The sequence below is a fragment of the Dipteris shenzhenensis genome, chromosome 8, assembly GCF_047967505.1.
Source record: "Dipteris shenzhenensis isolate YYH24624 ecotype China chromosome 8, Dip_SZ_1.0, whole genome shotgun sequence".
Classification (NCBI taxonomy): Eukaryota; Viridiplantae; Streptophyta; class Polypodiopsida; order Gleicheniales; family Dipteridaceae; genus Dipteris; species Dipteris shenzhenensis.
This window is the reverse complement of record NC_141603.1, coordinates 30606496-30735285: the sequence shown is the minus strand read 5'-3', so window position 1 is coordinate 30735285 and position 128790 is coordinate 30606496. Positions and strand designations below refer to the sequence as shown.

The window sequence follows — 128790 nt, the reverse complement described above, 5'->3', positions numbered from 1 at the left end:
TTATTCTTTGCTTGCTTTTTCTCGCTCACTAATTTGGCCATGCTCACTTGACATCGCTTGCTTGATTGACAACCTCAAGGGGGGCTAGTATTGAGCTAGTGCAGCACTGTCAGTGTACTTGGTCTAACTACCTGAAAGTTAGACCTTTGTGAATTTCCACGTGTACTTTTTAGGAAAAAAAAGATAGGCAACGGTACTCGTCTAAGAATTTATGCTTGTTCTAGTTCAACGATACTTGTCTAAGAACATATGCTTGTTCCCGTGCCATGTCAACCTTTTTGCAAAAAGGCAACAGCTTCTTCCCAATGGCCATCTTGTATCCCACCACTTTCTAACTTGTCAGGTCTTTTCATTCCTACACACTCTCAAGATCATTCATGGATGTTATATGTTGCCCTTGTATATCAATCCGAATGGAACGAAAGTACTTCTATGTATTGTGGTAGATCATTCATTTTACCTATTGCCCCTATAGATTGAGCAAGTGTTGAAATTGAAGAAGCCAGTCATGCTTACTCTGGTAGAAACAACAAAGAGCATGTTAGAATCTAATTTTTATTGTGGGCAAAAATTATTGCGTGGAATATCATTAAGCTTTATATCAATTTTGTCCATTGAAGCACACCAATTTGGATAGTGTTGATTTATTATAGGCTTTGCTTATGATCTCCTAATGAAGCAACTACATTTTTTTAAATTTCCATGAACTTAAAGATTTATGAATTAATGACTTCATGTATTTTGTACGTGCTATCCTTGGCCCCATAATCAATTGTAATTTGAAAATGGTTATTGAAGATTTAGCTATGGAAGCATGCGATGATTATTGAAAATTTATTTATAGAAGCTTGCAATGATTATTGAATATGATTGTTGGAAATATAGTAATAGAAGTGTGCAATGAAGGATGGATGTAACAATAAATGTTTATCCGATTGGCTTAGCATTGATTTGATAACACCCTTTCATTATAGACATTGTGAGCCTATGATAAGGGACAACTATATTTGTATGCGCTTTAGGAGTTAAGACTATTTTCTTGTAAATTTTTTATAGTGATGAAGGGAAGTCTATTTGTTTAACTACTACATGTGTTGAGCTCTAGTCTAATAATCCCAAAAGAGCAATTTAATGGCTTCTACAGTAAACCAGTCCTTGCCGGAAGAAGCTACTTCTTTTTATCAATCAATCTCCTAGTAAGACACTTTCCAAAAATTATAGGAAACTGTCAATAGAGGCATAATTTACATGATTATTCATAGGCACATCTTCACGATGAGCATACATAATAGATGTATTTAAGCATCATGTTCTAAGCGATCACAGCAAAAGTTTCTTGCTTGCTTTCAAATATACCAAGAGGTAGTGCCCACATGCAATTCAAAGCTATGACCAAGATGAGTCACATTCCTGGTTGATTACCCCGCTCTTCTTCAAGATGGTAGTGTCAATTGCTTTGGACTATAGAACTACATTCAATTTAGTTCCTATCAGCAACATCAACTGCCATGTTGCATCTATTCACATGAGCCATTTTGATTAGAGATTTGACCTATTTTGTTGCTTTTTATCTCCTTTTTCTCTAGCAACTTTCCTTACGGTTACCAACCTCATTTATTGATGGATTACTTGTTGTTGCTTCTTCCTATCATCCAAGCTAATTGTGTATGCATGGGCTTTTTACTATTATGATATCCACTACAAGCTTTGCTCTGATTGGCTTTGGATTTGCTTGCGACATTGTGTTTCTCTAGTGTTGTATTTTTGTGCTTGTATCAATTCAATCAAATCCTTTACTCAAAAGCTGAAATTTTATGCCAACACTATAGTTGGAAAAACTAAATTAGATTTAGAAAAACTTTTCTTAATATTAATTTTTTTTTTCCAGCCAATCTAGAGAAACTAAATTTAAGATTTTAAAAGCCTATTCTTATGTTGGCAAGCTATTGGAAGAGAAGAAACATATTTAGGCTATGCTAAAGTTACACAATGTATTTTGAAATTGGAAAAACATCATGTCATAGTTGAAAAACCATTGGAATTAACATTCCAAGAAAGATATCAAAAAAATCCAAAAGATATTGAGAGCTTTCCAAAGATTTTGAAGCTTTAAGTAAATGTTATGGAGATAGAAAGTTTCTTTGAAACCACAAAGTGACGATTTAATAGGTTAAATAATAAAAATTAGATGAAAAGGACTTCTCAAGTTCAAACAAGCATTCAACATTGAAATGAATGTATCTAAAGCTCAAAAGGTTGCTCAGAAAGAAGAAACATATTTCAAATTTAATATTTTATCAACTCAGTAGCTCATAAATTTTCTTGGAGCTCATATTTTATCAAATTTAATATTTTATCAACTCAGTAGCTCATAAATTTTCTTGGAGCTAGAAAAATTTCTTTGAAGCCATATATCAAATTATTCAATGCTAAACTCCACTAAAAATTACTTGTTGGTAAGTTAAGAAGCTAGCCAATTGTGTTGTATGTGCTAAGGTTGGGATTAAGAAGTTAGTTATTTGATCTTTTGAAGCATAGCTTATGTTATGCTAGATGTTGTGTGTGTGTGTGTTGCACCAAAGGGGGGAGCATGCAAATCCCATGGGGATCCCAAAGATCTGTATGTAGGTCACCCCTCCTAAACAAAGATGCATATTGCATAGAAGCCAAGTATTTATTTCAATCAATTCTTGTTTTGAAGTAGAGGGGGTATGTCAAGGTTTCACCCATCTCCATTTCGCCCCCCCTCATCTTTGGGGGACAATAAACCCTTCTTCTAAATAAGAGAAGGCGAGTGAGATCACTTTCTCCATTACTTGAATTAGGCCTGTTTCCCCTTAGAGGGGGATGTTTTCAAAACATTTGCCAATGTCTGCTGTGAATGCACATGTTATTGAGTCTGGTAAGTTCATCTTTGTGTCATAAATAGACTTGACTATCTAGAAGGCTTTTGATGGGACTCCAAGGTCATCCATGATTGATTCTTGTAGCCTTGCACGAGGAATCATGAGTGGTTCCAGAAGGCTATCTCTGAGAAGACGCATGCATGGGCATTTGTTATCCACCTAAAGGAGCTCTTGTGTGCTTTGTATGTGCACATTAAGTAAGGTAGTGAGAGCCGCTCAATGAGTGGACATATTGGGAAGGATAAAACATCCTTGGCTAGTCAGCCAAGGGAGTCCCCATGCTCAACTCGAATAAAGTCCGGGCTACGTAGTCTCTCATGTGCTAGGGAGAAGGCAAGCTTAGTACATATAAATGCTGGTGTGGATGCCAACTTGTCTGTGGATGTAACCAGGACTGTAGATGTAATCCGGTCTATTTCCTTTTGTACTCCATTAGAATAAGAGAAGGTTAAAGGTTCCCGCCATGGGGGGTCGTAGATTCCATCAAGTGTTTTAAGAAACCTCTTGCAGAGTTTTCAAAGGATTTTGTTAAATTGAGGAGGCTCTCCCCTTCCTGTTTGTCAACTTAGCCCAATAGTTGATACCGGACTTGCATTATGGTATATAGTGCATCCCTTCTTTGCATTCCCTCCCTTGGGATATGGTTCAAACCTTTTTGTACTTCTTTACAGAGCTGTTCATTTTGGATTATGGAAGTGTCCAATGTTACCACATGATTCCAAATGTTGTTTATGAATTTGGCTTTGTTGGGTTCAAGGCAATGACAAGATATGTTCCCCTCATCTCTAAAGACCAACCATTGCATCATTAATTTTGCTCCCAAATTGCCCTTGAATGACCAGCTAATAGAAGCTTCCCTTATACATGTACTAGCTAGTGGTAAGTTATAAACCAAACAAAAGTTAGAAAGTAGTTTCTTTATGGAGATGCAATCAAGAAGGGGGTTATTGAATTCCAAAGATACAAATCCTTTCTTATTCCTTTTTGTGCAATGAGTTGTTAGGGTAAGTTCCCCATGAGGGAGGTAGACAAGGCTTTTCGAGGGGGAGTTACGTACCTGCAAAATGTCAATCCTTGTTGTCATACAAAAGGTGCTTAATTGGCATTCGTGTATTGACATCCTGCATAAAGGACATTGTCTTTCCTCCTCTCATAATCTTTGAGGGCCTTACTTGAGATTCACTCGTGTCCAAGTGGATTGAGCTTTTTGCACTATTCTCCCACTCAATTTGCTTCAAGGTGCATGATTGGGCTGGTTGTAGTGTCTTGGATCTCCCATAACTTGTGCCATCTCGTGACTAAAATCTGCCTCATTTTGAAGAGCTTACTGCTCTATGGATGCTACCATCTTGCCCTCTAACAATTCTTTCCCCATATGAGCATATCCCAGGGGAAGGCTGTGGGAGTAGCAGTAGGGAGGGGCTCTTTTCCAAGTTTTGTACTACTATAAGCATCAATTCTCTCATGTACATGAAGGTAACAAAGGCTTTCCCAAATAGTACCATATTCGGGGTCTTCATGAATAATAGGAATGAGTTGAAGGCTGCTTTTAGAGGTCTGCTTGGAAAGAAGGTAACCAGATTGTTGACAATGAATCATATGGCATGGTCATAAACCAGAGCCTTGCAGTCCATTCTTTCCTCATTGCATCTGCATTTAATATATGGTCTCCCCACATTGAAAATGTCGACATATTTTGGGGATCACTTTTCTAATTCGTTGATCTTGCTCTTGCATTTGCCAAATACTCCTACTGGGGATGGGCATCTACCTAATGCAAACATAGCCATGGGGAAGAAGTTGGCTAGCGCATGGCTATATATAATTGGGATGTCAAAGTTTTGAGCTGCTTGCTTCGCTTCCAATTTTATGTTCTTAGAAGATTGTAGAAGATTAGTAAGGAATAACCAAGTGTTAATGTGGAAGGGGGCCAGAAGATTCATGTCATGCAAGTCCCAGACTTTGTTATCATGCGCCATAAGTTATGCCTCCAGGTCTTTGGGCAGAAAGAAGGGATTTGTATACGTTGTGCATGAGTTCTTCCTGGTAGTCGTCACTGGGGTCACCATCAATTATGAGAAAATCTTATCTTGGTCATCTTGAGAAAGTCCCTACAACATGTCTTGAGTAAGTCCCTCCATGTTGCAGAAACTATGTTGGGGAGGAGAGAGTAGGTTTTGCGGGGGGATGAAACACTTCAGCCCCATGTTTTCTACAGATGCTGGGTTGACATGGGGGTTTAGACTGAAGTTCAAAAATAAGTTTCTCATAATACTCGGGGATGATTCCACAAAGTCCAAAAGCACTTTTTTGTCCTCATGGATGATCTGGTCCAAGGATTCATGGAGTTGCTTAGTGAGGGTTACTGCCTCATCTGCTTTACCTTTGCTGAGGACTAAGATGTTGCACTAGTCATTAAAGGATAGTTGCATTATTATCAATCTACCCGAATCCGGGTGTTCTTTTAATTCTTGTGAATCCAAGCTTACAATAGCCTCATGGACTCTTCGGGGGAACATAATCATGACAGTTTGGCATGCCTATGAAGGGGCTAGTAGTAGATCCTCATACGCAAATTTGGCAAGGTCCGTGAACCAAGTAGGTGCCTGGGGGAGACAGAAACAAACCCATCAAGTTAGGATCTTTGTCATCCTAATGAATTTGTTACGGTGTGTTTACCTACCAAAACAGTATAGTCTAATTCTTCCCTACTACACATCCTTGGTTATCATGTACAAGATGCCCTTTATATTGCATGCATTACCATTCCCATGCCCCTAGTGCATTTCATCTTGTCACCAGTGTTATAGTAATGTATCCCATAGTTAGGGACAATGCTCATATATATTTCCATCAGACAGACATCATTAATATTCAACTTGTAAAGTCAAAACTTTATATATATATATATATATATATGCGTTTCATCCATAAACAGAGAGCATAATTCAAATATTGTATTTTTCATAGTACTCCTAGTTTGTCCAAGATCTGGATTGATTAAGATCATCTATTGATATGTAAAAACCAAGTTACAGTGGATAGCTTGGTATATAAGTATGTATTGTTCTCAAGGAACCTCCCAATGGGCATCAAAACGTGTCAAATTGCCCTTGGGAGTACCCCAAAGGGTTCTTCATTGTTAGGTGCTCTTGGACTGAAGACCATTGTAGCATGGTCAGATCTGCCCATATGTATCATCTCACAGTCATTCCCTTTTGTCAAAAAGTCGAGTTAAGTGGTCGGACTCACCTGCATCCATCCACAAGCATAGCATGTTAGGACATGAACACAATGCATTGTGGGACTATAGGCTTCACAGCCTAGCCACAGCTATTATCCTTGTCAGCCCCAACTATTTGGAAAAAGACATTGGCAATGATTATTTTTATAGCTCCCTTGCTCAGTTGCATTATGCTACAAGCAGAAGGAACCACGCAATTAGTAGGAGACAAGTCCATGGTCCTGAGGGAGGCTTAAAATAAGACTCAAACCTGGTTAGGATGTTGCTTCAATTCTGCATGTCCTCATGAGCTCCAGGTCTCCAAGGTGTCCAATGGCCAAGAGTTCTCCAAGGTCTCCAAGCTCATAGTATAGGGAAGGGGAGGCTAAGAGTTTGGGTGCCAGGAAGAAGAGGAGAAGCATGCATTCTAAGATAGAAGAAGGGGGGAAAAGGCTATGGGCATGTGGCCACTCTCTCATTCAAATCAGCATCAAATGTGGTGGTCCAAGGTCCTCCTCCTTCAGGTCCATTACTTACCCCACTATGGAGTAAATGACACAACAGCTATGTGCTAATCCTCTTGGTATCTTGAGGCACCAAAGCCTTCTCGAGGTTAAGGGATATTTTGTGTCAATTGAGAAATGCCATTTCCTTCATTGGACATACATGGGGCATAATCCTGCACAAGGCGTTATCATGGTAGATTATGGGAGTTCTAGTCCCTACTTTATGCTTCTCCATCAAAATAATCCAATCCTCAAGATGTGTCTAAAATCATTCCTATATAATGCCCACTAAGGAGAGCATCAAATAACCTACTAGGTATGTATTTTAAGTGTACCCAAAGTTTTCAATCAATATAAAGTACTGACATGTTGTGGCAATAAGGTTACCAGAATGAGAGTCTGCTAGTTATAGACATATCTAAAGGTTTACCATGGTCTCCAAGGGGATGGCTGTGCATGTGTGCATGGCCCATGTATAGTCATGTGGCTACTAGTAGCCCATTAGACGAACTTTGTGGTCCTTGCATATCCTAGGATCACAAGGGTCCCTGAGGGGAGGTGTGTGTGTGTGTGTGAGAGAGAGAGAGAGAGAGAGAGAGAGAGAGAGAGAGAGAGAGAGAGAGATCATAGGGATATTAAGTAAGAATTAAATTAATTAATATATTTTCTCCATTTATTATTCTTTCAAAAGAAATTAAATTTTGGTACCTTAGAGTGTCTCCTAGAGGATTGGCTCATATGGTAATCGATGTGCTCAATGCATCAAAGGTTATTAAAAATGTTTGCATGTAGAGCATGTTGACTAGTGGAAAAACAAAATCATAGGCAAACAAATTAAAACTTTGATGTTTGATTCATCAAAGGTTATCTAAAAGGTTTGCATGTAGAGCATATTGATCGAAAGAACACAATCACACACATATAAATCATAGATCCTTGAAATTGTTTCCAAGAACAATTATAAACTCTCAATTTGTATCTTCAAGAATAAATATAAACTCTCAATTTTTGTCTTTGAGTATTTCCCAAATTTTTGTCGGCAAATATACATATCCATGTCCATTAAAATTACCTTTTTTAAAGATGTAGTGCAATATATATTATCCATCTTGACAATATATACTTTATCCATAGAGACTGTGCACTCAAGCATTAGCATTCATTTGTTTTGTATCATTTCTTAACTTCCTTGCCATCTTGTCTTATCTCAATCTTCCATTCTTCATCACTCTTAGTATGATGCACTTCTAAGGTAGGCTCAAGAGTGCAATCTATAAGTCTTTGGACCAAGAATAAATTTGGTAAGATTTGTATATAGATCAATTGCTTCATCTTTAAGAGAGAACCTTGTATTCCTTCTAATGAGAAGGTGTTAATATTGGATAAATTTTCCTCATAATTGTATGGAGGTAGATGTTTCATTACCAAACAATTGATCTAAAGTCCTTCCACCTATGGTTGAGATACTATGGAGCCCTAATATCATCAAATTTACTCGGTTATTTTATTGGATGCAAAAACAAAGCATGCAATTTTTCCTAGTATAAACATCCATCAAGGAGGTCACAAGTGTTAGGAGCAACGTGATAATGGAGCAACAATGTGAGAAGCAGAATGTGTAAAATACACAATACAGAAAGACACAGAATGGAAGAGACAAAGAGACACTGATATACGTGGTTGACCTAGTGTGGGCTACGTCCACGGAGAGATAGACAGTCCTGCATCTTTCTTAGCTAACAAGTCAGAAGATACAAGATACAAGATACAAGATACAAGTAGTATATCCATTAGTCTCCTACTATGTGAGCCACACCCTTATCTTACAATTTTGACCACACAACTCATAAGCGCCTCATGCACCAATTTTCATGTATTTTTGGCCCTCCTTGGAACCCCCCAACAATAGTACTAGGGGGGGGGGGGGGGGGGGGCATTGGCCCCCCCTACCTCCCCTTCATGGGATAGGTATAAACACAACTGGGTCTAAAGCACGACCAAAAAACAATCTTTTAAAAAGAACCAGGCTCCACGTACAATAACAAGATCATCTGGTCAAAATTCAATGTGTGAATTAGTGTTCTTAATTTGCTAACTAGAAGATCAATCCATTGTCTTGACCATAATACAAGCCATAATGAAAGTTAAGTAATTGTTATATGTTCCCTACCAATTATGGTTTAGAATTATGCGACTAAGCATGCTTCCTTTTAATTAAGATTGATCAATTGGACTAAAAATATTATGGGAAAAAAGATTAAGAGAGCTCCATGGGACTTTAAACCAAGAGGTACCCAGTGGGTCAACAAGACATTGATTTGAGATGAGTGCAAGTAGAAGATTTATGAAAATTTAGATAATTTTCCTTTAAGGTGAGTAGCTAGAAGATAGCCTAATTGGTAGCAAAAGGAGATCATCTTGCCCTAAGAGGACCTCAATTGTGAAAATCAAAACTCTGACTAAATTTTTGGGGTGAGGGTAGATACTTCACCCTTGCAAAAGATTTGGGCTCACTTCTACTATGAGAAAAAGCCAAAGTCATAGTTGTCCAAGTCCCCTTAATGCAAGCTTTACCATGATAACTTTAATCTACTCAAAATTTAAGCAAGCGACATGGGTGGAAGTTTTGAAGAGAATGAACACGTGCAGTATACAAGATGACTTATACAAGATGACTAGAGTGGGAAAAAGTTGATAAGTGAAATTTGAAAATTAGTATGTTTTTTGCCTCTATATTTCCCTATCACAAATACCTTAATGCAAATAGCATTATAGGGTAATATGAAAAAAAGTAAAGATGAGGCGATTGAAGGACAAATTGATGTAATGGGATCTAGAGTCCTAAGGTCTAAGGTTGTGAGTGTGTGAACACATGGTGTGCCTAGATAGTTGTCAGTAGGTGTGATTGAGTGAATCTAGGTGTGTGGTGTGTGATTGAGAGAATCATGGAACTGATTGAGAGATTTGTGGATCTAGATGCTCTACTGAGCTCACATATGATGTCACTACTGGATGTAACTGGAGCCTATATATTGGGCCTATCTCTCTTGAATAAACACTCTCTTTTGCCTCACTTGCTGAAACCTTTTTGCAACTACAACATGTGGTATGAGAGCCTTGGTTCACTCTCCTTGAGACCTCCTTGAGTGCCATGTCATCATCTTCTCCCTCACGCACTCTTCTTCTCCATTTTCTCCTCTTTTGAGTAGAATTTCCAAGCACTTGTTCTCCCAATGTAGGAGACCACTCTCCAAACCCTTTTAGCCATAGATTCCCCTCATATAGGCACACTTCCACTCTAGAGGGTCTCTAAAAATTGTCCTTCTATAGCCCGTACTGATACTCACTTCACCCCATGACATTTTTGTTGATACAACTTGCTGGAGCCACTGTTTCAAAAACGGTATGAGGTGCACTTAGGCGACCCTTTGGGCTACTTGCTGGTGAATTTTGAGGGCAAATCATTAAGGGAATGAGGAGAAACTAAGGAAAAACCAGTCGGGTTGAAGAAGACATGTTTTTGGAGGTGGAGAAGATGTTGGTGCCCCTGGAGGTGTGACAGACGGACAGACAAACAGAGAGAGAGAGAGAGAGAGAGAGAGAGAGAGAGAGAGAGAGAGAGAGAGAGGAGGAGGACGACAACGACGACGAGGGGGGGGAATAAGTTGAGTGTAGAAACCTATCAAAAGAGCGAATATGTAACTTCAAATTATGTATGTGAAAATCAAATTCATTCAAAAATAAATTTGAGGTAGCACATATTTGTGAAACTACATAAATAGTTTAACCACACAAAGTGTGGGGAGTAGTAGTGTGCTTCATCTTGATAACTTAAAAAGACCAAGAGTAAGCCCCTCGCTCATGGTTTTTCATATTATTATCATATTGTGCTCAATGGTCAAAAGAGGATAGGTGGGTTTACCTTTTGATCAAATGTTGTAGCTATTTGAATTAAGCCCTCAAATCTTGAGACTTTTGATAATTGAAGTCTCATGGTATACCAAGAGTTCAATTGAGTACACATTAAATGCTAGAAATTTTTTTTGATGCATTTCATTAAAAAACATATGCTTTGTAATAAATAATGTTTCATATGATGTGCACAAATTTCTACTTAGTCTATTCATGGGGACTTGTATTAGTCCATGATAATTGGTAAGACAATTGGAAGAAAATAAAGGAAATCACATCGAACCTCTTCAACCTAAAGCCACATTGATCACAAGGTTGAAAAATCCTTCTTTACAAACTACCTTGCAATGCCTTTGCAAGGATTGTGATCAAAATTTTAAACCCAATGGTTACACATGAAATTTCATCGACCCCACCAATAAACTAATGCAAGAAGAGATCCACAAAAGAGGACCAAGTAATCACAAAATCCATAAATTTTTTAAAATACAAGTGGATAATTGAAGGATTCCCTAGTCCTTTGGCTTGTAGCCTACATGGTTAGAATACGTGTCTCAGGTCCAAGCCTCATAGTTTGCAATGTGTTTTATAAGTTATGTGAATACTTTTAGGTCACCGTGCCCCATATAAGGAGCTTTATCAACAACTATGTAGCATGTCATCCTATCCACCTCCATTTTGCTTATCTCTTGATGACCTTGACCAGAAGGGACATTGGACTTACCATGTTGCTTCCATTTTGTATGGATAACCATATGCAACAAACATACGCTCTTTGAATATTAAGTTCTCATGAATGTGTAAGACCATTCTTCTTGAGTAGATACATACAATTGCTCCTTACTCAATTATCCATTCAGGCTTACTTTGCTTGGTTCAACATTGCCTTGTATTTATTGAAATATTTTGTTTTTCTATTTATACTAATCAACATTATTAGTATAATGCCAAATCTATCTAGATCTCTATTCATGTCACTAATCTCTTTGTTTCTTATGGCATTTAAACTGCATTAGTGCCCAAGCACTCCACAGTAATTAGTATTATCAAGTCTTCTTAAAGCATTTCCAAATGACATTCAGAACACATAAATTATTATTAAATTGATTGCTTCAAAGATACATGAAGGGTGGTTGATATTAGACTAAGAAGTCTGAACAAAAAAATTTAGAATTCTTGTAAGTAAAATTGATAATAAGTCAATCACATGCACTACCTTTCAATCATCTTGTCAACTACGATGAATGTCTAAATAAGTGTCACATATGATTATGAAAGGTGTCACCACCATAGCATAGATGGTATCATAGGGCATCGTAAAAGCTAAATGGAATCCACCACATAAATTAACTTCCAATCCTCTTATTATTATAGTGAGTGTTTGAAGACTTTGAAAAGTATTGAATGTGGGTAGCCTTGCGTGAAAGGTGCCACTACCATATCATAGATGGTATAATAGTTACTATGAAAACTTTGTTAAGAGAGATGTATATGATGACTGACCAGTGGGAATAGAACTCACAAAGTAAAACAATGGCTATCCTTACATGAAGGGTGGTTAATAATAGACTAAGAAGTTTGAAATTTTTTTATAAAAGTTTTGATAAGTGAAATTGATAATAAGTCAATCATATGCACTAGCTTTCAATCACCCTCTCAACTATGGCTAATGCCTTAATGTCACGTATGACTACCCTCATGGAAGGTGTCACCACCATAGCATACATGGTGTCATAGGGCATTGTAAAAGCTAAGTGGAATCCACCACATAAACTAACTCCAATCATCTTATTATTATAGTGAGTGCTTGAAGAATATAAAAGTGTGGAATGTCCTAGCCTTGCAAAAGGTGCAAATACCATATCTTAGATGGTATAATAGTTACTTTGAAAATTTTATTAAGAGATATTTATATGACAAATGACCGGTGTGAATAGAGATCACAAAATAAAACAATGGCTAGCCTTACATGAAGGGTGGTTGGTAATAGACTAAGAAGTCTGAACCAAAAAAGTTATAATTCTAGTAAGCACATGCACTCCACATGCACTAGCTTTCAATCAACTACAACGAGTGTCTAAATAAGTGTCACATGTGATGACCTTCATGAAATGTGTCACCACTATAGCATAGATGGTGTCATAGGGCATCGTAAAAGCTAAGTGGAATCCATCCCATAAACTAAATTCTAGCCATCTTGTTATTATAGTGAGTGCTTGAAGACTATAAAAGTGTCAAATGTGGCTAGCCTTGCGAAAGGTGCCACTACCATATCTTACATGGTATAATAGCAACTGTGAAAACTCTATTAAGAGAGATTTATATGATGACTGATCGGTGTAAATAGAACTCAAACAATGGCTAGCCTTACGAAAGGTGTCACTACCTTATCTTAGACATATAATAGTTAACTATGAAAACTTTGTTAAGAGAAATTTATACGAGGATTGACCAATGCGATTAGAACTCACAAAAATCAAGGGTATATGCACAAAATACAATAAAATAAGGAAATTAAATAAAAATGGACTCCATGGAATAATTTGAGGCTCTTAGAAAAATTAATCTACACAAAATCCCAAAGTAAAAACTCCTACCAACTAGCTTGGTGCAAGTTTCATCTCTCATCAGAGTAGAAAATCTTGGTGTTTTTTTTTTCACACATTATATGCATATATATAACGTATATGTATACATATTATATACACATGTGTAAGTGTGTGTGTGTGTGTGTGTGTGTGTGTGTTTGTGTGTGTTCATCCTATTCCTCTACTAATTTCTTCACATATCAGATTCAAATATCATTGAAAAATTCAAGAATCCCTTTCCACATCAAATCAAAGATCCCTTAAATAGCAATGTTGTCAAAAAATTCATATCCAATCTAAATAATCACACCCATATTTACTGTAGTGCTCCAAAGTGAATTGCAATACAAGTTCTCATTTCCATCATAAGAAATTTTAGAGGTACTGAAAATAGACAAAAAATTATTGTCATTGTTATTCCTAAAGTTTTGATGGTATAGATAAAATTCTATCTACTAGAAAAGGATATATATGCCGTGTTAGAGTTCTCATATCCAATTCATCTCATTCAAATCCATCCTATTTTCAAATGGGAGAAATTTTGCAACGAAAAACAATCCCCAAAAAATTGCAACTTAATGACCATAACTATATTTATCTATATTCCTCCAAAACACACCCATGTGTATAACAACTCCATATGAAAAAGGACCTCTTCCCAAAATTATGGGTGATACCAAAAAGCTGTATGTAAAATATTGGCCGGTACTATAAGGTATATAAAAGTGTTCATTCAACTCACCACTGCTAGTTACCGCTCTAGTGTGAAATTCAAACATATCCATTTGCAAATCCATTTGTGAAGCGTGCCTTCATCCACACAAAGGACAAGCTAGAGCAAGGGTCTTTGAATGTGGGACTGTAGGCCTCCATGGTAGCACACAATTGTTATCCATGTCACTCATCTCGATTTGCAATATTTCACATCTTGGCATATGAATTTTCAAAAATATTTGCTATAAGGTACTAACAAAATTATAGACTCTCATTTTATAGCAGTAGTTCCTTTACTTTGGTAATTATTAACAGATCTAAAAGGAGCATTCTTTATATATAAAAAATTCCTCTAGGAAATTAAACTTGTTCCAAGGTCAACATTTGCTTAGGTGTAGCAAATCGTAAAACTATTTTCGGTGCCATTTTTGGGGCCGCGACGTGATGCGCTTTTGGGTGAATATTTGAATTTTGCATGGACCTGTGCTCTCGCCAAAAATTTTCCCGATGTAATGAAGGTGCACTGGCATAATAATGAGATGCAATCTATTTGTTCTAAACACCGCATAGCTCGACACATGGCATATTTGCACTACTTCGCATAGGGCAATCTCTAGCCTAACCACTTATCATTGTGTAGCCTTTTGCCGCAACTTTGCCACCTGTCACTGGGCACCACACCCATGCAAATCATTAAAATTGAAGGTTGGCTTGGAGAGACCACTGCGCTAGTTCTTAGCATAATAATTAGACGCAATCTATCATTCTGAACATCATGCAATCTTTGGCCTCAGTCTTTGGCCTAACCACTTGTCATCATGCAGCCTTTTGCCACATCTTTGCTCGCAGCCCATGCAAATCATAGGTTGGCTTAGAGAGACCACCGCACTAGTTTTTGGCATAATAATGAGATGTAATCTATCATTCTGAGCATCGCCTCAATGCAATCTCTAGCCTGACGACCTGTCTCATCACCCAGAATTTAAGGGTGTCTTGGAGAGACCACCGAGCTGGTTCTTGGAGTTATAGATTTGCTACCTATTTTTATGTATTATAGGAGGAGGTCTATGATGACCAATGCACTAGCAAATAGAAGGAGATCTATGATAGCCATCGTGCTCATTCTTGGATTTATATATTTGTGTACCAAGGAAAATGTATTCCATTATGCAACCAAGCAAAATGCAAATTGACGATATGGCCCTTGAGGGGTCCCTTTAGGGGCAAGGGCCATATCGACATGCCATTTCTATCGAGTGGCATCCTAGATATTGTAAAATGCATGTCAATATGGCCCTTGCCCCTAGAGGGGACCCCTCAAGGGCCATATCGTCAATTACATTTTCTAAAAGTTTAATTGTATTTTTCTAGATGTATCTCCATGCAACCACAATGGTGGGTTGTTGGAGTTATTTTAGCCCTATTTGTTCATAAACCAAGGAAATTGTAGTCCTTCTTTCCTGGTATTTCAGTCCTTGTTGTAGTAAATATAAATGAGGGCAAAAGTACAATTTATCGAGTGAAAATTGAGCAAAAGAGATTACAATGTACATCTATGTCCAATAATAGGTTATATAAAAATTAACAACTTATACCGAGCAAAAATTGAATAGAGGATCTTACATTTATAAAAACTCAGCAATTGTTGAGAGCCTTAAAGGCAAAAAGATTATAGCTAGCGACCATAACCATTCAAATATAAAAGTTAACAATAGTGCATACTAGAGCCTCAAATCAAACAAAAAGAGATTACATAAATATAATAAAAACTCAGCAATTATTGAGAGCCTTTAGAGACCAAAACATTACATCTAGTGAGCCAAAAGATCATTGAGAGCCTTAGAGGCCAAAAGATTACATTCAGCCATTGTTGTTGAGAGCCTCGTCTGAGCAAGGGGGAATTTGTATAACTCAGTTTTTTGTCAGTCTAGCTTGTTGCATTAAAAAATTTTAAGGAGCCAAAGGAGGATACAATGGAGAGGCCGAAGACCATGCACATTGCTAGGACTCAGATTACGACCCCCCCAACAAGTCATGAGTACTTTGCTCTGAAAATACTGAGGCCTTCATTGACATCTAGGGGAAACCCATACAGCACAGCCATAAAGAGGCCCTCTATGAGCATGTCATCTAAGGTAGTGACATGCAGATTTGGGGGGAGTCGACTGTGGGAATGAAGGGTCTCCACTAGTGCTAGCATTTCTACTCCAAGAGAGTGCAATGCAATCACCTTATATGAGCAGGCAGATAACATTGGGATCACAGAGCATCGAGGGGGGGTGGTAGTAGGCATGGTGACGATGAGTGGGTGAGCAACAGATGAGTAGGGGATCGGATGAGTGACGAGAGTTAGAGGTAGGAGCATGGAGCAAAGTAGATCAAAGGTGGAAAAGAGTTGGAGGAGGGGTGTGGAGCAAAGTAGCAGAGCGTGTGGAGAAAAGTAGCAGAGCAGGGGTGGATGACAGCAATGTAGTAAAATGCCAAATGCCACTGATCTTATATATTATAAATTTTGAGCCACCATGGTGGCTTGGAGCCCAGGGTTCCATCCATATTAATTGCAAGCCACCACAGCGGAATCTTAGGCACACCCCAGATGGGTTGGTAATCATGAAGCAGACGTGTGGTGGGTGAGCAGGCCACTCCGATGGCTAGTAATTAACTACTAGCCCAGTGGAATCTTAGCCCCACGAGAGGCATGGCTGATGAGAGCCACCACCATGAGGTAGTAATTCCCAAAAAGGTAAATCATGAAGCTCTAATCACTCATTACCATGCAATCTAGTTCTCTACTGAGCATGCGATCTTGGTGATGGGTAACTTTTACTGCACTCATAGTGATCATGCATGCTTAAGCCCAGTGGTGGATGAGTAGTGGCTGGTAATTTTATTAGTCAACCCGATGGAATCGTAGCCATGATAGATGTGCTGTAATCACTCATTACCATGCACACTAGTACTCTACTGAGCATGCAATTTCGATGACTAGTAATTTTTACTACACTCGTAGTGATCATGAATAGCTTAAGCCCGATGGTGGGTGAGTGGTGCCTGGTAATTTTAACTGCCATCCTAGTGGAATCGTAGCCACGATAGACATGGCTGATGAGAGCCACCACCACTAGGTAGTAATTCCCACAAAAGTAAATCATGAAGCCTAATCACCTCTAATCCCTCATTACCATGCACTCTAGTACTCTCCTGAGGTGAACGTGAAGGAGGGGCAACCAGTCTGTCAAGGTTAGAAGATTACCATCAATGAAAGCATGATTGAAAATGCTCTAGGAATTTCTAGAGGAAATTTGCAAGCACACTTTTTTGAGAAATAGTGGAAGAAACAGGATATTCTAGATGTATACCCCAACGCTCAGATTGCTAAAGATGGTGCAGTCAAGCTTTCTAGCTTGCCAGTAGACCTCCAAGATGTGCTAAAGAAGACCATTCACTTCTTTCTTGATACGAGAGGAACCGTGAAGTTCTGGCAGGTTCAAGCAGCAATAGAGAAACTAAAAGGATGCGATGTATCTTTCTCAAGGGAGATCTCCAAGAACGTGTTTATCAACCTAAAGAATTGCGTGAATGGCAAATCCCAATTGTTATTTGAGTTCGCTGGAGTTGCAATGCACCTGATGGCATCTACCCTCAAAGGGATTTTTGAGCAATACGATAAGTAGATATCTCTCAGAAGGTGACTTTTCTACAAGAGACAGGCACCGATACAGCAAAGGTAGCGTAACTTGAGAAAAGTCTCAGGGAAGGTGCAGAAGCCAAGGTAGAGGAGGCACAAGCGAGGGCCTTGCAGGCACAAGAGCAAGCTGAGGCTGCTACAAAAATGCTCCACATGGAAAGGCATAGAAGAGAAGAAGCAGAGAAGCACATGAAGGAGCTCCAAGATAGGCTCGCAGAAGTGAGAAGACATGGTGGACAAGGAGCTAGAAAAGATGTGAAAGGAGCTTGATGATCAAAGAGCCGAAAAGGAGGGTCTTTACAAATGGCCATGCAACATGCAGAACACATTGAACATTGAAAAAGACCAGATGATGGAGGAGCTAAAAAGGGAGAATGTAGAAACCAGAAAGGTGATTCGGGAAGTGCGAGAGAGCTTCAAGGCCAGGAAGAATGGGGTAGAGAGCAGCCACGGTGGGGCAAGTTGCAGCATGCATGATGGAGCAATTTGCAACAGCTATGGTGAGGGTTGTTTTTTTGAAACACTATTGGAAGTCCAAAGAGTAAGCTACAAGACCCTGCAACAAGATTATGATAGGGCTGTGCACAAGTTTGCCGTAGCTTTCAACTATTATCAAAAGAGGTCCATCGTCCTGAGAGATTTCCAAACTAGAGTGGAAGTCTTGAAAATGGCCCATGAAGATATTTTTGAGCAATTTAAGCAGCTTCAACACATGTCGAGGGATTCAGATGAACCTATTGCACAAGTGAGCAAAAAGTGGAGGAGATGAAGGAGAACATCCACAGCCTTAGAGTGAGGGAGGAAGGAATCAAGAAGCAGCTTTGTCATGTACAGAGCAAGATTGTGGTATTAATGGCGGCCGCAATAGTTAAATCGGATGCCTATCCTGCTATGCAATAGGGTCCGAAATGCATGGTCTGTCATACCCCTATCATAGATGACTGTTGTATCCGATGGCCTGTGTGCTACCACCCTGTGCACGTTTTTTACTTTGAGGTGTTTGTGCATACAAAATTGCTATGTAGAGAATGCCATTTGCCACTGCCCAGGTCATGGGATAGATCAAATGTGCCTGCCTGCTACTACAGCTATCTATGACAAGAAAGTATATGCTACAGCTCAATTTGCCATTTGGGAAAAAGATACAAAAGACAAGGAGTTCAAATTGAAGAAGGCCAACATCGAGCCTAACTGCGAGGAAAAGGAGCTTGAAGGGAGGAACCAGCTCCTTTTAGGAAAGGAGCAAGAAGGGCTGAGCCTGCAACTAGGAAGCTCAAATCAAGGAAAGAGGAAGCGGCTTGAAGGGAGGGGCCGGGCCCTTACAGAAAGGAACTAATCTAATTCTAGAAAGGAGCAAGGAGAGCCCCTGCAATCAAGGAGCTCAACAAGGAGTCCTTGAGATGTAATTTGAAGGAAAGGAGTCTTTGAGATGTAATCTATGTAATGTGTGTGTAATCTATTGAATTGCTAATTTTCTCCAGAGTTTACTTGGGCAATGTTTTCTCAGCTATGTGATTAGATAGTGTCCTTTGATCCATGCCAAGGACCATAACATGAGATGAAAGATTTCAATTTGACAAGTAATGTGAGATGAAAGATTTCAATTAGATCACTAATGTGAGACTGAAATATTTCGATTAGTCCACTAATGTGAGATGAAAGATTTCGATTAGACAACTAATGTGAGACGAAAGATTTTGATTAGACAACTAACACGAGACTAAAGAATGAGAAGGTCGGGCTCAATGAACTCAAAGATTTTGATTACCAAACTAACTTGAGACTGAAGATTGAGAAGGTTGAACTCAATGAACTCTCTTCCTATTTAAGTGTAGTGCAGACACAACTAAGAGTCCATTATGAAATCTAGCTCCAAAACTTTGTATACCGATCCACCTACTGCCAATCCACCTACAACGAATATATGGCATACCCAAAAAACTTTGGAATGCTTTTGTTCAATTTGAAAACGATGTTGGATGACATCATCATAGAAACAGACTCGGAGAAGGAGGAAAAGAGCTGGAAGGAGGACATGCTTCATTGGTAGGTGTATTTCTTGGAGTTGGCAAAGATGGTGAATATTAATTTCCCTTGCTATTGTTTTTCTTGCTCCTTTAAGGTACTTGTCAAGCTCATGATATAGGTTTCTTTTGGCAAGGCATGATAGAGGCGTGAAGATGTATAGAGCACAAAGACCAGGATGAAGAGGACCCCCAGCAAAAGGAGGAGTTACTATGGGCGTACAAGTCAATAGAGTCAAGAAAGCAGCGTGTAATCCGAGTGTGTAAAGAGGTCTACCATTGTGCATCAGATTGGCCTAAAGAGTTGGGAGATGCTTGCTATAGAGAGGCTGATAAGATAGTTGGGAGTCTGGGATTTTCTTGAGCCGCAAAATGTCGTCATATTTTGAAAAAATAAAAATCTTACAAACATTTCTTGGACTTGTGGACTTTCTCATGGTGCTTGTAATACCTGAATTTGTATCGACCTGCTTCCATGTTAATACTTAAATGTTTAAGTAGCTCGGTGGTTGAAATCTGATGGTTAACGATAACCAGTTTAAGGCACTGTTTTAGTATAGCATTGTGCAACAAATTTTAGGATAGCATGACAGTAGTGTAGGGATAGCACGGTAGTAGTGCAAGATAAGTTATCGCCAGTGCGGTGGTTGGTTGCACTAGGATATTAACAGCCACCAGCGCGGTGGTTTTCTTATATTATTACAAGATGAATGGACTTGTAGGATGTGTGGATTCATTATGGGAAACCAGCGCGGGGGTTGTTGCGATATACTAAAAACAAGCATGGGATGAAATCTAATGGTTAATGAAACGATAAACAGTCTAAAGGGGACTGTTTTAGTATAGCACTGTGTGTAACAAATTTTAGGATAGGACAGCAATAGTGTATGGATAGCACGATAGTAGTGCAAGATAAGTTATCACCAGCACGGTGGTTGGTTGCACTAGGATATGAACAGCCACCAGCATGGTGATTTGCTTATATTATTACAAGATGAATGGATTTATAGGATGTGTGGATTCGTTGTGGGAAACTAGCGCAATGGTTGTTGGGATATACTAAAAACAAGCATGGGATGAAATTTGACGGTTAACAAAATGATAAACAGTCTAAAGGAGACTGTTTTAGTATAGAACTATGCAACAAATTTTAGGATAGCATGGCAGTAGTGTAGAGATAGCACGGTAGTAGTGCAGGATAAGTGATCGCCAACGCGGTGGTTGGTTGTACTAGGATATTAATAGCCACCAGCACGATGATTTTCTTCTATTATTACAAGATGAATGGATTTATGGATGTGTGGATTTGTTATGGAAAACCAGCGTGGTGGTTGTTGGGATATACTAAAAACAAGCATGGGATTTACAAAAACAATTTAATAAAACCAGCACAGTGGTTGTTTGGGATATACTTAAAAGAAGCATAGTATCAAATACAAATTCAAATTTCTAGGACAAGTGGACATATCGTTTCCTTGCAATGAGACTACATATATTTTCTTAGTACTATCTCAGTTGTCCTCATCCACTACTCCAAGACACCCCAAGATGTACTCATGCGTGTCTAAATCCAATTTGAAGACACTCTTGCTCTTCTTTCGTAGTGGCACAAGTTGCATCTGGAACTTAATAGCTCTTACTAGATGAGAGTACATACATGTTTGTAGACTCTTATGTAGCACTTTGTAATTGCGGCCTCTCTTGGATGTTTTTTGGTACCAAAAAGCTCCGACTACTACATCCCACTTCTCATAGGTTGTTCCCCAATTATCCTTAAATGTTTCCTCAACCTTATGCTTAGATTTTGTGCATTGCAACAGAAAGTATTGGTCATCTTCCTCCTTCTCCCTAGATGCTGTGACAAGCTCAAAGTTATCCCCCTCTTCCAGACAGTCAGTGAGGTCATCGAAACTCACCCCAAACTATGGCGAGTCATTTGTCTCTCCATTGTTTGTCACTCCATCTGAACGTAGAGGGAAAACTTAAACTCACACCCATGTCTTCACAGTTGCAATGTTCTCACAATCTTCATGATCCCCTATGATGCAGCATTGCAAAAACAAGAAAGTTTTCTTGTTTTAATCAGTTGGTTGTTTGAAAAGCCCCATATGATGTGCAGACCACGAACTCCTTTAATTTTCTTGCAATCGTGTTGGCTTCTCCTTTGCACTTCATCCACTTTCACTTCATGAAACACTTTGCATACTATACAATATGCTTAAGGATTTGTTTACTGTATGTTAAATGCGTGCCTGTGGAGAGGTTGGCTGTAAGGCATGCTATATCATCGTGGGCATCATTGAGTTTTTCTTGAGGGCATGCTAATTGGTGTTTAAACTAAGCTTGCTTAATAACAACACTACATCCATCATGTTTACCCTTACCATGGCTATACCATAAGAAATTCCACATCATGTCTAGACCGGTCAGGGATTTGAACCTTGAGACAAAGTAGAATCCACGGGCTAATTTAAATTAAGAGGCAGCACCATTTGACCACACCCAATGTTGTTTTATATTTTTGTAGCGGGATTTTTATTTTTTAGCCATTCCCAATACAATAGAAAAGCATGTTGCACAAATAAGGTATCATGTTCCCTATCATCTAAAATGTAGAAATGATACGTGTGTTGCACTGACCTGGAATCCTGTGAGTCAATAAGCAGATTGGCATTAGACGTGGAAGAATCAAGCAAATGACTGTATGTGATATGCACGAGAATTGTTATCTGCTTATTGTACCAGTGAGCACTTTGTATCTCATCTTATTCTTGAAATGAATAATTTTTAACAAAATCTATGACAGATACAATAGTGTCACGGGAAAAATTGACAAGGCACATCCTGGACTACTTATCCTGCCAGCTGGCCATGAAATTATGAAGCACATATTTTGGGATGGATTGAACCATGTGACCTATAAGCTCCCTTTGGTGGCTGGGTGCTCTTACATGATAGTAGCCATCTCTTTTTATCGGATCCTTCAACATTGACATTTTCAAATCTCCTCATTTTAAGGCAACACGGTTGTCTTCCTTCATTTCATTTGGATAGACATTGAATGTCTTCTTCTTCAGTTTCAAACTGCAATGCGTGCATGTGCCACGAATGCATTCAATCATGTACCACTCATGGTCTCCCTTTGAACAATTCACTAGCTCCCACAGAGACCTTAGGCTACAAAACCTGCCCTTCCTTGCAACACACGATACAGACTGTGCATTCATCGGGGAGGCATGGGCATCAATCCCCATGGAGCAATGCTCTAACATGACCAAATCTTAAGTCATTCATAGCTTGTCGGGCCAGGTCAAAGTCAATGTGTGTTTTGCAACAACAAACATTCCTGTCTTTCAGTTTCCTGACATACCGAGGCTTACAATGCTCAAAGCTCCTTTGCCCAATTAAAATGTCCAAATTCTGATCCATAAACTTGAGATACAACTCCGTCTGCTGACCCAACATGCGAGGACAACAGAATAGTGAGCCCCTTTTTGCTACTACTAAAAGAAGACAAAACATGGTCTAATTAAAGTATATAATGAAGCAAAATAATTTTCAACCACTGCGCTGGATTTAGGACAATCACAAATTTAATCACTTGGTTGGTTTAGGACAGTCAACCACCGGGCTGGTTAGGACACGTTTAGGACAGTCAACCATCGAGCTGGTTTAGGACACGTTTAGGACAGTCACAATTTCAACCACCGGGATGGTTTAGGACATTGTCACAATTTCAACCACCAGACTGGTTTAGCTTGATGGTCTCAACTTCACATATTAGACAATAACAAGTATATTGCTTTTCATTTTTGAATTTCACCATTAGAAAATAACAATATATTGCTTTTCATTTTTGAATTTCATAATATATGTCAGTAAATTGCTTGCTGTTTGTCGTGAACTGGCATCATGCTGGTTTAGGACAATCACATTAAGTCCAAGCCATCCTGGTCTAGAAATAGTGGTATATAACCTGAATAGTAGAAAATTAAATTTAATGAATTTAAGTACCAAGAAACACAATAATTTCATCATTGGGCTGGTCAATAACTAATGTCTATTCAACAACGCTGGTTCATGATAATCACATAACTGGTGATTGAGCTAAAGCAACCCCACGGTTGCATGATGTTCCAACCATTGGGCTAGTTTAGTAAAATAACAATATATTACGAAATAGATTGCTGTTAATTTTTGCTCAACCACGCCATTGGACTGGACAACAACTAATGTATGTTCAACCACGTTGGTTCAGTACAATCACATAACTGGAGATTAAGTTGAACCGGCCTACGGTTGCATGATGTTCCAACCATCAGGCTGGTGTAGGACATCAAGCCTGGTTTAAGAAATGAAACAAGAAAACTATCCGAAAGCTTAATCACAAACAACCATCGAGCTAGTTTAGGCACAACTGACCTGCGTTGTATCTAGCATGTGTATGATGTGCTCCTCAAGCACCTTGTGTCCTGTCTGCTTCTTACATATGTCCTTTCTATTTCAAGAAACTCTCGTATTTTCGTACCAAAACGTCGTCATTGTAGCAATGAGTTCCGTACTTAGGTTGTCTCTCCTTTTCTTGCATTCTGTTAAAGCCCATAGACTTCTTAGATCGGGATGATCATGCATTGCTTTTGCTCTATGTTCAACTGCTGAAGCCACGTTGGTCCTTCTAATTGACAACATCTTCGACATTGTACACCCAAGCCATTTCTCCTTTGTTTCAGGGGACACCAACATAGCTAATGTCGCTCTCTTTGCAGCTAGCTGATCTAAGCTATGCACCCCTTTCACTTTCTGTATGCCATTTCTCACGTTAGAGAGTATCACCTCTTGGGCGTGCATCTCCCGAGGGGTGTACTTAGGCTGTCTCTTGTTTTCTTGCGTTCTGATGAAGCCCATAGACTTCTTAGATCGGCATGATCATGCATTGCTTCTGCTTTACGTTCAACTGTTAGAGCCATGTTGGTCCTTTTGATTGACAACATCTTCGACATTTTACACCCAAGCCGTTTCTCCTTTGTTTCAGGGGACACCAACATAACTAATGTCTCTCTCTTTGCAGCTAGCAAATCTAAGCTGTGCACCCCTTTCACTTTCTGTATGCCATTTCTCACGTTAAAGAGTATCGCCTCTTGGGCGTGCATCTCCCGAGGGGTTGGTAGGGTTGTTACTCTATGAACTTTAGGGTGTAGGCTAAAGCTTGTGAAGACTCGAGATTGGTAATCACCTTAATGGTGATGTTGCTGCCTCAAATGCTCCCATCAATCGTGACACCACAGCTCTTGTTCTTCGCTCCGATGGCAATGATCGAATGCGTGTATTTACAACCGCTTCTTGCTACTCTGCAAGGAGTCTTCTTTCTTCTCATTGTTTCTCCCTTCGCAAATTTTGCAAAAGTGTCTTCAATTACTGATTTAATACTGTGCCAACGCTGTCCTCGATTCGCACTATGTTCCTTGTGCCTTGACTTGGCTTTTCACTTTCTTGTATCGTAGCCTTTATCTGCTTCTCTTGCAAGCCATGGCAAGCTGCATGTTGCCATTGACACCATGGCCACGATCAGTCCAGAATAGACCCAGAGAACCTAGCTGGTGAGGTAAGAAAAGAATAGAAGACAACTTACCCAAAAGAAGACAATGGTAAACCAAAGTCTGTGTAAGGTCACGTCGAGGTGCCTGCGGGTTATAGGATGTTTATAGAGCGGGGGCAAATTACAGGTACTTAATCTTCCAAGATTTGATGGATGGGAGGTGTGAAAATTCAAAATTCGCAAGAGTAGCAAAATTTCAACCGTCGGTTCTTTCTTCTTCGATGATACACGTCAGCAGAATTGGATATCCCAAACAAGTGCAATGTGGCCTAAAATGCTTCAAAAGATAAATAGACCAAAGGACACGCTATCCGGTTTGATGTTGTGTATTATTAAATACAATGACCTTTGGTATGCTTATGAGCCGTAGAGCAAGCAAGTGCATGGAAAAATAATCAATTCAAAATTGTAAATAGTGTTGGATTTATTAAAATATCTTCACATGCACATTACACTTTTCCAATTCTTTCATTTTAGGGTGAATCTAGATACCAATACCAATAACTATCAATGTTTTAAGACCACCATGCAATAATTCCACTAGTTTGAATTCAATCCGTTTTGGTTTTCAACAAATCAAAAAAAAGTTATGGAGCGTACCCTCAAATAGATATGCATCACTTTAGCACAACATTGGAGGCCCATTAACCCATGCCTAATGTTCTCATTTAGGTGTGTCCTTGGGTTGATGAGAAGCTCAGGTAGTATACTTTTGAATAATTACTTGGTTGCATGTATATATAAAATAAAAATTTGACGTTTTTGAATAAATTGCTATATCCTATAAAATTTTGATGTTTTGGTTTTCAACAAATCAAAAAAAAGTCGTGGAGCATGCCCTCGAATGGATGCATCACTTTAGCACAACATTGGAGGCCCGTTAACACATGCCTAATGTTCTCATTTAGGTGTGTCTTTGGGTTGATGAGAAGCTCACGTAGTATAATTTTGAATAATTACTTGGTTACATGTATATATAGAATAAATTTTGATGTTTTTGAATAAATTGCTATATCCTATAGTCTTCAAGATGCATGCTTCACATGCAACATAACACTTGTAATGCTTTAACGATCTCATTCCAAATCCTTGTTCCATAATTTTTTGCTTTCATGTTCAAGTTTGGAATGTGTACTAGAACTTGGAAACAAAGTTTGCCGAATTCCGTTGAGCAATGCATAAGTTATGGCTCATGCAAGATACCTATGCTTAACATTCCAGCACATGCAAATAAGGTGAGATGAGAGGTCCGGCTAGGGAAATACCCACTCTATAGAACATAGTTGGGACTGAGAGAGGGTATCATTTTTTAATCAGGATATCAAATATCCCCGCTATCATCCGACTACTATCTGAGTGATTAAAAAACTGTAATGAAACGAATATAGTTTCCAAGGTAGCTATGGAGCCGGTAAGCTTCAAACAGCCTTGATAACTACTAGTTCATAAGAGTATTGGGAGCATTTCCCCCTATTATAACGACCAATGTGGCAGGTCCATAATCCTCAGGCTCAAATCATATCTAGTGTAGCCACTCCATCGAGAATCTTTGTAGCCCAGGTAATAACACTCATATACTGGATGGCGTTTCCAACTTACGGCAACCTGGAAGCTATATTCAGCGAACACAACGTAACAAGCAGGGAGTATAGCTTCAATAGGGCCAAGCCTTGTAACTGTGCAGTGTCTTTGACGCATGGCGACGTAGATAATCTCCATCCACCTAGGGCATCTACGAAACCCGTTCTCTATTTTCATATTCTTTCTATCAACGATGGTGAGGTATCTATGTCGTCTACTCACGGGTACATATCTCCTGTTCTTATACAGGGTATAACCTAAGGCCAAGTTAGCGTGGCATCGTTCATGACGTTTAAACATACCCCTCCTACTCCTCATCTCGTTTTCTACTCATAGTGTTCACGCACTAATCCTTGCAGACCCGAGTGTCCACGATTGTTCTTAGTGAGAGTTTCTGAACGTAATACATAAGCGGGAAGGTGGGTATAATGCATATGAAAGCTGCGCGGATGACTACACTAACCAACTCGTCGTGGCTGTGGATACATCAGCGAAGTAGCATGGCCGTTTGTGACCTACTAGTAGTGTTGAACTGCATCGAAGAAAGTTTCTAATATGCACGTAAGACATTTTGTTCCTTCGATACAGCAGTTCAATTTATTCACGTTCTACACATATACAACAGAGTATGGCTTCTGCAGAAAGGCAATCTTAAATTAAAAATTGCACGATGATGGTGAGGTACCCCTATCCTCTACTCTCAGAGACACAGCTCCTTTCCTTGTAGAGGGGATCCTCATGCAGTTGACTATGGCCAAGCTCAGTGTGGCACCCTACGTGAAGTCCAAACATGCGCTTCATGCCCAAACTTGCCCTGCTAGGCATGCCAACTGCTGGGGACTTCCCCTAACACTTTGGGTCCTCGGGAGTGCCTCAAGCTATTATTATTTTGCAACGTAGAGAGAAGGGTGGGGAAGGCGAGCGTCCTAGTGTTCCCTGTGCTCAAATTAATCTATAAAATTGCAAGGCACCCGCGAGCCTTTCAGTGAGCAAATGCGCACTATCAAGGAATGCTACGTTTCGGTTAGCTACCAGAACGTTTCTGTTCTAGGTGCGATCTGATAATAAGAAGCGTGAAGCCAACTGCATATCATGGAGATCTTGCGCGAGATGACTGAGCGACATGAACTAGGACAACGGGTCATCCTTCTTTCCAATCGCTCATATATCCTTCGCACCAGCGATATGCTGTGCATGGTGGAATCACCCACAACCTTTCTATGTAATTTCAACTCCATCTCCATACCTATGGGGGCTCCATAAGTCTTCCCTCATGTGTGATGAATGTCCACCTAAAGCTTCAGTACGACGCTCCAAGTCCTTCGTATCTTCAAATGCATAAAAACACTCTCCTTCCTTTGTAATGTGTGCTTGGGATCATCCTTATGGTCCCATGGTATAGGGGTTTCAGTGTAGCGGACTTCGATGCCCGCTTTCGCATTCCTCGCCATCCAGTTACCCTCATCTTTCCAGGTCTCGCAACCGAGCTTCGCTCGATCATCAAGGACCTGGGGGCGCACTTTGGCTGGCCTATGCAGGACACCTACGTTGATGTGGGGGTAGCCCAAGGGGTACCACGTGTCAAAGTGGCAGTCCTAGATCCGCAGAGCATCCCCTCGGAGTTTGAGATTGAGACGGACACAGGTGTGGTGACGCAGTGCATTCTGGTCATTGGTCGCCCAAATCAGTGTTTGAGATGCCATGGCTTTGGGCACCAGGCGCGCTCTTGCCCTCGCTTCACGGGTACAGAACCTCAGAAGGCCCCCATCTAGGCAACTCAGGATCCCCCCCACTAGTCAGCGACACCCCCTCCCGAAGGGGAAGGCTAGACGGAGGTCAAAAGAAAACGGAAGGGAAACAAAGCAGGATAAAAAAAGCCTTCCCATCCACAGCAAGAGCCCCCCCCTGTGGTCACTACTCATCAGCAGCCCGGTAAGGGGAAGGAGAAAGGGAAGGAGAAGATCAGCCAGCCTCCCCCTCATCCTTCATCCCGCCCTCCTTCCCTTCCCCCCTCCTCCTAGGTCCCCCGACCCCCACCCCCTCCAGGATCCCCCCCAGCACCGGTGGTTTCTGGTCCCCTCTCTTCCTCGAGCATGATCCAAAGGGAACGAGAAGGGAACCCCCCTCTCCGCTTGAGCCACCTGCAGCCCCGAAGCCAGCACAGACCTCCCCCGTGCTTATCCCTCCTGGCCCGGCGGAGGGGAGAGGCCCTTCCCCGCAGAAGGCCAGCACCCCTCTCTCTGGTTCAGACTCCTCATCCTCGTCCCCACGCCCAAGGGCTGCTTCTAGAGCTCTACCTTTGGAGTTTTATCGAGCAGGACCTTGGGATTATCTGGATGCAGCGGGTATTGGCTCCTTCCCTGCATGCCTAGACATCAGCATCTTCTTCCTCCGCAAGGGGCCAGAGGGTAAGGTGTCCATCCTTGCCCCTCACGATGGTCCTAGCTATTCCTTCACTATCTCCAGTGAAGGGAATGAGCAATGGACGAATGAAAATGTTTGGGAGACGATACGAGATCAGTCCCAGGAGCAGGTGCAGGACTGGTGGATCGATAGCAGAGCAGCGGAGCTTCTTCAGTAGCAGTGGAAGGAGGGTGACGTTCGTCTGAGATGGCGCCACAGCGCCAAACGTTTCCGCCTCTTAGTCATTATTCAGCCACCTCTGGAGTGGGTCTACGCGGAAGGGCTCCGCCCGTGGAGGACCTCAGAGGTAGCGGGCTTCTATAGTATTTTCCTGGCAGAGGCGTCGAGCTGGTTAGAGAGAGCCTACTACCATGGGACGAAGGGCCTCTCCCCCCTATTGAAGGTTTTAGAGGATGGGTCCGATGATCCGGCCTCTCCTTCGAAACCCTCATAGAAGCGCCTTCGTCTGCACACTGGACATCCTCCGACCACCTCGACATCGACCGCAAGCAGACAGCTGTTTGTGGCCCACCTTCCCTCCTCATGAGTATACGCATTATCTCTTGGAACGTCAATGGGTTCCACTCATCAGGAACCCGCAGCCCCAGGAAGATGGTGCTCAGACAGGAGCTCCAGCCAGCCTTGGTGGGAAGGGTAGATGTGCTCCTATTGCAGGAACACAAGCTTTCGGCTTCTCAGACCAGTATTTGTGGGAAGGTCCTCACAGGACACTCCCACACCTACTGGGAACCTTCTTTTGGCGAGCAGGGGAGGAGCGGGGGTATTTGTACCTCCATCGACGCTTCTCTCGTTCAGCATGTGTGTGGTTTTGGCACTCTGATCCTAGGACATGCGCTTTGGGTGGGCTTGAATATTGAGGGATCCCATATCGGCATCCTCAATATCTATGCCCCGACCGATCTCAGACGGAGAGCCGCTTTTTGGAGATCCTTGACAGACTTGTTGCCAGAGATGGATTCTTGGATTGTAGGAGGGGACTTCAACAACCTTGAGACCCTAGAGGATCAGCAGGGACGGGGCCCAGAGTTCCTCGGTATAGCTCAGGCAGAGCAGGCAGATTGGGACTCCTTCCTATTCATAGTGGGAGGTTGGGACAGCTGGAGGGAGCCTTCCTTTCGCAGATGGACAGGGAGTTTGGACTTCTCTTGGGGTTACAGGAGGGAGGGAGGCAGAATTCTGGAGCGGCTGGACCGTTTCTATGTCAGCGATTGGGCGCTTGGCAGAGGTGGAGAGTCAGGAGTGGTTCCAGGGACGACACTCTCAGACCATGCCCCAGTCATCCTATTCCTGGACTCAGCCTCTCACTCTTCACCTCCACGCTCATGCCGGATCCCAGACTCCATCTACTCCAGAGCAGCGGTTCGCAGCAGGATAGTGGACCTGTGGGAGCAGGATTGGGACCCCACCGGGGATATGGCAGCACAGGTAGCTCAAGCGCTTGCTAAGTCTAGCCTCATCTGTCAGCAGGAGGCGATTCAGGTCAAGCAGCAGTGTTGGGCAAAGGAGAGGGCTCTCAGACGAGATCTCGCCTCGATTCAACGGGCAAGCAGTCTTCTCCAGGCTCTGAGAAGCTCAGACAGTAGGAGGCTCGGGCCCGAGCCATGCTAGAGGAGATCACCCAGCGACGCTCAGAGTTCTCGTTTCATGCTTCCAAGTCCTTCTGGGCGAGGAAAGGCGACAGGATGTGCAGAGAGTTCTTCAGGACTCATGGTCAGAGGTCAGCAGGGGAATAGCTCGGATCTCTTAGAGCGCAAGATGGTAGTGTCAGGATAGATCCAGATGAGGTCCGGGACTTGGCAATAGATTTCTACAGATCATTGTTCCAGCAGGAGTCCCCAGACCCTTGTGGCCGCCTATGCAGGGAGGAGGTGTGGAGGTCTACACCGCGGCTCATGCAGCCTAGCATGAGTGACTCCCTTCTCGCTCCTTTCACCATGGCGGAGATGCAGGATGCGGTAAGCGCTATTGATGGGCAGAAATGCCCAGGTGAGGATGGCCTCTCCAAAGCTTTCTTCACCACCTTTTGGGAGCAGATCCACCGGCCCTTGCTCGCAGCCTTCTAGCATATCTTCTCCAGCGGACAGATGCCAGAGAGCCTTGCGACAGGCTTGATATGCCTCATCCCCAAAGGGGGGGACCGTTAGGAGATCAGACAGTGGCGCCCTATCACCCTCCTCTCGACCGCCTACAAAATCCTCGCCAAGATGATCAGTAGCCGCATTCGTCCCCTGCTACACGACTTGATCCATGACACCCAGACTGTTGTCCAAGATCGCAGCATTTTGGACATCATCTTCACTTTCTCAGAGGCGACGGAGTGGGCCCAGCACAGTGGCCAACACCTTGCCATACTCCTTCTTGACTTTGAGAAGGCGTACGACAGGGTAGACTGGTCCTTCTTGGAAGGTACACTCTCTCGGTTCGGTTTCCTGGATGAGTGGATCAGAGGTATTGCTAGCCTCTACAGGTTGGCCTCCAGTTGGGTTATCATCAGTGGCAGGATGGGAGAGAGATTCACCCTTGAGCGCTCGGTGCGTCAGGGTGTCCGCTAGCGCCCTACCTCTTTCTATTTTTTGCGGAGGCCATGACCCACTTCCTACGAGCCCGTACCACTGGTCTTCACGGGATGTGTCTCCCTATTCGAGACGACGCAAAACTTCTAGACTCCGAGTATGCAGATGACACAGCCCTATATGTGCAGGATGATATCGAGTCATTGGAGTGAGTGAGACTGTCCCTAGAGGTTTTTTGCCTAGCCGATGGGGCGGAAATCAACTGGCATAAGTCGGTTGGTTTTCTTACGGATCTGGGAGCCAGCTCACAGTGGGGTATTTTCCTGGGGTTTCGCTGGATCCTTAGAGGACAGACGACATGTTACCTGGGATTCCAGGTAGGCCTGGACATCATGCCGGCTCAGCAGTTCTTGCCGGTCCTAGCCTCCATACAACGGAAGCTAGCTTTCTGGAGCACGGCTCGGCTATCCTTGGCAGGCAGGGCCCTTGTGGTCAACCAGGTCCTTCTTGCCACTGCTTGGCATGTGGCCTCTTACTGGTGTTTCTCAAGATCATGTGTAGCCCAATTGAGGAGACTGGTGCGGAACTTCCTTTGGTCTGGTTCAAATGGTTCCAGCACTACCAGAGCCCGGGTCGCCTGGCAGATGGTCATTCTCCCCCAGACAGAGGGCGGCCTTGGCATCATAGATCTAGATTATAGAGTCAGGCACTACTTGGCAAGTTAGTCATCCGCGGTCTGACCCCAGGAGGGCAGACGTGGAAGCTCTTGCTTCAGCATGGTCTCAGCGCATGTACCCCCCAGAGAGGGGGTGATTGGCAGCCATCTATCCGGTGGATCTTCACTTCTACCCCATTGACTCAACCCCGTTCCCCCTTCCTCCGTAGCCTCGTCTCGGTCTGGAGGAAGTTGCGACACAGCCTCTCCCAGGTTCCCCCTAGCTGCTGAGAGGAGATAGACAGACAGCCCTTGATCTAGAGCAGCCAAGTGACAGATGGTATAGGTCGCTAGCTTGGAGAGAGATCCCATATCCCTTGGGCGATCTGGGCGCGTGGGCCCGCATGCTCGTTTCGGATTTGGAGGGACGTCAACAGCCAGCTGAGCCCAGGCGAGCTGGCAGCAGCAGTAGGTACGGCACGTGGGATCCAGGCTCGGCGAGCGGAGATCGATGCTGCCATTCCTGCATGTTGGAGGATTCCCATGGTCACCGGACAGCTCTTCCCAGGAGATGAGAGGTGGCTAGGACAGTTCACTCCACGGGGCATTCCTTTGGTGGTTGCAGGCCTTTTCTCGGACTCCTCGATCCACTTCTTCTCCGTCACCGATGATAGCCGCCTATAGAGCAGAGAGGCCGTGATCGACCCCCAGCTTCCCTAGCAGCGCCTTCGCATCGTAGGGCTGCAAGGGAAAACGTGGCATATAGACCCCCTGATTATGCAGGACCAGGACTGGAGACTCTGGATATGGGAGGGCTGTTCCTTAATAGAGGTGGAGTGGGACCCAGGGGAGTGGCGCTGGCCACCATTGGAGACCTCAGAGAACCCTACCCCCTTCTTCTCTTACAGTGCGCGTACTGGTAGGTGTGCTCTTGGGGCTCTCGAGCGTGGGCTACCCACACAGGCACATAGTTGGTATGCCCAGGGGATATCTCTGGTCTTTCTTCCCACTTTCTGGAAGACTCTTTGGGCAAGCTGGCGACCGAGGAAGATCTCTTACTTTCTTTGGATGGTGGCACACAAGGGACTTCCAGTTGGCAGCTGGCTGAGGCAGATGGGGCAGGAGGGGCACTGCCAGATGTGTTTTCAGGAAGAGGAGTCCCTGAAGCACTGCCTTTGGAGCTGCTCGCATGCGCAGACATTTTGGAAGGGAGTCATGGGGATCTTAGCGAGGGCTGCACCCCCGAGCCCGATCACTTGGGGAGCCGTTTGTTGGTGCAGCACTGAGATGGGACATCACTTGGCTTATGAGTTCTCTAGGTAGGATCCTGTCTTCTTCATCACGCAGGCCACTTGGGCATACATGGACAGCTTCCCTTGGCATTTGACAGAGACAGATGCAGGAGCGATGACTCGGCACCCTGTTTGGGAGATCATAGGGAGCATTATAGGCTGGCATATTTGGACTTCCAGATGCGTGCAGACCGTAGGAGATCAGGCTTCTTCTGCTACCCAGACCCTAGCAGACATTTGGAGCACGATCATTCACACGCTCAAGGGTCAGTGGGATCAGATTCAGGGGGAGTCTCGGGTAGGGAAGGAAAAGAGACGGCGCTTCCTTCGCGACTGGGACCACCGAGAGTTGTTCTTCCAGCACTCTGCTCAGAGTCTTCAGTTGCATTATGCCCCCCCACCGTGGCTTTTTGTCCACTCTCCGATGATTACATATGCCTTGAGAGCTTGTAATTAGCATTTTGGCTCCTTGGGCTGTATCCATTTTGTGATTGCAGCCCGCTGGCCTTTAGGCCCTCTTGTACTCTCGCTTTCAAGTAATATAACTAGCACTACTTTTTGCGCAAAAAAAAAAAGTGTGCTTGGGACTAGTGTTGCCAGTACTAATTGACTTCTCCCGTGTGGAGGGCTTTGGATACTTCCGGGTTGGGGTGTGTGGAAGGCTCCACTTGACTAGTTACCTCGCACATTGGTTGTTGGAGGTGATGTACTGATACCTCTAGCCGTTGTTCATAATTGGAAATGGGTACACAGTCTGCTAACTATCAATGGAGAGCCGTTCTCGCCCACTATGTCAGATTACGGTGCTGTTCCTTTTTCGTAGGCATATATTGTCTTTTATTAATTCTTATGCATATGCCTAATGATAAGCATAAGGTCCAATGTTGCCCTTATTTTCAAATATATCTCATTCGTATAATATTTCAAATTAATGTCGGGATATCGAGGTGCATGAATTATCTCCCATTAGTATATCTAACTATTAATATCTAGTCCTATCCATAAGGCTTCCTTTATATTCATACCTCTCAATCAAGTCTAACTGGAATATCAAGGGATTCCATGGTTAATCAGAGTGTTTTGGTATAAACGTCCCATTAATCTATTAAAATCCAATTCATCAAAATTTTCATGTATAAGTTTATCGAAGATTCTAGTGTGATTATGATAGTCATTCAAAATATCATGACTAGTGGAGTTTGCCCAAGCTGTCCTCATCGTGTTAATGTCCATTTGATGTGTTTATGATTTATAGTGGTTCCTTCCTTTCATAACTAAATACACAAACCAATTATTAGAGAGTGAATATTTAGTTTATCACGGTATATATATTTCAACTACTGACTTGCAGGTTCTATGGTAAGTTTTCTTGTGACCATATATGCATGATATTGTTCCTTATGGGGAGACGACACTTTTTCTTATGGGAAGACAACACCTCTACTTGAGGTGTTCATTAGACCCTCTCCTTTTGGGAGGGAGTGAGTGAGCGTGCATGCATGTGTATGTGTGTGTGTGTGTGTGTGCTTTTCTAAACCTACAATAGAGGAGAAAATGAATGTACAAAGGTTTTAGGGTTGCAAGTGTGAATATTGTAGATAACAAAGATTACTTGGGTGGTAAATATTTAAATCTACCACTATGGACTTGCATTTTTCCACTAGGCCCACACATTAGCATTGAAGGCAATAGGTATGTAATTTGGTAGTAAAGTCAACTACAAAAGGATGGGAGGTATCGATCTCAATAGGAGCATTGGTTTAGAAGCCTCTTGTTAGAAAGAAAGGACCGGTGTCTTATGTCATTTAAGCTAATGTGCCACGATTATCATAATAAATAACTTAAAGTGAAACTTGCTTAAATGACTTCACTAAAATTTTTTATTAGAAAGGCTTCATACAACATCCTTTTCTTTAGTCCAAATTTCTCACATCGAAAGCTCCAAATTTCTCACATCGAAAGAGATCACTTTGTTCTTGTCATTTTTTTGTCACACACTATTAGAAGACAATAAAATCAACAAAAAGGTAAAATGTGCTCAAAACATATTTGCATTCAAAATAGACTTCAAGAAAAAAGGAACAAATACACTAGAATATAAAGGCTAACCTTGAGTATTGAGTTCAAAATTAGTAACACGATGTAAAATACTACTTCCTGGATTCCAAACACTTGAAAATATTCAAAGCTTTTGATCATCTCATCACCAATAAAGAATTTAATGCTTTTGAGAGAATGTGTTCACAGCATTCCATTGTACTATCAAAATGGTATTAAAAACATTGACTAAATGCCAGTTCTACTTCCTATAACGTGATCACACCCAAAAAATAAACATTCATTCTCCATTCTCACAATCACAAAAGTAATAATATGCTTAGTCACATGGATCTTTATAATCATCTTATCTTTTTCATTTATAATCATTACTATGTGTTATTGGATGTTCAAGGACCTAAAGTTTCTCAAAAAAGCCAAGCTAGGACATGGAAAGTCCAATCTTTATTTATTTCCTACAGTATACATATATGCAAGGCCCACGTAACCGTTCTAATTATTATCCTATGGTTCCATGTCACCATTCTAATTATTACAAATCCCTTCCACCTATGTAATGGATGAATTGATCACTTAAACCCAGGGCAATAATGGCAAGAGAGCCCTCTCAACTTGCCAACCCATATCACACAGTCAATGTAAATGCTTGGCGTCTAGTACCTGCCAACCCTAGTCAAAAGGAGGGCTATAAAAGAGGATTGCATGATGTAAAAGGATAATTATTGTGATTAGGAGTTCAAGCTGTCAAGATTGATAGTCAAGACCATTGGGAAGAAGAGGCCAAGGGTGCATTGCATACGACCATTAAGCTATTTGTACTAAAAATAAAATGATGAACACAACCTCTTTCTCTCCATTTGCTATGCGAACGCTTCAGTAATCGATTGTATTTTCATTCTATCTTCCATTCGCATTCATCCACCATGCAACATATATTCATTTGGCTATCAAGAAAAGGTATTCTACCTCATGGAGCTCAAAGTATAAACGAATTGAATGCACATCCACAATATTCAAGAAGATGTTGGTAACACATCCACTCTGTTGCAACAAGATATTAGATTATGAGAAGAAGAGTGAGTCGCATACTCCTTGGAACAATTTTTCATTGCACATTATATGTGCTTTCAAATACTTTTTCCAATGGATTTAATCCTGTCAATTTGACTCTCCTTTCTCCAAAGTGATAAGATTAAACGTATAGTCATGGAGCAACTCGTGAAGTAATATATTATTTATTTTCCTAGTTATTTGAAATTCATCAATCATCGCACACGCTTTAAATATTTCTCTGAGAACAAGCTCATTGTTATCCCAATTCAAATATTATTTGGCTCATTTTTTTGTTTAATTTTGTACATATAATTTTGTAACTACTTATTATGAAATGGTTTTCAATTTCAAACTTGTATTGCAAGACTTGCCACACATATGAGCTACACATTTAAGTAGTAGTAAGCAAGTCTTTCAGACATGTAATCATAGATTTATTCTGAACCACAAATTATTTATTTGACTCATGATATTTAAGTTACTAAAAGCTGCAACGGACATATGCACACATCTGAGGTCTACTGTTGCATCAATTCTAAATTTAAGTCTAAACCTAAACTTCACAAGATCCTGTGTGTTGTTTCATCATGAACACACATTCAACTACCACTACAAGCTTCCCCCTTTACGAGTTTTCACTGACGTTATTTGCAACTCACATACCTCTTTTCAGAATGTGTGACCATTTATTAACATTTCATAACCTGTTTGCGTAGCTGAGAGCTACCATTTGGATACACAAAAACTGTGAATATGCACTTATCTCTGACTGTTGCAGTTAAGTGGAACACTGCCTTGCCTTGACCACTCTTTGCAACACTTTACCACCCTGAGAGAGAGAGAGAGAGAGAGAGAGAGAACTTGTCCCTCCTACACTATTGAGCAAAATTTATTTACTGGCATCAACGGTTCATACTACTCAAACCATCTCTTCAGGTCACTTGATGCCTTCAGATCTGGCAGCTTACTGTTTCCTTTTGTACCTTGAGAGGTGACCGAGAAATACTTGTTGCGATATTCAGAGACTAGTTTGTCCAACTTGTCTTCAATCTCTGGCTTTGAATTTCTCTTCTTCTGTTTATTCTTGACTTCTTTTGGGTGAGCTTTAATTGTATTTTGCTTTTCCCCTGCCACGTCTCTGCTGAAAGGCTTACTGGGACTTCCTGAGGACAATTTCTGTTTTTTGAAACCTTGCTTCTTGCTTAGAGATTCCTTTTTATTTGGGTACCCATTGACGTGGTTCAAGGTCACATTTCCAGAGCCTGAAATCTCATGTCCTCTATTTTTCCTTTTGTTTTCTTTTTCCAGAGAAGCTGCATGCTCATCCACACCATTCCGATCTGATTTTTTTTCCAACATCGGCTTCTTCCTTTTCCTTGTCTTTAGCATCCTTTTTTCACTTTCAGGGCTCAAAAGATCACTCTGTGCAATCTCTCTCCTTTCTTTCCTCTCAGAGAAAGCCATTTCCCCTGCATCCTCAACCTCTGAGTTTTTCATCATGGACCTCTTTCTCTTGTTAGGTCCCAATGACCTGTTCCCATAGGATTCCAAGGACCTCTCAGTCCTACCTTCACGATTGAAACTTTTTTTTGCCTCTGTCTGTCGCTCCTTCCGTTTTTTCAAGGTCAGCATATTTTCAATTGCAAATTCTACTATAGGACGCTTTTTCAAACTGAAGGTTTCTGCAGCAACAAAACCCCAATTCCCTTCTGTGAAATCTGCATAAAGAGTTTCGCATTATTCTGGCCTATGAAAATACCACAGCAGAAGGTAGTATGATACCAGGATTGTTGTTAAGCACCCTGAGGGCTACAAGCGCATGCTGATGTTCAGAAAACTCAACAAAAGCCACCCCTCTGGACTTTCCACCCTTCATTTCATCCCTTAGTATTTTTGCCTGCACTCGTGACAGTAACATTGCACAAAATGCTGATCATTCTCCACGTTCAAAAGCTACACATATAGCGCCTTGATGGTAAAAATAGACTTAATTATGCTGAAGTGACATAAACCTGTTTTATGACTGGTTGCTGCCTCGTCGCCCTCGATTTCACAGCATCGATGAAAAGCTTTTTCACCTCAGCTTCCTTCATCAATTTTGGCACATTATATACAGCAAGCCTTGTCCTTGATACATGGAAATTTGGACTCTGCAGCTTGGTAGCCTTTTCCCGATCTAACCTGTCACATGGCAGAAGGAATAAATCCTCTCAATGCTGTATACAATAGACATACACAATAGCAGAAGGAATGGAAATATGACTATCAATATCTCACATATATTACTGCCACATCAATTACCCAATAGGTCTATGTGGTTAGCATTTCATCCCAAAGCCTCATAAAACCATATAGGCAGTCTTTTCGTAAGTCTTTCCTTAACGTTCTTCTGAGTACACTTACTGTTTCCGCTTCTGCATGTCTTCTTCAGAGACACCATCAGCAGCAGGAGTACCTTCCTCTATGTTGCCCTCCTGTTTCAGATACAGAACCAAGAGCAATTGCATAAAAAGAAGTTAAGCAAGGGGAGCTGGGTCCTCCAAGAGGAGTTGGATGCTCTCTCTCTCTCTCTCTCTCTCTCTCTCTCTCTCTTTGATGACATTTGGTGGTAGCTATAATGGATATGGCCATATTGATATTAATGTGATGTTACCATTGATGTTTTTATGACTGTGGGATTAAGCTTTTTAGTATGGGGGTTGATGCTTGTTTAGTAGCTCCACCCTTTCAGGTTGTTTGTATCAGGTTTCCCCCAGTCTCATAGACTCATTGGTCTTCCAAAGACTTTAATAAACTTTCTTTCTTTCTTTCTCTCACTCTTTTTTTTGTGTGGGTGAAATCCATGTAACTTTGTATTACAATAAGCAGTTCCCAGAAAAGGAACATGCAATCACATCAGAAACTGGCATTATAAGACAAGCAGGAAAATGGAAGCTGCGTGTTGATTATAGAATCAACTATTCTCTCTCTCTCTCTCTCTCACACACACATACACACACACACACACACTTTTTTTTTTGGGTGAAATCCATCTGCCTTTATATTACAAAGATGTTGTCCCCAAAGCAGAGATCAGCAAGTACAAGATCAAAAATCTCATTATAAGAGAAGTAGAGACTGTAGTCTATCTGACGAACTGACAGACAATCATATATTAGGATTGCGCCTGAGCGACATCTGGAAAGAGAAGAAAAGGGAAGGAGCAGACTCTTGAAAGACTCTGTGAGTCTTGTCTGTCCACAGAGTCCACAGTGCCCAATACCTATCCCATGTGAATAACGGTACCCTTTGGTCCGACCTGGGTAGTTTCTTGGAGACATACACAGATAGAGACATTATCTTCTACACCGAGACACATAAGAGCCCAGAGAGAGGGCTGCCCACAATGACAAGATACCTGGGGGTCAGCTCATAGGAGAGAATTGAGAAGAGATAGTGGGGTACGAGGCTCTCGACGCATAGCTGTCCTTTTCAGACTACTCATATCTATTGGTACAAAGAGAGGAGCATGCACGTCATATGTGGATATGAGTCCAGTTGCTAGATGCCCGACCAATACTCACTGTGGTGTGCTACTTCCCCCCGTACATGTCATCATATGCTCATGAGGTCATTACAGAGGGACACAACCCATTTTCAAGACACACTTGAGACCACTCATATCTGTGGCTGTCCTTTTCAACACACACTTGTGGTACGAAGAGAGGAGCATGCACGTCATATGTGGATGCGAGTCCAACTGCCAGATGTCCGACTGATCTTCATTGCGGTGTGCTACTTCCCCCCAAGAGACGTCATCACATGCTCATGACGTCACTATAGAGGGACCCAGCCCAAGAGTTCTCCAGACAAGGAGACACCCTCCTCCTGGGGGACTTCAATGCAAGGACAAGAGATAGGCAAGTGGGCCTACTAGACTTCGCATATGAGATAGATCCCCACATGGTTCCGGAGCTAGATGCAGCAGAGCTCGGGATCCTAAGACACTGTGCAGATACCTCACACGTGACAGCATATGGGTGACACTTAGTTGGGAGCAGTCCACGACCTCATCATCTACAACAAACCTTCAAAGATGGCCATCATCTGGGGGCTTTCCACATGGTGGTGGGACTAGCACAGTGGATTGCCTACTGGGCCCATTAGCTTTTGTCTCGCGGATACATGACTTCACAGTACCCCCTCCCCCACTCGGAGCTGACCACTCATATATGGCCTTCTGTATCTCTGCTACTACGCCAATCACAAGGAGAGCTCCTGCCGTGCCCTCGATCCAGTATATGTGAGTCACTTAGCCGGAGAGCTTCCGTCCCTACTGGAGAATGATATAGACCTCGCCCACGCCTCGGACACCCTTGCCTCAGTAGTACAGGACGCTACCACCAGATCCTTCCCTATGACTCGAGATCTACAAGGGCCCGAGATGGGAAGATGCCTCAAAACCCTTTGGTTTGATGACGAATGCAGAGAGACGCGAGCCCACCTCACACGAGACCAAGCCTTGGGTTAGTTGACGCCATTTGAGGCACAACCGATCTTCCGACAGTTGACACGCCGCAAGAGATGATCCTTCCTCACACACAGGATGGATGAGATCATCATATCATTTCAAGGAGAACTGACCACTGCCTGGAGGCCTCGTTCGGAGGGAAAGCCACCCATTCCAAGAACATTATAATCCAAAAGTATGGCACACTTATGCATGCTCCTTATACGATGTCCTCAGGTAGGCACCACTGGATATTCCTCTATGCCCCACCCCACTACCTGTCACTTGTTTAACACATAGAATATACAGGTTGCACTTCACCGGCTCCACAACCGGAAAGCACAGGATCATGAGGGCCTACGGACTGAGCATTTTGCATATGGGCAGGAGATCTTAGCCCCCGTTCTTGCACAGATGTTCAACCATGCTGTATGCCATGGCTTCCCACCGGCTTGGAGCACCACCACTATCGTACCAATACACAAAGCAAGACACCCCATGGATACTGGGAGCTATCGCACCCTCATGATTGGCCACACACTGGCCAAGATCTATGGATCGGTACTAGAGAGGGGGATCAGCACTCATACAGAGGCACGGGGGCAACATATGCACTAGGGCAGATTGGGATTCAAGAGGCAGCACTGTACTCTAGATCACATTTTCACTCTGAGGGCTACCATTCAAGAGGTGAGGTCCTGACACCAAAAAGTCTACACATGCTTCGTAGACTTTTGGAAGGCCTTCGACACTGTTCCACAATCCTGTGCAGGCAGAATTTGCCATGACACCTCTCTAGGTTGATGCCATCTTTCAGACACTGTCTTTCATCCACAGAGTTTGGGACTTACCTCACTGGAGACTTCTGAGGCTGGTTCTAGAGTCATCCAAACGACTAGCAAAGAGCGGGACTGACACATGGTATGCACGCATATCCGCATGGCTTGCCAGGCACAGTATCCAAATGGACAGACTTCCCCCTTGCAGTACAGCATGGACGTGCCTCCTGAGTCGATCCCACAAGATGAGATCAACCGTATCATACGGTTAGATCTCCTCCAGCTCCATACATCTTGGACTTGGGGGGGGGACCAGGAGCTCCCCACCAAGACCAGATTCTACCGCGAGCACTTCCAGAGAGTATGGGAGGAGGGATTCATAATTAGACCCCTAGTATGGAAAAGGAGTCTCACAAGCATTAAAAATTGTCATTGGATTCCTCCCATCAGCTGGGCTTGAGGCAGGGAGAGCCGCAAGTCTACCCAGAGAGCAGCGGATTTGCACATTATGTACCCTGGGGGCAGTTGAGACAGAGGAGCATTTTCTTTGTGCTTGCCAAGCCTGCTATGAGATCCAGGGACATTACCACTGTCTCTACCTGGAGGGGAGTGGCTTCGGTCCACTATTAGGACTGATCAATTTCCATGACCAGGTCTGCATTGGGCTCTTTGATGGAGATGTGCCGCACTAGGAGACACTACTGCGACTAATCAAAGAGCAACAAGAGATGGCTAGACCACATGACATAGAGACTGACCGGGCACATCACGTCACAGACTTCTACACATTTAAGTCTGCCCTAGGACACAGCGGAGTGGAGGGAGAGCTAGCTAGCATGAGGGCATCCTGGATCAGCAGAGAGAGCCGACACGGTGCCGCTGAGAGAGGGACACAGGGACCACGCGCGAGACAAAGTGTGCCCAAAGCACATTCTATTGAGGTCCGACCTATCACACTGTTCCTTGAGGGGGAGGGGTCACTCCAGACATAGACCAAAGAGTTCAGAGATCGAGGAGACTGCGTCTCCCGCCGCAGCGCGAGATAGCTTGACAGATGCAAATACAAGATATCTTCACAGCTCACCAGAGAGCCATCACTGTGCCAAGCTTCGGTTTCGGAGTCCCAGTGCCGAGACTACCTTGATTCAGTTTGTACTTCATAGATTGACTTAACTCAGTTTAATACTTGACTAATTATGATTTTGCTAGCATAGATTAGTACTCAAGAAGGGCCCTAGTGCGCCCTTTGCTCCAGCCCATTCGTATGAGTTTTCTTTTTCTGTGCACTTTGTCCCATAGCCCGCAAGGCCTCCCGCAGACGTTAATACATCTTTCTTTCTTTCTTTCCAGATGAGTGGGCAAAGAGCGGTGTTGATACAGCATGGTATGCATGGGTGTCCACATGGGTTGATAGCCATGGTACTCAGATGGATAGACTTCCCCCTTTCAGTATAGCATGGATGCACCGCCCTAGCTGATCCCACAACATGAGATCAACCGTTCATACGGTTGGACCTCCTCTAGCTTCATACGTCCCAGGCTTGGGAAGGCAGACCAAGAGTTCCCCACCAAGATCCAATTCTACCATGACTACTTCCTAACGGTCTCGGAGTATAATCTCGTCATCAAACCTTAGTATCTCAAGGATAGGAGAGTCTCACATGCACTGAGGATTGCCATCGTACAATTGCGAGTTTCGTCACATAAGCTGAGGATTGAGACAAGGAGAGTTGCAGGCATACCCAAAGAGCAGAGGATCTGCAGACTATACACGATGGGGGAGGTCGAGACAGAGGAGCATTTTCTATGTGTCTGCCCAGTCTATTATGAGATTCGGGGACGGTATCACAGCCTTGTACTCGGAGCATTAGCCCTGAGCACTGATGCTATTTTGCTATTTTGTTCACTAGCTTGGCACTTTAGCATTGAGCAAGGGCCTTAGTGAACCCTTTGCTTCAGCCCATAGCGGCTTGTATGAGTTACTTTTGGTTTGTACTTTGTCTCATAGGCCTGCGAGGCTCCCGCATACGTTAATGCAAGATGATATGAAGAAATGGCAAGGGGAGATGCCAAAAAAATGGACAAATCAACTATACAAAATGCAGATGGTTTTGCTTCCCGGATTGAGACATTGGAAGCCCAAATCGCTAATCTCAAACAAGAGAATGAGAAGCTGAGGGCAGGTATCCATGGAGAGGATGGGGAGTTTCTGCCACCCCTGAATGAGGAGCTGAACCTCATTAAAGAACAAATGAAACAGCTTAAAGATGCAAAGGGGATTTCAAAAGCAGGATGCAAGATCACAGATAGCTGAAATCTGAGAATGAGGCACACAGGAAAGAGATGGTAACCTTACAGGCCACTTTGCAAGGTAAACATGCTAAATTCACCCAGCAAATTACAAAGGAGAAGGCTGAAATGCTAGAATGGAAAGATGTGGTGAAAAAGGGCACAACAGCCCCCAAGAAGGAGTTCATTTCTGCTGCCCTAGAGGAAGACAAGAGACAGGGAAGAAAGGCCCTGAATGTCTTAGTTAGAGGGCTAACAGTAGGAGACACTCCTATGGCAGATGCTGCAGCACTATTCACTAAGTTGGGGATTAATTTGACGTGTGAGACACCTTGGAAGGTGGGCACAGAGGATGCACCAACCATGCCATTGATGGGAGGCTCCGGACAGCAGTAGATAGGTCCACCCTCATGATCATGAGGACAACACTGAAAGGCACCACGACTTTCTTGGATGATGATCTCACGCTCTTGCAACAAGAGTACCGATAGGAGGGGATACATTTTACCCCAGATACATCATCGTATGTACATGAGGTCACTACAGAGGGACACAACCATATGAGACGATACATGATGACATCATAGAGACTCCAGGCAGGGTGATATCCTTCTTCTGGGTGACTTCAATGCACATACAAAAGATAGACAGGTAGGCCTACAGGACTTTGCATCTGATTCTCTCATAGTGCCGGAGCTAGATACAACAGAGCTAGGGATAGTGAGACACTCAGCAGATGCAACACAGGTGACAAGGTATGGGTGACACCTACTTGAGTTGGGGGCGGTTCATGATCTGATAATATATAATGGTCTCCAAAGATGGCCATCATCTGGCGGGCTCACTTGTTTTCCACATGGTGGGGAAACAAGCACAGTGGACTACCTGTGGGTCCCTTAGCCTTCACCTCATGGGATACATGACTTTATTGTGCCTCCCACCCACTCGAGGTCAATAACTCATACCTAGCCTTTCATTTATCTACTATTATGCCAGTCACAAGGAGGGCCCATCCCACATCCACTCAAGTCCATAGCCGCTTTGACCGCGCCCTTGATCCTGTCTATGTGAGCCATTTAGCCCAAGAGCTTCCGGTCTCACTACTTGGAGATGGAGATCTCGCCCATGCCTCAGACACCCTCACCTCAGTGTATAGGACGCCGCATTCAGATATTTTCCCACAACTCGATCCGCACATGCCCCAACTGGGAAGATGCCCCAAAAACGTTGGTATGATGATGACTACAGAGAGATGAGAGCTTACCTCACACATGAGCGAGCCCTAGGCCATCTGACATCACTCGAGGCACAACGGATCTCTCGAAAATTGACGTCGTAAGAGGCATGCTTTCATCACACACAGGATGGATGAGGTGATCAGATCATTTAAAGGAGGAGACCCTACCATTGGTTGGGGGCTTCTATTGGAGGGGAAGCGTCCTATTCCCATCATAGATCCAGATGTTTGGCACAAATATGCATGCTCTCTCTATGACGTCCCGATGATGCAAACACCATCGAAATCATTACTGGGTGACCTCATGATACAAATATTGCTATACGCTGATCACATAGTCCTTATATCATCTTCATCGGAAGGGCTGCAGAGACATCTAGAGGCCTTAGAGGTGTTCTGCAAAGAGAGAGACCTTACAGTCAACCTTGGAAAGACCAAGGTTATGGTCTTCAACACCTCACGCGTATTGCTCCGCCACCGATTTAACTTCACCTATTACGGCGAGCCAGTGGAGGTAGTGCATTCCTACACCTATTTGGGAGCAGTTTTCACAGAACCCATTTTCACGATGACCCATGCAGCCCAAGCATGACTAACATGGGGGCATAGTGCTTTGGCTCGACTAGAGCGACAGTGCTTCCAAGCACACTTCTAGGATCCACTGATAAAGGGCTGGCTTTTTTATACGCTAGTGCAATTGACTGCCATGTATGCAGCACCCTTCGGGGGATGCGATCTCCCGAGGACAGACTGATGGAAATTTGAGTGGTTATAGGTGATTATGGGGCCCAGGATGATCCAGTGCAAGACCTCAGTCCCACATGAAATAGTGCAGTCAGAGTTCTCCATCACACCTCTCCAAGTTGATGCCATCTTTCACACAGTGACTTTCATCCACAGAGTTTGGGACTTACCTCACTGGAGACTTCTGAGGCTAGCCTTGGAGTCATCAAGACGACTAGCAGAAAGGCGAGGCTAACACATGGTATCCATGCATATCCACATGGCTTGCCAGACACGGTATCCAAATGGACACGCTCCCCCCTTTCAGTATAGCATGGACGTGCCTCTTGAGTCGATCCCTCGAGATGAGATCAACCGTATCATACAGTTAGATCTCCTCCAACTCCATACATCTCGGACTGGGGGGGGGGGGGACCAGGAGCTCCCCACCAATATCCAGTTCTACCGCAATCACTCGTAAGAGTATCGGAGGAGGGATTCATCATCAGCCCCAATATCTTGAGGACAGGAGTCTCATATGCACTAAGGATTGCCATTGGACAAATGCGGGTTTCGTCCCATCAGCTGAGGATTGAGGTAGGGAGAGCCGCAGGTATACCCAGAGAGCAGCGAACACTGGGGGTGATTGAGACAAAGGAGCATTTTCTTTGTGTTTTCCAAGCCTACTATGAAATCCGGGGACGCTTCCACTGTCTCTACCTAGAGGAGAGTGGCTTCGGTCCACTATCACAACTGTTCCATTTCCATGACTAGGTCTGCATTGGGCTTTACTTGATGGAGATGCACCCGCACCGGGAGACACTACTACGACAGATCAGAGAGCAACAGAGGGGGCTAGACCACAGGGCATAGAGGCTGACCGGACACAATGACGCGTCACAGACTTCTACACATTTGAATCAGCCCCAAGGCACAATGGAGTGGGGGAGGAGGAGCTAGCTGACATGAGGGCAGCCTGGATAAGCAGAGAGAGCCATCACGGTGCTGCCGAGAAGAGACGTAGAGACCATGCGCGAGACAGAGAGTGCCTAGAGCAGATTCTATTGAGGTCGACCTATCACAGTGTTCCTCAAGGGGGACCGACAGAGATGAGGGGTCACTCTGGACATAGCCCAGACAGTTCAGAGATAGAGGAGACCACGTTCCCCGCCACAATGCGAGACAGCTTGACAGACGCAGATACGAAATATCTTCACAGCTCATCAGAGAGCCATCACTGTATCAGGCAACTCCGAGATTGACTTGATTCAGTTTGTATTTGATTGATTATGATTTTGCTAGCATAAATTAGTACTCAGCAAGGGCCCTAGTGCACCCTTTGCTCCAGCAAGGGCCCTCTAGATCTGACTTCATGCTATCGCTCCCTCGCTCTTGACGAGGGAAGAGACCACACTGACCTTGGAGCACATTTCACTTTGTATTATGATGGCAATTGCTCTGCTGATGATGATGATGGTGATGTTATAGATGACTAACTTTTTTTATAGGGCCATGTATAATACAAATTTTGGCTTTTGTAAGGGTGTGGATGCTCGATTAGTGGCTCCACTCCTCTAGCTAGTTTGTATCAGGTTTCTCACAGTCTCATAGACCCATCGATCTTCCGAATACTTAAATAAACTCTCTCTCTCTCTCTCTCTCTCTCTCTCTCTCTCTCTCTCTCTCTCTCTCAGGTGACTCGTGGCATCAGTCCCTGCTGCTCTCTGGTCTGTTGTATCATTGTGTCTCTCCATCATCGCATCTCGATCAGGTAGAGCCCAACATAGACCTAATCGTGAAAATGGATAAGCCGTGTGAGTGGATCAAAGCCATGCCCCTTCTGAAAGAGGCAGTGACATCGTCCCCGGATCTCATAACAGACTAGACAAACACATAGAAAATGCTCCTCCGTCTCGATCTCCTCCATCTGGCATAGTGTGCAAGTCCTCTGCTCTCTGGGTATGCCTGCAGCTCTCCCTGCCTCAATCCGCAACTGATGTGATGGGACTCGCAACTAACTGATGGTGACTCTCGGTGCATGTGAGATTCTCCTGTCCTCGAGATATTGAGGTCTAATGACAAGACCGTGCTCTAAGACCCTCAGGAAGTGGTCATTCATCGCATCTCGTGGGATCATCTCGGGTGGTGCGTCCAGATTGTACTAAAAGGACGGAAGTCTGTTCATCTGAATGCCGTGACTACCAAACCACGTGGATATCCATGCGTACCATGCCGTATCAACACCGCTCTCTGCTAGTCACCTGGAGGACTCTAATGCTAACCTCAATAATCTCCACTAGGGTAAGGCCCAGCGGTAATCTCCACGAGGGTGGTGCATCCAGACTATACTAAAAGGACAAAAGTCTATCCATCTGAATGTCGTGACTACCAAACCACGTGGATATCCATGCGTACCATGCCGTATCAACACCGCTCTCTACTAGTCACCTGGAGGACTCTAATGCTAACCTCGGTAATCTCCACTAGGGTAAGGCCCAAACTCTATGAAGGAACGTCACTGTTTGAAAGATGGCATCAACCTGGAGAGGGGTCATGGCGAACTCTGCCTATATAATTTGATGGGGGACTGAGGGTTTACTCTACAATCATCTCCGATCCCATAGTCACCTGTAGCCTCTCAAATCTCTTTCACTCTGTTCCTGAAATATCACTCCCCCAGAAAGGTGCTGCATACATGGCAATCGGTCTCACCAGCGTGTCAAAAAGCCAACCCTTCGTCGGAGGATCCTGAAAGTGTGCCTGGAACCATCGCCTCTCTATTCGGGCCAAAGCACCCCATCCTCGTGTGAGTCGTGCCATACCCGCATGGATCATCATGAAACCTGGTCCGGTGAACACTATCCCCAAATATGTGTGAGACTGCACTATCTCCACAGGCTCGCCACGGTATGTGAAGCTATGGTAACAAAACACTACTCGCGAGGTGTTGAAGATCATAACCTTGGTTTTCCCAAGGTTAACTGTCAAGTCTCTCTCTCTGCACAACATCTCTAGAGCCTCTACATGTTTCTGTAGTCCTTCTACTTGTGTATCGTACTATGGTGGTGGTACTCCAGATAGGTGGGAAGCCATGGCATACGGCATGGTTGAACAGCTGTGCTAAGATCGGGGTGAGGATCTCTTGCCCATGCACAGAATGCTCAGTGTGTAGCCCCTCATGATCTGGTAATCACCGGTTATAGAACCGGAGAAGGGCAGCTCGTACATTCTACGAAGTAAACAAATGACAGGTAGTGGGTCTGGGCATAGAGGACATATCAGGTGGTGCCTGATCGGGGACATCATATAGAGAACAAGCATATGTATGCCAGATTGCACGATTTGTGATGGGGATGGGCGACTTCCCCTCCGACAAGATGGGCAACTTCCCCTCCGACAAGAGCCCCCATCCTGTAGTAGGATCTCCTCTGCGAATGGAGCTGATCATCTCATCCATCTTGTGTGTAAAGAAAGCCCGCTTCTTACGCCATGTCACTCGGCATAAGATCCGTTGTGCCTTTGGTGAAGTCAAGTGTCCCAATGCTCGCTCACGTGTAAGGTGGGCTCTCATCTCTCTGCACTTATCATCGAACCAGGGGTTTTGGGGCATCTTCCCATCTGGAACACGTGCAGATCGTGTTGTGGGAAAGGATCTAGTGGCAACATCCTGTATCACCGATATAACGGTGTCTGATGCATGTGCGAGGTCCATCCCCTCTCCAAGTAGTACTGGAAGCTCAAAAGCCAAGTGACTCACGTACACTAGGTAAAGAGTACGGTCAAAATGGATCTGAACGCTAATGGGTGGCGGGGGGGCCCTCCTCATGGCTGGCGTGGTGACTGATATACAGGAGGTAAGATATGAGTGGTCGGCTCCGAGTAGAGGAGGCAGCACAATAAAATCATGTATCTGTGGGGCAAACCCTAGTGGACCAAGTAGGTAGTCTACTGTACTACTCCCCCCTCCGTGTGGGAAACAAGACCGCTACATATGATCAAGTCATGTATAGCCCCCAACTTGAGTAGATGCCTCCCATATGATGTCAATGGTGCATCTGCATCTACCGACTGCCTCACGATCCTCAGCTTTGTTGCATCCGTCTCCGGTACTCTGAGGGAATCCTCATCGAAATCTAACAGGCCCACCTGTCTGTTCACAATACATGCATTGAAGTCACCAAGGAGGAGAGTGTCCCCGTGTTTGAAGAACTCTGTGATGTCATCATGGATAGTCTGATATGGGTTGTGCCCGTTAGTGGTGACCTCTCGTGCATAAGATGGTGTGTATAAGATGATGTGTCTGGGGAAAAGTAACACACTGCAATGAAGGTCGGCCGTGTGTCTGGTAACTGAACACGAATCCACATGTGTCATGCATGCTCCTCCCTTCGTATCACAGAAAGGAGTGGCCTCGGATGCGATCTGAAGAGAACAGCCACACCTCTAGATCCTCGTACCCCACGATCCCTCCTCAGTTCCCTCCTATGAATAGAGTCCCATGTGTATCCTGTCACTGTGGATAGCCCTCTCTCATGTGTCTCCGTGTAGAATATCATATCTCTGTTACTGTATGTCTCCAAGAACCCCCCTGGGTAGGACAAGAGAGTGCCATTACAATTCCACACTACCATCCTCAATTTGTTTTGCATACTTGCCCCATTGTTCATACACCGTCATGTGATGTCCCCTTCTCCTGCATCTCGTACTTCTTTTTCTGCCCTCTCTCGAATGATCACCTTGCCATCTCTGTAAACTGCCCATTTCCCCTCTTGTCTTGCAGCCATCACCCACACCATTCCTTCCCTACTATGCTCCTGATGTAGGAGTGTGAGATCTCCATCCAAAAAAATCTTGGTCTCCTTCAATGTTGCCCGTGTACTCATAAGGGTGGATCTATCTGTGGCTGTTCATAACTTTACAACCAAGGGCCTCGTCGGTGCATCTGCTTTACCCACTCTCTAGGCTGATTCACAAGTAAGGTTTACTCACATCTTGTCGAAAAGGGTTTTGGCATCTAACATGGGGCTATCACCTACTGTTAGACCTCTGACCAGCACATTCAAAGTCTTGCTGCCCCGTCATTTTTCTTCTTTGAGTGTTTCAGAGATGAGCTCCCTTTTCTTTGGTGTTGTGTCTTTCTTTAGTACATCTTTCCATGCAAGCATATATGCCTTCCCCTTCGTGATTGCTGTATGAACTCAGCATGATTCCCTTGTACCGTTGTTTGCAAATTTGCCATTTCCTTTTTGAGCTGTTCATTCTCTGATTTCAGCACATCAATGATCTTGCATCCTTCCTCTCACGTCCCCTTTGCATCTTTGAGCTGTTGCATTTGTTCTTTAATGGTGTTCAGCTCCTCGTTTAAAGGTGGCTGAAACTCCCCTTCCTCCCAATGTGCTGGTGCCTTCAATTTGTCATTCTCATCTTGAAGGGCAGCAACATGGGCTTCCAATGTCTCAATCTGAGAGGTCAAATTACTGGTTTTTTCACCTAGAACACAAGTCATGTCCTGCAGCATTTAACCTTTTTCACATGTCCATTTGGTTTGCATCTCCTCTTTGCATGTCCATTTAACCTTTTTCTAGGGGCAATCTTTGCAAGTCCGGTCTTCACGATGACCCATGCAGCCATGGCACGGCTTACAGAGGGCAAGGAGCTCTGGCCCGAGCTCTGGCCCGTCTAGAGAGATTATGCTTTCAGGCGCATTTCTAGGACCCCCCGATGAAGGGATGTCTATTCGACACACTAGTGAGACCGACAGCCATGTATGCAGCAGGGGGGTGATCTATCAGTGACTGATTGGCGATGCTTCAAGAGGTTGCAGGTGACTATGGGATCTAGGATGATCTAGAGCAAGCCCTCGGTCCCCCACCAGATCGGACAAGCAGAGTTCAGCATGACACCTCTTCAGATCAATGCTATCTTTTAGACGGTCACCTACCTTCACAGAGTTTGGACATTACCCAGATGAAGATTACCATGGTCCCCCACCAGATCAAACAGGCAAAGTTTAGCATGACACCTCTTCAGATTGATGCTATCTTCTAGACGGCCACCTACCTTCAAAGAGTTTGGACATTACCCAGATGAAGATTACCAAGAGATTCGTCTATACGACCAGCTGAGAGTGGGGTTAGCATGGCTTGGTATGCATGCATAACCAAGTGGTTTGTAGTCAAGGCATTCATATCGATCATCCCCCCTCCTTTCAGTACATCTTAGATGCCCCTGACCACTTGCTCCCACGAGATGAGATCAACTATATTATACAGTTGGACCTACTCCAGCTCCATACGTCACATACATGAAGATCCGATTCTACCGTGATCACTTACTGAGAGTATCGGAGGACGGAGTGATTATTAGATCCCAATATTTGGAGGATAGACGAGTCTCACATGCCCTGAGGATCGCCATCGGACAGATGTAGGTCTCGTTCCATGAGTTGAAGATTGAGGCAAGGAGAGCCACTGGTATGCCCAGAGAGCAGTGGATCTGTAGACTATGCACGCTGGAGGCGGTGAAGACAGAGGAGCACTTTGTTGGAGATATCATAGTGGAAGAGTGTGGTGATGTGAAGTGTTAGTGTGAAGTACTAGGTGATCTAGTACTAGTCTATGTGAGTGAGTCTTGTGTGAGTGCCACGTGTCATCATGGGACTTATCCCATATGCACTAGGTGCTAGTGATCCATGCTTACAAAAGGAAACAAAAAATAAATAAACACAAAAACAAATTAAACACCAATACAAACACGAGAACAATTGTTCTTTATATGCAATTCTTATTCGTTTAGACTTTTTTTTTTTTTAAACTAATGAATAAGGGGCAATGATTGGGGGATTACAAAACAAAACAATACTTTAGACCAGATGACCTCCAAAATAGTACAAACCTAAGAACTAAAACAAAAATGGGCTTTGAAGCAGATTCCGCTTCTGCATTAACAAGATTAAATTACCAAATTGAGAGACAAAAGCACTCTTACTTGAAGAAAACCTAAAGAAATAGCATAGATGTGTAAAATGAGGCACTCTAAATCAGCAAGAATACTATCAAATACTTCTAGAAGCTACTAAGAACCCACAAGTGGTTGGTGATGACTTTGACAGCCGGAAAGACATTGAAGAAAATCACGGTCAGTTGCTCTAGGAACAGGTGCAATAGAAGCTGTTCGATGGAGTAAGTGACGAGTAGATGTTTACTAGTAGTAGGGTACAAGAGATGGATGAGGATAGAACACCACATTGGCTTTGTTACTTCTCCAATGAGAGAAGTGTCAAAAAGCTTCTCCATGGGTCAATAAGTTTGGTGTGGCTTCAAGAATCAATAAATAAAGGCTTTAAATTTTCTCCATTTAATGTCCATACATGCTTAGTACATAAACAACCACAATCAAAGTACACCCTCAAAATTTGCATTGCTTTGCAAAGGTCTTAAAATCAGACATTGATAATGAAGTGTACCTTAGCAAGGTAAAGATTACGTCGATCTACACCAGCCATTTCCATTTTTTCCTTTGCCATACTTTGCGCTGATTTCCTATCGACACTCCTGAAAACTCCAAGTCGTCTTCCTCCATATATGATATCTCCTCCAGCACTGCCTTCATTGTTAGTACCGGAAGCTGCAGCAATAGCAGCTTCTGCAGCTTCCTCTGCAGAAAATTCCAAGAATGCAGTCCCTCTTGGCCTCCTGTCACAACCAATGAATAGCTAATGAGAAAATTTAGCGTCTTCTAGAGAATCAATAAAAGATACTACATATGTATACTCAATAAGAATGGATCACCAAAAATTTTTTGGAAAGTATGTGACTAATCACAGGATACATCAGTCCGTTTCGGCTCCTATGACAACACACGAACAGCAAACAAACTCATCAAAAAAGGATCTCACTCTCATTTTACAAAATTGTGAATTAAATCAACATAATGACTTTCCCAATCTAATATTGGGTTCTATCGATGCCTTTGGAGCATTAAAGCATAATTCGTTTCCTGATCAAATATTGGGTTCTACTAGCCAATAAGGCAAGTAAACACACTTCACAAAAAGCCACTCACATGATGTGAATCAACTGAAAACAAAGATGATCTAGATGAGCTTCTCACATCTCAATTCCATGACTATTTTGGTGTATAAGGTGTATAACAACATAATGGAAAATGTTTTTCTAGGACAATGCATAGGATCTATCACTCCTAGCTTTCACTCTCTCACTCATGCAGTAATCCTGTATTTCGGTGGACAGCACAAGCCTCTCCCTTGCCTTGCAGAAGCATCCTACATCGTCAATGTGGACAGCATCAAGGTCTCGGTATTGGTTGGCGTTGCCTTTCAGGTCTTTGGATCTGCTATATGTGTGCATAGTGAGCTCTTCAAAAGTGCGTTTTCCGCGCTGTCTTGAAGAGTGTTCTTTGTATTTCTTAGTTCTCCAAGTATAAATCAATTGTCCCCTGATTGGGGGAGGGGTCCCTCGGTGGGTACAGGGACCCAATCGGTTGTCGACGACTCTACTCTCTCTCTACCCTCATCTCCTTTCTCTCTCTATGGTGTACAACGCTAATTCCTTGCTAAAGGTTTAAAAAAGGTCTTGTTGTGAATTACACGATCAGATTACCGTTGCATGCTACATTCGTATCAGAGCTTTGGTCTGTATCTAACTTGACTACTGCAAGTGTATGATTGTGTTGAGATCCGGAAAGGACACACAACCAAGTGCCATGGAAGGGTCAGGAAAAGGATTCACCCTTGAAGACTTTGAAGAGAAGAAAGACTACCAACAAGATCCACCTCCGCCAAGTGCTCAAGAAGAGATGGCGAACCTTCTAGAGCAGAATCGGATCCTCCCACAGCAACTCGAAGAACATTCATCCCAGCTAGAAGAAATAGAAGACAGCTAGACCAGACAAAACAACGTCTAGAGGAAAAAGAAGCAAAAAAGCCGCTGGAAGAAAGAGGAGCCACAGATTTCGAAAAATTGCTCTTGTTGATGCGTGAAAAACACAAAAATGAGGAGGCACTACGACGCGCAAAGCTCGCTCAGGCAAAGAGGCAACAAAAGCTAGACCGAGAGGCGATGCTTCTCCAACACAAACAGATGTTAGCCGCTATACAGGCAAGTTTGAGCGCAGCAGCCATCAGCACCACAGCTTCGTTATCAACAAAGGTAACACCACTCACTCGGTCCACAAATTTTATTAAGTATGATGGTAAGTGTGACTATTCAGCAATTTTGCAATTTATTCATCAGTTTGTAGCTCATTTTCCATTAGCACGGATTCAAGATGAGCAAGACAAAGTCCACCTCGCAGCCCCTCATCTTACAGGTGAGGCAGTGACCTGGTGGCAACATTGGACTAGTAAGCATACTGACCTAAGAACGTTTAAGACGAATTTTGTTTGGGCAATGTTTGTGGCCGACCTCAAAGCCCATTTTCTTCCACTCCAATATATGCTTAACTTGGAGGATGAGTTTTCTCATCTCTCCCAGAATGGTTTGTTTATGTTGACATACAGTAACAAGGTCATCACGTTGGCATGGCAGTTGGACGTGACGACGGAGAGCGCCAAGATGAAGCGATTCATTTGAGGATTCGACACCAACATCCGTTATACCATTCAAAACTTTGACCCGTCGGATTATGAGCGGGCGCTGACTCTCACACAGAATCAAGAGATGATGCTGAACGAGGAAAAGCCCAAACAGGTCCAGAAAGATTCCCAAGCCCCGCAGCAGTCAAACAACACAACGGGTAAGAATCATCATAAGGACGACTAGTTCTAAAAGAAAGACGACCATGCTTTTGGTCAAAAGAAGGAGTCCAAGCCCAAGATGACTCCGGATGAGAAGGCTAAAGTGGGCATTACGGGAGGCTATCTACAGCCCGACGAGCAGAAGTGGTACCACCAAGAACATCGCTGCTTTCATTGCCACCACATCGTTGGGCATGGCAAGAAGGATTGTCCGAAGTGTCTTGCCGAGAAGGCTGCGAAAGCGCCTACTTCGTCCTTTGCCAATGTATTGGCGCTTCCAGCCCTGCCTCCGTCCTTAGCTACGAATGATGTCTTACCTGCTTTGAACGCTGTTCCCACGGCGGTCTTTCAAGGTAAGAAGAAGGACGATTTCTCATATCAAAAGAACGCGCTCATTCGAGCCTACGGCACAGCTAACGGGCATCAGTTTATTGTTCTGCTCGATATGGGAAGTTCAAAAGATGCCATCTCCCCTCAGCTTGCCAAGTCAGTGGGGTGCACCTAGGTGCCTCACAAGCTTGCAGTGGACGGGTTCACGCCTAGCTTGCGCACACATATCATGCATAAGGCCATCCATTTCACTTTTTCAATTCAAAAGGCCATGTTCACGTGGGAATTTATTGACTCCTTTGATGGGTGCGACATGATCCTCGAGTGGTTCTGTGAGCATGTACCGACGCCTGATTGGCGATAGGACACCTACTATTGTGGAAGGTTTACCTAAGCCCGCTGTGATACACGGCGACCGGAGCATACCACGGATTCCGTTTATCTCGCATATTCAAGCTGGTCGCGCCGCCCACAAGGGTGCCATGTGTGCATTTGTCTACGTCCAATGCCAAATCACTGCAGTTCAAGCCGCTCCTCCAATGGGGCAAGCAATGGTGGATCTACTCCAAGAGTTCCAAGACATCATGCTCCGAGATGATCTACCACCCCAGCTTCCTCCCAACCAACCGGAAGACCATTGCATTGATCTACTTCCGGGCTCGACACCTCCAAGTAAGTTCCCGTATCGACTTTCCAAGTCTATGGAGGGGGAGTTGTCTCAATTACTGCGCGTAGGGTTTATTAGACCTTCTTCTTTGCCTTTTGTTGCACCCATTCTATTTGTGGCAAAGAAGGATAAGTCCGCACGACTACGTGTCAACTATAGAGCACTCAACAAGCTTACAGTAAGCAACAAGTTTCCCATGCCCCGCATCGAGTACATCTTGCAACGACTCAATGGTGCAAATTTTTTCTCAAAGATTGATCTCACGAGCGGCTACCATCAAGTCCGGATTTTTGAAGCTAACATCCCAAAGACAGCTTTCCGAACAGAGCGAGCTCATTACGAGTTCGTTGTCATGCCCTTTGGTCTGAAGAATGCACCACCAACATTCAACAAGATGATGTCACGAGTATTTGCACAGTATATTGAGAAGTGCATGTTCATCTTTCTCGATGATATCCTTATCTTTTCCACTATAGCCGCGCAGCATATTAAGGATGTGCAATGTGCCCTACAGTTCTTACGTGATAACCAGCTATACCTCAACACAAAGAAAAGTGAATTCGGCTTGTTGGAAATTCAGCATTTGAGCTACATCATTAGTGCTCAAGGGATTTGATTGGACCCAGAGAAGATTCAAGCTATCACGAGTTGGGCTGTCCCCACGACGGCTCAAGAGATCCGATCCTTTGTGGGTTTGTGTCAAGCATACAGCTCACACATGGATGGTTTCTCGAAACACGCAGCCCCTCTTATAGATTTACTGAAGGGGGTAAAGACACGCAAACAAAAAGTTCAAGTCACAGGCAAAGCTTTGGAGGCCTTCCATGACTTGCAACGGCTGGCCACTACAGCACCAATTATGAAGATCGCCTCTTAGGATGATCAATTTCTGGTAATCACAGACGCTAGCAATGTCGCCATCGGGGCAGTTTTGCAGCAAGAACATAGGCCCATGGCATATTACAGCAGAAAGCTCAACGATGCCGAAAAGAACTATTCAGTTTATGATAAAGAGCTCCTCGGTGTCATCCAGGCATTAAAACCTCTCCTATACGGACGGATTTTCACAGTTAAGATAGATCACTAAGCCCTTAAGTGGCTTCAGACAATGCCTAGTGTGCAATGGAGCGATCGGCAACAACGATGGAGCCAGATATTCCAAATTTGGGGAAATGATCGAGTACATTCCCGGCAAAAACAACCCTGTTGCAGACGCTCTCAATCGTCGAAAAGGTTCCATCCATACCATTAAGCAGGCCACTATGCTCAAAATCAAAGGAAAGGATCCTGATAGCATGAAGGCACAATACGCGGAGTCCCGTAGAATTTGGCACGTAGTTCCAGTTAGCCACGATGCTTGCTCCAAGGACGTATACAGAAGTCAGATATGCCAAAAGGTCAAGGCTTCGCACAAGAAAGCGTCAGGCTTACTTATGCCATTGCCAATCCCCGACGGTCCTTTTCAGGACATAGGTATAGATTTCGTGGGGCCACTTCTAGCATCCGCAATACTCAATGTCTTACTATTGTTTGTCGCTTTAGTAAATATTGTATGCTTATTCCCTACAAACAAACGGCCAGCGCTAAAGATATAGCTTGTTTGTTTATCTACTATTGGTATCCCATTGGAGGGTTGCCAAAGACCATCATATCCGATAGGGACTCCAAGTTTACGTCTAACTTTTGTTGGTGAGCCTTGTTTGATAATTTTGGTACTAAGCTGCAGATGTCCAGCGCTTTCCATCCGCAATCGAACGACGAGACAAAAAAGTATAATGGTATGGCGTTTGATATTTTGAAAGCATATTGTCATGATACTCAGGGAAAGTGGAAGCAGTTTCTTCCACTTGTGCAGGCCATTCTGAACGATACCTATTCTTCGAGTATTGATCACACACCTTATGAAGCGACGTTGGACGGTGCTTTACATTACTCCTCACCCGGATGGTGTCTCCATCTCTTAAAGCCAACAAAACCACCGAATCAAAGGCATAGATTACGGAGTCCGTGAAAAGCCGCATCGCCAAAGCTCAAGCATCATATACGCGCCAGGCTAACAAATCCAGGAGAGATGTCTAGTAGGGGCAATGGGAGTATTTACGCATTATCAAGCAAAGATTGAAGCAGGTGGACAAGTGATGCCCTAAGCTGTCCTTCAGGAGCTTCAGACCATTCCCTATTATTCAAAAGATCAATGATGTCTCAATGAAGTTACGACTTCCAAACAATTGGACTATGAACGATGTGTTTCATGTAGCTTGGTTGAAGCCATATTTTGGACCTCCTCTTTCAGAGATTTCCGACGAGCAACAACCTGAAGTTTTGATGAAGCCTAGAACACAGATCCTTCTTCATAAATTCAAGCATGGGGTCAGAAAACAGGATCCGGGAGTTTTACACCAAGTTCCGTGATCAAGGTACCCATGAAGCAGTGTGGTTGGACAAAGATTTTTTCCACGAGTTTCCCCAGATTCGCAGACTACTTGGAAGCAATGAACCTGCGGCCAAGTTACGAAGGAGGGAATGTCACATGATGCACCACTACACTTGGGTGCAAAGTGACACACTGGCTACATCGACAAGTGCGTAATAGTTCCCTAATAGGAGATTTTGTCGTATGCTGTGACCCCTTTGTGAACCCTTGTCCAGGGACAGTCAGGCACAAGCTACGTAAGTCAGTCTCTCAGCCTTAGGTCAAGTCGGAAGATCAGTCCTTGTTCACTAGTACCCACTGGAGTAGTGTTTCCGTCTTAGGTTTAGGGATGGGTTTAGGTCCAGCCTAGGATAGGAGCCCTTCTGGGCCCCCTCAGGGCTGGAACAAGTGAAGAGAATGGCAGGGGAAGGGCTGCTTTTATAGGCTACCCTGCACCCCTCCCTAGGCTGCCATTTATGGGGCCTAGAACTGCCATTTATGGGGGCTAGGGCTGCCATTTATGAGGCCTAGGGCTGCCATTTATGGGGGCTAGGGCTGCCTTTAGGGGCCAAGGGACCAGCCAACCAGCACCAAAATTCCTATAAATAGGGGGCCTCCATGCCCTCTTTCCTCATTCAGTTCTCCTAGCGCTTCAGCCTCCTACAGCTACTCCTCAGCCCCCTCTGAACAGCCTGACACTCACCCCCAGTGGCCCTCTAACCAGCCTCAACCTTTGGCATCAGTTCAGCCCTCTGGGAAGGTGTTCAGCCCTCTGGGGGCTAGGGCTGCCGTTAGGAGCCAAGGGACCAGCCAACCAGCCCCAAAATCCCTTATAAATAGGGGGCCTCCAGGCCCTCTTTCCTCATTCAGTTCTCCTAGCACTTCAGCATCCTACAGCTCCTCCTCAGCCCCCTCTGAACAGCCTGACACTCACCCCTAGTGGCCCTCTAACCAGCCTCAACCTTTGGCATCAGTTCAGCCCTCTAGGAAGGTGTTTAGGCAGCGCATTAGACGAGGAGTCGGGACAGCGAACGTAGTAAGGTTTGGGGTCTGTTTCAGCAGCTCTTCTCAGTTATCTCTTACAGTTTTACACAGCTCATTCTCAGCTCTTTATTTCAGACATCTCTCAACTCTCTTATAGGATCTATCACTCCTAGCTTTCACTCTCTCACTCACGCAGAAACCCTGCATTCCGGTGGACAGTACAAGCCTCTCCCTTGCCTTGTAGAAGCGTCCTACATCGTCAGTGTGGACAGCATCGAGGTCTCGGTATTGGTCGGTGTTGCCTCTCAAGTCTTTGGGTCTGCTATTCAACTGATGGGACGAGACCCGCATCTCTGTCCAATGGAAATCCTCAGTTCGTGTGAGACTCCTCTGCCCTCTGGGTAACGGGGTCTGATGATGAGTCCATCCTTTCATACTCTCAAGAAGTGGTCACGATAGAATTGGATCTGGTGGGGAACCCTGGTAACCACCGAAGTCCGAGACGTATGGAGCTAGAGGAGATCTAACCATATGAGAGAGAGAAAGAAAGAAAGATATATTAACATCTGCGAGAGGCCTCGCGGGCCTATGAGACAAAGTGCAAACCCAAGAAGTATCTCGTACAAGCCACTGCGGGCTGAAGCAAAGGGTTCACTAAGATGCTTACTGAGAACTGAAAAACTGAAAAACTGAGAAACTGAAAGCAAAAGCTAACATGCTAACATGCTCATCTAATGAGCAAAGCAAGAGTAGCAAAGTAACATAAGCGTATCAAGCGCTCAGGGCTAGCACTCCTAGTACATGCTCAGGTTCCATATATCCGGGTGACTTGGTGGCACTCTGATGAGATGTGAGAAGCTCTCGTATCAGTGTCTGTCGAGCTGTCTCGCGACGTGGGGGAGGGTTTGGTCTCCTCGATCTCTGGATCCAGTGGGCTACGTCAAGTGTGATGCTTTGTCTCTAACGGTCACGTCTGAGAAGGGATGAGATAGGCCGGACCTCGATCGTGCGTACTCTGGGTTCTCTCCATGCCGTATGTGAAGGTCATACGTGAAGAGTGTGTCACTCGTCTGACCGCATCCTCGTGAACAGTCCTGCTACTGATCCATGATGCTCTCATCTCATCAAGCTCCTCTCCCTCAGCTACACTGGCAGCTGACTCCGACGTATAGAAGTCTGTGACAAAAGTCTGTGATCTACCGATGGTGACCTATGGCATCAGTCCATGCTGCTTTCTGGTATGACGCATCAGTGTGTCTCTCTGTCGGCACATCTCAAGCAGGTAGAGCCCCACACAAACCTGATCATGAAAATGTATCAACCGTGTGAGTGGACCAAAGCCATGCCCCTCCTGAAAGAGACAGTGATATCGTCCTCGGATCTCATAGTAGACCAGACAAACACATAGAAAATGCTCGTCTGTCTCGATCTCCCCCATCTGGCATAGTGTGGAAGTCCTATGCTTTCTAGGTATGCCTGCAGCCCTCCCTCTCTCAATCCGCAGCTGATGTGATGAGACTCATATCCGACCAATGGCGATCCTCAATGCATGTGAAACTCTCTTATCCTCAAGATACTGAGGTCTGATGATAAGACCGTGCTCTGAGACCCTCAGGAAGTGATCATGATAGAACTGGAGCTTGGTGGAGAGATCCTCTCGCCCCCAAGCCCTAGATGTATGGAGCTGGAGGAGGTCCAACCATATGATACGGTTGATCTCATCTCGTGGAATCATCTCGGGTGGTGCATCCAGGCTATACTGAAAGGGGGGAAGTCTGTCCATCTGAATGTCGAGACTACCAAACCATGTGGATATCAGTGCGTACCACACCGTATCAACACCACTCTCTGCTAATCACACACACACACACACACACACACACACGCACACACACAGAGAGAAATTTTATTAGAGTCTTCAAAAGACCGATGGGTCTATGAGACAGAAAGAAAATCTGATACAAATCGCAGTAAGGGTGGAGCTACTGAAACGAGCAACATCACCCGTGCTGAATCCTAAGTCTGATCATACATAATCAAATACATCTGAATGTAAAAATGAAAAGTAAAGGACTCGAGCGGAGCGGAATCCTCCGTATGTCATGTCGCCTTGGCTGGTGCATAAACGGTGATGGGACGCTGGCGCCCGTCAAGGGGTGCCGTGCGTCTCGGTCTCCTGAACGAGGTTCGACGCAAGACCAAAGCCACCGTGACTCCCGTGGGACGTATCCCGGGTCTAAACAATGAAGGGAGGCCCCCCAGAGTGATCTGTGTGTCCCCTCGATGTCTCGTGTATCGTGTTGCGGTCGTCGGATCAGGGTCTCTATCATGTCTGCGGCTAGAGACTCGATGGTCAATGTCACTCGATGGGAAGAACTCTGTGATCCTGCTCTGAGAGGTGTCTGATGATGTGACCAAGCCCCGTTGCCTAAGTAAGTACTCTCTATGTCAGACCCCCTCGTGAATGAAGGCCGTGAGGCATCTCTGATCTGCGTAGGCGAGGAATCTGGAAAGGAGCCCGGAGCCGTCTCTGAAGAGACAGTGGTAACGACCTCGGATCTCGTAGTACAGTGGGCACCTGAAAATAAAATGCTCCTCCAACTCAACCTCCTGACAGTCGCACAATATGCATAAGCGATGCTCCTTAGGAATCCCCTCTGCTCTGCCGCTCTCTATGCGGAGGCGGTGTGATGATACCCGAAACTCTGTCCGATAGAGATCCGTAGTAAGTGAGGCATATGAAGCTCAGTGTACCCCGGTGGTGTAATGAATCCCTCCTCCGAAATACGAAGACAATAATCTCTGTAGAAACTCAGCTTCATTGGAAGCTCCCTCGGCTCCAACCAAGTCCTAAAGGTGTGTAGCTGCAGGAGATCCTCTCGAATGACCTGGTTGGTGTGTGGCCCGATCGCGATGGTGGGTGGAAGTACCGGAGGGGCATCTAAACTATACTGAAAAGGAGGTATCCTATCGATGTGGAACCCTAGTCTCACAAACCATCTGTGAGTCCGTGCATACCAGCATCGCTCGTCTCTCTCTGCTGCCAACCTCATGGAGGAATCAAGAGCCAACCATGGGAACCTTTGTCTCCCTGATGTGCAGTCCCCATATGATCTAACCCGGTATAGATATGTGATGGTCTGAAAGGCTGCATCTAGCTGGAGTGGAGAAGCACCAAACTCGGCCTGAATATGTGATGTGGTACAGACGGTTTCCCCAAGATCATCCGTGAGAGCATGAATCTGCAGACACTCCACCCGTGTCCACTCTATCTCTGACATGTCAGGCCCCCAACAAGGGCTGCCATACATACCAGCTGGTCGGACCAAGGAGTCGAAGAGAAGAGCCTTGGTCCGAGGGTCCTGGAAGTGGGAGTGGAAGCATTGTCTCTCTAGCCGAGCCAGTGAGGCGTATCCCCTGCTCAGTCCGGCCTGCATCGTTGGTCTCATCGTGAAAATCGGCCCGGAGAAGACGACCCCCAAGTAAGTGTATGAGGATACAATCTCAGCTGGTGACCCACCGAAAGTAAAAGTAAACTGCTTCCGTTGCATGTTTGCTCGAGAGGTTAAAGATCATGACCTTGGTCTTGCCAAGGTTGACCTCCAAATCATGGGATAAACAAAAAGCCTGCAATGCATCCAAGTGTCGCTGAAGCCCCTCAGGTGTGGACGACAAGAGTGCCACGTCATCTGCATAAAGAAGAATCCTGATGATGATCCCGGTAAGTGAGCAACCGGTCCCTCCGAACGTCCCCATGAAAGTCTCAAGCTCATCGATGTAGAGGCCAAATAGGGTCAATGATAAGGGACAACCCTGTTTGACCCCTATGGTACTCAAGATCTAATCTGTCCATCCTACGCCTGTCCGGAGACTCTCTCATACAGTGCCATGACTGCCCAAATGATCTTCTGATCAAATCCCAGTGTCTATAGGCGTGTGATGAGACGAGCTCGAGGTACTGTGTCAAAGGCTTTGCAGAAATCCACAAAGTAGCAATATATCCTCTCCTTCCGTGATCTGGCCTCCTCAATGACACTCCTGAGTGTGAGTATGTGATCCATAGTCCCATGGTCTCGCCTGAAACTGGCCTGACCCTCTGCTCTGAGCCCTCTGATCTCTGCGAACAGGCTGACCGACGCATCCAATACAGCTGCATAGATCTTGGACATCACATGCCCAATCATGATAGTCATGTACTTACTCGGGTCCATGGGATCCCCTGCCCTGTGGATGGGGGTGATGGTGTTGAGTGTCCAAGAGCGGGGGAAGCCAAGGCAAACAGCGTCATTGAATAGCTTTGCTAGGATCGGGGCTAATGTGTCGATCCCATATGCGATAAACTCAGTGCATAGCCCCTCGTGATCCTTAGCTCGACCATTGTGCAGTTTCAATGTCGCGTCCTTGACTCCCCCTCTGGTGAACAACGTGCAAGTGGTGGGGTGAGGTGTGTGTATGAGATCTGGAGTGGGCTGGTGTGGGACATCATAAAGATGGTGTGCATACGTGTGCCAGACTCTCGTGTCGGTGAGGGATGATGGAGACCTACGCTCAAGGAATCTCCGCCAAAAATCCTTAGAGTTATTGCTGTACAAGATGTGCAGCAACTCCTCCTCATTTCGACGAAGAAATGCCTGCTTCTTCCGATGTACGAGACGTTGATACTTGCGCACCAGAGTTGCTTCTTATTTCCCACTTTTAAAGTCTATCTATAATACATTTGATTGATTTCCATGCACGAAGCGAAAGTACTATTTGGTTAGTACTATGTGATACTATGTACTACTATCTTAAATAGCACATCTGCTATCAATTGAGAGAGAGAGAGAGAGAGAGAGAGAGAGACAGACAGACAGACAGAGAGAGAGACAGAGAGAGAGAACCATTGTACCACTGTCATATCATATTTTTGTAATGTTGTTCCTTTACATGCTCCACAGCAAGAAAAAGTTATGGAAGATTGGGGTTAGAATTAAAATGGTGCAACGATATTTGAATCCATTAAGTAATGTTATCTTTTAAGGAATCAAACTAAGATATTTTACACACTGGCCATTTATAGATAGTAATATTTTTGTTTTTCAAGCTTAAAGAAAGCTATAATTCAGGCTACTTATTAAATCAGCATGCATGCTTAAACTATTATTCAATGTTATGGGTAGATCCAATCATGCAGTCCTAGTTGTTGATATTGCAGTTAGTCACTCAATATTGTGGTTACCCTTAACAGAGCTAAATGGGATCACTTTTAGTCCCATTTTATGCCACTATAAATCAATATGCACCCAAGCATAGTGTTACATGATATAAAAAGGAATGTCGTGTCTAGTGTGTTCGGGAGGTGACATCTGGTTTCAAGTCGGAGCTGTCTGCGATAAGCCTTGCACTCCGCATCGTACCAATTGTTGCAGGGTACATAACCAAGAGGTGGTGGTCTAGTGGACCGTGTGGTGTGGGGAAAGATTTGGAGTGCAGCCTTGTGGAGTGTGGGACTAATCAGGGCAGCACGGTAGTGGTATGTGATCGATGTAGGTTAGGAGTCTGTTTAGGCGTCCAGAGTAGGCCGGTGAGAGGCTATGATCAAAGTGTATGTCGTGGTAGGTGTCGTGCTTCCTATGTGGTGTGTGTAGTGTGGCTAAGCGTGGGGTGGCGATAGTGAAGAATAGGTATGTGTGATCAACTCATGGAGGGAGTGGTGCTACGGTGAAGTTGGTGATACATGAAGTGAAGGTAGGGGATCCCATGATGTAATCTACTACACTAGTGCCCCCCCCGTGTGGAAAGCAAGTAAAACCACCTGAGGAGGGCCATAGGTCAAGCCCGTTGTAGATGATGAGATCATGCATCCTGCCCACATCAAGGAGCGTGTGTCCATATGGTGTAACAGGCCTGTGTCAGTCCATTAAGGTCCTAGTCATACCTGCTCCGTCTAGGTCCTAGTCTGGTAGCATGATAGAGTCGTCTCGGAAGTCCAAGAGTGGTGCTTGGCGCGTACTCGTCCTAGCGTTAAAGTCCCCAACAAGGAGAACTTCCCCGCGGGCTGAAAGGTCTGGGATATCATGATGTAAGGGTGCATATGGCGATGTCTCACCCTCCTCTCGTGCCACTCTAGCGAAGTGAGATGTGTCTGGCGGGAAGTAGCATATTGCTATGAAAAGATCACGGGTGTCTGTGCATCAGATCCGGATCCACATGAATTTGGAGTGTGCATCCTTCCTCTCAATGGAGATGGCTCCAGCGAGGGAAGACCTGTACAATACTGCGACCCCGCCTGGACCTCAGACGACTCCTGTATCCCTCGTCTCATCCCTAAAGGCTGACTCCCATGTGTAGCCACTGACTATCGGTAGTGGACGCTCTGGGCTCTGGTGTGTCGCCCATTACAGTTCCAAATGGTGCAGTCTAGGGTCTCGAAAACTTGAGTCTCATAGGCCCCGTCCCCCTAGGGGGTACGGGTGGGAGCCCAACGAGTGCCGGTCAACAACCTACCATCTTGGACCACGGTCCATTTTTCCTCCTTGCGGGCAACATCCTACTGCTGCAGAAGAACTCGTCGCTCCTCAATCTGTAGTGGTGTTAAATCCTCATCCATCGACAGGGTGGGATGCTCTCGTAGGGTGGCTCGGCGTCGGAGTGTCGCTAGTCGAGCATGTGAATCTCTGAAGCGAATGACTAGGGGCTGCTCTCGGTTGGGATCTCTCCCAACACGCCATGCTCCCTCTATGCCATGGTCGGGGACCCCCATGGTGGTGGTCACAAAAGTGATCGCCTCCTCCATGGGTATCGTAGTGGTGTTGGTGCTGCCTCGCGTGATCCCTCGTATCCGGATGTTGAGGGCCTTTGAAGCCCTCTGCTGCTGCTCCTGTATGGCGGCTGAAACAGTTGCCTTTGCGGGCTCCCGTTTCGCCACGTCCACCCATCTAGTCATCTCTGCTATAGCCGACTGTATCGTGGCTATCTGTGCCTCCATCTCTGTGACTGGGGTCCCTCTAGGCGTTGCTCTAAGGGTCTCGAGCTCCTCTCGAAGCTGTGTGATGTTGTGTCTGAGTCCCTGGATAAGGGTGTCCTACTCGTATATAATGTGGGCCTGCTCCTGGGTGTATTGGGCCTGCTCCTGGGTGTAATGTGTCAACTCTGCCTAACGGGCCCGGATGTTGTGTATCTCAGCCAACAGGGAGTCCCAAGCACCTGGTGGGGGCCTAAGATGTCCTGGTCCAGGTGGGAACTGGATCTCGAGAGGGGTTGGAATGAAGGTGGGCTGCTGAGGTTGTACTGAGGGTGGGGACAACATGATCTGGGCGGAGAAGTGGTATGTAGGAGTAGCGAGGCCAGACGAGGTGATGAAGGGTGGCTGACTGAGAGGTAGAGGTGATACGAGGGGAAAGTATTGTGGAGCCGTGGCTGGTGGAGATGATGAGGCAAATGATGGTGGTGAAATAATGGTGGTAACCATAGAGGTCAAGGATGTGGTGAGCGGCATGGGCTTTGGGTGGGCCCCTTTCTTCTGGGTCGTGGTGCTGTCCACTGTCAAACCACTCTGCTTGCTGCATTTGTTGAAGTCCTCCAGACTGAGTTGCTTTTGTGTTTTCGCCTTGTCACCATTCCCCTTCCCCATCTCCACGTGTATGCAAATTTGGACCGAAGGGTCTCCCGCCTAGTCTCCTGTCCTCATCCCCTTGTTCCCTTCATTATGGGGGAGGCAGCAGCGGGCAAAGAAGGGATTGCAGGAGGTCGGAGCTGTTGAAGAAGAAGAAGAGAAGAAGAAAGATTTTTCCCCTCTTCTCTTTTTTTTTTTCCCCTTTTAAACCAATGTACATAAGACCCGCTGCTCTCAGGGTATCCCTGTTGCTCTCCCTGCCTTAATCCTATGGCGATCCTTAGCACATGTGAGACTCTTGTCCTCGAGATACTAGGGAATCCCTTCTCCGTTACTCTCCGGAAGTGCTCGCAATAGAAGTGGATCTCGATGGGGAGCTCCTGGTCCCCCCCCAAGTCCAGGATGTATGGAGCTGGAGGAGATCAAACCTTATGATATGGTTGATTTCATCTTGTGAGATTGACTCAGATGGCGCATCCATGCTCTACTAAACGGGGGAAAGCCTCTCCATCTGGATACCATGCCTGACTAACCATGCGGTTTATATGTGCATACCATGTGTCTACCCCACTCTCTACTAGTAATCTAGATGACTCCAAGGCCAGCCTCGATAGTCCTGTACTATCTCATGTGGGACTGAGGGATTAGACCCCATAGTCACCTATAGCCACTCAAATCTCCTCCACTCTGTCCTCCAAAGATCACACCCCCCAGAAGATGGCAGTCGGCCACACTAAAGAGTCGAAGAGCCAGCTTTTCATCGGTGGATCCTAGAAATGTGCCTAGAAACACTGTCTCTCTAGTCGGGCCAAAGCACTCTACCCCGTGTGAGTCGTGATGTGGCTGCCTGGGTCATCATGAAGATGGGTCCTGCAAAAGACTGCTCCCAAGTATGTGTAGGAATGCGCTACCTCCACTGGCTCACCTCAATAAGTGAAGCTATGTCGGCAAAGCACTGCACGTGAGGTGTTGAAGATCATAACCTTGGTCTTACCAAGGTTTACTATCGGGTCTCTCTCTGCAAAAACCCTCTTGGGCCTCCAAGTGTCTCTGCAACCCCTACGTTGAAGATGATATGAGGACTAAGTCATCAGTGTACAATAATATCTGTATCATGAGGTCAGCCAGTAGTGATCCCTTGCCCCTTAGGCGGTCTATGAAAGATGTGATCTCATCAATGTAGAATCCGAAAAGAGTCGGTGACAAAGGACAGCCCTGCTTCACCCCTATCGTGCTCTCAACCAATCTGATAAACCACCTAGACTCATCACAGCCCGAATCAAAGTCTGCAGAATCTGCAACTCTTGTAGTCTATTGATCATGCGGGATTGTGGGACAGTGTCGAAGGCCTTTCGAAAGTCTACAAAGCAAGCGTAGACTTTCTGGTGTCTGAACTTCGCCTCCTCAATGATAGCCCTTCAATTGAAGATGTGATCTAGAGTGGAATGTTGCCGCTGGAGTCTTGCCTGTCCTAGTGCTCGTTGCCCCCAAGCCTCTGTATGACTACTGATCTCCCTCTCTAATACCGATCCATATATCTTGGGGCTAGTGTGTGGCCAATTATGAGGGTGAGAGAGAGAAAGAGAGAGAGAGAGAGAGAGAGAGAGAGATATTAACGTCCTCAGAAGGCCCGCGGGCCTATGGGACAATGTACACTAGCGATCAATAACTCATACAGGCCTCGAAGGACTGGAGCAACGGGCGCTAGGGCCCTTGCTAAGAACTATACTAGGCTAAGGAGCTTGGTGGGCTGCGAGAATATCTCAGATCTGCATCTGTCGAGCTGTCTTGCGCTGTGGCAGGGGCGTGGTCTCCTCGATCTGTGGATCCGATGGGCTATATCGAGAGTGGTGCCTCATCCCTAGTGGACCTCTCTGAGGAGAGCAGAGATAGGACTATCGTGTGTGCTTTAGTCCCTCTCTGTATTGGGTGTGGTCTCTGCGCCTCTCGCTCGGGAGCGTCATGTTGGCTGTCTGTATTGATCCATGCTATCTCATATCAACTAGCTCCTCCTCCTCAACCCCACTTGTCCTGGAGCTGAATCAAATGCATACTAATCTATGACATGTCTCTGTGCTCGGTTTGCCTCAGTAACCTGAGGCAGTGTCCCCTCCTGCTGCTCTCTGATCTGTCGCACTAATGTCTCTCTATGCCGTCGCATCTCAATCAGATAGAGTCCAATGCAAACCTGGTCATGGAAGTGTATCACTCGTGAGAGTGGACCAAAGCCGTGTCTCTCCTAGAAGAGGCCGTGGTAACGTCCCCGGATCTCATAGTAGGCTGGGAGGGTGCCTAGAAAATTCTCCTCAGCCTCGACCTCCCCCAACATGCACAGCCCGCAGAACCGTTGCTCTCTGGGTATATCCCTGCCGCAATCCTCAGCTGGTGTGACGAGACCTGCATCTGCCCAATGGCGATCCTCGATGCATGTGAGACTTCTCTGTCCTTGAGGTAATAGTGTCTGATGATGAGTCCATCCTCCAATACTCTCAAAAAATGGTTGCAGTAGAATTGAACCTTGGTGGGGAACTCCTGGTCCCCCCCCCCAAGTCCAAGCCGTATGGAGCTGAAGGAGATCTAACCGTATGATACAATTAATCTCATCTCATGGGATCGATTCGGGTGGTGCATCCATGATGTACTAAAAGAGGGGAAGTCGGTCCATCTGGATACTGTGTCTGACAAACCAGCTCTCTGCTAGTTGCCTGGATGAATCTAGTACCAACCTCAGTAGTTTCCAGTGCGGTAGGGCCCAAACTCTGCGAACGAATGTCACTGTCTGAAAAATAACATCAACCAGGAGGGTTATCATGCCAAACTCCATCTGTACTATCTGATGAGGAGCTGAGGGCTTACTCCGAATCATCCTAGACCCCATAGTCACCTATAGCCGCTTAAATCTCCTCCAATCCGCCACCGGAAGATCACTCCCCCAAAATAGGCTGCGTACATGGCAATTGGCCTCACAAGAGTGTCGAAGAGCGAACTCTTCGTCGGCGGCGGATCTTGGAAGTGTGCCTAGAAGCACTGTCTCTCTAGACCGGCCAAGGCCCCTCAACCTCATGTGAGTGGTGCTCTAGCTGCATGGTCATCATGAAAATTGACCCTATGAATACTGGCGCTAGGTATGTGTAGGACTGCACTATCTCCACTGGCTCATCTCGATAAGTGAAGCTATGTTGTTGTAGCACTGCACGGGAGAATAGGCGACTTCACCTCTAATAGAAGTCATCCAATGGAAGGATCTTTCCCTCGAAATGATCTGATCATCTTATCCATCCAGTGTGTGAGGACAACCCGTTGACATCGTGAGACCCGCTATGCCTCAGCTAATGTAAGGTGGCCCATGTGGTGCATCCGCTGAGTGCCTAACTATCCCGAGAAATGCTGCATCTAACTCGGGTACTATGAGGGGATCTGATTCAAAGTCAAGCAAGCCCACCTGTCTATCTCCTGTACATGCATTGGAATCACCAAGGAGGAGGGTGTCTCCATGTCTGGAGAACTCCGTGATGTCATCATGTATCATCTCGTATGGACTGTGTCCCTCTCTGGTGACCTCACATCCATATGATAATGTATCTAGTGGGAAGTAGCACACGGCTATAAAGATCGGTCATGCATCTAATAGCTGGATTCGTATCTACATAGGGCGTGCATGCCCCTCTCTCCATACCACCGATATGAGTGGTCGCAAATGGGATCTGAGAAGGACAGCCACACCTCCAGAGCCTCGCACCCCACTGTCTCCATCCTGTGAGCCAACTCCCATGTATATCCTATCAATGTAGGCAGTCCTCTCTCTAGGATCTCATGTGTCTCAATATAGAAGATCATGTTCCTGCCAGTGTATGTTTCCAAGAAACCCCCACAAAACTCAAAAACTCAAAAGCTGAAAGCTGAAACTTAGAATCCGAAACCAAGAGCCATGGTCGCTTTTAGGTGGGCTGCAAAGATGTCCTAAATCTACGTTTGTCAAGCTCTCTCTTGCCATGGTCGTGATCTCCTCGACCTCTATATCCAATGGGCTATGCCAAGAGTGACGCCTCATCACTAGTTGTCTCCTTTGAGGAGAACTGAGACCGATCAAACCTCGATCGTGTGTGCTCCCCTCTCCGTGTCATGTGCAGTCTCTGCTTCTCTGGCAAGGCAACATTGCGTCGTCACAAAGAGAGAGAGAGAGAGAGAGAGAGAGAGAGAGAGAGAGAGTTATATTAACGTCTTTAGGAGGCCTCACGGGTCTATGAGACAAAGTACAATTAGCAGAATAACTCATACAAGCCGCATGGGCTGAAGTAAAGGGCTCGCTAAGGCCCTTACTGAGTGCTAAGCTTAGTAAAAATCTCATAAACTCAAAACTCTCTTGAGGCTCTGAAGTGGCTCCAATAGGTAGGGTGAAAGCTCCGAGGACATATCCGAGGGTCGTGGTATCCCTTCGATAAGACGCAAAGATGTCGTGTATCTGAAGTTGTCAAGCTGTCTCTCGCCATGGCGGGGGGCGTGGTCTCTAGGATCTTTGCATGTGGTGGGCAACATTCAAGATAACACCTCGGGTCAGTTGGTCTCGTTTGAGTAGAGCAGCGATTGGCTAAACCTCTATTGTGCGTGCTCTGGTCATCCTCTGTGGCGCCTACTCTGTTGCTATGTGTTGTCTCTGCTCGCTCATCCATGTTGCCCTCATGTCGGCTATCTCCTCATCCTCTACTCCAATGTGTACCGAGGCTGACTTGAAGGCATAAAAATCCGTGACATGTCTCTGTGCCCAATCAATATCCTGTGGTGTTGTCCCCTCCTACTGTCTAATCTGGTGTAGAAAAGTCTCTCTGTGTCAACGCAGCTCCATGAAATGAGGCCAACACACACCTATCATGGAAGTGGATCAAACATGAGAGTGGTCTCCCTTCCGAAAGAAGCAATGATAGCGTCCTCGGATCTCGTAGTTTTTAGGGCAAATACATAGGAAGCGCAACTCTTTCTCCACTGTTGCCAGTGTGCATAGCCTGCAAGCCCACTTCTCTCTAGATGTACCTGCAGCCCTTTCTACCTCGATCCTCAACTGATGAGACAAGACCCGCATCTGTCCTATGGCAATCCTCAGTGGTCATGTATGGAGACATAGATCATGCTGATCTCCCATGCATGCAACTTCTCTCTGACATAATGATAATGAACCTCAATGTGCTTCATGCGTACATGAACATAGGATTCTTAGCAACTACAATAGCACTCTGACCATTAGTGAGAATAGGAGAAGGACCCTCCGATGCTAGATGAAGATCAGCCACTAAACGACGCAGCCAAACACACTCAACTGTTGCTGTGAAAGTTTCCCTATACTCAGCTTCACATGAGGAGGTAGCCACTGTAGATTGTTTCTTGCTCAACCAAGAAATGCAAGCATCACCCAAAAAGAAACAATTACCATGAGTGGACTGCATTGCGTCATAATCTCCAACCCAATCTGAGTCACCGTAAGCACGCATCTGCAAGTCACCCCCCCTAGTGCCTTGCAAGTAACGGAAAATGTGTTTTACAGCCTGCCAATGCATAGTCTTTGGGCTGTGTGCATGTATCTGCTCACTTGTGAGACTGCAAACTGAATATCAAGCCGAGTATTGCACAGATAAATGAGGCATCCAACAGCCTAGCTATAAAGTGTGGCATCAACCGGTTCACCTCCATCATACATAGTAAGTTTCAGCCCTAGCTCCATGGGAGTGGCTATGGGCTTGCAATCATGCATCCTGAACCGATCCAAAAGCTTCTGCACATACTTCGATAGAGAGATAAACATAATGATGTCACGTCTCTCTTGTATGAATTGGATCCCTAAATAGAAATGAAGCATGCCCAAATCTGACATATCAAATGTGGCTCTCAACTCAGCCTTGAAATCTGCAATTATTCCTTCATTAGAACCCGTGAGCAGCATGTCATCTACATAAAGAATGATGATCAAAATATCCCCCCCATCCTTCTTGATGTAGAGTTGCTGGTCAGAAAGGCATCAATCTTCGAATACCAAGCTCGTGGAGCTTGTTTCAGCCCATACAAAGCCTTATTCACTTGCATACTTTATGGGTTGCACCTGACACCTCAAAACCGGGAGGTTGTTTCACATAAACCTCTTCCAACAAGTCGCCATTAAGGAAAGCTGTTTTTATATCCAACTGATGTACATGCCAATCAAAATGTGCGGCCATGGCAATCACTAACCTGATAGTAGTCATCATGGAAGTAGGAGCAAAAGTCTCCTCATAATCAATGCCCTTTTTTTTAGCGTAACCTTTTGCAACCAGCCTTACCTTGTACCTGTCAATAGACCCATCGGGCTTTCGCTTGACCTTGAAAACCCATTTGGTACCTATGGCATTCTTCCCTGGTGGCAAATCCACAAGATTCCAAGTCTGATTCTTATCAATGGACTGCAACTCATCCTTCATGGCATTCATCCAATGCACATTATCCTGAGCCTCCTCAAAAGAGTCAAGCTCTTCTTCGTCCAGAAGTGCACCAATAAAAACTGAATCCACAAAATGTGACCCCTCTTCATGTTTGGATGCACTACGAGTTCTGCCAGGTAAAGGAGCATCAAGCTTACTCTCCTTGAGAGTTTGGAGCAGCCAATGAGGAACTGATTTCGCATCCTGAATTTCTGTCCTTTCTTGTCGAACCGCATCTTCCACTGCCTGTGGAGGAACGGGATCAGCCTGGGGCTGAATCAGGGCATGTATAACAGAAGGGGCTGGCTGTATATCCTGAATTTCAGAAAGCATATCAGTGGGAGAACCCAAAGCAAGAGGTAATATAACTTCAAAGACATCATTTGATGTAGAAGAAACGGGCACATTAAATTCAGCTTGTGTATGTGCTGAATTTTCTGAAAAGATTACATCTTTGCTGACAAAAAACTTGTGTGAAGCAAGATTGTAGAGACGGTAACCTTTATTTTCTGCACTATACCCAACAAATATACACTTAATTGCCTTGTCGGACAACTTATGTCGAAACTCAACAGGCACATGGGCATATGCAACACATCCAAAGACACAAAAACCATCCACTGAAGGCTTTCTGCCATGCCAAACTTCATAAGGAGTTTTTGTTCTCAAAGCCTTAGTGGGAGCCTGATTCAAAACATAGTTGGCACACATGAGACCTTCAAGCCAAAACCGGTGAGGCAACTTTTTGCTTGTAAGCATGCATCTATCCATCTCCATAAGAGTTCAATATTTCTTCTCAGCTTTGCCATTTTGCTAAGAATAAGCCTCACTGTAAGCTGATGTGTGATGCCTTTCTCTTTCAAATAAGCCTCAAATTCTTGAGACATATACTCCCCCCCTCTATCTGTGCATAGAGTCTGAACCGTGAGGCTTGTTTCATTCTCAACCTTGGCAAAAAAGTGTCGAAAATGCTTAAACACATCTGATTTTTTCTTTTAACCATAGACCCAAGTGTAATTTGAATAGTCATCAATAAAGGTGGCATAATAGAGATAACCACCCAATGCAAGAGTCCTCATGGGACCACAAACATCACTATGAATGAGCTGTAATTTTCGAACAGCTCGTACTGCACCATCCTTCCTGTGCATCTTCCCAAGTATGCACCTTTCACAAGCATGAGGGGGAGGAGTCTCCAAAGAAGGCAAAGCATTAACCATAGAATGTTTTTGAAGTGTCATCAAACTGCCAAAACTCATATGCCCATATCTAGCATGTCATAACTCCGCATTCTGTGTAGCAACATTGGGAGAAGAAACTGCAAGTGCATCATCTGGTCTTTTCTCAAAAACATCAAGCTGAAAAAGACCATGAAACAGCGTGCCAGATAGTCTCAAAGCATAGTCATCTTCCCTGTCTCGGACGGTGCACTTGTCATCTTCAAAGACAACCTGAAATCCTCTTTTATTGAGAGAGGACACAAAAAGCAAATTCTTGTTGATTCCAGGTACATAAAGCACATCATGAATTCTGAAATTTTTGCCATCTGTGGCTGTAAGTACAATCTCACCAATGCCACAAACGGACTAAGAAGAATCATTTGCACAAGACACCCTTTTTCCACCGAGTGATGGATGCAGAGAATCAAACAAACACTTCCTGGAAGTGATATGTTTGGTGGCACCACTATCAAAGTACCAATTATTCAATGTCTCAGTGACATTGAAAGCACATGAATCCTTACAAGGATCATAACTGCAAGTCAGAAAAGCATAAGAGTCATCCTCAAAAGTGGCTGTAATATCTCGAGCAACCACCTCAAAATCAGGACTACAAGTCAGAAAGGCATACTCTTCTTCTACTAAGTTGGCTGAAGCATCACCACCATCATGTGCATGAGAAGCTGTGAATCTGTGACAGCCATACCAGAATCCTTTTCCTTTTCCTTGGCAATTCTTTTCTTGCATTTCCCTATGTAGTGACCCGGCTTCTTGCAATAATGACAAACACCCTTTCTCTGGGGTTTCTCTGCATCATTCTTAGCCTTGTTAGAAGGCTGTCTAGAATCAGCTTTATGCTGATGTGAAGGCTGATTTGCATGCTGCTTATGCTGCCCCTTCCCTTTGGGCTTGAATTTCGAAAGCATCGCATGTTCACCAGCTCGTGAAGCCATGTTCTTTCTGGTTTTTTCTCCTGCAACAAAAGTCCTATCAACTAATGAAAAGTGAGAGGGTTGCCACCCCCCCTCAATGACAAATTCAATGAGGTGTGAAAGCCAAGATAAGACTCAGGAAAAGAATTCAGAGTGGTAGTGACCATCTCTGAATCTAGAATGATCTCATCAATATTCAACAATTGCTCTCTCAAATCCTGAAGTTTAGTGAGGTGCTCAGACATAGAGTCACCCTCATCCATATGAGTATGTGTCTACTCTCTCTTCAGGAATGAGACCCTAGCATCATTGCAGGCTGAAAACATACTCTCCAAAATATCCCAAGCTGCCTTCGAGGTCTTGCATGACTGAATGTGCGGAATGATAAACCTTTTGACAAAAAGGGAGATAGCTGAAAGTGCTAGTGCCACCTTCTCTGATCATGTGTAGGAGCCACCGATGCAGCAACTGCTGCACCAAGCACTTGTCCTGCACCTTGAGCTTGTCCTCTATCTGTTCCTCCACCTCGTTGAGGATGAGTGGAAGGTGCAACCACATTCTCTGGTCGTGGCTCATCCCCATTGACATAGTCCCATAAGTGTTTGCCAACTAGGATATTGCGAACCATAAAACTCTAGAGGGAGTAGTTGGTACCATCCAACTTATCCTCCTGTGTGAGAACTCCAAACACTTCATTGGGATTGTTATGGGCCATAACTACCAAAGAAAATGCAGTAGATACCAACAAAAAAATTCATTTTTGGGAATGAAGGTGCAAAACACAAATCCCTACTAGGATATTGATGCAAACTGCCCACTTCTGAAAGAGGGTGAATGAGATTTGGTCATTCATAAGGCCTGCCCAAGATCAAAAAAGTAAACTAGAGAGAGGAGAGAGAAAAGGAGAAGAGAAAGTAAACTAGAGAGAGAGAAGAAGAAGAAGAAGAAGAATATATTATCGTCCTCTGAAGACCAAAACCGGCCTATGGGACCTGAGCAATACAATATCACAAGTACATGAAAGCTCCTCCCGAAGATAGGAGGGTGGAAAGAGAAACCACCTTCTAGGATTCAGGTGGATTCCTATGCTTGAAGAGCTTATACACAAATGTTCCTAAAGCTGAAGGTGACCCTTTATGCAGCAAATCAGCCAGTTTGTTATGTCCCTCAAGGAGGTGATTGAACTCTTCCCTAATGTGTGCATAGTGAGGGCATATCATTACCATGTGTTCTTCTGTTACCTTGATCACATAGTTGACATATTCTACTCTCCCTTGGCATCTTTTTCCATCCCCCTGTTTCTATTTGCAGCTGGTGTGATCGGGTGCGAAGTGAGGCTAAAGCCCTCCGTTTATGCACTGCTATAGGTGTACATATGTACTTCTGCGTTGTTGTCTCCCTTCCTGTATAAATTGACCAATATTCGGGGTTGATATATGTGCGATAGTACTCAAATTTATCTTTGTTTTCTGCTATTTGCCATTTCCTGTGTAGTGCATTCAGCAGGTCATAATGAAAAGCCTCTTCATCAATCTCCTCTGAAGAGTAGTTTAAATACTCTTCTACTTCCCACTTCTTGAACCATTTTTTTAGGTCCTGTGCCCATCCGGATGTCAAAATCTTGCCCTTGTTTGTCTTTTAAAGCTTCTGACTTTCATTCCATGCTCTCTTTGGTAGCCTTTCATTATCCATGCACTTGACCTTTGTGATGTATCTGAGTACTCTCTTCAGAGCATGTAGCTCTATGGGTATACATCCTGTCTCTAGGAGTAACAAAGAGTATGGTGTAGTAGCCTTGATGCCCAGGTGCCTCCTAATGAAAGACTTTTGCATTTTCTCTATCTCATTCCACGTTGATGGAGATATACTCCCACCCCATACCTCTACTCCGTAGAGTACTGTCTGTATCACATATGCCCCAAAGATCATATTTCGTACTTGCCACCTTCTCGTATTGCTATTGTTGCACTCATTTTCAAATTGGAAGTATTTTGCCCATTTTGCATCAAGTCTCCGTTGCACACAGCTGTTCCATCTATTATTGGCGGGGATTTCAATACCCAAGTATTTGAATGAGTGCACTGTCTCAATGGGTTGTCCTTTATATAAGATTTGGAGGGGGCTGCTTGGCTGTATAGTCTTGACTATCATGAGTTTAGTTTTGTTGACATTAATAGCCATCCCACTCTCTGCACAAAATATGCTGAAGATATCCATCATTTTTTGCATCTTACTTTCACTATCAGTGAAAACAACCACATCATCTGCGTAAAGAAGCAACCAAATCACGAGACCTGCTAGATGAGGGCTGTATAACTCATCTTTACATGCTTCTTCATTCACCAACTCCTCAAGTCTATCAATGCATAGGCCGAACAAAGTGGGTGAGAGCGGACATCCTTGTTTTACCCCCATATTACTATAGAACTCTTGTGACATCCCGTCCTTAACATTTTAGTTGACATTTTACTTTCTCATAAAGTCTAAAGACAGCAAACCTTATTTCCTCGGGCACCCCTATGCATTCCATTCTCTCCCATAGCACATCCCTAGGCACTGTATCAAATGCCTTCTTAAAGTCAATGAAACAACAGAAGAGTGGCTTCCCCTTGAGGCGGCTTTCCTCCATCAAAACTCGAAGAGTGACTAGGTGATCCACTGTACAGTGTTTTGGTCTGAAACCAGCTTGTCCCATTGCTCTTTTATTTTCTTTCTCTGCCCAAGCACTCAATTTTGCCTCTACTATTGTGCTATATAGTTTGGCTAGAGTGGAACATACCATAATTGTTCTGTAATTTGTTAATTGATTGCGGTCACCCCCTTTGTAGATTGGTTTGATCCAATTCTCTTGCCATTCTGTTGGGAAACCATGCATCAAAGCCTGATTTAGTGCCATTGCTATGTGCCTTTGCGTGTGCTCATTGGTCCACTTAATGAGTTCAGCCACTAGGTGTAGAGTGTCTGCTGCCTTTCCATTTACCATTTTCTTGAGGCCATCTTGTACATCTTTCAATGAGAAAAGACCCTGAGTATTACTACTGAGAGGTATGCTCACCATGGGCCGAGCCTTGGGATGTGTGTAGAGCTGTTGAGCATATTCCAGCATCTGTGTTTCTGTAAAATCTCCCATAATGTCATTTGACCTTTGTTTAATTCCTTTCCATGCTCTTCTAGGATGCTTGATAAAATCAATTGAGAGAGAGGAAGGAGAAAGAAAGGAGAGAGGAGGAGAAAGGGCAGAAGGGAGAGAGAGAGAGAGAGAGAAAGGGGGGGGGGGGGGGGTTGGGGGCAGCCCGGGGCAGGCCAAAGAGGAGGAAGTCACTAAATGCATGCATTAAAGCCTCTTACAAAGAGCATACTTGGACCAATCACCTTTAAAAAAAAGAAATGTCTTAAAAAATACCTATTTTACCTTTGGAAAGGGGCCAACCTTCCCTATACCCTTCCAAAGGCAGGCCAAAAAACAGCCAATCAATGGCTCAAAATGCAACAGCCCACAAGCATAAATTCACTTGAATCTCTACCAGATCTCTCTGCAAAACACCTACAAAAATCCAAAAGCCCCAAATATAGGAAAATGGGTGTCCAAAACCAAAGGACAGCTTGTTGTCTCAGCATATCAAAGGCTCAAAATGCACCCAAATGTCCTGCAAATGCCCAAAAACTGCCAAAAAACACTGCAAAAAATGGCAACTGTCTGCAATGTGACTCAATTTGAGTCCAAAAATGCCTGCAAAGTGTCCAAATAGCTTGTACACTGCCAAACTGCATCTGAATGCCAAAAGCCCCAATTTCTTCAAGGAAATTGCATTCAAAAGAGGGCAAATGCACTGAAAGCCCCAAATCTTGGCTAAACTGCAAATCCCCTACAAAAGCCCCAAATTTTGCAAAATGCCTCTGCTCCAAATTTCACCTGTGCAAGGATTGAGCAACGTATGGCTGGCATACGGACAACTGTATGGAAGCAGGCAAGATAATGCATGTATGGACGACAGCAGGGATCAGCAATGTACGAAACAGCGTCCGGATGTATGGACGACAACTGCACCGTACGGACGATGTACGGGAAGCAGCTGCAGTTGTATGGATGACGAGGGTGTACGACGTACGGACGATTTGCACAGAGGTCACCGTACGGGCTGATGCGGATGACGACGGACTGGCGAGGGACTCGTGGATGCAAGATATACGGCCAGCACAGGAGCGGGTGGTTGAGGCAATGAGCCAAACCTGCTCTGATACCAAATGTGAACAAAGGGTGTGAACAGGAAGGAGATCAACATAAGTTGTATTGCACGAGATAGAAACAACACACAAAACTTGGGGTTTTGTCAAAGTGACAAAACCCTAACTAACCCAACCACTAACTACTAACTGTAGTTGGGTATCCTAACTGCGGTTACGGAAAAAAACCTCTAATGAGGGAAAAGTGTCCCTAACTCATAAATTGGTCACTGCTATTAATTATGGCAACAATTCCAACAGTGGTCCCTGTAGAGCTGGATCTTGGTAGGGAACTCATTGTCCTCTCCCCAAGTCCGTGATGTGTATAATTGGAGTAGATACAACCGTATGATACTGTTGATCTCATCTCGTGGGATCTAAAGGGATGTGGAGTCCAAACTATACTGAAAGGGAGGGAGGCGATCCATTTGAATACCCTAAGAACGAAACCATGTGGAGATGTGTGCATACCAAGCTTTGTTGTCCCCACTCTCAACTAGCAGTCTAGATGACTCTAATGCTAGCCTAAGTAGTCTCCATCAAGGTAAGGCCCATACCTTGTATAGATATGTCACTGTCAGGACAATGGCATCGATGATCAATGGTGTCATAGTGAACTCAGCCTGTATGATCTGCTTAGGACCTGACCACTTACTCCTGATCATTCTGGGCCCCATGATAACATGTAGCCTCTCGAATTTCCACCAGTCAAATGTCGGTAAATCACATCCCCAGAAGGGTGTTGCATACATGGCTGTTGGTCTCACTAGTGTATCAAAGAGCCACCCCTTCGTCGGGGGATCCTGGAAGTGTGCCTGGAAACACTGTCTCTCTAGCCGAGCTAGAGCTCCCTGCCCTCATCTGAGTCGCACTCAAGCTGCGTGTGTCAACATGAAGACAAGCCCCGCGAAAACTACTCTAAGATAGGTATACGGCTGTACTATCTCCATTGGCTTCCCTCGGTATGTGAAACACATACTGCATGATTAAACATATGTGCTCAAACATGATATTATATGATTCTATTAAAATTCATGTGAGACCCTTCAGGATGTATGGGCCTGGAGATCACTATTAACTAGTAGTGAACCCTTACATCCAATGAAAGAAAATATTACAAACTTTGTTATGTAGTGAGTACTTGTTAGGCTAGCTTGTGTGCTAGCCCTAGCTGCTCCATCAAATTTTTTAAATGATCTCTGTTGTCCCCATAACCTTCTTTGATGTGTGCGTAGGCTCTACATCTTAGAGCTCATTTTCTACCTCCCCTATGGGGCAGATTTTGCACATCCTTTCTTCTCTGGGATTCTAGGTGTTGCCCATCTCCACCTCTAGATCAAGTCAATTGTTTCTGTTTTGCAAATTAGATGCCTTTTCAATATTGATGTTTTCCCTGAGGTAGTTCTGCATTCCGTAATTGTCCATTGGGTCAATTTCCTGCCTATAAAATTGCATTTTTATCCTCGGGTTTTGCCATCGTTTCTATAGCATTTTCTGTGTCATTATATCCCAAATTTCACATGCATCTTCTGGTATATCAGCAGCTGTTATACTCCATGATTCCATCTACTTCATTCCCCCGTGATTCGTGTAGCTTCCATTGCCTTGTGTGGTATCCTATAGCATCCATCTTCTCAACTTTGTCACAGTAAGCCATGAATTGACATAATGCCTCCCCTTCTAGAGGTATCATACCTTATTGAGCCAATAGGATGGGGTAGGGTGTTTGTGCCTTAACCCCTAACTCCCCTATTAGGAAACGTTTATGCAAAGTTTCTATTCTGTCCCATTAAATCCTAGAGTGTCCGGGCGCCCAAGCTGGACAACCGTAAAGGATTACTCTTTGTATAAGCATGGTGTATATGAACTCTCTCATTTCCCAATTTCACAAATGTGTCTTTCAGCATTTATTCTAGAAGCTATATAAAGCCTTCAAGCCTCCTAAAATCCTCCTCTCCACACATGCACTAAATTTGCAGTTGTCCGTGAATTCGAGTCCTAGATACTTATATGCGTTGATTGTTCCCAAGGGCTCTCCTTCAAAGATGACATCAACCTGTTTATTACGTGTCCCAATCACCATTACCTTTGTCTTGTCTATATTGACCTGCTTTCCCAAGTGCTTGCGAAATTCTCTTAGTGCATCCAAATGTGCTTGCAAGTTCTCCTTACCTTTTGCGAAGAATACCACATCATCTACGTCTATAAGCAATAGTAGTGCATATCCAGCAATCCGGACACCCTCCTTGTTGTGTATTCTCATTCACTCTTCCAAATCATCAATAAATCATCAATAAAAAGACCAACAAGACTTGGCGAGAGAGGACAGCCTTGCTTAACGCCTATATCACGGATGATAGCTCTCCCCTTGGAGCATGATCCATTCACTAGCGGTTGTGCTAGCTCTGCTAAGAACTCTTTCATAGAGTCAGTATGTGGCACTCTAAGATCTTGAGCAACTCGCCCCTAATATGTTGTTCCATTTCTCTTCCATGCTATTAAGTCTTGCATACCCTGTCTCTATTTTCTTCTTCATTTCAAGCAATTTCTGATGCATCTCATGCATTTGTCTTTCATCTGCTTGACTTCTTGAATCAGCATGACTTGGCGGTAAACTTGCAGGCAGTTCTCTTTGTTAATGTTTGTTAGAACTCCCATATTTTTTTCCAGGAATCACTCATCTTCTGCTACTTGCTGATATTTCCTAACTCAACCTCTTGCCTATAGGTTCTCAAATAACCTTTAAAAAACACAATTCTATGTTCTCACACCCCCCCCCCCCCCTTCTTCCTGACTTTGTTGTACTCTTTGTCTTGAAGAAAGCTAAGGATAGTGAAAATCCCCACACTATTACAGATCTGCTCTTGCTTACTATTATTGCTTGTTGATTCCAACTGAATGATGCCCACTGTACATGCAAGAGCCGCTCTAATTCAGGATACCCATGCAGTTGCCATGATGTTTATAAGAGGGAATTGCTTGCAATAGTGCATGCTCTCAGGTGGATGCCCTGGTGCAACACAAACCTGAAACCTGTCCTATACACAATCTTTCTCGGCCTTTAAACGTGAGCTGTAAATGATGTTTTGGGATATTTATACCAAAAAGGAATAAGCAGTATAAAGCTTTTCATGTCTCTTAGAGCTCACACTAGCTGGAGACAGAGCCCTAGCATGCATCTACTATTTTACATTATTGACGACAACCTTATTTTCCTTGCATTGTCCAGTCAGAAACCTTTTAATGAAAAACTTCCGATAACGACATCTAAGGAATCGCAAGGAAATATTTCTTCCTTTCATGGCATGTATTCCAGACACCATAGGCCTTATGTTTCGGAGGGTTAAATTTACTCACTTTGTTATAGGATGTCGTACAAGAGATACACTTTTCACCTTCCCAAATGTTTGAAAATGTTTCTTTATACTATCTGCATCTGCCTCAAATGGAAGATTTTTTATGAAGACAGTTTTTTCCAGGTCTCCTTGAGTAGGTTGCAGTCCATCTGCTGCCTTTGTGCACCCCTCCCCATCTCCAGATTTATGATCAGGGGTGCTCTGTTCCTCGGCAGACATATTTCTTCCCTTAAATGCCTGCAGCTCACCATGAATTTCCTGCATCTCATTACTTTCTCTAACCAAGGAAGAAGAAGCAACCTTGTTTAACACTCTCCTGGCCATGTCCATTTCATCAAAAAATGCTGGTTCTTCAAAATGAACATGTTTTTCAATCACATGATCTATATCACAGTCTGTGTCTGAAGTTTCTGCTTTCCTTTGCTCATCCACTGAAACCTGTTTAGTAGCTAAATCATCATGAAGGCCCTGCTTGTTGTCTCTGTCATGTACGACATCATCTTCCTCTTTCTCACTTGCAGTTTCCTCATCCTCAATGTCAGGGAGAACTGTTTTGGGAACATCCCCTGGAGTTCACATACCAACTATATGTCAGAAAAGCATCACAACAAGACCAAAAGGCAAAGCTGCTGGACAGTAATAGCATTCTTCATTACAGACCTGGAACTTCTCCCAAGTCTGAGGTCTGAGCATTCATCTTGTACAGCTTCTTTGCTACAGCAAAATCTACTGCCACTGGCCTTTTCCCAACGATCTTCCCATTGACAAATTGAATAGCCTACATTCCAGACCAAACCATTAGGATTGCCATCAACATCATGCACATTAGCAGCCAAAAGATACAACTATCCCTATCAAGGTGCTCTTGAAGATTACCTTTTCTGCAGCTGCCTTGCTCGTGAAACTAGCAAAAGCAAATCCTTTTGATCTGCTCAAAGAGAAGCAATGACTACATCTATCATCACGTTTTGAAAACCCAGGCATACATTTCAAGGATCAATTTAAGACCACTTCCCATTCTCCACACAAACTATTACTGAAAAATTGCACACAATAACTTCAAGGGAACCAATACTCAAAGATCTTGAATAGAGAGACAACTAGGCATCCAGCATGTTTACCAGCATAAGATAAACGTATTCCTGATTTCATTTTCCATCCCTAAAGTTGCCTGTCAGAAGGTTTCAAAAATGTAGACGGTGCAAACCAAAAGTCTGAATTGGTTTGTTGGGCGGGACCTTGGGGCTTGCTTGCGACATCCATGCAACAGTATTAAGGGTGCAATGCCTTCCAAAACTGAGATTCTTTCTATCTGTTGTTTCTTTCACAACATTACAATTGCATGAATGACCAGCATCAACAAAAAACGGCATGTCTGTATTTCAGTTCCTGAAGGAGAACTATCATTTAAGTTGAAAAGCAACAAATTTATTGAAGCTTTTACCGATACCTTTCACCCTCTTATCTCCTAGCCTGCTCAGAGCGTGGGCTGCCCAAAAGGGTGTTTGCATCCCAGACAGCCTGCTGAAGGAGGAGGAGGTGCAGACGGCAGTAGTTGAGATTTGGAGCAGCCTGATGGGCCCAGGGAGGGGTGGGCTTCTTGGGTGGCATATGTCAAACAGAGGAGCAGTGAGGAGCTCCAGTCCCAGGCGCTTAGGCAGAGACACGCTTTGCAGGAGTGTGATTGAGCATTGAGACGGGACCTTGCATCAATAGAGAGACTCAAAGAGGAGGATCCAGGCTCCAAGTGGCTCAACAACCGCTTTAAGAGTGCACGGACTGACTTCCAGGCCACGGAGGTCCGGCCCGCCAAGTTCTCATGCCATTCCCCCCGAGCCAGATAGGTCCAAGAAGAAAACAAAGTGGCAAAGGAATACACGTATAAGATGTGCATCTTAAGATACGGTATTTAGCATTTGGGATAGTCAAGGCCACTCTTCTAAAAGAAAGAGGCATGGAAAATTTGTTCAGGTAGAGTCTATTTATGAAACTTGCATTGAACACGCGGGCATGTTAGAGCCACGGAATGGAGCATTTACGGGGAGTGCTTTTTGTTGGAATTTCTACTTTGAGAGGCAACATATGTGAGCAGCAAATATAGAAGCATCAATCATCCACACAAAAGAGAGCCCCTTCTGTCGACTCATCCTTCATATATACAAATCTCTCTCATTGTGCAGATGCTTATGATGGTAGAAAGCCATATGCAAAGTAACTAGATCTTACAAGAACATCCTCTCTCCATGATTATCATACTTATGATTCTAAGGATCTAGCAGCATTGCTTATGAAGACTTGAGGTCCTTTATCAACAAGTTCATAATATGTTGTGCAGCCAGTTGGGAGGTGAATCTTTATTGCAGATGGACATCCTATACTTCATGTCTTTTTTTTTACAATGGTTAGCACACTCACACTTGTCAAGAAATTAAGAGTATGAAGTTTTTACTGTGGGTGGCCATCCTCATCAGTTGATTTTTTGTAAGAGGATTTGTCTGCCTCCAAAGTGATTTTCAATTTTAATTTTTGCATGTCATGTGCTCAAGACGATGTATAATCTAGGGCACGTGTGTCACAGCGTAGTGTAGTCAGGTTTTGTTTCTATCTTAGTCATTGATTTGCATGGAAAACATCAAACCTGTTTGGGATTCATGTCTTAAGCCACTTTGGCTACAGCTGCTACTGATATGTCCTTTTGCTCCCATAATTCAAACTGTTCTCCAAGGGCATCATAGAAGTGTTTTGTTGTATAGTTTGATCCTTCTAATTGCGTAGGCATATGAGATCATTGTCTACATAGGCATAAGAGAGCATCGTCTACAGTTCTTCCATGCAGCATATTTTTGTTGGAAGTACGTATGATATACAAGGCGATGTAGTTCTTTAGCAGAGATAGCAAGGAAAGACAGTAGTAGAGATAGCAGGGAAAAGACGTATTCTTTTTTTACCGAAAAAATAAACTTTTTATTAATGCTTGGAAAATCAGCCATACAAGTCAGCTATCCCGGCTGACCATTGGGAATATAAACAGAAAAACTGGCTGAAAGAAGACCAGCCTGTTGCCAAAGAACCCAGCTCACTGCATAGAGTATCTCTGGGAACAGAGACTAACAACCAGGGAGGATGACTATAGAGCAAGCGAATCCCTTGCGACGTTAAAGTGTAAAAAATACACGCAAGCCAAGCCTTGCAGAAACGTTCCCACCTTTCAGCGGTTGCTCTAGAATGCGATGTCACTCCCATATGGTGTAGATGATATCTTGCCAGATGGCAACCAGAGTGGCCACGGCTGGAATCCAGTGCGCTCCCATCACTAAGCTTCAACATACAACCCAGATGTTCCATGCCGTGATGCTGGCTATTGTCCCTCACACTCCATCGTCTGAAAGAGAGAGGGAGTGATGCCGCACAAGTGGAGTTGCCTCCTGTAGCTCGATCTAGTCGATGCTCTATCCTGTAGACTGGGGAGACAATGTGAAAGGCATGGTCCCCCTCTGTCAACCAGGCCGTCACGCCCCACATGAAATCCTATTGTAAACTCCGCATCTAAGCCACAATCTGCATCGATCCCAACCAGACCCTCTAGGCGCTAGGGCAGCGCTCCATAAGCAATGCGGGGTCGTCTCCAGAACTCTGTCCGGACAGCAATGGCATCGACCATCAACCCGCAACTGCTCCACTCACAGACCTATGGGTAGACCCCCGTGGGCGACCAGCCAAAAGAAGTAAGAAGTCTTATGTGGCCTGAGGCCAGACCATAGCCGTGTCTAGAATCAGGATCTAGCCTCCTGGGACAAGTCTCTCTCTCGAGGGAGTCCACGATGTTGCCTCCATCTAAAGCCGTCGTCCTATCCGTGTCGTGTAGAAGAAGAAGGCCACCTCATCCACTTGCACTGTGTGGCCTATAGACGGCCACAACCATTTTCTCAAATCCCATTGAACCTCCCATAGGGATCGGCCCTCTCAGAGTCAAAGACGCCACAGGTGTGCATCCTAATCCAATATTCTAGGAGGGTCTATAAACCACTCCTTGCCCAAACGGCCCAATACCCTAATCATCTCATCCATCTCTGGGGCCCCCTCTAACACACTCTCTGCCCTGCTTGATCATAATCCTCAAGGGTACACCTATCCTGAAGAACTAGCCCAACCATCGGTTGTCTGCCCAAGTTTCTGTAGTCCTACCCACCACCAATCAATAATGTCTGCATCAATCTCTCTCCTCTATTGCCTTGCTCCTCAGAGGTGAGAAATGGCTCCCAGTGTCACCTCTGCCTCTGAGGGGAGCCTACTCCAGGTCCCAAAGGAGCTGGCTGGGCCACCGCCACACTAAGCCCACCCGATGTGAGTCCCATTAATCCCAAATCCCTGGACGCCAAAGAAGGAGCTAAAGCTCAAACTCCTCCTTGCAAGCGAGGACGAGCTTGAATGAGTCCTCCTACCAATCTCTGTCAAACTTTGTGTAGGCTCCGCATCAATGGGGAGCCCTTCCCCATAAGAGGGGCCTTAGAATATATCCAACGGTGGGACTGCTGCCACAATGCTGTGAAGCAAATGCATGATCAGGAATAATGGCTTGTCTATTAGCTCTACTTTGCTCTTCCTGCAAAAGCAAAGTAACTAGCTGATCAAAAGAATAGTGGTCTGGATTACCCATGGCCACTAGTCGAAGAATTGTAGCAAACCCTTGATATGTATCTGGCAGTCCATTCAATGTGGTACTGACAAGCTGTGAATTTGGCACCACCTCATCAATGTTGGCAAGTTGTTCCATGAGGTCCTTGACCTTTGTCAGGTATGCATCCATAGAGTCACCTTCATTCATGTTGACTTCCTGTAATTGCCTTCTCAAATATGCAACACGTGCCTCATTGCGAATCTGATAGAGAGAAGCCAATTTATCCCAAGCATCCTTTGCTGTCCTACAAGACCGGATGTGTGGAATAATGATTCTCTTGCATGATAAAGCAATACATGAATGTGAATTTGCATCTCTTGCATCCCATCTAGACTGTTCCTGAGTTGGAAGAGCACCGGCAGGAGTGCTAGAAGATGAGGCATCAGGAGGAGTACCCCCTGCAGAGGGACCAGCACTAGAGGCAACCACTGTAGCATTGGCTGGCCTCAGATTAACCCCAGAAACAATATTCCACAAATGTTTTGCAACAAGAATATGTTTCATGAGATAAGACAACATCGGATAGTTGGTGCCATCCAACTTATCATCTTCACGAAGAACACCAAATAGATCCTGATTGTTCCCAGCCATAGCAAATGTGATACCCTAAAAGAGACCTGAAAACCCAAAAGTCTCAAGGCTATCACTGCAAAAAGCTGGCTGTCCGAAAATGACAGCAAATATCTGCAAATTTCCGACCCAAATCAAAGGGCAAATGCAGATCTGACCCAAATGTGACTGTGGCAGGCAATGTTCACTGCAAAAACAGCAAATCTAGCAAAAGCCCCAAATTTATTGAGGGCAAATAGGCCAAAAAGAGGGCAAATGCAGAAAAGCCCCAAATTTTGCTAAAATTTTTTACAAATGTGACCCAATGTATGCAAATCTGACTCAATGTCCTGCAAAAGTGACTCAATGTTCTCCAATCTGTCCCAATGTATTGGAATCAAAAGAGAAATTGCAGACCAAATCCCAAAAAATAGCCTCAAGGCTTGCAACTGCAGAATTAGGACTTGCTGTCCACAAATTGACTGCAAAAGTGCACCTGTACTGAAATCCCGGGAATAGTACGATCTCTACTGACAGAATGTATGACTATACGGTAGTTGTACGGAGCAGGTACAACTGTACGAAGGCTGTACGGATCAGGTGTGCTGAATTCAACGTACGGCTGTACGGTACAAATAGTACGATCTGTACTGATGCAAGTATGAGGCTGGTACGCTAGTACGAAGACTGTACCCATGTAGCGTACAGCTGTACGGTACCATGTACTGCAGTGTACAGATCGCAGTACGGAACAAGTACGAAGATCAGTACTGACTGCAGTACAGGATGGGTACGGTGCCTGTTGTACAGTGATGCATATATTAAACTGTACGACTGTACGGTAGCACAGGTACAACGCATGTACGACGGCGCAGGTACAACGTAAGTACGGATGCACTGTGATTGTACGAAACGCACGCCGAAGGTACGAAGACGTATGTAGTGCAGTACGGAAATAGGTACGGAGCTGTACCGTATGACTGTACGGATGAAGGAGTAGTGAAGCTGAAGAGAGCTGATGCGAGTCCGGGTGCAGGAGACGAATCTAAACGTGGCTCTGATACCACTGTAGGATTGATTGAGAGAGAGAGAGTGCAGGTAGCAAAGCATCGCACAAGTCTTAGCTGTCACGTCAAACTTGGATAATGAAAAAGAGAAGTACAAGGTACAAGTACCTAGACCTAGGACTAAGTGTCCTAGGTGTCACATAGGACTAAGTGTCCTATGTGGCCTAAAAGGCATTAACACTACAAGTGCCTATATTTATGCCTACAAGGCACATACCATGGCCTATAGGGCATCACTAGAACCACCAGAAGATGGCCTACACTAAGGCCACACACCACAAGCTTACCTAGGAGGGCTCTGCTCTACATCTCCGAATAAATGACTCCCAAGCCTCGGCATACCTATGGCATGATCACTGTCTACCAAGCAACTCTGACTCTAGTATCCCGCGTGCCATCCGAACTAGCCCATAAGAGGTTACGCAGCAAGCGACTAAGCTAACGCATGCACCCCTGTGAAAGCACCAACAAGAAGCTATGTACCAGGCTGTGGCAATGACCGGGTTGGCCACTAGAGCTCTACCTGCTAGGGAGAGTTGGGCTGATGAGCTCCAGTATAGAAGCTTGTGCCGCACACTCTCGAGCACCGAGGCATTTGTTGCTCTGCTGAAATATCAGTACCCACCCAGTAGCCAAGGTATCTCGTTGTCTGCCCTTGCAGAATCCATCGAAAACCAAAGGCAACCCCCCCAGTCCCAGAGCTCCTGGACCTCCTTGTCCCCACGAAGAAGCCAATAGATTTAGTCCAATTGATCCGAGCTCCTGAGGCCTCGCAATAAATAGCCAAGACACCCCTGACTATCTCAAGGCTTGTGGCTTAGCACTCCACATATAGGGCCCTATTGTTTGGGGACTCTGAATCCAGCAGCTCCTCCTATCTAATTGGAAGCCTCATACCTGTCAAGCTAGTGGTCTGAAAGTGCAAGAAGTAACCTAGCACCTCCGAAACAAAAAAGAAAGAGATAGGAGGTGAGGCAATAGCCCTGTCGCACCGAACAAGCTAGAGAGAAGGCCTCGCCTGTGTGGCCTCCATTGAGCACCTAACTCGAGCTTTCCGCATAAAGAGTTGAGACCCCCCTGATCCACTTGTCTGAGAAGCCCAATCTATGCATTGTACCCTCTAGGAAGGACCACTCCACCCTATCATAAGCCTTATCGAAATCTAGGAGAAGGATCACAAGAGGCTGTGACTCCTCCCTAGCCCAATCCACCGCCTCCCAAAAAGTGAAGATATTGTCCAGGATATTGCGTCCCTGAACAAAACCAGTATGCATGTCATGGATGATGTCCGAGAGGTGGGGTATCAACCGTAGGATCAAGACCTTGGTTATGATCTTGCATGTGGTATCCAAAAGGGTGATCGGTCTCCAATGTCGGATATATGAACTATCCCCTCCACTTCGAGATCAAACAAATCCAGCCCCAACTCCTGGACTGCGGAAGTGAGCCTGAGTCGAAAATCTCCTAACAAGCCAGCCGACGTGGTTGAGAATATGCCACTGAGATGCGTGAGAGTCCTAAAACAGGACTACCCACAGCCACGGGATATACCTGGGAGTCAGACATGAGACAAGGAGGGATAGTGGGATACAAGGCTCTAGAGCGGTAGCAATCCTATTTAGAACACATCTGAGGCTACTTATCTCTGTCATGCGGAAGGAGGAGCATGCATGGCATATGTGGGTGTGATTCCAGACACCTGACACACGCCCGCTCTCTATTGCAGTGTGCTATTTTCCCACAGACACATCATCTTATGCGCATGAGGGCACTATAGAGGGTCATAGCCCATATGAGACGATATATGAGGACATCGACGAGTTTTCTAGACAGGGAGGGGTACTCCTCCTTGGTGACTTCAGGTGGAGCTGCTTGATTTTAGGTCAGACCCCCTCTGAGTGCCAAAGGTAGACCCAGTGGATTGCAGGATAGTGAGACACTCAGACATGTGGCAGGGTATGGGAGACATTTACTAGAGATGGGAGCGATACACGACCTAATCATATACAATAGTCTTCAGCGATGGCCATTATCTGAAGGGCTTACATGTTTCCCACATGGGATGCGCAGTAGCACTGTAGACAGCTTGATGGGCTCCCCGACTTTTGTGACACGAGTACAGGACTTCACAGTCCCTCCCCCCCCTCTTGATGCCGACCACTCATACATGTCATTTAGTATCTTGACTACATTGCCAGACATAGTGCGTGATCCACTTGCCCCCACCCAAGCCTGGGTACATTTTGACCATGCCCTTGATGCAGTATACATGAGACACTTATTCCGCGGGCTAGTGACTCACTTGAGAGATGATGTAGAGCTCGCTCTTGCCTCAAACACACTAGCATCAGCGATCCATGATGCTGCCACCAGGTCATTCCCTACAACCAGATCTACAATTCGCCGCAACTAGGAAGATGCTACAAAATCCTTGGTTTGACGATAAGTGCCGGGAGATGAGATCCTAACTCATACGGGAGCAGGTTTTGGGAGACATGATGAGATCTGAGGCACAACGAATTTCACGACATCTGACACGACACAAGAGGCAGGCGTTCCTCACATAGGATGGATGAGGTGTTCCGATCTTTTCATGGAGCTGATCTAACCTTTGCATGGGGGCTCTTATCCGAGGGGAAGCCACCTATATGGCACATCAATGTGACATCCCTCTATGACGTCCCGGCTCAGGCACCACACTATATGTTCGCTCTCCCTCGGCCCACCACCTACATTCTATTCACTCCATAAAAATGTGAGCTACATTACGTCGGCTCCAAAACCAGAGAGCTCAAGACCATGAGGGGCTACAGACTAAGCACTTCGCACATGGACATGAGGTCTTGGTCCCAATCCTAGCACAGATGTTCAACCATGCGGTATGTCATGGCTTCCCCCATGCTTGGAGTACCACCACCACTGTGCCGATACACAAAGCAGCAGATCCCATGGATACTAGAAACTACCGCACTCTCACGATTGGTCACACATTGGCCAAGATTTGTGGGTCGGTACTAGGGAGAGAGATCAGCTCTTACACAGAGACACACGGGCAACGAGCACTGGGACAGGTTGGCTTTAGGAGACAGCATTACACTCTTGACAATGTCTTCACTCTGCGGGCTTGAGGAGGCAAGATCACGATCCCAAAAAGTCTATGCCACCTTTGTAGACTTTCAGAAGGCCTTTGACAGTCCTGCGATCTCGCATGATTAGACGACTACAAGAGATGCAAATTCCAGATGTCATGATTTGGGGTGATAAGTCTATATGATTCAATCTGAGGGAGAGTATATGCCCCTGGAGGCTAGGTCGAGAGCACGATAGGAGTGAAGCAGGGATGCCCCCTCTCATTGAACACCTAGGAGGTGAGGGATCGCAGCAGCTGGTCGATCTAATGATACACATACTATTGTACGTAGACAACATAGTCCTTCTATCCTCCTCAGAAGCAGGATTACAGAGACCCCTAGATGCCCTAGAGGTGTTTTGTGGAGAGAGAGATTTGACTGTTAACCTTGGCAAGAACAAGGTTATGATTTTTAACACCTCACGACCAGCACTTCATCGGCATAGCTTCACCTACCGCCCCTACAATTAGATAGAGCCGTCGTAATCACCCACTCCCTTCATGCCACTCTTCAGTCTTTCCTCCACACCACCAAATCCACCCCTACCGCCCCTACAATTAGATAAAGCCGTCGTAATCACCCACTCCCTTCATGCCACTCTTCAGTCTTTCCTCCACACCACCAAATCCACCCACTTGCCACCCACTAGTTTGATCGCATGTAATAGTTGGTATGATGATGAGTGTAAGGCCTTGCGCTAACAACTCAGATTCGAGACCAAGCATCATCTTCTGAAATTTCTAAACATTATGTTTAGCAGTAACTCCAAGGACTTTTGGCGGAAGTTTCTCGAGCAAAGGTGGATCTCCCTAGCCCAACCATTTGGCACTCATATGCATGCACCCTCTATGATCTCCCTCACTTGTCAACACCAAACGTTTCAAAACTACCCCGCCCTACCTATTACCACGAGTGACACCAAACATGCAAGACCTAAAGCTACACCTTGGCCGAGCCAAAGATCATGAGGAACTTTGCATTGAGAACATTGCATATGGACTTAATACCCTAGCCTTGATGTTCACAAAGCTATTTTACGAAGCGGTTAAGATTGGTTTTCCTCACACTTGAACCCTTAGAACCATCATTCCAATCCATAAGGTTGATCCATGAGCTCGAAAAACTATAGGACCATTATGTTGGGTATGTCATGTCCAAGGTTATGTCTCAATACTTGACAATTAGGTTAGTCAGTTTGCAGAGAGCGAGGGATTCAGAACTGTTAGCCAGTAGGACTTCAAGTAGACCAATCAAGAACGGACCACATCTTCACCTGAGAGGGGTCGTTTTGAGGAGGCCACGGTACACAAGCAAAGGGTTTACTATTTCTTTGTTGATTTTCGTAAGGCTTTGACATAGTGCTACGGGCCCAACTCAACCAATTACAAGATTCCGGGACCTCATCTAGGTAGTTATGATAACATCTAACTTTGAACATGGCGAACCCCTACTTTGATTAGCAAGGAAAGGAGATTTAGAATAGCACACCATCAAATTAATTTCCATACTACAATATATGGAAGCAACTCCATTCAAAAGCAGACTTATTTTTGTGTACTTATAAATTTTTGAATCCATAAAAATAAGCCTTACTCGCCATCAGCATTGTGGGGAATTTTAATCTCCCAAACAAATCCAGCAGACGACAATAGTTCTCTGACTTCCTTTTCTGTAACCTACAAAATGCCTATGAATTAGCCCATAATCTGCTCAGGTGTCCAGCCTATGAAGGTCGCACACTTTCTGAAGAGTTGAAGACCGTGAAAGGCCTGCATTGACATACCTTGAAAGGAAGGTTCCGGATGATAACCCTCCATTTATTTGGCTTAGATCCCTAAGAGATAAAAGCACAAAGAGACGTGGCTGATAGTCAGCTCTGGTATTATAAGAGCTACCTTTGACTATCCTTTTCAAAATGAAGCTACTTTTGACTATCCTTTTCAAAATGAAAGATAGCATAAACAACTGGAGGAGCAAATGCATCTATCTACAGTAGCTTGCATTCACTTCAACTGACACAATAAACAACAACAATGAACAAAAATTAACTCTTCAAGAACCATACCTCACCACCTAACTGGCGTGCCCACACAGTCCCATCTCCAAGTTTTTTCTGGTGAAGCACGCTAACAGCGTGCAAAGCTTCCTTAACAGATGTATACACAACTGAAGCAGCTCCCATCTTGCAACCATCTTGTTCTAATCCTGTAAGTATAGATGTGTAAGCTTTGTATTGAAAGCTTTGTCCAGATATAGACTTTGAAGCATCTACCATGCTTTCTATTAAATTGTTACTTTGGTGAAAAATAAGATACAAAGAGTTCTTTCCACAAAATATATTTCAGATAGTTCTAAAACTTAAAAGGGACCATTCCACAAGACTTCACTTCCTTGCAAAGCAATTTGTAGAAACAAATCAGACTTCCTTTATTATTACAGCTCAGGGCAACTCTTTCCATTGAAAAGATTTCATATCAATATAGCCACGCAGAAGATGAGCACACAAGAAAAGGTATTGAGAGCAGCAAAGCAACCCAATTACCCAGGGGCTTACTACTTATATCCTCAATGGAAGCTCTACCTATGGTTTTTCACTCCAACTTCCATCCAGATGACTTTAAAACCCTCACAGTCATATACTCACGATCTTGACTAAAGCCTCACATGTCATCTGCAGCTGGTATTTCCTTAACAGGTTATACCCAGCAAGAAAGCATAGATTATGACCCTTTTGCACTTATAACACAATCATATTGATTGTAGCCTTGCCACTCAGTATGTCGAACGCATTTGCCAAATAGGTGGCAAAAGTGCTTAACAATAATCTGGAAAAAAAGTTTGTATATATTGAACGCAAGGAGAAGAAGGTATGTCAATGGAAACAGGCCTTGTATGGATTAAAACAAGCACCTCGTGCTTGGGGGACGCCCTTGGTACTCAAAGATAGATGAACCTTTCCAAAGAAAAAGATTTAAATTATAAGATTATAGTCTATAATACAAATCATGACAACAAAGGTGACATAAGTTATACTTAACAATGAGGAACATAATTTTCTTTGAGTTATAGTTATAATTTTCTTTGACATAGTCATCACTCGAAACAATGGGACTAATGGCATCGTCATCATGAGAGACTGATGAAACAGCACCAGTGGTTCCCCCTCTGTGCATCACCCAATCCCCCAAGTAGAATCTGTCAAGTCTCTCCAGCATTCCATCTTGCGACCGCTGTTTGAACGAGTAGCGGAGACTATGCGGGAGTCGGGAGATCTGCCTCCCTCCAAGGGGTCACACCCACTAATTGTGAAGATGAACTGCTCCCAAGTACCGAGCTCGGCAAAAGGCAACGATGAGAAGGCGGCTCCACCTTGCTTGCGTCATGAACAGGGAGTGATCTGAAATCTTCATCCGCTTAAACAAAGCCTTCGATATAGTTCTCCTTGTGTTATACAATAATGATATGGTCATCATTGGAAACAATGAGGGACTGATGAAACAGGCCAAAGATGACCTCAACAAAGCCATCGAAATGAAAAATTATAGCTAGATGCATTATTATTTAGCAAATGCAGTCTAGAGAGACCAGGACAAAAAATGTATGTCCCAAACTAAGTATGCAAATGAAATCCTCAAATTTCAGAATGAAGAATTGCAAGCCAAATAATACTCCAATGAATAATTTATTAAAGAATCAGGAGAGTCCTGAAGTAGACGTAACAATATACACTCGATGTGCTAGAAGCTTGATATATGACCACAATCAGAACCGGATATAGCTTATCCAGTTTATCCAACATATGGCGACCCCAAAGAATGCATTGGAAAGATACTAAAAGAATTCTTAGATATGTTAAGGGAAGATTGACTCACGAAATTAAATACAAGAGAAAAATGATACTGGGCTGAACATCAATATTGTTGAAACATGTGTATGTGTGGGCCAATACCCTCGCGTGGCATTGAAATTAAGAGGCGTAGAAGCCCCTTGTGTGCGCTTGAGACACTGGCTTGGGGGACTATTAGTCCCATATACAAAGTGGTGAAATGGTGGTCCTTGAATATATTGTCTTGTAGAAGACCCTCCAAAGTATCCCTCCCACAATTTTTTGGAGGCTCTGTAGGTATATCATGGCTATGGGACAGGGATTGGGACCCCCGCTCCCGGCACTTCAAGCATTGACACATGGCAACCTCAGGCTGCAGGGTATTAAAGCAAGGAGGAACCCTGCAGACTGTGCGTGGACTATTGCCAGCTGCGGATGGGACTTGGACTATGGACTGTTGCGAGATGTCGCGACCTGCAGCAGCCACTATGCTCCATGCGACTAGCTTGTCAACTGTGGGCGGCGGCTGCTCACTGGCAGCCTTGATTGCATGAAAAAAAAAAAGTCGAAGGCAGATAACGCAGGGATTTGTGGCCTGTGTCAGTCCATGAACTATTGACCTAGTCCTCTATGGGTAGATGCATTTATTGGTCGGCTGAACTATTGACCTAGTCCTCTATGGGTAGATGCATTTATTGGTCGGCTCTGCCTTGTGTGGATGGTTGAATTTAATGGCTGGCCCTACGTAATTTAGTGCTTGGCCCATGGGGGGGTGTTGGAACATGTGTGTGTGTGTGTGTGTGTGTGTACCAATCCCCTTGTGTGAGATTGAAATTAAGAGGAGTAGAAGCCCCTTGTGTGCGATTGAGACAGGTGGCTTGGGGGACTATGAGTCCCATATACAAAGTTTTAAAATGGTGGCCTTTGGATATATTGGCTTGTAGAAGACCCCCCACAATATCTCTCTTGGGATTTTTTGGAGGCTTTGGAGGTGCAATGTGGCTATGAGACAGGGATTAGGACTCCCACACCCGGCACTTCAAGCATTGACGCGTGGCATTTTTAGGCTGCTCTAAACGTATGATGATAGATCAACTTCCAAAGATTGCTTCCGCTTTGGAGTTATGCTGAAACGTTGGAGCAGACGAAGAAAAGTACTATTGCTTGAAACGTATTGGACTTGAATAAAAAGAGAACTTCTGCTCATTCAAGTAGGAGGGAGTGTCATGACAAGAGAAATGATTATTTAGTTAATTAATAGTCATTAGAACCTTATTATTCTTAGGCGCCAATTTGATGGTGCGGTTATATGTTTGTATTTATGATCGATCAAGCGGTGTAAATAGTACCACCAAACTATGTGACATTGGCCAATGATTAGTAATAAAGATGTGCACACACGTGTCTAGGTCCTAGGGGCAATAGGAAAGGGAAGGGTGCATTAGAGTGCATTGAATGGTAGGTGCATGGGTCATAGGATAAGGTAGGTGTAAATGGGAAGATGGAACTTGAGTATCTCAAGGGACATTAATGAAAGGGTATCACCCTTTCATTGTGAATCTCACGTAGCATTCTCTCTACCACATTGCATTCATCCGCCATCTCTCTCCCCACTTGCATGTAGGTCGAAATAGAAACAAGTACTCTCACGAGGGCGCTCTTCCCCATTGGAGGGCCAATTGGCATTCAAATTCTGCATGCATTGCACACATTTGCATTCTCAAAAAGTCTGGTTCTTCACATTTGGTATCAGAGCGGCGACGGTCCACGATCGGGACGAGAGAGTAGCGCATGGAATTGATAGGTGTGATGGAAGCACTCGTGGACCTAGTCCTGCAAAACCGAAACTCCGCCCAGATGATCTGCTAAGGGACGGATGGCCTACCACAGATCATCCGTGATAACATGAGAACCTGTAGCCACTCCACCTTGGCCCACTCTGTCTCAGACAAGTCTAGTCCCCAGCATGGACTGCCATACATCCTTGCTGGGCGGACCAATGAGTCAAAAAGCAACCCTTTGGTCCGTGGATCCTGAAAGTGAGAGCGAAAGCACTGCCTCTGTAGTCTAGCCAATGAAGCATATCCTCTGCTCAGGCGTGCATGCATCGCGGGTCTCATAGTGAAGATGGGTCCAGAAAAGACGACCCCAAGATAGGTGTATGATGAAACTACCTCAACAGGGGACCCATCAAATATAAAATGCTCATCGCACATGATGGCTCGAGATGTATTGAAGATCATAACCTTGGTTTTACCCAAGTTGACCTTTAAATCATCAGACTCACAAAAGGACTGTAGTGCGTCCAGGTGTCTCTGGAGCCCCTCTGCTAAGGATGACAAGAGAGCCACGTCATCTGCGTAAAGCAATATCCAGATCAGCATGCCCGTGAGAGAGCATCCTACCCCACCCTGTGCCTGCATCACTGTCTCGAGCTCGTCGATGTAGAGGCCAAACAAGGTAGGTGATAATGGGCACCCTTGTTTTTTACCCCGATAGTGCTCATGATCTCGTCTGTCCATCGAGATCCTGTCTGGACTCTGCCTGAAACTCGCTCATAAAGTGCCATGACAGCCCAAATGATCTCCTAGTCATAACCCAAATCCTGTAGGCGACGTATGAGGCAGGCTCTTGGAACAGTGTCCAATGCCTTACAGAAATCCACAAAGCAACTTCCGTGCCCTAGCCTCCTCGATGATACATCTGAGCGCGAGAATATGGTCCATGGTCCCATGATCCCGTCTAAAACCAACCTGTCCCGCTGCTATGAGTCCTCCACACTTTGCAAATCTACTGACCTCAAAATCAAGTACTGATGCATAAATCTTAGACATGACATGTCCAATCATAATGGTCATGTAGTTCTCCGGGTTCATGGGACCCCCTGCCTTGTGGATGGGTGAGATAATGTTGATGGTCCAGGTGCATGGAAACCCCAAGCAAACAACTTCATTAAATAGCTGGGCTAAGATCGAGGCTAGGAGGTTAATCCCATATGCGATGAACTTAGTGCATAGTCCCTCATGATCCTTCGCTCGGCCATTATGAAGTTTCATTATGGCATCCTTTACCCCCTCCTAGTAAAGAGGGTGTAGGATGTGGGGCGTGGCATATGTGATAGGTTAGGGACTGGCTGATTTGGGATATCATAGAGCTTGCGTGCATAATCAGACCACACTTGAGTGTCAGTGAGTGGTGGGGGGGACCATCCCTCTAGAAATCTCCGCATAAGTCCTTAGAGTTGTTACTGAACAGAATGTTCAGTAGCTCCTCCTCCTTCCGGCGCACGAAGTCAAGTTTCTTCTTGCGTATCAGACGACGGTACTCATGTAGCGTCTCTAGTTCGCTAGGAAGGCTGTTTTTTGTTTCGAATTACAGGGTACGATCCCAAGTGGTGGTGGGCGAGTGGAGTAGGTGGTGTGGGGGAAAGGGTGAAGAGCGGCCTAGTGAAGTGAGCGAGTGACTAGGACAGCACGATCCTCTAAAAGGGCTATAAAGTCAATGTATGTGAGAAGTATGTACACACAGCCAGAGTAAGTAGGTGAGTGATTGCGATCAAAGCGTATATCATGGTAGGTGGAGTAAGAACTCAACAAGGTAGAAAGTGTTGTGCGGCGGGGGGTAGAAATGCTAGATCCCATGATGTAGTCCACAACACTGGAGCCACCCCCATGTGGAAAGCAAGTGAAGCCACCTGAAGCGGGCCATCTATCAAGACTATTATAGATAATGAGATCATGCATCTTGCCGAGGTCTAATAGGGCTTGCCCATAAGATGTGAGCGGTCCTCGTCTGTCAGCCGAAACTCATAGCTTACCTGCCTCCTCAAGGTCAATGTCTAGCAATAGGGTGGAATCATCTCTAAAGTCGAGGAGTGGTGCCTAACGAGCACATGTCCTCGTGTTGAAGTCCCCAACTAGAAGGACTTCCCCGCGGCTAGAGAAGTCAACAATGGACTGATAAAGAGCAATAAATGGTGATGTCTCATCCTCCCTCGAATATCTCTCGCAAAGCGCGAGGTCTCAGGGGGAAAGTAGCAAACTGCAATAAACAGATCCCAGCTATCCATGTGTCGAATCCGGATCCAGAGAAACCTAGAGTGTGGATCTCTCGGCTCCACTGAGATGGCCCCCAAAAGTGTGGATCTGTAAAGGACTACAACTCCTCCTGACCCTCGAACCCCTCCTGTATCCCTCGTCTCATCTCTGTAGGCAGACTCCCATGTATACCCGCTGACTACTTGTAGTGGGCGCTCTGGGCTTCGATGTATCTCTGTGTAAAAGACTATGTCGTGACCTGTATAGGATTCTGAGAAGTTCCCTGGTTTTGACCATAAGGTACCATTACAGTTTCATATGGTACAGGATAGGATCTCGGATGTTTGGGTCTCATAGACCTCGCCTCCCTATGCGGGAGGAGAGGTGGGTGTCCGACAGGGGCCTATAAGGAGTCGTCCATCTCGTACTACTGCCCACTGCCCCTCCTTGTGGCCCTGATCCCGCTACTGCAACAGAAAACGCCTCTCCTCAACCTGTAGTGGAGTGAGGTCCTCATCCATGGACCTACGACATGCCTTGGCGTCATGGAACCGTATGATAAGGGGCTGCTCTCGGTTGGGGTCCCTCCCAACCTGCCATGCTCTCTCAATCATGTGCTCAATCGCCCCTAGAGTAGTGGTCACGAAGGCCTGCGCATCTGCCATCGGTGTAGCCTCAGTGCAACGTACTTTGATGTTGAGAGCCTTGCTGGCTCTCTGCTGCTGCTCCAAGAGGGTAGCCAAAACGGTTACCCTTGCAAGTTCACGTTTGGCTACGTCAACCCATCTAGACATCTCCTCGATGGCAGATTGCATGCTCACAATCCGTGCCTCCACCACTGGGTTGCTCCCTTAGGAGTGACCTCCTGTTGGAGCTGTGAGATCTCCTGCCAGAGCCTCTGAATAAGGTCAGCCTGGTCTCGGATAGCCTGAGACTGCTCCTATATGAGACGTGTCTGAAGCGTGTATGCTCCTGTGCAAAGCGTGACAGCTCCCTCTCGCGCTCTCGAATGCTCTGGACCTCCATCAACAAATACTCCCACGCCTCTGATGGATTAGCTCGCCCGTGCTCTAATGGAAACTAAAACGATTGTGTCCTAAAAGTGTGAGTGTTACATACTCTCAACTAACTACTGATAATCACGGGAGCTAGCACCATAACTTTCCACCCAGCCAACCTTGCTGGAGCGTGAGAGTATACACATAGAAAATCAAAAATCTCAAACATACGTGAAGGTCCCTTCTCATTCTCTCACTAACTCCAACAAGCCCCATCTCCCTAGATGGATCTAGATGCCACATAACATCATTATAGGGTCTTTCCTAATGCATCTTTTTTTACCCCTCTCTTGGGATACTTTGGAATCCTTTGCCCCTAGGCACATTTCTTGCATTAGGCCCTTAGCCTTAAATCCACCTAGTCTGGTGCTATCAGCCCTCACCTAGGACCTTGACATTAATTCCCTCTCGATCATTTACATGAAGCGCAAACAAATATATTACAAACGTAGATCCTTAAGGGAAATGTCAACTGATTCTTCCGAGATCATGCCACCTCAGCTAGAGCGTAACATTCCTTCCCTCTTCAGACATCAACATCCTCGATGATGAAATCTGGGAATGCTCTCCGTAACTAGTATACCGATTCCTAGGTAGCTTCCGATAGAGGTAGACCATGCCATGCAATCAACACCGTGGGTATCTTCCGATTACGCACTTGCATTGTTCCTCGGTCCAGGATTCTTGTTGGCTTGCGTCTTGCATTATCCTCTATCTCCTGAAACAAAACCACACCTTCGATTAGTGAGTCACCAGTATGCAAAATTTTCTTTAAACGAGAAACATGAAACACTGGGTGCACCTTACACCCCGGTGGTAATTCTAATTTATAGGCTACCTTGCCTATTCTTTTTAGAATAAACGATGGCCCACAATATTGAGGTGATAACTTAGCACACTCTCCTGCAGTCAAAGACTTAGAGTGTGAAGGAACTCTGAGAAAAACTTTTTCTCCTTCCTTAAATTCCCTAACGGATCGGTTTTCATCCGCATACGCCTTAGCTCTATCCATAGCTTGGCAGATGTTCGCTCTCGCAAGTGCTAGCATCTCCCGCATCTGAACCACAAAGTTCGCGGCACTAGGCACTTTCTGAGGTACTCCAACTATAGTTGGATTCGCTGATCTATAACCATAGTTCAGTTCAAACGGACTGAACCCTGTAGAGGAATGTTTTCTATCATTGTAGGCAAACTCCAACAATGGCAACCACTTGTCCCATGTATGTTGCCTCAATGACACATATGCTCTAAGCATATCCTCTAAAATTTGGTTGATTCTTTCTGTCTTTCTTTTCAACGTACCATCCCTTATGGTATATCTTGCATAAGTTTGGCCTTTTCTGGATGCCAAGTCATCCTTTTCGTTTTCCCCGGGTTTTAACACATGAGCCTTAGGCCATAGACTCTGGACAAACTCGTCCACCTTTTGAGTTTCTCTAATCTCGGTCATTAGAGCACTCTCTAATACCGTGAAACTCATGTTATGCATAATGCGTGACAACGCATCAGCAACTTTATTATCTTTTCCTCTTCGGTACCGAATCGTCAAACTAAACTCCTGCATGAGTTATGCCCACCTAGCTTGGCGGCCTCTCAAGTCAGGTTGTTTACAAAAATGTTTCAGAGTATCATGATCAACATCCACATAAAACTCTGATCCATACAAATAATGTCGCCATGTTTTCAAAGCATGGACAACAGCATACAACTCTAATTCATGAGTTGGCCAATTCCTTTGAGAGGGAGAAAGCTTCTTGCTTTCAAAGGCTATTGGCCTTCCCTCTTGAAGGAGAACTGCTCCTATCGCAATGCCACTTGCATCGGTTTCCAGAAACAATGGTTTCTGGGGATCAACTATTTTTAACACCGGTCCTGTGACCACAGCTTGTTTTATGGTGTTAAAACTTTCTTGTTGATTCAGTCCCTATATAAAAGGTAACTTTATCTGAGGTCAGATCAGTCAATGGCGATACTATTTCGGAATATCCTTTGATATGCCTTCTATAAAATTGGACAAATCCCAAGAATGATCGCAAAGCGGTCAGACTCTAAGGGATTGGCCAAGTTAGTGTCGCAGCCACTTTCTTTGGATCCATTTCTATCCCCTCTGGAGTAATTATGAATCCTAAATATTCAAGTCTAACCATACACAATATAGTTTTCTTTTTATTTACATAAAGACTGGCTTTCCTCAAAGTACTGAACACTATTCTTAAGTGTTCGCGATGCTCAGTAATACTTTTACTGAATACCAGAATATCGTCAATAAAATGTACTACAAACTTTCCGATATACGGACGTAGTAAATCGTTCATAAGCATGACGAATGTAGCTGGAGCATTGGTAAGTCCAAAGGGCTTTACCAAAAACTCATAATGACCAAACCTGCTTCTGAAAGCGGTTTTATGCACATCCTCGGCTCTAATCCGGATCTGATGGTAGCCACACTTAAGATCTATCTTGCTGAAAATCACGGCTTTATGTAATGCATCTAGCAAATCATCAATCCGAGCCATCGGATACCTGTGCTTAATAGTGATATTATTCAATGCTCTGTAATCTATACAGAGGCGAAACGTATCATCCTTTTTCTTCTTTAATATCACTGGCGAAGCAAAAGGTGAGAAACTTGGTTGAATCTGCCCCAACTTGAGGTATTCTTCCAGTTGCCTTCGCACCTCCGCTTCTTCGGTAAAACTCATTCGATAGGGAGGTCTATTTATAGGTTTTGCCCCCGGGATTAGTTTGATCTTATGCTGAACATTTCGCTCTGGAGGTAGCTCATCCCTAAAACAGTCAGAGAACTCCTCTACTGTAAGATCAGCCAGTTTGGCCATTTCACCACTTTGCGCAACATCAGTGCTAGCCGAAGAATCATCAATCGGCTCTACCGATGCTGTACAAAGGAATAAAAACTCTTCTTAAGCTTTTCGGATTTCCATCACAGAAACCAACGGTCCCTGAGGTACATCTTTCTCACCTCGTAAGGCATAAAGCACATCATTCATCTTGAATTGATATACGTGCTTTTTCCAATCAATGGCTGGATTCTTCTTAGAATGCCACACCTTACCCAGGGCTATATCTACATGAGCAAGCTTAGTCATTTCAAAATCAAGCTTCTCAACATAGTCCTGAATACGAAGCTCCAACTCGGTAACCCTTTGGTCCCATACTTCAGTTGAACTTCCATCTGCCATCCTGACTGTATACGAATAGTCAGATGGGCAGTCTTTAACTTCAGCCTCTTCACGAGCTTGGAGTTAATTACATTGTGAGTTGACGCAGAGTCAAACAACACAATGACATCATGATTGGCCACTTGCCCTTTCATCTTAATTAACTCCGTATCATTAAAGGCTGTATACCCCGTTGCTGCGGGCTTAGATAGGATGTTATCAGGTGCACTCGTTACTAGCTTAGCAACAGACACACATAACAAATAAGGTACTGACCTCTGAGAAGATCCCGCTAGTTGAATCTGCATCTATTCCGCTCTGGGACTTCCCTCCATTTCCACGTCGCATTCTGAGACTACCATCTCAGCCATCCGACGATCCTTATTTCGTGGACAATCTTTCCACTGATGAGGCTGAAGGCAACCAAAATACAAGCCTTCTCTCCTCGCTTTTTCTCTTTGCTCTAGGTTTAAGGGAGACTTTGACCAAGCCCGGGCTGCCATTGGCATTACTTTCCTCTTCACTCCAATGGTGGTACTTGATTTAGGAGTTTCAGCTGGTTTCGCCTACTTGGCTTGACCACTCGGCTGAGAACCACTCCCTTTACTAATCCACTTCTTCTTAAACCCAGATTTCTTCTGGTACCCATACTGGGTCCCGACCTGCGCAAACCCACTTGGCCTGCTGCCCTTGGCATCTTCATAGTTTAAGGCTATGGCTATTGCATCATCCAACATGTTCGCATACTTAGCCCGAACTTCCATTTTAATCCGATCATTCAATCCAAATATGAAATCGTTCACTTGGATTGACTGAGGTAGGGGTTCATCAACCTTCATTACGCTCTCTCGAAACTTATCAGTGTATTCTGCCACTGACAAATTTCTCTGACGAAGGTTTCTATACTGATCCCAAGCTCGGGATGCTTCGTCAGGAGGTAAAAAGTGCTTCCTAAATTCCCTTTTAAACCCCTCCCAGGTAGTGGATGCAATACCATCTTTCTGTTGTTTAATCCACCACCGATCCGCTGCCTCACTAAACATGTGGGTGGCCTCGCGGATTTTCTTGATATCATTTCTGATTTCACAAATGGCGAACGCCTCGTCCCATTTGTGTAACCAGGTCTCAATGACATCAGAACTACGGTCATTCATCCGACCAGAATACTTTTCCGGCCTATAATTGGCAATATTAGGTACTTTAGCCCTCCTAGACTCGACTGTATGGACACTAGACTCCGGTTCCATCGGAGCCTTTCCTTTCTCATCTCGAGAAGGTCTGGCAGACAAACTCTGTATCACTCTTCTAAGTTCACACTGCCATGCATTTGCCTGTAACTGTTGCGCTAATATCTGCTGCAAGGCATCCTCAAGTAATGCAATCCTGCCAGATAAGGTGTGAACTACAAGGCGTGACACCTGCTGGGTCGGCCGGACTCCTGACTCTACAGGGTCCATCCTGGAAGCTCCATCTTCTGCTTCCATTCTGCAAACTTCAAAAAATCAGGTAAGTGGGAGATGCAAGGATTGATGATTTCTTGAAGGCCTTCATGAATATATTATCCCTGGGCAATACAGTGCTACAAAAGAAAGTCTATACAAGTTTTAAGAATCCATCAAGCTCAAGCAGACTGCAATTATGTGCAAACTCTCCCAAATATGAAGCTTCAAAGCTGCCTATTTGACCGAAAGTCCTTCGGGTTATTACTAAACAAAATGTTTACCAACTCCTCCTCGTTCTGACGAACAAAATCCTGCTTCTTCCAGTGTACCAGACGATGGTACTCACGTATCGTATAGGCCTCACTCGGAAGGTGATGCTTAGTCTCGAATCGGAGTTGACGGCGTAAAACCTTACACTCATCACCGTGTCAACTATTGCAGGTATTGAGCCAAGAGGCGGCGACGAGTGGAACAAGTAGTGTTTGTGGAGGTGTGTAAGGCAGCTTCATGGTGAGAGCGGATGATCAAGGAAGCTTGATTCTCTAGGAGCGGTACGTCATCGATTCGTGTGATTAGTGAAAAGGCATGCAGAGAGCGTATGTATGAGTACAACCTATCTTTGCAAGGTAACTCTATGGTGATTGTACTCTCTTGCAATACTAGAGCTTTGTTGGACAGTCATTATTGCAACTTTTGGAGATTTTTTTTTCCACAGCAGGGATGATTGTGGCTAAGAGGATCTAAATCTAGCCACATTTTTACTAGTTGTGGGGTTGGTCGCGGAAATGGTGTGAAGAATGGGTTGGGATAACTAAGGGGACGTTCACCTTCATCTAGCTTGGGGGCCCAGGGGTACTTTGTAATGCTGGCAACTGCATATGGTCTCTCTGCACTCCCTTCACAATGTGATCTCGCTCCCCTTCACACATTCCACTAACAGCTCCTTCCACTTCCCTGAGATTGTGCAGCCATTCACTCACCCCACTTACCCCTCTTTCACCCTCCCTACATTGCCTCTGTGCTTGTGCAGCCCTTTACTCATCTCCAATCACCCCTCTTTCCTTCCTTCTCTCAGACTAGCACCGACCATTGCTAGCTCTTTCCCTATCATTTTACACTTCACCTCATGTAGCAAGATAATGCGAATATTTATGCCTCTGCTGGATGGAGTGATGTGCAAGCTTCACTATGTGAGATTTTATGAATACACAGAACCTAATACATGGACACCATGAGATTCAAGGATCAATTTGAACTGTAGTTCTTTGCTTCAATTAAAAAGGAGAACAATTAAAAAAAGAGGATTCCAACCTCTGCCTTTCAGTTCCTGAGGTGACAAAGATGACTGTACTGACTCAACTGAGCCAGCCTGTTTTGCACATTTAATTGCCTCTTCACGCATCTCAGGGCTCACCAGCCCACCCAGGATAATTGTCCTCGCAACCCTGCAAGAACTTAAATCATTGCACGATAAAAGAAATATTATACACCAACAATCACTACCATCCAAACACACATGACTTTACCGTTGTTTTTCTGAGCTTTTTCCTTGCTCGAACATCTGTTCTTTTTTCTCTTTCTTTTTGCACTCCTGCACAGTAGAAAGATCTGCAAAACTACCTTGGTATCATTGCTTCACTTCACTAAAAATATTCAAAATAACATCAGTACATTAAAAATTTTGAACCAACCTTCATAAGTTTAGGCTCACAATCATTGCTACCTCTCTCAACTGAGACGAGCAGTATAGTTTTAGCTATTATGTTACAAAAACTTCCTGATTTAGACTTGAATGATTCCTATAACTTGAGGACGAAACGAACTCCAAAATCCTACCACTACAAATGCACAGATGAAGATTTGAATGCCTTTTCTACCGATCTGGCATACAGCTTTCAAGACATAAGCTAAGAGTACCTTTGACACCAAAGTTACTTGATGAATACATATTCAGTCCTTTTTCATCCTAGTAGTACGCAGATGGATGAAATATTTTCAATTCGTTCACAAAAGCTTGTTCAATGGTTCAAAATCTGGCATTAGGATGGTGTACCAACCATGTCTGGGCTTCTTTGCCCCCTGAGTTTCAGACCAGAATTTCCCTTCTTGTATTTCAATCTGCTCGTTTGGCCTTCTCTTTTTTGATTCATCTGAAGTAAATGCAACTTTTTTCACAGTACTGTCTTCCTTTCTCTTTTTTGATTCATCAGAAGGAAGTGCAACTTTTTTTGTTGTCCCATCTTCCAAAATTGTGCCAGAAGCAGCTGGCTCACTAATGTTCAAATCAATATCTGCAAACACAAGTGGGAAGTTAATCCAGGAGAAAGCAAACCAAATGCAACCAATAAAACTGTGAAAATGTAGCATGAAGGTAAACAGCTAGAGACACATTCTATTCCATGGAAATTACAACTTAATTGCAATTCTTCTGCAATAATTATGGCCAAGCAGCTGAAATGTGGAGTATGCCTGAAGGGATATTGGAAATTGCAGTCTTCAGTTCTCCTCTCTTAAACCGAACCTTTATGAAAGTAGCATCAAATCCAGTAGTCTATCCAATTCTACGTAAGGAGGTAGTTGTCTTTAGTTGGCTTGTATTAATCTATGCTTTCCAAAAGTTGAAACTAAGCTTTGAGAGACAATATTTCTAAAATGCTCTTCTTATGCTGCTCGAGCTCCTCCTGCTCTCCCCCTCCCGTTATTGTCATAGCCTTTACCCTTGCTCCCCGCCGCCCTCACCCTAAAGGTAGGCATTGAGCATGTTATGCCTTTGGCGCGCCATCGCACGAGCACAGACTACTCCCCGTTCAAAGCGCAAAAACCCACGATCGTCGTTCAGGCTCTCACCCATAGAAGGGCCTTGGAGCCCCATTTTGTTGATGTGCATGTCCCATCATAGGGTTTTCAGCTCAAGCAACCTGCTTTTCAGCATTGTCGCCGTCACCTGTCCCGCCACAATGCAAGAGAAGCATTCTAAGCTACGCCTCTCCCACTACTGTCCATACAGCTCTACTAGCTCAAGCACCTCTCCCACACCTGCCTGTATAGTCTAGTATAGTTGAAATTTGGGGCTCTTCTTGATTTTACCCTCTCTCTGCTTTAATTTCTCATCCAAAATTTGGGGCCTTGGCTAAAATTGCAGTCTTTTTCTCTCAGATTTCTTGCTAAGGCCTTGTCGTTCAATTTCTCATGTTCAACTTGCAACAAATGGGAGCTTATACTCCTCTTGACTTGCATTAGCTTTTGTGCATTGAGGACTTCAGTTTGAAGTCATTTGGAGCAGATTTGTGCATACATTTGGGACAGATTTGTGCAAACTTCTGTGGAATTCCAAGCAAGCCTTGCAAGGCAGCTTATTGCAATTTGCTCACTGTTTGAGCAGCCCATTTGGCATTCATATTTGCACATTGCTGCCATTTTCTACGACATTTGAAGATTTGTAGTCAGCTTTGTAAGCAACCAGTGATAGCCTTGAGGCTTTCACTTTTCTTTTTGCAGATTTTTATTTGCAATGGCCAACAGTGACTTGTTTGGAACGATTTCCGCTGAAGGCAAGCTTGATGGTACCAACTATCCCATGTGGTCGTACTTGTTTGGAACGGTTTCCGCTGAAGGTAAGCTTGATGGTACCAACTATCCCATGTGATCGTACTTGGTGTGCCACCTGTTGGTATCCAACTGGGGTATTGTATATGGATCAATGCAATGATAGCCTTGAGGCTTTGACTTTTCTTTTTGTGGATTTTTATTTGCAATGGCCAACAATGACTTGTTTGGAACAGTTTCCGCTGAAGGCAAGCTTGATGGTACCAACTATCCCATGTGGTCCTACTTGGTGTGCCACCTGTTGGTATCCAAGATTTTTTGGGGTATTGTATCTAGATCAAAGACTAGACCTGTCTCTCCGACATTGCCACCGCAATCACTACAAGTGGTGCTACTGCTACTACAGCCACTTTTAATTCATCTCAGATAGAAATGATGCCACGGTTGCCTATTTGCACACGCAATTGGATGGTGTAAAGATGAACAAAGGGGACAGCATGGATGCCTATCTCACACGGATCAAAGACTTAGAGAGCAGCTCATCAATTTTGATGAGATTGTACTAAAATCACAAGTTGTGTCCATGACACTAAATGGACTCCCTAAGTCTTACTTAGGGTTTTTGCTATGACATTGAGGTTAGTGGCAATGGGTAACCCCAACCACTACTCCTTTCATCCGCTTGTTTCCTTGCTCCTGTAGGAGCAGCAGAGCCACTCCCTTAGAGCTGCCTCCATAAATGCAGACGCAACCTGTGCCACAGATCACAAAGACAAAGGTAAGGGGGGCAAGAATTAGCAAGCCCAAGCCTTTTGGTACCTCATCTTCTTCTCTCCCAGTAAATGGGAAGAGAAATCAAAGCAGCCATGACATCTCTAAATGTCGAAAGTGCATTGCCCATGTTCACTTTCATGAGGCAGCAAACATGGCTCATGATGAATAGGCATTTGTTGTGACCTGCCACTACAATTCGGAGATGCATGCTTCATCTTTATTGCAGATTCTAAGCACATTACCTCATGCAAATCTCTATTTCAGCCCTTGAGTGATGCTCCACAAGGGGGCATTGTCACTTGTGCAAATAATGCACCTTATCCCATGAAGGCATTGGACAGATTGAAGTCACTTTTGCGTCAGGGGATGCAGTGACTCTATTGGAAGTGTTATATTTTCCAGGTATAAAAAAGAACCTGATTCCTATCTCAACCATCTCCACATATGGCTTTGGGGTTATTTTTGACAGTTATCATTGTGCTGTGTATGACAACAGCATGACAACTACATAGTACTTATTGGAATACTTTCCAAAGGGCTGTACCACCTTGATGCATATGACAAACAAGCTGTTTCAGAAGCACATGCAATTGTTGAATCTATCATTTAAGATACACACGTGTGACATGAGATTGGGACATCTCAATTATGGCAGTTTGGTGAAAATGCATTCCAAGGACATGGTGGTTGACCTCCCACCCATGCATGCGCTTACAAAACATGTCTGTGAGGGCTCCTTGTTGGGCATTGCCAATTGGTTCTCATTTCTAGAAGATAGGACTGTTAATGCATCTAGGAAGTTGCATCTCGTGCATGGTGATGTATGGGGCTGATGCAAATAGCATCACTCGGAGGTAATTTATACTTTGTCACCCTTGTGAATGACTTCACCAAACATACTTAGATTTATCCATTGAAGTCCGAGTTTGATGTCTTCTTTTGTTTCAAGGACTTTCGTGCCATGGCTGATGGAAACAAGCTCTTGACCAGTGGCATCACTCCGCAAACAAAATGGAGTTGCAGAGCGAAAGAAATAGAACATTGAGTGAAATGGCCAGATGCATGCTTAAGGGGAAATCTTTGCCCAATATATTTTGCTTGGATGCAATTATGTGCCCCAACTATGTGCTCAATAGAGCACCCACACGGGCATTGAAGACTGTCACTCCTTACGAAACATGGATAGGAGAGAAGCCTATGATTTCACACATGCGGGTGTTTGGGTCCTTGGCATATGCACATGATCTCCCTCAGCAGAGGCATAAGCTAGAAGATAAGGCAGTCAAATGCAATATTTTTTGCTATATCTTACAGCAGCAAAGGATATAGGTTGTATCAGCCTAGCACAGGCAAGGTTTTGTCAATAGAGACGTTTCGCTGAAAGAAAGAAAGAAAGAAATTTTATTAAAGTCTTCGGGAGACCGTGAAGGTCTATGAGACTAAAGATAACTAGTACAATGAGCATAACGGTGGCGGTCTCAAAACGGGCCGGCCAACCGTTTCTTCAGAAAAAGTTATGAAGGACGGTGTGTCTAGTCCTGGTACAAAAATGTGTATCTATCTCCAGATGATACAAAAAATGGCACAAAAAATGGAGCAGAAGGGGGGAGATACAAATATATATATATATATATATATATATATATGTATGCATGTGGTGATCGTCAGAGGCCAATCATAGAGGGGCCGTCAAATGGGAGGCCGAAAAAAACCCTGCGATGGATGATTGGCCTCTGATGTCACGCGGCCTAGAACTCGGTCGTCGGGGGCGGCGGGTGGCCCTATGGTGAAGAACGAGAGCAACGGTGACCCCGATAGGCGGGCTAAGAGCATAGAAGGGATGTCATGGACCCGGATGTGTGACTCTATCCGCTGGCACAGCTGTCGTGGCTCTGGCTCTCACTCATGTCCGCGTCGTTGGCTAGACTGAGGAGAGGTATCCTGTGACTGGAAGAAATCAGTGATGGGTCGCTGAGTGTCCTCACGCTATGTGGGCTGCGCATGCTGTCGTGCCCGGAGAGATGCATCTCGGTGGCGGGTCATCTCATGTAAGAAAGCGGCTAGGCACCGCTGGTCCGAGAACTGCAGCATGCGTGGGAGGGGGCCGAATCCGTCGCAGAATAGGCAATGGTACCGGCCTCGGATGGCATAATAGATAGGACATCTGAAAGCAAAGCCTGCAGGTCGCAAAGTGGGCAGATGCGGCCCTCTCGTGGGATACCCTCTGCGCGTCCGCTCTCGATCCGTAGTCGGTGTGACGAAACCCTAAACTGGCCGAGTGAAATCCGGAGCGCATGCGGTAGATGAATCTGTGTATAACCCGGGGGCGTGATGAAACCCTCCTGTGAGATCTGGAGGCAGTGTCGGCGATAGCAATCGAGCTTCACAAAAAGCTCGGGGTGAAGAAACCAAGTCCTCCAGGTGTGAAGCTGGAGCAGATCCTCTCGGATGATCTGGTTGACCTCCTGGTCAGTGGGGGAGAAAGGGGATGGTGGAGCGTCGAGGCTGTACTGAAAAGGAGGCAACCGGTCCATGTCGAGGCCCAGTCGGGTAAACCAGCTGGAAAGGCGACTATACCAACATCGCTGGTCCGCATCAGCGGATAAGGCCATAGAGGAGGATAAGGCTAGCCAGGGTAGGCGGAGGCGACCGTCAGAAGAGGAGCTGAAGCCCCTGACCCTGTGTAGATAAGTGATAGCCTAGAAGGCCGCATCAAGCTGTACTGGTGAGGCGCCAAATTCTGCTAAGATGATCTGATGAGGTACCGAATTCTGCTGAGAATGCAGCATTGCCTTGGCTGGACTGTAAAAAACAGCCATTAGTAGAAGCCTCTACTGTGTTTCTGCCCTTCTTTCAGTCCACCACAGACTCAGATGAGTTTCTGCAGGGTACAACTCCTAATGGTTCTAGCAGTTCACAGCATTCTCATTTGCCAAGTATTGAAATTATGAGAAGCTAAGAATGCGAGCTTGAAGAGAACTCACTTCCAAAATCGACTTTGGAAGGGAAGGTGGAAGATGGAGGTGAGGAAGAAGATGATGATGTGGCACCTAACTAGGGCTTAGGCTAGAGAAAGCATCCAATGCTAGGCTAGGCTAGATCTAGAACCTGGAGCTCTGATACCAAGTGTAGAATCCCGTAGGATAGAATAGATGCATCTTGAAAGAGGTGTGAGAACACAATGAAAGAAAGATGGTAGTTCACTATTATGATTGTGAGAGAGAGGACTCTCTCTTATAGAAAGGGGGAGAAGGTAATACCTTCCTTACATAAGTGGCAATCAGCCCCTACATCAGTGGGAATCAATCCCTACATCAGTGGGATTGCCTTTCTTATCCCAACATTCGATGCATCACATTTGTTCTCCCAAGATGCATGGTGGATTGAACATCATGGATATTCATGTGCATATTCTTGCCCACAGGGGAAAAATGTTGCTGCAATTTCTGCAGGGTGATCAGCCCTGGGCTCTTATGATTAGGACTCTGGTCACTCATATCAGTATTTCTGTGTTTGGTCATTGGCAACTCGATCAATGGGATTTCTTTTTTGGCTGCACTGATGGCACTTTGCCTAGTTACCCTTTTATCTCCCGCTTGCTTCTTGACTGGAAGCATGTTCTTTCTCATCTGGAATGGAATGGATGGCAATCTTTGCTTGGGAATTCTTTGAGAGCTGAAAGCATTCAGTGATCGAAAGTCTTTCAGCCTCCCTTGGCTTTACAGGAACCTCGACATTCCTACTTTGTCTCGTTTAAAGGCATCACCTCGGTTGCTGATGTTATAGATGATGCTGGTACTATGCTCCCCTTTTCTCTAGCAGCCACTACATATGGATTGGGCTCTCATTATTGTCCTTTGTGGCAACAAATTACTTCTATGCTTTCGCCTTTTGTTCCGATTCCTCCTTTGGAACTCCAGGACCGGCTGGAAGATTGGACTTTGACTTCTCCAGGGTCCTCTTCTCGTCCTTTGAGGCTATCTCAGATTACTGTACCTGCATTGTATAAAATCCTTTTGCCTCAACCTTGGGTTTGAGAGAGAGGTGATTCTGTTTGGCGAATGCATCACCCAGCCAAGTGGTGGAGGAAAAGATTACAGCAACTTTGGACCTATAAAGTACCGCTTCAACAGGTTTTCTTTTGGCGAGTTCTTTTGAGAGTGTTTCCATCTGGATAGCTATTAGCTCATCGACACATTACTCCTGCACTTTGCCACAAATGTTCTGCTTCTTCGGGGACTGTGCCTCACTTGTTTTGACATTGTTCGTGCTCTCGTGAGTTTTTTTATTTGCTTCGACAGCGCCTGCGAGCCAGATTCCCATCTGTTCCGTTTGGGAAGTTCTTCTAGCTATTTGGGTTTCATGCATCCAGACTGGAGTTTCATCTTTTCTTCGTTTGGGTTCGCTACTAGGCACTATGGACCTTATGGACATATAGGAATTGTAAAGTCTTTGGTGATCCTACTTTCTCTCTGTTTGGCTTTTTTAGGCATTCTCTGCAGCAATCTTTCTTTGATTGCTTGCAGACCCGCTGCATGGATCATGAGGTCTTTTTTGCATATACTGAAATTTTCAGTTGATGTAATTGTAGCACCTTGTTTTGAGGTTGCTACTCATATAATATAATCAATCAAAGATTTCACCCCAAAAAAATATGTGTGTGTGTGTGTGTGTGTGTGTGTGTGAAACACACACACACACACACAAACACACTAACCTATTGATTTCTTCACACTAAAATGTTAATGAGTAGCTATAATGAATACACACAGGTGTGGATCATCTGTCATCTTAGCATGCAATGTTTCAAGGGTGTTAAAGCCGCTTGAGTGAGACACTCAGACACCCTTTGACAATTAGTCTCTGAACATTTAGCTGTAATGAACAAATGCAAAGTCTGAAAATGCAGTTTCATATCATCTAAGAATCTTAAGCAAGATCGGGGGATAAGAGCAACTCGAGTCTGTCAAGCTGTGCATCAAAGATTGTGTATGGTCTAACCATAATAGTACAACAGAAGTTTCTCTCTGTACTAGTTTCAATGCGCAAATACACACCAGCAATCACGTATAGATATCTAGATGAATTCACGAACATGCTCAAACTCATCCTGTAAAACATTTGTCACCCACATGATACATACATACATACATAGTACATACATACACACACACACACATATATATAAAGCCAATCACAATAACAGTATCTCATCTGTCTCTTTCATAATTGTATGCAGAAAATAAGCATAATGGACCTTTCAAGGGACAAACCAAAATATATAAACAGAAACATACCCTGGTGTTTTCTAGACCGTCTTTGTTCAAATGAAGCACGGGGTTTCGCAAGTTCAACTTTAATCTTCCGGCCCTGCAGATCAGTGCCATGCTTCGTCTCCACCGCACGTATAGCATCCTCCACAACAGCACTGCCCCAAGCTCATTTTCAATAGTTCTATGAATCAAGCATACGGGTTGTGGAGAAGCAACAGCAACAACAAAAGAGAAGAAATTGAATATGATAAAAACGTGATCTACTTTTGAAAGCTCTTTTATAATGACATATATGGGTATTTAAAAGAAAACAAAGAAGAAGCTTACAATTGTACAAAGCCAAATCCCCGATGCTGATTTGCACCTGTCCAAAATCCAGAGTTAATCGATACAAACATAGTTGTCCAATGATAACCTGCAGACAGCCTAGATGAATTGCTCCTTAACTGTTTTGTTTTTTTTTCCCATTCAGATGGTCTTCACAAACCGTTGCTGCCCAGACTGCCACTTAATGAAAAACACAAGCATCTATCTTACAATTCGCAGAGACCAAAGAAATGGACAAGTGGGATTGCACATGCTTTCAGAAGAGTAAAAAACAAGTGTACTTTCGATAATAATACTCACCTTTCTCCTTCACGGTGAAGCTACGTCGAACTGGGCCAATTTCACTAAACACCTCTTGAAGCTGCAAGATTCAGAGAGATTGTTAAATCGACTTTAACAACTATACTAAGGTTTTGAATTATTATGTACAATGGAGTCACTCTTTCGACTCGTTGTTACTATGAAGCTAAGATACCATGCTGTTAGCACATCAACAAGAGGCTAACCTATCAGCAACATAAGCAGCTACTTTTCATGAGGAAGAGATTCATCCTATGGCCATATTTGGTGAGGACAAGGTGACAACAGTCAATTACACAGGAATGCTCAGCGCTAGCATGCATTTGCAAATCAAACTGTGATAGGAAAGGAGGCAAACAGGAACTAGAATAGAAGCAAAAAAGGCACATGCTGCTTGCTCAGTGTTGACCCAAAGTTTTGGTGCAAGTGCTAGAGGTACTACAAGGTTTGGGATGAACCTCAAAAGAATAGTTTTAGAAGTTAAAAGTGGCTATAGCATCTACTCCTGCCTTAAAGGTAGTGGATTCTAATGAACCATTTGTGGTTGAACAAACGCCAGTGACTTTGCTATTGGGGCGGTACTTTTACAAAAGGGTCAACCAGTGGCTTTTGAAAGCAAAAAGTTGGACCGTGCCTAGCGGAATTACTCAGCATATGAGAAGGAATTGTATGCTATAGTCTATGCTTTGAAGAAATGAAGTGGTGCCAAATTTGAGATCATTTTTTATCAAGAAAGCATTAAGCGGATTTGCAATCAGCCAGAGCTTAAATTTAGAAAAGCTAGGTGGGCTGAAATAATGCAAGAGTTTGATATCCAATTAACATATCGAAAGGGGAAGTTCAATGTGGTAGCAGACTCCCTAAGTCAAATGCCAATTGTTAATGAATTGAGTTTTACTCAATTCCAAAATGATGTCCTAGAGTCCTTCAAAGAGAAATGTGGGTTTAACCCTCACTTTTCTGAAATATGGAAAGCAATTAAAAAGAGGGATCCAACTAATCCAGGAGCTTTCACTGAGGAGTCACATTGAAATAGTGACATACCACAAATGAAAAAAATATACCACTAAAGATGGCTACTGATCTACAAAATGCGTCCCGGATAATAATAGCATTAGACAAGTGTCATGATTGTCCAAGTGCTGGTCACCCCCAAGAATTTAGAAGATGTATGCGCTTCTGAAGAGGCAATTCTTTTGGCTTGGAATAGATAAGGATGTCCAAGATTATGTATTGAAGTGCCCAAATGCCGGGTCAATAAGGCTGAACGCCTAAAGGTAGGAGGTCTCCTACACCCATTGGAGACTCCATCCAGCAAATGGGAAAGCATCTCCATGGATTTTATTGTTGGATTACCTATGACATAGAGGGGGCACGACTCTGTGTGGATAATTGTGAATCGGTTGACAAAGATGGCTCACTTTATTCCAACCAATGAAGAGGTTAAAACTATAGAATTACCTAGGCTATTTGTAGAGCATATTTATAAATTACCTGGGTTACCAGTTGGTATTGTTAGTGATCGAGTTAGCAACTTTAACAACCATTTTTGGAGGACTGTGTTTATGAGGGTGGAAACTCCTTTGAATATGAGCACCGCGGATCATCCACACAGTGATGGTCAAACTAAAAGGGTCAATCAGGTCATTGAGGACATGCTTCAAGCATATCTAGGTAAACGGAAAACTAATTGAGAACCGTATTTGCCCATATTAGAATTTGCATATAACAATGTCAAACATTCAACTACAGGTTTTAGTCCATTCATGATGATGTATGGATTTTAACCTAGAGCCCCAATTGCAGTGGGACTCAAAAAGAGAAGATTCAAGCAGCCAAAGACTACGTGACATTCAATATGGCAATAATATCTAGTTAAGTGGAAAAATAGATCGGAAGAGAGTTCAACTTGGAAAAGGGTAAGCAATCTCCAGAGGAGGTTTCCCAATTTTGTTTTTAAGGACGTAAACCATTCTTAAGGGGAAGGGAATGTGACGTCAGTCATAATCATAGAGGCCTGAGGCTTGGTTATGGTGAAGCGGCAATCAGAGGGCTTGACAACACTTGTAGTTAGTTGGGGACTTCTATTGTTTGGGTCTAGGTTTATGTCAAGCCTAGGCATTAATGAGAGGTGCAAAGAGGATATCATAGGTGGGACTAAATGGCAAAGCCCTTTGAGGAACACGTGTCACCAAGTTTATTGCCACTTGGGTTCAAGGGAGACTTCTGGAGAGAGGCTCCACAAAGGAATGAGACGAGATGAAGGAAGCACTCCGGTGAGTCGCGGCTAGGTGGAAAACGAATGCTCAAGCCCTCTATGTTGGAACCGTCACACTTGGAACAACAAACTGAGCTGGATATGCATGAGGGAGTTTCGATACATGACCACTTGACGAAGGTCAACGTGGTGAGGGATCAACTAGCATCGATTGATCAAAAGGTGGACTTGTGCCAGCTGGCCTTGATGGTATTGAGGAGGCTACCTTGGAGTTTCAAAAGCTTTGTTACAACTGTGACAGCAGGACAGAGGACACTTCCAAGAGGAAGCAGAAAAAGAAGTGCTTCTATTGTGACACGCCAGGCTATTTTGCGAAGGATTGCTGAAAGAAGAAGGCGGATCAAAAAAACAAGAAGTCCGACTCAGATTCAAAGGGTGACACAAAAGCCAAAGCTAATGTGGTAATCGAAGAACTGTTCTTGGTGACATCTCCGTGTGTTACTAAGGTCAGATATGCCGACCTAGAAACCACAGTGATGATGTCTGACATTAAGATGTGGGTTGACGAGGAGTCAAAGACCTTGTGAAGGTGAAGGACAGCATGGAGTGCTTGGAATCTTCCCAATGCGTGGTTGTTGATACTAACACGAGGGTGGATTCCATGGAGTGCCCTAGGGTTTCATGTTCAAATGGATGCTGTAATTTAGAAGGGGACAGTACATGATTACACAAGTTATTGGTATATACCTCGATAAGGTGCATGGTTTGCTTTCAGAGCAAGCACACATGCAGTATGACGATCTAGTATGTACTTGATGTTCTTAATTTGAGCCTTTATAGCATGGAATCTACTCTTCATATGTCTAAGGTAATGCAAGATTGGAAGGAATAGGCCTTCTTCTAAGGCAGAAGGAGAAGTGTGGGTGCTTCTTCAAATCTCGGACACAGATTGCTGGAAGGTGATGGACAAGGTGTACTAAAGCCAGAAGAGTACCTACTTGAGAGCTCAGTGAGAGTTCATGGTCTAGGTTATCTGAAGATTTTCTTTTGTCGTGGAGCTTGCCAAAGGAAGGACGGGTTGAAACAGGCCCTCAAAGCATGGTGTCTAGAAGACTCCACGTTGTTCACTCATTATGAGGGGGACAACTCGAAGATCGTGGCAGTTGGATTGCTCGAGTTTGAAGGTGGGAACCTGACTAAAGGTGGTGGTGCCAGGAGGTGCTACTAGAGATGGACCTATGTACCAGGATGGAAGCGGAACCAGGCCTAGTGGAGCAAGAGCCACTGGATGAAAAGCCAGGAAAAGATTTCGACATCAAAATGTTCTAGAGGACTACGACTAGGGAGTTATTGGAGCATCGTCATCGACGTGTTGGCATTGGGCCTAGATGTGTCGGTGAGAGGGGGTGTTGGAATGGTCATCTCCCCATCTGTGAGCCCCCAAATGAGGAGTGCATTGGGGTGGACCACAGGTGGAATGGCATGCCACATGGACAGCATCTTGGCTGTCATGTGGGCAGGGGACTCATGGTGGAGAGGGGGCTGCCACATGGGCAGCACCTCACAGGGAAAAGACAGCCAGAGGCTGCCGCATGGGCAGCACACAGGCTGCCATGTGGGCAGCTGTCAAGGCAGGGCCAGTGGACTGACAGAGGCGCAGCATGGCGTGAATGTACAGGCTGGAACAGTCCCCTAACAGAGGCGCACAGGAGGCTGAACAGAGCTGGCACATGGCGCAGCATGGTGGGCCAAAAGGGCACCTGCAGAGGGCAGGCAAAGGGCCTGCAATGGGCTCTGACTGTGACAAGGCAGCAGCCCAAAAGGGCCTGGCATAGGCCCTTATATAGGGCTGGTTGGACCAGCCAACCAAGTCGCCATTAGGGCTGACTGGTCGGTTATTTTGGGCAGGTCTGGGGGCTACATAAGGAGGGCCTTCAGGCACTCATTTCTCATATTTTGGAGCAGCACTTCAGGGAGCAGGAAGGAGCAGCAGAGCAGCACCAGTTGGGCCCATGACCAGGAGTTGAACTGGGCTGAGGAGCTGCAGACTGAGCTCACACAGGGCTGCCTACCTAGGCTGTACACAGGCAGTAAGGTAGAAGGATCTAGACGGAAAGTCTACATACGCTCGAGGTGGAGCACGCAGGCTCGAGTTTAGAGTTATCCGGCAGATAGTAGAACTACCTTGTGGTAAGACCACCCGACAGACACAGACCCAAGACATTTTCACCGCTGATAGGCGTGCAATCACGGTTCCAGGTTTCGGATTCCAAGTTCCAGTTCCAGTCTCAGCCTACCTCAGATAGCACGTGATATATTTTGTACTTGATTTCGCTTGAGCTATTGAGCTTCTTTATTTTATTTTCAGCATAATACTCAGCAAGGGCCTTAGCACCCCCTTTGCTCCAGCCCTTTGTGGCTTGTATGAGTTCTTTTCCCTTTTTGGTGTGTTTTGCACTTTGTCCCATAGGCCCATGACACTTTTTGCGGACGTTAATATTTCTTTCTTTCTCTCACCGTCTCTTTTTGGGCTCTACATTGATGAGATCGCATCCTTTATTGACCGCCTAGAAGGCGAAGGATCACTGCTGGCTGAATTGATGATACAGATATTGTTGTATGCTAATGACGTCGTCCTCATATCCTCTTCAGTGGAAAGACTGCAGAGACATCTGGAGGCCCTAGAGGTGTTTTGCAGAGAGAGAGACCTCACAATTAACCTTGGGAAGATCAAGGTCGTGATCTTCAACACCTCATGCGCAATACTCCATCGTCATAGCTTCACTTACCAAGGTGAGCCAATGGAGATAGTGCAGTCTTACACATACTTGGGAGCAACCTTTATAAGGGCAGTTTTCACGATGACCCATGCAGCTAGGGCACAACCCACACGAGGACAAAGAGCCTCAGCCCAACTAGAGAGGGCTTTCAGGCGCACTTTCACGATCTGCCAATGAAGGGTTGGCTTTTCGACACCCTATGTAGAATCCCATGGAATAGAATAGATGCATCTTGGAAGAGGAGAGAGAGCACAATATGAAACCAAAATGTTGTTCTCTATATTAGATTGTGAGAGAGATGACTCTCTCTTATAGAAAGGGGGAGAAGGTAGCACCTTCCCTACATAAGTGGCAATCAGCCCCTACATCAGTGGGAATCAGTCCCTACATCAGTGGGACTGGCCTAAATCAAAGGAACCTCCCATGTGGGGGCCTTTGGCTTACATCATCACTTAGGTCACACACTAGACACATCATAGCACTTGATGTGCCTTTTCAACACACACAAACACACATGTGACTCGCCTAGATGCACACATGCACCATAGAGCAAGCCCTTGATCACACTTATCCCAACATACCCTCCCTCAAGGGTTTGCCTCTTGCAGTGTCAAGGATACATCTAGTCTCATAGTTTCTCATGCCATCTCATGGTGGTCAATGATAAATCTATGGCTAGGATCTCATGCTAGCAAGGGTTCCCAAGGGTGTGAGGTTCACAGAAATGGAATAGACAAAACACATATCACATGGTCTACATCATATGGTGACCAGAGGTGATTTACAAAAGACATAACATATGATATTCTTTTTGGAGTACTACTTCAGGCAGAGAACCTCAAAATTTGACCAAGTGATGATAAACAAAAATTCAAAAGACAAAGTGCTTAAAAAGCATAGTCTTTATTTTCAAAGTTTGATTCTTCATTTGCTGATGGAGTTCTTCCTTCAGCCAGATTTGCTTTGTTGTTGAAGTAGCCCTTCTTCACAAGAAATGCTTCATTCTCTTTGGAGTTGTTGTTCTTCATGGAATAACACATTCCCTTTTTCAATTGTAGCCAAAGGAGCAAGATATATTTGAAGCATTTTCCTTGTGCACCAAATACTGTGTGAAGATGATCCCAAGCTTCATGTAAAGTTTCAAAGCCATCAATGTGGTGAATGTATGAGTCACTTAATCCCAAAGCAATGATAGCAAGAGCCTTCTTGTCTTTGATCAACCAATTAGCTTCTTCTTTTGTAGACTTCTTTTCCTTTCCATTCACAACATTCCATATCTCCTTTTTCATAAGCACAAACTTAGCTTTTGTTTGCCAAGTATGGAAACTAGTTCCATCAAACTTCTCTACTTGCTTGGGCTTAGTCATGTTTATAGTTCAAGTACTCATCAAAGAGAATCACATAGTCATCATTCTAAATGCAAAGTATAAGGACACTTATGAGCTCCATGACTGAGTTCTACTACTCAAGTACAAGCAAAACAATGAAAGTTTGCAGTAAATAATAGAAGCCCCACACTTATGGTGATTGCTCAACACCCTTTGACCAAAATATGCAGAATTCTGTCAACAGAGACCAGAGTAAATTGGAGGGTGCAATTCTCATAGCTCATAGCTCTATTCAAGGGGATTTTTATGCAGGAAGAAAGGCCTTATACCAGAGAAGGTCCTCCACCAAGGAAGCGCGCAATGTTGCGCCAGGTCGCCATAGCCAAGCTTGGTAAAGTCGACTGGTCTTTTCGCGTTTTCTCCTCCAATACTTGACCAAACGGGCTCAGACTTCGTCAGCAGCTTGCCTGTAGTGTCATCGGGGGAGAAGGTAGCACCTTCCCTACATAAGTGGCAATCAGCCCCTACATCACTGGGAATCAGTCCCTACATCAGTGGGACTGGCCTAAATCAAAGGAACCTCCCATGTGGGAGCCTTTGGCTTACATCATCACTTAGGTCACACACTAGACACATCATAGCACTTGATGTGCCTTTTCAACACACACAAACACACATGTGACTCCCCTAGATGCACACATGCACCATAGAGCAAGCCCTTGATCACACTTATCCCAACACCCTAGTGAGACCGACAACCATGTATGCAACACCTTTTTGGGGGAGTGATATCTCGGGGACATACTGGAGGAGATATGAGCAGCTATAGGTGATTATGGGATCTAGGATGATTCAGAGTAAGGCCTTAGTCCCCCATCACTCGGGGACATATTGGAGGAGATATGAGCAGCTATAGGTCATTATGGGATCTAGGATGATTTAGAATAAGCCCTTAGTCCCCCATCAGATAGTATAGGTAGAGTTCTCCATGACACCTCTCCAAGTTGATGCCATTTTTCAGACAGTCACATTCATCCACAGAGTTTGGTCCCTGCCCTAGTGGAGAGTGCCGAGGCTAGCACTAAAGTCGTCCCAATGGCTAGCAGATACTGGGCCAGCACAGTATGGTATGCACATGTCTATGTCCAGTGATCCTTTGCAGGCCCCAGAACAGCCTCGACCTCAGCCTGCAGGTGTCCGTACACAGTGCTGACATCATCCACCATCTGTTGCGCCACCTCAGCCATGCTCTGCAGTAGCTGGCTCCGTCCTGCAGCTTCCATAAAGCCTGTGTGGCAATTCCGTACCCTCTCAGGCCTGCAAGATGACCCTGCCCTGCTCCTTGTGCTGCCCACAGGGCAGCCTGTTTGCTGCCCATGTGGCAGCCCCAAATCTCTCCCTTTTGTTCTATGGTCCACCGCCCATGCACTCCTTATTTGGGGGCTCACAGATGGGGAGGTGACCAACTGTAATCCAACATAGTTGCATGAGTGAGAGCATGAGAGTGAGATAATGAGTGTGAACCAAAGGTGAGAAGCTGATAGTTGGCTGCAGTTTGCAAGTGTAAGGGATGTAACCCGCAGAATAAGCTGTTAGTCAAACGCCGGTGACAGCAAGGAAGGTCAAACAAACATGTCACAACGTTGTCTTTCCCTTGCAAGTATTTGATTATAGACTGGAATGTAAAACAGTTTCAAAAACGTCTAGAAGTGTTTAACAAATCGTCTTAATATGTTTCAATACTTTTATTTAATTTCAAATTCGTCTGCAACTAGACTAGCCTCTGCATGGAAAATTTTCGCAATATTGATGTTATCCGCCAACACGCTATTTGAAGTGGTCCCTGAAGAATTCTCTAGCTGTGATCCCTCAAGAGTTCAGTATACCCAAAAACTGCCGTAAATCATTTCTTACTTTGCCTGAGGAAGTACACTTGCTAGCACTCAACAGTGAACAGTTCCCAGCCACAAAAAAAGTCTTAGTGGTGGTTGCATGGGAGGGTCCCCAATGCATTCAGTTGCAGCGATGCCTATCTTTTCTTGACATTAAGGTCTCCCATGTCTGTTTCAGATTCAACAGATTGTGATATCTCTTATCAAGTTAAGATCATAGAGTGCTTCCCAGTACACTGATGCTCGAAGATGTGGCCCCTTCTATTTATGCTTTACTATGGGGAGCATAGCCTGCTGTTCTTACGTGATTAAAAGGTTTACTTGTCACACACGATACCGGGTTTGCCCCAGAGGCAAGAAAATCTCAATGTGGCCTTAGGCAGGCACGGCAAGCTGTCAAGATGGGTCACCTTTCTAAAGGAACTACTTCGACCATCCTTCATCAAAAACTTGAAGCTCATTCGCAGGTCTGTTCAGAAGTGCCCACTTAAACCAATGTATACTTCTCCAACTCTTCTCAAAGTTGAAAATGCGGCAGAAGAAGTACCTGCAGATCAGTAAGTGTAAAAGGCAAGTTTCGGACGAAGACGGTGCGGCTGTCGGCATCTCCAGATTGTTGATCCTTGTCTTTGGCTGAATCAGAACCCTTGTCTCTGGTCTTGATGGCCATAAGGGCAGGTGCTTTACGATTGAATTTCACTTGTCGCTAGAGCTTTTTCATCTTTGTCGATTGAGTTCTTCTTCTAAATGAGACATTTCCACTTCAATTGAGTTGGTTTTTTAAGTAAGCAAGTTTCATTTCTTAATTTCAAGACTATAATAGTGATTTTCTGCAAAGTCCAAACATTAAGCAGCCAATGGAATGTTGCTCCTTTCATTATGCTCAGTTGGAGTGGAGGTGTGTAAAGTGATCTTGATGCTATGATCAAGAGGTGTATTAACTCATGTCCTTGAAAAATGAGTGAGGAAGTTCATAAAATATCTGGGTCAACTATAGTATACCATTTGCTAAGAAAGCCTAGTGTATTTTCTACTAGCTTAGCCTCCTTAAAGGTAGCCCTGTACTAGAGAATTCGATTCTCCTTTGTGAATTTCCACTTTTTTTTTTTAATCAACCTTTTAAGTCTCAAACTACTTTGTATGGAGATCACTTTTACCTTCAAGGCTAAAATTACCTTTTAATAGCTGAAGGCACTCAAAAAATCATGTGCTTTCTCCTTTGAATCCAAAAGCGCCCATGTTACCACTATACTAAGAGGCAATGCCCATGTGCATTGTGCACGCTTGTTTGACATCAAAGTTATATGTGGGTTTGATTGGGCTTTAATACCCAAATAGCCAACCTATGCATCAATCACCGTGGTACTATCCCTCCAATATGCAGCTTGCCTAGAGCTACTCTCACCCTAAAATAAGGGCATACGGGCATTGCGAAGCTTACAATAACACGACTCTAAGCACTACATCGACCCAAAAAAAAAGCTTGATGAGCCGCTAGTGCACCTACACCAAAATAATTCCTTACGCACCTAGTTCATAAAAGGGAGCCACACAGCATAGAGAGTTTACTTTACCATCAACTACATAAAGGCATAAGCATGCTTAAATTTAAAAAGACTTTCTTGCTTTACCTCCATAGTATGCACGAATCCCCATGCACTTTAATGCATCAATCACCTCCCCCCAAGCAATGCTTAAAACACCCATCTTGTCATTGTTAAGCCCCCAATTTAAGCCCCTCTGCCCCTAATACTAAAATGCACAAGAGACCCACAATCAAATATGTCTATGGAAGATCACATGTGTAAGAGTTGCTTGGAGGCTGGAGGCTTGTCCTTTTGATGGAAACCTTACACAAATGTCCACTTAAATTTCCAAGGCTACCCTATGTGCAACTATCATGTCAAGAGTCCCCTCCTATATTCCAATACCAAAAGGCATACTACTTGGGCCTTCGAAACAAGATTTCATCCATGCTCATAAGGCCTACAAGTCCCTATGTCTTATATGCAAGATGTGGCTCTCACCCTCAACATCTACAAGTTCATATTTGAAGAAATCTCTCTATGAAAAAGGAAAGTAGAGCGAAGTGCTCTGTCACACTTCCGCTCTTAGATCCCATTTCCCCTTTCTGTTCCCAATCCCCCATCTGTGAGATCCACATGCAATTCAATTGATTGCTATCACTTCTAAATCTCATTTTCTCTTTCTCTTTCCAATCCCCTATATGTGAATAGTGCATACCAAAGGGTTGCAATCGAGGCCTCATTTGTATAAGCATACACGTGCAATCAGATGATAGCTATCACATAAAAGGGAAGTGGTTTGAGGCAAATATTTATGTTGCCACCCTAACTTGGGAAGGTAGCTCTTGTTTATGTCAAGCCACTACTAGGTTTAACATGCTAGCATCTTCCCTATCCATCTAGCTAGATGGAATAACTTCCTCAAATTTTACTTGCTTGCCCACATGAGCACTGGCTACATAGGAGATTATAGTAGAGTCAATCAGCATTTTAAAATGCAAAGGTTGGGCCATGGAGTTGATTTATCTCAACTCTAAGTGAAGGTTAACAAAATCTATTAGGTCTACTGAACACATTCCAAAGGCAATTGCCAATAAATGAGATGGCCCCAAGGGGGAACACACTAATGTGCATGCATATTGCTAGAGGCTTGGACAATTCCTTAGCCTTTCCATCTCATGTCCAAGATGGTGGAGAAGTTCCATAACACCTTGTAGATTATGTATTCCAAGCACAACCACCTAGTTTCTCTCTCCCTGTAGTACTACATATTCAAAGGGTAGTAAGTTAAAGTTTCTAGCTAGATTAAGTTTACCATGGTTAGGTTTGTTTTACCTTGGCTATGTGCTTTGTTACATCTGCTCGCCTTTAGCGTCTGCCAGTGGTCTGTAGCCTCTGCTCTACTCTGTGGCCCGACCTAGTACTGCATTACTTCATCAACCTCGACTCTATCACCCCGCGCATCATGGACTCTCAAGTCTTTTTCTTTATTTATTATCCTTTTTTTCACTCGTGATCCTTTTCCCCCCACCCCTTTCCACCCCCACCCCCCCTTCCCCTTTATTCTCTTGTATTTAATTTCTTATTAATCACCCTCCCCACAATCGTTTCTAAAACCCCCCTCGCCCCCTTCCTTTTATTACCATTCTTTTACCTCCCCTCTTTTTCCCTTCCATATATACTTATTAT

At 44.6% G+C, this 128790-nt stretch overlaps 1 protein-coding gene across 1 annotated transcript; it reads right to left on the bottom strand.

Annotated features, from left to right (window-relative positions):
* Window positions 1-37208: 37208 nt before the first annotated feature.
* LOC147899371 (RNA-binding (RRM/RBD/RNP motifs) family protein) lies at window positions 37209-126361 on the bottom strand. Its single transcript, XM_087378269.1, has 18 exons — window positions 126123-126361; window positions 117358-117418; window positions 117058-117094; window positions 116755-116885; window positions 109195-109428; window positions 108664-108745; window positions 108449-108582; window positions 95661-95800; window positions 95379-95429; window positions 95189-95271; window positions 85047-85098; window positions 84831-84948; window positions 84172-84736; window positions 53716-53944; window positions 39137-39207; window positions 38746-38914; window positions 38516-38630; window positions 37209-38415 (listed from the first exon to the last, which is right to left on the bottom strand). Exons 1-18 carry the CDS (start codon window positions 126243-126245, stop codon window positions 37649-37651), a joined length of 3162 nt encoding a protein of 1053 aa, XP_087234395.1. The 5' UTR covers window positions 126246-126361; the 3' UTR covers window positions 37209-37648.
* Window positions 126362-128790: the final 2429 nt, after the last annotated feature.

Excerpts from the sequence above, each read along its gene's own strand:
- LOC147899371 (XM_087378269.1), bottom strand. The coding sequence starts at position 126,245 with ATGGCCATCAAGACCAGAGACAAGGGTTCTGATTCAGCCAAAGACAAG. Across the intron at positions 109,429-116,754 it reads ACGGTCTAGAAAACACCAGG|ATATTGATTTGAACATTAGT; the intron begins GTATGTTTCTGT and ends TTGTGTTTGCAG. Across the intron at positions 85,099-95,188 it reads CCCCACAATGCTGATGGCGA|ATCAAAAGGATTTGCTTTTG; the intron begins GTAAGGCTTATT and ends CTCTTTGAGCAG.